The 144,179-nt window shown below is 38.9% G+C and overlaps 2 protein-coding genes across 2 annotated transcripts in view; both read right to left on the bottom strand.

The window, feature by feature from the left end:
• Positions 1–139,565: 139,565 nt before the first annotated feature.
• LOC133814789 (uncharacterized) lies at positions 139,566–144,068 on the bottom strand. The gene is made up of 4 exons (XM_062247705.1): positions 143,910–144,068; positions 142,903–143,825; positions 141,226–141,364; positions 139,566–140,646 (listed from the first exon to the last, which is right to left on the bottom strand). The coding sequence occupies exons 1-4, from the start codon at positions 144,066–144,068 to the stop codon at positions 140,116–140,118; spliced, it is 1,752 nt and encodes a 583-aa protein (XP_062103689.1). The 3' UTR covers positions 139,566–140,115.
• Positions 144,069–144,071: 3 nt separating this feature from the next.
• Positions 144,072–144,179, bottom strand: part of LOC133814787 (uncharacterized) — a 930-nt gene continuing 822 nt past the window's right edge. The window contains exon 1 of the mRNA XM_062247704.1: positions 144,072–144,179. This exon is cut by the window's right edge and continues 822 nt beyond it. Within this exon, the coding sequence (XP_062103688.1) occupies positions 144,072–144,179 (108 nt within the window).

Raw genomic sequence — 144,179 nt, 5'->3', positions numbered from 1 at the left:
GTAATTTAAATTTATTTATATTTTCTTAATTAGAGTTGGTTGGAACAACCAAGGACCCCGTCAAAGGGATGTTTCTCATGTACGATCCATGAGCCTATAAATTAGAGGTTCATGGCATCATTTGGGGGGGGGGGGGGGGGGGCGGCGGAAATTGGAGGAACTGAAAAGAAAGCTCTCTAGTTTGGAGACTTTGGGACCATTACTTGGGGTATTTTGGGAGCGTTTTCTGAGAGTTCGGAGAGAGAAACACTGTATTTTCCTACTTATACTTGAGAAACTCAGTTGACTAAGGTTCATCTGATTTTGAGTATAGGCTATATATATCACAACTCTAAGTGGATTAGGCTATTACCAACAAATTGGGGTTGAACCACTATAAAAATTACTTGTGTTATTTACTTTCTATTCAAGGTTTATTGTCGTTTTTGCATCTACTCGTAGTTGGCCAAAATCGTGGTCAACAATCTATATAAAAGAGAGCAACAAGGAGATGGTGTGACACTCTAAAATTGCTCTAAAACACTCTTTCAATTTTCTAAAATTTTCACATTTTTTCTTTTTTCTTTTTCAAATTTATGATTATTAGTTGATAATTAAAAAAGAAAAATACTAAACTATCTAAATATCTATATATCTAACCGCTAAATTCAATTTTATTTCACATTTTTTAATTCTTCTCTTTCAAATTTATGATTATTTGTTAATAATTAAAAAAGAAAAAACTAAAATATCTAAACTATTAAATATCTATAAATCTAACTAATAAATTCACTTTCTATTTTCTAAAATTTCACATTTTTTAATTTTTTTTTCAAATTTATGATTATTATTTAATAATTAAAAAAGAAAAAACTAAACTATCTAAACATCTATAAATCTAACAGCTAAATTCAATTTTATTTCTTTTTCAAATTTATGATTATTTGTTAATAATTAAAAACGAAAAATCTAAAATATCCAATATCTATAAATATAACCAGTAAATTCGATTTTGTTTTACATTTTTTAATTCTTATATTTTAAATTTATAATTATTAGTTAATAATAAAAAAAAACTTAATATCTAAACTGTCTAAAGATCTATAAATCTAACCGATAAATTCAATTTTGTTTCTTATTATACTTGAGACTTGAAAAATATATCTAATGTTACTCAAATACATCGATCTTTCATTGCAGCTTTGAACCAGTAATGAATTCTCTTATATTTCAGAATTTGACAATGTAAGTGAGCTTGAGTTTGTTCATGTGTTTTTCTGAAGTATTGTATAGTTGATTTCATAGTTACTTCTTCTTTTGTATATTTGATTTCCATAATTACATCTTCTTTTACTTTTTTTTTTCATATGTTTCTGTTTTCTTTCATTGTCCCATATTCTATTGGATTGCTTGTGTTTTTTTTTTAAACTCTTCTTCACCGGTAACTTTTCTTTCATTGTCCCATCTTCTATTGGATTGCTTATGTTTTTTTTTAAAACTCTTCTTCACCGGTAAATTTTTTGCCTCATTTTCTAAACTATCTAAATGTCTGTAAATCTAACCGATAAATTCAATTTTGTTTCTTATTATACTTGTGATATCGCCCAATAAACTCCTAAGCGGTCGCAGTAGTAATCGGGCTATGTTGTATCCACAGAGAGACAAACACAGCTAAAGATTATATTAGTAAATAAAAGATAAAAATAAAGTAGAATTGAAGAGATGAATTGTGTGAAATTAAAATGATAGATTAGAGAAAGCGATCAGATAAAGAGCATGGCAAGGTAGAGATGCAGTGCTGTAAAACCTATTCTAACATTGATATTAATTCAAAACACAGTTGCAATTCTACACCATTAATTGCAACTAGAAGATGTATATGTTAAAAACACAAATTAAATAATCTAGATTAAATTGAATCTAACTCCTAATTTCATATCATATCATATTATATATCTAAGAGCAACAAAATACCACTGGCAGAATGTAGTAAAAGACATACAATATAACAAATATACTAAAATAAATTAACAATCTAAGTTACATAAGAAAATCATAATTGAACTTATGTAAAAGATGCTAAATAATTTTAGAAAAGAAATTAGAAGATGAGAAACAGAATAATTAATGAGATATGGAAATGAATCATAAGAAGAATCAATATCACTATTGAGAATAAGAAGTACAAAAACTACACTCTAACCTCACCAATATTTCTAAAATAGTTCACTCATTTTTGTCACCTAAAACAAGTAAAACTAAGCTAGAAATAAGAAAAGCAATGAAATAACAAAGTGTATTTTTCCACTCTCCAATCTGATAATTTTTTCCCTACATTTGGTCCTCTATTTATAGTGAAAATAGGACCCAAAATGTGTATTTACGTGCATTAGGAAGTGGAGAAAGTGGCTTCAAAATATGATGCAAAATGGGACACGTGGGACACGTGGCATGCTTTAATTGGCTATCAAAAAAATGCTGCTGGTGGAGTAGGAGACAGCAAGGCGACGTGGCGCCTTTTCGTTGGCTTGGCAGGTGCGGCAGGCTGACAGGCGTAGTGGTCGGCGGCAGGCTGACAGGCGTAGTGGTCGGCGTCAGGTGCGACAACGTGGGCACATGTCAGGAGGTGTGGGACCCGCGTGGCAGGCGGCTGTCAGGCTCGTCAGGTGGCTCGGCTGGCAGCTGGCGGCTCGGTTGGAGTGTGGTGGCTCAACTCGTGGCAGCTTCTAAAAGCTTGGGCTAGGCTCCTTTTTGGGCCTAAGTTAACTTCAAAAATACCACTTTTTTCATTATTTCTTCAATTTTAATTATTCATTTCTTCTTTCTTTTTCTTTGTGTCAAAATACATTTTATTTCCTGAAAATTAAACACAAATTAAATTAAAATTAATATTTTCAAATATAAAATATATGACAATAAATCCATGAAAATATTAATTAAAAATTAATTAATTTTAAACTTTAAAACTAATAAAATGATATTTTTGAGCAGTAATCAACTTGAGACTTGAAAAATATATCAAATGTTACTAAAATACATCAATCTTTCATGGCAGCTTTGAGCTAGTAGTGAATTCTCTTATATTTCAATAGAATTTGACAATGTAAGTGAGCTTGAGTTTGTTCATGTATCTTTCTTAAGTATTGTTTAGTTGATTTCCATAATTACTTCTTCTTTTGTATATTTGATTTGCATAATTACATCTTCTTTTACTTTTTTTACATATGTTTCTGTTTTCTTTCATTGTCCCTTCTTCTGTTGGATTGCTTGTTTTTTTTTTAAAACTCTTCTTCACCGGTAACTTTTTTTGCCTCATTTTCACTTTTTCTTGGGTCTTTTTCTACCTCTAACTTTGATATAAATTAAATTAATTGTCTTGGAATAGAAAGTGCATAACATATGATGATTCTTATTATTTAATATGATTAACTCAATTTTGTATGTTATTATTTGTCATCAACTCTCATGTTTTAGATTCGAGCTTCAAGGAGATGACGTGACAATCTAATATTTTTTCAAACCATTCTATCTATTTTCTCTTTTAATATAATTTTTTATTCATTTTTATTAATAATATAATAATATTAGTTAATTCTAATTTTACTTCTTAACTACTTAATCATTAAAAATTACTAAAAAATAAAATTAATTTTAAAAAAATGTTTTTACACTAATAAATTACTATACAAGTTATTTTATTTTTATTTTTTTACATGTACGTTTAAATTACCATATACGTTATAAAAATTATAAATGTAATTTGTTAAATTTAAATAAGATATTTGCAAGATATTATTATTTAAATTAATACTAAATGTATTATCTCTTTGTGATTTTATATATATTTTAAATTGATAATAATCTATATATTAAAAATAAATAATGATAATTTATATAATTATTAATAATCTATATAATCTATAAGTATACATATAGTTACGATAAAAAAAAGCTTCTCATTTTATCAATTTTTTAATAATAATAATTATCACACTACAACAAAATATGAGTTTTATGACTTTATTTGAGAGACATTAAAAGTCTACAATGTCTCTCGTGGGAGAAGGCATTGTAGGTGGAGTCATTGTAAGTGTATATCTCACGTCTCCTAATGAAAGAGGTGAGAGACATTCCACATCTCCTAGTGGAGAGGTTGAAAGGTGTCCAAAAACATGGACTTTCAACCTCTCCTAGTGGGAGAGGTTGAAAGTCTCCCAGGTTTTAAAAAAAAAAAAAATTTATAATTAATATTATTTTAATTTGATTTAATAATTAATTAAATTGAAATTATTTTAATTTTAACTTAAATTAATTTAATAATTAATTAAATTGAAATTATTTTAATATTAATTTAAATTGATTTAATAAGTAATTAAATTAAAATTAATTTAATATTAATTTAAATTGAAATTTACATAATTAATAAAATGAAAATATGCAAGAGACACAATATTTGTTAGACATATTTTTTAAACATATACAAGAAACACAATATTTATTAGACATATACAAAATTAACAAATATTTCACTGTGTATGAAGAAAGAGGTAAAAAGTAAGGAAACCTAACAACAAGGTTAGTAACTTTGGATTATCGGTAACATATATGTTGTCCATTCTTGTCGTAACTCATCAATTTGTGCCTCTATATATAACGTAGTTGTTAGCTGCAAAAAATATAAAGTAAAATATATTAATTAATTATTTGATTACATTTATATATATGGTTTCAAAAATAATTTGTAAATTTTAATTAATAATAACGTTCTCAAGTAATGTCCAGGACTCACATGTTCAATCAAATCCTTCAACATCCTCATTATGTAGTATCCACATGTCACATTGTCTGGTTGATGTGGACACTAATTATTTAAAAGTATGAGTAATTAATTATTAAGTTGAAACTTGGTAAAAAAAAATGCATACATATTATTCTACTTAATAATTATAAAAGTTCAAAAATTTAAGTTGCAATAATTTACCTGAGGTTGCTTAATGCGTAGAGTATCAGAGATCTCGACATCATGAAGATTCATAGAGAAAAAAAGATTGAAAGCGTCTGCAAAGCTATTTCGATATAATATGCAATCATTAGGACATGCATGCATTTTTTCGTACTGCATGCCTAATGAGCATAACGTCTTCTTTGCCTCATAAAATGAAATTGACATTTCATTATCTTCGGGAAATAACTCATTCAAAAAACTAAATAAATCAATAATACTTTTTATCACTCTAGCCATGTTTAGCTTTTAGATTGTATAACCTAAGAAGTGCAAATAATTTTGTAAATCTGGCACAACCAGGGTAAATCGGTTTCTCAGCATCACTAAGGAGTGTCTCAAACTTATTTGGGTCTACTCCTGATCCATAATGTGCGTCGTCAATCATTTCATCTAATGGATCCCAGTTCTCCTCTACTATATTCCTCCTCACTCCTTTTGATCTACTTGGCAAAGTTGGAGCAATAGGAGCTATCTCCCCGTGGTAATACCAAATTGTGTAACTCTTGTCGATCCCATTGAAATATAAGTGTTCTTTAATCTTTTTAACATTTCCACACTTAAGACATAGACAATAAGTAAAATTTGGGTCTTTCACATTTTCCAAACAAAACCTTAAGAACAAATCGACCCTGTTCATATATTCCGCAGATAACCTATTCACTGGCATCCACTGTCTATCCATATCTTCTCCTATGTCTATGAAAATTAAAAGAAACGACACTAAATAAGCACGTGATAAAGCTAATTGTTTATTATCCTAGATAAAATCAGGCAGCATTTCCCCTATAATAGTAACCTAACCATCTGCATATGAATAGCAAAACAAACAATTCAAACAACATATAATAAGTTTCTTCCTTATAGCTACGCAGCACACAACCAAATTTCTCAGAACCTACTTCACTAAAACACACAAGTTCTCAATCTTCCGTTATCACCGCAACACACAGTTTTAATCTCAGAATCTACTTCACTATGGATGAATATTTAAGATATTAAAACTCCTCTAAAATTTGAATAATAATATTAAAAGTAAAAGTAAGAGAATATATATGTATCTCTTGCAATTAATAATCCAAAAAGTAGCAAAATTACTTCACGTAGTAATCGAATTTGCTATTAAATCCACAAACTAACAAAATTAAATTAATAATTGATAAATCAAATATCACTAAATAACTAGCAATATATAACTTATTATTGTAATTTTAGAAATTTAATTACCTCAAATGTGTGCTTGATATTGAAATTTTGATGCAAAAAATACCCTAAAATCTCACCAACAAAATCACAACCTACGAAATTAAATTAATTAATATGTAAAAGATTACTAAACAAATATCACTAAATATCTAATAAGTAAATTATTGCCAAACAAATAAAAAAAACTCCAATGAGCCACTAATTAACCTAAGCAAAAAATCAATAAAACTTTTCAAAACCTAAAAACTCAATAATTAACAAAAACATAAAACTTTTCATATATTTATATTTTAAAAATTATTTAATAAATTTATTTTAACATAACTATATATAATCAAAATAGCTAGAATTTAAATATATAAACAAATATAGCTAAATTTCGAAATAAATAATAATAATAATTACAAATAATCATAAACATATATATTTAATGAAATTTACACAATGTGATATGTAAATTTAAAATAATCTCTACATTGTCAACAAATTATAAATTTTCTTAGAAACTATGGAAAATCTAAAAAAATCCTACAATCTATGGGAAAAGTTCATAATAATGTAAAACAAACACAAAATCACATTTACTATTCATTTTTATGCATAATCTAAGATTTAAAAAAAAAAACCCAAGTAAAACCATGAAAATAGAGAGAAAACATTATCTTTTGTGCCCTAGAACTCGCATAAATCGTCTTGAATGCCTTTGGTTTGTGCTCTAGTTTGTGCGTGTGTGTCTGAGAGGGAAGGAAAGAGGGGTTAATATTAGTGGGGACATCCAACATTTCCCACTGGAAGACGTGCCATGTGTCCCACGTCTTCCAGTGGTAGACGTTGGATGTCCATGACTTCAAACGTCTCCCACTGGAAGACGTGGGACACGTGGCACGTCTCCCAGTGGGAGACGTTGGATGTCCCCACAAACACGTGTTTAAACCCCCAATTTTCAACGTCTCTATGCACTTTTAATGTCTTACAATTTTAGTAATTAATAAAAAATTTCAATGTCTCCCAACATAAGACATTTAAAATCCCTCATAATTTTTAACGTCTTACACCATTGATGTAAGACATTGAATGTAAAAATTATTGTAGTGTCATTATATATTATTTTCTATAATATCTATCTTGATAACAATTATTATTTAAATCAATAATAAATATATATATATATATAAATATCTCTTTGTAATTTTTATATATATTTTAGATATTCTTTATTAATCTCATAGTTTTCCTTACTTTAATTTAAAATTCTCTCAAAAAATAAGTAAATAATAATCTATATGTTAAAAAATAAATTATGATAATCTTCAACCATATATATAGTTACGATTAAAAAAAGCTTCTCAATTTTTAATAATAATTATATATTATTTTCTATAATATCTATCGAGATAACAATAACAGTAATAATAATTCTAAATATCTATATATAGTTACAATATATATCTATATAAAGGAGAACATCAAGAAGATGATGTGACACTCTAAAATTGCTCAAAAACACTTTTTTCTATTTTCTAAATTTTTCACATTTTTTTTAGTTCTTCTTTTTCAAATTTATGGTTATTAGTTAATAATTAAAAAAGAAAAAAAACTAAAAATATCTAAATCTATATATCTATATAAAGGATAACATTAAGGAGTTGGTGTGACACTCTAAAATTGCTCAAAAATAATTTTTCTATTTTCTAAAATTTTCACATTTTTTAATTATTCTTTTTCAAATTTATGATTATTAGTTAATAATTAAAAAAGAAAAAACAAAAAACAAAAAATATCTAAACTATCTAAATCTATATATATATATATATATATATATATATGAGAGTATTAAGAAGATGTTGTGAGACTCTAAAAACACTCTTTCTATTGTCTAAAATTTTCACATTTTTTAATTCTTATTTTTTTAAATTTATGATTATTAGTTAATAATTAAAAAAGAAAAACTAAAAATATCTAAAATTTTATGTATATATACATCAAAGAGGTGATGTGGCATTCCAAAATTGCTCTAAAACACTATTTCTATTTTCTCATTTTTCACATTTTTAATTTCTCTTTTTCAAATCTGTAAAATCTTTTATTGGCATTTTTGATAATAAAAACAAAATTAATTAAAAGGGTATTTTCGAAATTAGTAGTTTTCTCTTTTGTAATATTTTGTGGTGAGTTTCGAAAATGGGTAGTTACTTGTTTTGGTGAAATATGTCTTTCTATATTCAGATTTTTATTTATGTGTTAATAAAATAAATATATATATTTTCCTATAAAAGAATATCTTTTTCTTGAAATGGAAATTATTAGTATTTATTTTGTTTATCTGATTTGATTGCCCAGAAATCGTGTACAGCTTGAAATCATAAATGATATATTGTTTCCTTATTTATTTAAGGAAACTGGGTTGAAAAACTGTCCAGGTTCAATGAATCTGTTTGAACGGATTTCCAGTCTGTTTGAACAGATTCTGACTTTCCTGTTTTGGAAGATTTTCCATTTATGGGCTGTTTGATTTCTGATTTGTTTTCCACGACCTAAAGAGATTCTAAACAGTATATAATCATCCTTAAGTCGTTGGTTTTTAATCATCTCTCTTGATATATTATTTTCCAAATATTTTTCAAGTTTTAGAGAGATTTTTTGTTATGTAAAGAACTTGAGTCCAGCAAGTTCTTAGTGGCTTATTACAGTGTACTTCTGTATTGTTTTCTTTGTGTTAATTGTGCAGGTTGAACACACTTGGACTTTTGTCATCAAGCTTCGGGAGAAGTCTTGTTCGTGAGTCACTTTTCGGGAGGAAAAGTGCAAGTGTTATGATTTGAAGGGAGTTCAATATCTTAGCACTTCAGAAATTTGATTAGAAGTTTAGATTACAACAGTTGCGACAAATTCAAGAGGGAGTCTTTATTTGTATAAGTCAATTTGGTTTTGTAATCATTTAGATATTCTTCTAATAAATTTCATTCTCTGGGCGTGGCCTCGTGGACTAGTAGCAATCTGCAAATATTGCTAATACCACGTAAAAATTCGTGTGTTCTTTACTTTATGTTCGTTTTTATCTTCTGGTCACAAACTGTTTAAATATATCTGGTTTCTGTTCAAACAGTTTTGGAATTTGTTTAAACATTTCTGTAACAATTTAACAATCAATTATTTAATCTAAATAATTAAGTTGGTAATCATAAAAAACGGAATTTCAAAATCTATATATCTATATAAATGAGAACATCAAGGAGATGATGCGACACTCTAAAATTGCTCCAAAACACTATTTTTATTTTCTCATTTTTTACAATTTTAATTCTTCTTTTTCAAATCTATATATCTATATAAATGAGAGCATCAAGAAGATGATATGGCACTCTAAAATTGCTCCAAAACACTCATTCTATTTTCTAAATTTTTCACATTTTTAATTCTTTTTTTCAAATTTATGATTATTAATTAATAATTAAAAAAGAAAAAACTAAAAATAATTAAACTATCTAAATCTATATATATATATATATATATATATAAAAGAGAGCATCAATGAGATGGTGTGACACTTTAAAATTGCTCCAAAAAACTCTTTCTATTTGCTAAAATTTTCACATTTTTTAATTCTTCTTTTTCAAATTTATGATTATTAGTTAATAATTAAAAAAAATATTAAAATATCTAGACTATCTAAATATCTATAAATCTAACTGCTAAATTCAATTTTATTTCACATTTTTTAATTTTTTTTTTTAAATTTATGATTATTTGTTAATAATTAAAAAAGAAAAAACTAAAATATTTAAACTATTAAATATCTATAAAGCTAACTGATAAATTCACTTTCTATTTTCTAAAATTTCACATTTTTTAATTTTTTTTTCAAATTTATGATTATTATTTAATAATTAAAAAAGAAAAAACTAAAATATCTAAACTATCTAAACATCTATAAATCTAATCGCTAAATTCAAATTTATTTCACATTTTTTAACTCTTATTTTTCAAATTTATGATTATTTGTTAATAATTAAAAACGAAAAAACTAAAATATCTAAACTATCTAATATCTATAAATCTAACCAGTAAATTCAATTTTGTTTCATATTTTTTAATTCTTCTATTTTAAATTTATAATTATTAGTTAATAATTAAAAAAAAAACTAAAATATCTAAACTATCTAAATATCTATAAATCTAACTGATAAATTCAATTTTGTTTCTTATTATACTTGAGGCTTGAAAAATATATCTAATGTTACTCAAATACATCGATCTTTCATTGCAGTTTTGAACAAGTAGTGAATTATCTTATATTTCAACAGAATTTGACAATGTAAGTGAGCTTGAGTTTGTTCATGTGTCTTTCTTAAGTATTGTATAGTTGATTTCTATAGTTACTTCTTATTTTGTATATTTGATTTCCACAATTACATCTTCTTTTACTTTTTTGTTTTACATATGTTTATGTTTTCTTTCATTGTCGCTTCTTCTATTGGATTGCTTGTGTTTTTTTTTTAAACTCTTCTTCACCTGTAACTTTTTTGCCTCATTTTCTAAACTATCTAAATATCTATAAATCTAACTAATAAATTCAATTTTGTTTCTTATTATACTTGAGACTTGAAAAATATATCTAATGTTACTCAAATACATCAATCTTTCATTGCAACTTTGAACTAGTAGTGAATTCTCTTATATTTCAACAAAATTTGACAATGTAAGTGAGCTTGAGTTTGTTTATGTGTCTTTCTTAAGTATTATATATTTGATTTCCATAGTTACTTATTCTTTTGTATATTTGATTTCCATAATTACATCTTCTTTTACTTTTTTTTTTATGCTTCCGTCTTCTTTCATTGTCCCTTCTTTTGTTGGATTGCTTGTGTTTTTTTTTTTTGAAACTCTTCTTCACCAATAACTTTTTTGCCTCATTTTCACATTTTCTTGGATCTTTTTCTACCTCTAACTTTGATATAAATTAAATTAATTGTCTTGGAATAGAAAGTGCATAACATATGATGATTCTTATTATTTGATATGACTAACTCAATTTTGTATTTTACTATTTGTCATCAACTCTCATGTTTTAGATTCTAATTTCTTTTCCCTATGATATAGATTTTGGACATGGCTTTGGTGAGATATATGCCATTTCTAAACCTTTGGCTTAATATTTAGCAATGAAAGGTAGTTTTCTATCCCAAGTTGTCCCATTTTTTTTATTAATAAAATATATGTAATATGCAAGTACAAATGGAAGGAGTAAAATGTCTTCCCATGTTTGATTATTTAACATTGAAATAGAATTTTCAATATGGATTTCTACATTTCACTTTAGCCTTGAGCTTTTAGGTAATTGCTCTGAGTTTGTTTACATATACTCGACGTGTAACTGGTAATTGCGTATATATAAAGGTTGTCTCCTACTATGTCTTGGCACATACTTTGTTTTTTCTTCGGAGGCCTCTTTATTTTACCAATTGAATAGTTACTTTCATTTATAATTTTTGAAAAATAATAATGATAAATTGAAAATTGGAGAATGAGAATGCATTGTTTTACTTCATCCATAGTATTTTTTTCGTGTCTATTTTTTTCATAATGCCCAACTTATTACTTCTATGGTATATTATATTAATTAGCTTGTGATATATTTTTTCAAGGTAAATAAAAAAAGTATAAAAAAATAACAATAATAATTACATACATATTTAAATTAAGAGTAATAATTAATATTAATTAAATATCTTCAATGGCATCTCAAAATTTTTATAATCTACTTATCTATTTTGTTCTTTTCTTTCATTTTTTTAATTATAATTTAATTGATTTGAATTTAAATATTATCATTATTAATAATTAAAATAATAAATCAATCCTATATAAATTGACATTTATCAATTTTCTAATTAAAAATTTAAAATATCTTGATTTATTTATAAATACTATATTTATTTATAACTAATTTTATAATAATAAATCAATCATATATAATTGGCATTTATCTTCAAGATTTTCCATTCCATATTTATCTTTTTATTGTTTTTTGATATTTCAATTTCAATTTCAAAATATATTTATTTATATTTAAATATGATATTTAGTAACTAATTTTCTAATAATTATAATAATAAATCAATCATTATCCTCAAAAAAAAAATATTTCAGTTTATTATTTTGATATTTAAATTCAAAATCAAAATATTTTAACAATTAAAAATATCAATATATATACATGTGATATTAATTTAAACAAAAATCATATCAAATTATTAAAAAAAATTATTCTATTTTAGTTTTTATATTAAATAATAAAGATAATAGTTATTTAAACAAAATATATTTTCTCATTCTTTTCACATTTTTTAATTCTTCTTTTACAAATTTATGATTATTAGTTAATAATTAAAAAATTAAAAAATATAATTATAATAAAAGTAAATTAATTTTAATAATAATAATTTAAATATTTATTTATTTAAATAGAAACCATTTCATAATTATTCAAAAAAAATCTTTATTTTATTTTAGTTTTTATATTAATTACCAATGATAATAATTATTAAAAAAAAACATGTAACAACTTTTCAAAGTTCTCATGGAACTTTCTCAATTAATTAATTAATAATAATAATAATAATATATTTATTTTATTTAACAAAATCCATATCATAATTTATATATTTATTTTTTTCATTTTTTTCGCATTCTTATTTATCATTGCATTCGTAAAATTGATTGTTGAAAGCTTCAAATTCGGTATTACACATTCTTTTTTATTTTTATTTTTTTGGTCTTTTGTGTTTAGTTTTCCTTTTTTTGTTTCTCTCTTTTATGGAGTCTCATGTTCCACCCCAAATTCTCAGTGTATGAGAATTCAATTTCAAAGAGTCATAGTTAATTTGGCATTAAGTATTAACCTAATAGTGTATCAATTTATAGAGTTGTGATTTAGGGTTTTATGTGTGGATTTAGAATCACCGTGTTACGAGTTTTATTATTGATTCACTGATTATTATTATTATTATTATTATTATTATTATTATATTTTGTTTATAGAATTCCAAGATGAAGCTATCTTTTTTAATGCATTTCTTTCTCCTTAGACTGATTGGGTATGTGTATGTTTGGAAAATACGAGTTTGACCCCTATACTTTTTCCAAATATGTGATTGGCTCTTGTGTTTTGTTAAATGTCAAATCGGACCTTATGTGTTTACAAAATTGATCAAAATAGTACCCTGGATCCAATTTTTGTCAAAATATTTTCAAATATAATATTTCTTTTTCAGCACCTCGATCACCTTCTCTGATCATCTAAACCCACCGCATCGCTAATATTTTGACAAAAATCGAGTCTAAGTACTATTTTGATTTATTTTGTAAAACACATGGTCCAAATTATCATTTAACAAAACATAGGGGTCGATCAAGTATTAGAGAAAAATATAAGGGTCAAAATGGTAATGTTATTATTTTTATTTTTTTACTAAAACCAAGTATTATTTGCACATGCATGGTAACAAATATAATTTTTGTTTATTCTCATTTGTTTATATTATATATTTTCTAATTTATGGTCGATAATAATAATAATAAATATAATAAATGTTCATTCAAATTATTAATATGTTTTTTTTATTTAAACGTAAATAGTTATACAAATACATCTTGACAACATATATAATTTAAATTTGAATTCTAATTTGATTTATTTAAAAGATATATAATTTAAATTTGACTAGATATTTTTTTATTCTACTTTTCTAAATTATGACTATTGATTAATTAAGGAAAAAACTCTATCTATTTTTTTTATTTTAATACTAATCATGATATATCAATTGAAAATATATAATAATAATAATAATAATAATAAATAATAATAATCTATATATTTATATTTTTAACCTTGTGACAAAATACGAGGTCCAAAAATTAGTTTTTAACAATGAAGGATCCAAACAGGTAATTGATCGAAATACACGTGGTTCAAATAATCTATCTATATATTCATATTTTCAATCGAGTTTATAATTTTTTGGATCGTGTGTTTTGTCTAATTATTTGTTTGGACCCTTATGTTTTGATAAATTACTTTTTAGACCCTGTATTTTGTAAAATTATTCAAATAGACCCCTAAACTCAATTTTGATGAAGAAAAAATTGAATACAGCACCATAGTTATTAGGCAGAATGATTTTTCTTTTGTTTATAATTAGGATTTTGGTGAATCATTTGTGATTTTTGTTCAAAAAACTTTGACCAAAATCGAGTTTATGGGTCTATTTGAACCATTTTTACAAAACACAGGGTCCAGAAAGTAATTTCTCAAAATATAAGGTCCAAACAGGTAACAAGACAAAACACGTGGTTAAAAAATGTATAATCATTTTTAACATTTTCACAAAAGACGAGTCCACAAGTTAATTTTTAAAAATAAAATGTCCAAACGAGTCATCGGCTAAAATGGTGTGAACACTTTTAGAAAACTTACTTTTTATAAAGAATATTTTACCTTTTGAATAAATACATGGTCCATGGATTAATTTTTAAAAATAAATGGTCAAAAAGGTTAATCGACCAAAATTCAGTGTTCAAATAATCAATTTATCTATTCCTATTTTTAACCTTTTGACAAAATACGAGGTCTAAAATTTATTTTTAAAAAAAAATAAAGAGTCTAAATGGGCAATCGACCAAAATAACCCTTACCACCATAAATTTTCTTATACATAATTAAGATTTTTTTTATAAAAAAAAACCACGCAAAGTGTATAAATAATAATAATAAATAAAATGACATGTACAACAAACTGTTTGAACTTTTGACACTTTAATTATTATGAATTTCTTGAAAACTTGCAGGAAGTTTTTGCTATACAATGAATACCATTAAGAGAAAAAAAACTTCAGTCAAGATGATCTCACGTGTCTATATAAGGATCATGTTGTACGGGTAGGGTGAAAATGAATCCCTATCATGCAATATCCAAAAAAAAAAAAAAAAAAATTTTAATTATTACAAAATACTGCACGAGCACAGTTATGTTTTCTAGTTTAAATTATACTTTCAAGCATTTATTTTTAGGAAAATTCATCCATCTTATCACCGGAGGGCTAAGTCTTTCAAAGTGGGTCAACTTTTTATCCACTTGTCATCATGTAAGATATTGTGAATTATAATGTGAACTTACTACAATGAGTGTCTCTCCCTTTTTTATTTTTATTTTTATTTTTTGTAAGAAATAAAGTTGTACTTGGACACAAAAAAGTGAAAAAGTGAGGACATCAAGGACAATTTCAGTAAAAGTTGGATTTTATTTATGAAATTGGTTACTTAAAAATTTACGACTAAGTAATTAAATGCTATTGTTACATAATCCTAATCAAAGAAAAAGTAATATTAATTGTTGTATTTTGGTTGTTTTTTCGTGAAGTTTTCAATTTACTTCTAGCAACAAATGTAGTTCTCGCATTTTTAGAGGTGTTGATATTTTGGAATGATTGAATTGACATTAAATTAAATTAAGTTTGATAATATATATCATAAACATGATTTGATAATATATTATAAGGTAGAATAAGTCATATGAATTGTGCATTCTAATTATTTGAAGTGGTGTTTTTATTAAAACAAAACAAACTTATAAATGGTAGAATGCTTAGCAATAATTATTTTTTCTAATATATTTGATGATAAAATTAATTAGATTTTCTTAAAAAAAAAGACTTTTATAGATGGTAGATGCTTAACACTAATGAATTTTGCCAATATATTACACAATAAAATTAATTAGATCTTTTTTTATATAAAAAAACTTTTATAGATAGTAGAATGTTTAACATTAATTAATTTGGCCAATGTATTTGACAATAAGATATATTAGATGTTATTTTAACAAACAAATAAATAAATGGTAGAATGCTTAACGTTAATTATTTTTGTCATTGTATTTGATAATAAAATTTATTAGATGGATGAGTGTTCAATATTATTTTTGCTTATGTATTTGAGAATAAGATTAATTTGAATTTTGAATGTTTAACATTAATTAGTTGTAGTTTTCTTGTGATCATATATTATTCTACAAATAGTATAGTTGTAACGCTCTGATTAGCCAAGACTGTCACACTGTGTACTTTAAATACTGTTTAACTCGCTAAATGAGTCATTAGGCCATAAACGTGCATCTAAAAGTTATTAAAGGGTCAGGGTTAAAATCTTGGTCAAAAGGAATGAATATATTTTATTTAAAACGCTAAACTTTGCATGGGTTCCCATAAAAGTTTTTACAATCCAAAATGGTCATTACAATTCAAAAGTTACAATCCGCTGACCTAAGCAGCAAAATAGGGTTAAACCCTAGTTCCCCGGAGAAATACCTTGACTGTGGTGGTCAAGCGGCCGCATATGTACATGTCACCATCTAAGCTCTCCACTCAAGGTTGGGTAAGCTTTTCTTTCCCTTTGCCTGCACCACATAGCACCCGTGAGCCAAGGCTCAGCAAGAAAACTTATTAATGCATGTATACAAGTATTAATAAATGATCATGAAATCATTATCGAGTTCGCAGCCCTAATCAGATGATGACTGTTAAGTCATTTTGGGGTCCTGTACCCTGGATTAATGACTATTAAGTCATTCTGGGGTCCTGCGCCCTGAATAGATGAATAATAAGACATCCTGGGTTCCTGTGCCCTAAGCCATGTGACCATCAAGTCACTTGAGCCTTTTAGCCGTGGCTCTGAGTAACTAGCCATAGACTAACCAAGCACTTTAGTTTTCTTCGACCAATAGGTCGGACGAGCATCTAATGCTCTTATTGATTAGATCTAATCATATCGACCATCGTTCAATACGTTATTTCCGCTCTTGACTCATAAGTCAATTCCATAAGACTAGCGCTCAGTACTATTGCCGACCCTGACTGGTAAGTTAGAGCTTCACGACCAGCACTTAACACCATTGCCGTTTTTGACTAATAAGTCAATGTGTTGCTCAGATAAACAATGCATTCAAGCATTCATAATGCAACAAATATCCAAATAGAACAATCAACATGCTTCAACAATAATCATATATGTAACATAATGGGTGTAGTTTTCTTACCTTAGACTTGAGTGCAAAATAAGTTAAGAACGACCCTTGAGAACGATCCTGTCCTTAGGCCCTTAGCGGTAACCTAATAATAACAAAATATGAAATCCAATCAATAAAATGAGAAATAAAAGACTCTCGGACCAAGTCCTAAACCCAGGGACCTCGAATCCTACTAAAACGGTTAGTATATTCGATCCCGAGCCTTAAGGTTTGAAAACCCGCACTTAAAACCAAGTAAAACTAAGCCTGGCCAAAAATAGATAGGCGAGCCGCGACCTGCCCCCAAGGGTCGCGGCGCGCCTCCCAGACAGACAGAACCCCTGTCTAGGTGCCAGGGGCGGGCCGCGATTTGCCCTTGAGGGTCGTGGTGCGCCTGCTAGATAGAGCCCAGTGAAGGCTCTGAGGTTCACTCAAGTCGCGGCACCCACGAACTCGGTCGCGACTTGACCCCGCGAACCCAGCTCCCCTGCATTTTCCTCAATTCAAACTTAGCCAAAAACACAACCCAACAATCCCAATATCAAAACCAAACCCCAAAATAACACAACCACCCATCTAGCAATAAGCCCAAGCGTTATCACACCTAAAACACCATCAAATACTCAACTCCATAATCAAACTTCCAAGCTTAAAAATAACCTTAAAAACAGATTAAAACTCATAGGTTAAGCTAGAATCCTTACATCAGATATGAACTGAATCCCTTGAATTGCTGTAACACACTTCTAAACCCTAAAGCCTCAAAACCTTAATCTTGAATCTCCTAATTTTTCCTCAAACACCAAACCGAGAGAGAGAGAGAGAGAGAGAGAGAGAGAGAGAGAGAGAGAGAGAGAGAGAGAGAGAGAGAGAGAGAGAGAGAGAGAGAGAGAGAGAGAGAGAGAGAGAAAGAGAGAGTGAGTAGTTGGGAGAGAAGGAGAAAAAATCTATTTTCTGTGGTTCATTCCACAGTTTTCCCTTGGCTGAGTATATCTACATGCCTAAATGACTTAAATGCCCTAGGGCCAAACTAATCCCTCAAAGCCACCCAAGGGAAAATTTGTCATTACCACCTACCCTGTTAATCATAATTAACGTCCTCCAATTCCCGTTACTCCCAATATCCTCAAATAATTTCCAAATCATTTCCCATTACCCGCTCATTCCCGGTAATGTACTAAGCACCAAATTACCCCTAGGCTCACCCTGAGCCCGGTAATTAACCCCGTTATGAGCAAAATGCTAACTTGCTTCCTAGGATTGGCTCATGCCGAATAGCTCAAACATAATCACATAATAATGTGATCTCACCCATATATCACATACATGCAATACAAATATAGCCATATAATAATACAATGCACATAATCATGCATGTAATCATATAATAACGCATTAAATCAATTATGACCCTCTTGGCCCCCTAATCCAGGCACTAAGCCACATTAGGGAATTTGAGACATTGCAATAATACTAGTTAATGTTTTCATTAATGTTATAATGAAGTTGTGGTGATGACTTATTTTCATAATAGTTGGCAATTCGACAATTAATTAAGTCTGAAATACTCCATAATTAGCTAAGGTTGCCATAAAGTACTGCATCAGGGTGCGATCGGTATTAGTTGACACAAATTGGAGCCTTTTGACAACTAAAGTCAATGAATACACTATTTATAAGTGTGATTGTTGATCTTGGAACACTACTAGTGGCTATTCAATGCTTAGGTCTGAAATACCATATAATTAGCGAAAATTTTCATAAACAATTAAGTCGGGATGAGATCGATGTTGATCGACACTGATTAAAGACTTTTGACCACTAAAACCAATTAAAGCACACTTTTATAAGTGTGATTGTTGATCTTGGAACATTGCAGGTGGTAATTCGATCATTGATTGTCTGAAATACCCCACAATTAGTCAAGGTTGCCATAAACTACTACCTTAGGGTGAGATTGGTTGCAATCGACATTAATGGGAGCCTTTTGACTACTAAAGTCAATAAAAACACTTTATAAGTATGATTATTGACCTTGGAACATTGTTGATGGCAATCGAGATTAGATCCAAAATACCCCGTACTTAGCTAATTTTTTCATAAACTATTACTTTGGGTTGTGATTGACATCGATCAGAGAACAATAACACTTTTTATAAGTGATATTTTTTATTTTGGAAGACTGTGGATGAAAATCCGGTCGTTGATTAGGTCCTAAATACCCCATAAATAGTCAAACTTCAATAAACTACTACATCAGGGTGAGATTGGCACTGTTCGTCATCGATCGGAGCCTTTTGACCACAAAAGTCAACAAGAACACTCTATAAGTGTGATTGTTGATCTTAGAGCACCGCATGTGCTAATATAACCATTGATTAGGTCTAAATACTCTATAATTAGCTAAGAATATCATAAGCTTCTACATCAGGGTGGCACCGATCATAGACTTTTTGACCTAAATAATAAAAATCTATCAATTTATATTAAATTAATTTTTTTTAAATGTATCACTTCTCAAATTAAGCTTAAAATTTAAGATTAAAATGTAAATAATATAAAACTGATTTTGAAAATAAATATTTTTGTATAATCTTTCTATGAGTAATGATAGGGACACACTCAATTTACACATTATTTTTGCACACTATCATGTGTCATTATTATTAATCATATATTTTTTTAAGTGAGGACTTTCACATATAGGATTTAGCACAATTAAAAGAGCAAAAGAAAGGATCAAAGGATAGAGAATCTAAATGAATGAGAAATTGTTATGCTACACATTTTGTAAGTATTTTGTTATGATTGGTTAAATACATGGTGAAATTGGTTAGGCACGAAGAGGTGCAAAAACCATAACGGTTTCATTATAGTCAACACGTGAGAGTTGACTTTTGGTATATGCATTTATAAATCATCTTTCTGGGTCCAAAGTATTTCTTTGGAGTATATAAGAGTACCCAAAAATTTGGGGAGCATTTGGGGGTGTTTTGAGACAAGTTTTGGAGTGCCAAGTCAAAGGGATAGGCGTTGCGTCGCCTCTATGAGGCGGCGTGTCGCTCACCTTTGAAAGGACTACCCAAGCGATGCATCATCTACTTCTAGGCGATGCATCGCCTAGGTGTAGGCGACGCCTTGCCTAGGAGATTTGTATGGGTCCGTACAGTGACGTATTTTTGGCTCCAAAATTCAAATTAAAATGCTTTAATCTTATTGGTTGAGTCTATTGAGGGTTCCTATACTATTTAAAGGGTTCATTTGAGTTAATTGGTGAATTGATCACTCACCTCTCTCTCTCTTTCTCTAAAATTTCCCCTCTCTCTAGCTTTCAAGATTACTAGTTTTCTCCAAGATCTTCATCAAGAATGCTTGAATTTCATGAAGATTCAAGACTTGTCAATCCTAATCTCATTCCATTGTAGTAGCTAAAAGAAATCTCAAGGGGAGGCTAGGAATAGATATTTTTGGATAACAAATCATTATTTGTGTCAAGCCTTGGTTACAATTTGTGGTTCACATAAAATCATAGACTTGTGATTTTATGTATCAAGGTTCTTCAACAACAAAGTTCAATTCTACCTTTTATTTATTTGAGTTATGTTCTTTGTAGTTTTCTTCCATTAGAGTTTAGATTATCAATTTTTATTTCTTTGAGTTGTAACATACAAAACAAGGTTTATAGCCTCAAATCCCCAACATATTTGAGTATTTACATGAATATTCATATGTTAGCATGTTTTGGTGTTTTATATTTTATATTTTGCATATGAAAATAGGAGGCATGCATCTAGAAAAAATATATTAAATCCTTCAATTGGTATCAGAGCCAGGTTGATGGTCTATTTGTATGAATATGCTTGCTTGTAAATTTTTACATGTTTAGAAAATTGGATGGTTGTATGTTGTAGAAGCATGTTTAGGTTTTATGTGATTTTGCCTAAAATTGATTGTTTTTATTTTTTTTTAATTTTTATGTGTGTTTTATTAAAAGTATAAGCCCTTTAAAGATTATTAAAAACAATTTTGGATTGATTTTGGCATAAAAATGTTGAATTTTTGCATTTTTTTGGGAGTTAGGCACGCGTGTGGTGTGCAACCAAATTTTTTTTTTGGGTAACCATGAATTTTGATTCTTTATATTGTTTTGGAAACAAATATTTTTTTAAAATTTAAATTTTGAATTATTTATGGTTAATAATTTTATTATTATTTTTTTAAATTACCTTATTTTGTGGGATATTTTCTAAACTTAACAATCACGTTTATTTTAATTAATTAATTAAATTTTGTCTGATAAATTCTTGTATTTAATTAAGTATTTTAAATTGATAAATGCCTAATTATTTGTGGTTAGTTAGGATTTATTCAATTTTGACAAAATTATTTATTTTGGAAATAAATGTCATAAATGAATAACATGCCATATATAATAACATGCTAGCCCATCTAATTATTATTATTATGTCATGCATCATTATATATGTCATTTTTACAATTGAGCTTTGATGATAGATTTATAGTGATGACTCATTATTTTAGATAGTGAGAGACAAATAAAACTTTTTCATAATAAATTAGGTTTTATTTGGGCTCATTGAAAGTGTAAAGTTTAAATTCCTCTCTTGTAGGTGATTTCACTTGTCAATGCCAATTTGGTTTACATGATTAAATGGGCCTAATCTATTTATAACAATTAATAAGACAATGTTTAAATCCCTATCTTTGGAATATAGGGGCTTATGTAGTGGGAACGACATACTGGACCCAACCCTCCTTCATGCAAGCCCAATCGTTAAGGCCCTTTTACCTGAGTTGAACTTAATTGTATTAGGTTAATCATTTTAGTTGTACCTAATAATTGATTAGAAACATATTAAATCTAATTTTTGAATTGGTTTTCAATGGGTAATATTAGAATTAATGGGAAAAATTATAATCTAAGGTTTATTGATTATTTTTTAATTATTTGACAAACTTAGATTAGTAATTTTCATAGAATAAAATGCTAAAAAGTAAAAAAAGAAATTAAAATAATGAGATTAAAGTATCATATTTGATCTCCACTGTTAATTTAACAAGGTTAGAGTTTAGTGGGGCCTCATGGCGCTTTGATTTCGTCTCCCTACGAATGGTGTTCATTAGACTTGTTATACCCAGATTTCGAGCCATGATAAATGTGACCTCGAAAGCTGGATTCGCAGAGAATGAACTCGTAAAGTCTGAAGTATGTTCTAAGACTAGACATCGAGCCTGCAAAGCTGAGACGACTTCGAATATGGTGGCCTCAAAATCCACACGATCTCGAAGGGTAGCTCCCGAGATGGATCTGTCCTCAGGGATGACCTCGGATCAGGGGTTCCGAGCCTGACGCGCGTACGATCTCGAAAGCCATGTGACCTGGGAGATGTTATTAACTCGAAAGTTGATGTGAGACTTGGGAGAATAAGGCCTTGGTGATATATGATAATAACCTCGAATATCTTAAAGTGTTGTCCATAAGAGACGTGGTCTACATTTATTACTATAAATCCCCTAAAATCATGGGATATTATTTGATTAGTTATACGCCCCCTGGTCTTCAAGGGATGTTTCCTTTTACATCGGATTTCAGGCATTTAATGCCATTTAATCTATTTGCAAATAAAAGAGTAACTACCCAAAATATGTGGGATAGTATTCTGCAATCTTCTCTATAAATAGAGAGGTCATGCACCATTGTAAATGACCGAATTTCTGGATCTTGAGAGAAAACTCTGAAGAATTCATCTTTGAAGAATTTTCAGAGATCATCTTGAGTTTAATAACAAAGACTCGTGGACTAGGCAGATTTAACTGCTGAACCACATAAAAAATCGCGTTTTGTATTATCATATTTTTGTTGGCCATTACTAGTTATTGTTTACGTGCTCTTCTTTCACTGTTGACGAAAAACGGCGTCAACAGTTTGGTGCTTTCATTGAGAGCCTTAAGCATTCATTCCTGAAAAAGTCATGGCCACTAATAATCAGAATACACCTGAAGAGAATTACCCAAGACGTCCTGGGAAACAGCTGATGGAGAACCCAGATGTCGAAGAAAGGAGTGGATCCTCCGATTCTAGGGGACCACCTCCTCCACCAAGAGATGAGGAAATGTACTACAATCCTGAGCGATATGTTCCTATAGTGGAACTCGAGAACCAGCAACTGAAACAACAGTTGCCAGAGGCCAACAAACAGAATGAGGAGTTGGCAAGGATAGCCGCAGAGGCGCAGGTTGCTCAGCCCCCACCTCCGCATGAAAACCAAGCCCCTCCTCCGAGGGACGTGCATGTTCCTCCCCATAGACCCCGTGGGCGTCCACGAAAAGATGCTGCCACAAGGAGGCCGACTCAACCTCCGGCACCCGCAGAGCCATCCGCTCCACCTAGGCCCTAGAGGAGTACTCGGGCTCGGGCCCCGGCTAACCCGCCTGTGGAAGTACCTGCAGGAACTGAGAACAACCGAACCCCTGCAGAGGCTTGGACTCAAATACCTGGGAGCGCACCAATTGCGACCGACCCATCTCGGGCAAATTCTGGACTGTCTAGGCCGCGACATGGATGGCAGCCACCGTCACCCATACGGTTCCCTTCATCACCTATAAGATATCCTTCGCCCCCCCGCAGGAATGCTCAACCAGTTCGAGATCAGGGCGAAAGGCGTGCGGGAGGAAGACAAGGAAACAGGGAGGCTTTCCAGGAGCGGAGAGGCGCCCCATCTGAAAAAAGTCAAACATCTCGGTCTCGCACGGCGGAGACGAGGCGACATGGGAAGAATCCATCACAAAATAACCACGCGATGAGTTTTACCAGTGATGATTCTGGAGATACCAGGTCGGTCAGCAAGCATGACCGAGGTCGTAAGAATACTGGAAGCCGCAGAAATAGTCCCGACCTGCGAGAGCACCTGAATCAAAGTCGGGGTAATGGTGACCCAATAAATCCGGACCTGAGGGATCGCTTGAATAAGCATAGATATCCCTTGCGGAGACGCGAGCCTGGAATTATGATCGATGACAACCGATTCCAGACAGTACCTCTTGCGGACCCAGTCCAAGAAAGAATTGATCAGCTCGAAAAGGCCTTTAGGCTTTTGAAAAACGAGCAAGAGAATGATCAATATGAAGACTCTGACGAGGAGCTCGAACCGTTTGCTCCCCATATTTCCAATACTCCATTTCCTCAAGGGTTTCGGATCCCTCACGTCCCAACGTTCAAAGGAAAGACCGACTCGTATAGTCATCTGAGCACGTTCAACACCATAATGAGAGCCAGTAACGTGGGTTACGAGCTCAGATGCATGTTGTTTCCAGCATCATTGACAGGACTTGCCAAAAGCTGGTTCGAAAAATATAAGAGACACTCGATAACTTCTTGGGAGCAGTTGTCTAAAGACTTTAAGAAGCAGTTCAGAGCAATGATGGGGGTCAGCCAGAGGCATCAACCTTGATTAACGTTCGACAACAGCCGGGCGAAACACTAAAAAGTTACCTAACAAGGTTTAATCTGGAAGTCGCCCGAGCTCGGAACGTAGATGACAGTGGGCACCTAATGGCTGTCCAAGCCGGCGTAATGCCGGGGAGTGCCCTTTGGGACGACATGCAAAGAAAACCAGTGAGGTCCATAACCGAGTTTAACAGACGAGCGCAGAGGTTTGTCAATGTAGAGGAAGCGAGGTCGACACTTAATGTGACTTCCCAGCCCAAAACTACAATGATAAACGTCAACTCTGCCTCAACCTCGGCGGACCCAGCAGCTCCAAAGCCTGTCGCGGAAAACCCCTCCAAGAGGAAAAATAACGAAGGGAGTAACCCCGAAGCCGAGGGAGGAAAGAAAAAGAAAGGGGAGAGATATTTCTCCGTGTATAGAGTATACACCGAGCTCAATGAGTCTTGGGAGAACATATACCTGGCTAATGAAAACCAGGTCCCCTTTAGGCGTCCGGACCCGATGAGAAATCAAAAATCCAAGAGGGACTCTAGTAAGTATTGCCGATTTCACAGAGACACCGGGCATACAACCAATGAATGTCGACAACTGAAGGACGAGATCGAAGGATTGATCTCGAGAGGTTACTTTCGGCAATATGTCAAAAACCAGAGTACTAGTCAGGCGGCCGCGAGCCAGAGAGTAGCCGCGCCTCTGATGGCACAAAACAATAATTCCCAAGCTCGGGAAGAAGATAGGCCCCCGCCGATAGATGGAGAGGATGTAATAACCATCTCGGGAGGGCCTCATCCCGCAGGAGTAGGCAGGAATGCCCAAAAGAGATACGTTAACGAGCTGAAAACTGGGGATGGGTCTCCTTATGAACCCGAACCTAGGGCTCCAAAAAGCCAGAGGATTGAAACACAACCAATAACCTTCACTGAGGAAGACGCGTCCCATGTCCAGTTTCCTCACCATGACCCACTAGTCATCACTCTCCAGCTGGCCAATAAAAGGGTCCACCGAGTTCTCATAGACAATGGGAGCTCAGTCAACATTCTTTATAAAGCAACCCTCGAAAAGATGGGACTCTCCCTTCGCGACCTGAAAGCGTGTGCAACTACTTTATACGGCTTTTCAGGAGAAGGGACCGCCTGCATGGGATCCATCGAGCTCCCCGTGACCTTGGGAGACTACCCAGTCTTGGCAAACCAAGATGATGGAGTTCGTGGTAGTAGACTTACCATCAGCCTACAATGTGTTGCTCGGGAGACCCGCCCTGGTCGGGCTAGGGGCAGTTTCATCAGTAAGGCATCTGGCCCTTAAGTTCCCGACCCCTAGTGGAGTCGGAACATTGAAGGGAGACCAATTAGCAGGGAGGGAATGCTACAACATCTCCTTGAGAGGAAAGAAACAGACGAGCGCACAAGCACTCGCCATCATTCAAAACAAAGACGGAACAATCTTAGAGATTGACGAAGAGATTGATCTAAGGATTGAGGAGAAAGTTGACCTCGAACCTTTAGAGGAGCTTGAAGAAATTCAGCTCGAGGAAGCCGATCCCTCGAAAAAGGTGAAGGTCGGAAAACACCTCCAAGATGAGACAAAATAGCAATTAATTCGCTTTTTGAAGAAAAACCAGGATGTCTTCGCGTGGTCGCACTCGGACATGGTAGGAATAAGTCCGAATATAGCAAGCCACGCACTGAATATAGACAAAAGCTTCCCCCCGAAGCAACAAAAGCGAAGACAGCTGGACGAAGATAGAAAGAAAGCACTAAAGGAGGAGTTTGACAGGTTAAAGGCAAACCGATTCATTAGGGATGGCTTTTACCCTGACTGGGTAGCCAATCCGGTGTTGGTCCCAAAGCCCAATGGGACTTGGCGAACCTGTATTGACTACTCAGATCTCAACAAAGCTTGCCCGAAAGACTGTTTTCCGTTGCCGAGGATTGACCAGCTTGTGGATGCCACGGCGGGGCATGGCCTGATGTCCTTCATGGATGCCTATTATGGATATAACCAGATTCCCATGCATGCCCCTGACCAAGAACATACGAGCTTCATCACGGATAAGGGGCTATACTGCTATAATGTCATGCCATTCGGGCTCAAGAATGCTGGGGCCGCATACTAGCGGCTCGTGAACATGATGTTTTCAGAACAAATAGGGAACAACATGGAGGTTTATGTTGATGACATGCTTGTCAAGTCTCAACTCAACAAGAACCATGTTGATGACCTCGAAGAGTGCTTCGGCGTGCTCCGAAAATACAACATGAAGCTAAATACTCAGAAGTGCACTTTTGGGGTGTCTTCAGGAAAATTCCTGGGCTTTATTGTGAACTCTCGTGGAATCGAGGCTAACCCCGACAAGATCAAGGCCCTGATTGACATGCCCTCACCTCGAAGGCACAAAGATGTCCAAAGTTTGACTGGCAGGATGGCAGCCCTAAGCAGATTCATCTCAAAATCTACGGACCGTGGTCTTCCATTTTTCATCTTATTGAGAGGAGGTAAGAAATTTGAATGGACGGAGGAATGCGAGCTCGCCTTTCAGGAGCTCAAAAAGCACCTTGCGGAACCACCCATCCTGTCTGTTATACCCAAAAAATAGGAAGGTGCATTCTAGGAGAGTTAAGGGGAATGGTCCTAAGAGACCCCAAGGAGGATGTGGTCCTAGGAGACCCCAAGAGAGTGAGTGGTCCTAGGAGACCCCAAGGAGGATGTGGTCCTAGGAGACCCCAAGGGTGTGTAGGAGGCAAGCCTCCCAAGGTTTTCTAAGTGTTGGCTCGAACGTGTCCAAGGTAAATAGCTAAGGAGGAGGAGTCTCATGCAAGAGAATGTAGACTTAGATTTTGATAAGGAGAGCCTATACAATGTTCGATCGGACATGTTTGTGAGGTGCCAAGGAGGTTGCCTCAATGTTGTCCAAGGTGAGGTTGCCTCAATGTTGTCAAAGGTGAGGTTGCCTCAATGTTGTCCAAGGTGAGGTTGCCTCAATGTTGTTCAAGGTGAGGTTGCCTCAATGTTGTCCAAGGTGAGGTTGCCTCAATGTTGTTCAAGGTGAGGTTGCCTCAATGTTGTTCAAGGTGAGGTTGCCTCAATGTTGTTCAAGGTGAGGTTGCCTCAATGTTGTTCAAGGTGAGGTTGCCTCAATGTTGTCCAAGGTGAGGTGCCAAGGAGGTTGCCTCGGACCACCTTGGTCCGAGGAGAAGCCAAGGAGATTGGTTCAAGGAGGAACATGGCATGCTAGAGGAGAGTGCATGTTAGAGGAGAGAAGTGCATCTCCTACCACCATGCACGTTTAACCCACCAAAAACATGTCCTACCACCATGCATATCCTACCACCATGCATGTTCAACCAGCACTTGCATGGGTAGTGAGTAGGAGGTGGACCAACTAGCTAGAGGAGACTAAGTCAGACACAACTCCAACAACGTACGCGGGAATCTCTCATTCTTCCCACAAATGGGGGGTTTGTTACATTTCGAATTTTGAATGTTTAAATGTAATAAATGTAATAAATATAATAAAATATCCCTATCATAAGGGGATATCAGTTGAGGATCCCAGGCCTATAAATAGAGAGTTTATGGGATGAGAGAGGGTCTTCTTGGGTCTTCTTCTGCTTCTTTTTTCTAGAGAGAGAAAATTGGGTCTGTCTATTCTAGAGAGAGAAAGTGCTGAAATTAGAGAGAATTCTTGTATTTTCACAATCTGTACTGAAGAAGCTCAGTTGGCTCAGTCCATCTGATCTTGAGTATAGATTTATAAATCACAACTCTAAGTGGATTAGGCTATTACCGACAATCGGGGCTGAACCACTATAAAAATCTCCTGTGTTCTTTATTTTCTTTATTAAACCGTCTGTGTCGTTTTTATTTCTCTTGAAGGCTTGTCGTTATTAACGTTCTCACGTCGTTGGCTAAAAACGTAGTCAACACTGTCAAAACCTGAAACGGGAGAAGCGCAGTGCTCGTTCGAGAAGAAGAGAAGGTGCAAAGACCCGTTTACTACATCAGTAAAAGATTACTGGGGGCAGAGTCAAGATACCCATTGATGGAGAAACTCGCGCTCAGTTTAATTCATTCGTCTTGTAAACTCCGCCCCTAATTTCAGGCGCATCCCATCCATGTGCTGACTGATCAACCACTTAGGCAAGTCTTGTCTAAACCAGAAGCTTCAGGTTGACTTCTTAAATGGGCTGTTGAGCTCGGACAGTTTGAGATCACCTACCACCCGAGAACGACCATTAAGGCACAGGCGTTGGCAGACTTTATAGTGGAATGTACTGGCATAGCCGACGACGAGGTAATAACCCCGGCCCACGAGCTGTGGAAACTTTACGTCGACGGCTCATCAAATGAAAATGGAGCGGGGGCAGGGGTCATCTTGGTTACCCCCTCAGGGAGCAGATTTCATTCTGCCTTAAGATTTGGTTTCAAAGCGTCGAATAATGAGGCTGAATACGAGGCTTTACTCGCGGGACTTCGTATAGCAAAGGAGCTCAAATCTAGAGCTGTACATTACTACAACGATTCTCAGCTCGTGGTAAATCAAATCTTGGGAGAATACCAGGCTCGCGGCACGAGAATGGCAGCTTATTTGGAGAAGGCAAAATCCGCATTGGAGTGTTTTGAATTTTATACAATCGAATAGGTTCCCCGCGAGCGGAACTCAAATGCAGATGCCTTAGCTCGGCTCGCCACATCCGCTGAAAATGAAGAACTGAACGTTGTGCCCGTAGAACACCTATCGGCACCTAGCATTAATGATCCAGAGGAGGAAGATGTGTGTATGATCGAAACAGAACCTACCTGGATGACCCCAATAATTGAATATCTCGAGAACGGAGTCCTTCCAAGGGACCGGAACCAGGCTCGAAAGTTGATGTATCAACTTCCCCGTTACACCATTTTGGACGGAAAGCTATACAGAAGGGGATATTCCATGCCGTTACTTCGGTGCGTAACCCTACCTGAAGCTAAGAAGATCATTGAAGAAATTCATGAAGGGTTCTGCGGAGATCACACCGGGGGGCATAGCCTGTCCAAGAAGATCATACGCCAAGGATATTTCTGGCCAACAATTAAAACAGATTCTTTCGAGTACGTGAAGAAATGCGACAAATGCCAGAGATTCGCCACGATTCCCCGAGCTCCACCGTCCGAGCTGACCATGTTGACTTCCCCATGGCCTTTCGTGGTATCGACCTCATAGGCTCTCTCCCGACTGGCAAAGGCGGAGTAAAATATGCTGTAGTCGCCGTGGATTACTTCACGAAGTGGACGGAGGCTGAACCATTGGCAACTATAACTTCAAAAAAGATCCTTGATTTCGTAGAAAAAGCATCGTGTGCCGATATGGGGTGCCGAGGAAGATCGTATACGACAACGGAACCCAGTTCGATTGTGACTTGTTCACCAAATTTTGTGAAAAGAACAGCCTAATAAAGAGTTTTTCATCAGTAGCTCATCCTCAAGCGAAAGTCGAGATTGAGGCTGGAATATCTTAAAGAAAAATAGTTTCGAACTCATAACCTCGGGGAGATAACCGAGGATGAGGAAAAGTAACTAAGTAATAAGATAAAACTAAACCATTCACATTACATACCATACAAGTACTTTCGAGTTCATGGTTAAAGTAATATCCGACCTTGATGAATAACGAGATCGGAAGCGGATAATTCGAACAAACAATGCGTGGATGCATCGAGTTTCGAGCCTAAATCCCAACCATGTTTGTATGAAGAAATAAACATAAAAAACTCATTCATATAAAATATGCAAAATATTTCGAGCCAAGAAATGTAAAGCATATGTAAGTTTATATATAAAAAAAAAAAATTGTATCAGCCCTACGGGCATAAATAAAAATAGTTACAAACAATAGAGGGACGCAGCCCCGAGGTAAGAATCAAGAAGGAGCAGTTCCCTTGGCTTTTCCAGCGTCAACGACACTAGACCCCCCAAGACGAATAGCATGACTATCCTTCTGAGCAGCCTCTCGAGCGGCTTCACTCGCCTCAAGATGGGCACTCCACCTCTCTACATATTTGGCCTCGAGAGGACCCAGGAAGCTGGTATCGAGGTCGGCATTGTCAACCCAAATTTTGTACATGGCCTGGTCAACCGCCTTCTCCTTCTGCTCTTTGAACTCGTTCAGGAGGCGGGCCTTCTCGCCTTCCATGATGTCGAAAGTAGCAGCTTTCTCCTCTTCGAGCTTAGCGTTAGCCTTCTCCAGCTCGGCAAGACGAGTCTTCGCCTGTTCAATCTCGGCTTTTGTCTTCTCCAGCTCCGCGAGACGGGTCTTCACTTTCTCAAGTTCGGACTTCGAGTCCTTGAGTTCATCAGCCATCTTAAGCTAGAGATCCCTTGACTCTTGGGCCAGAGACATACTCGTGTGCACCTCGTTGGTCAGCTTATGATTAAGCTGTGCTGAAACGACAAGGGCCTGAAATACAAAGAACGAATTAGATCGCGAGCTGAGACACAAACAGTTAAAGGAGAGTTGCGAAGGTTACCGCGGCAGTGAGTTCAATACTCTTATCATAAAGAGTATTACAGTCCGAGGCCTTGTGTACAAGGTCCCAATGGTCGGCGCCAAAGCCTGAAAAACTCTGACCCACTCGAGAGAGGACGTCCGAGCTAAGCACAACCCCTTAGGTCCCAGCGGCGCCATCAAGCATGAACTCCTCAATATGAGGTCGGGCCGTCGGCAGTTGAACCTTGGAGACGGAAGGTTTCTTCGGGGGCTGGCCGACTGTTATTTGAGTGTCGGTCGGAGGAAGCGAGATGGGTGCGGTTGAACCAGACGCATCAACCTAGACAATCGGCTCCTCGGTTGTGCTCGCAGTAGCCTGAGCCGTTGGGGTCTTCTCGAGGCGTCTGGGGACCTTGGATGGTCGGTCGGACCTCCGCGAGGCTCTCGGGCGTTTACTCTTCTGAGCTCCAGCTCCCTCATCACTAAAAAGCACAACGTCGAGATCGGGATCCATGGCACCTGCACAGTTCCAATCGAAGTTAGACATAATGATAATAAGCTTGGAAAATAAAAAAGAAAAAACCAAGTAAAGAAAGACCTAACTGGAACTCTCCCCCGAACTAGAGCTCGGGGACCATGAAATTCCCCCATCTTCAGATGAGGTGGGGGGAGTACCTTCCCTATAGGTGGACGTCAACCTCGAAAGGTCCCTATAATCGTTGGTCCCATATTGGACAGCTATCCCGTTCCACACCTCGTCTGAAGTATACATGGTGTCATACTTCCCGGCCAACTATCAAACCTATGAACTCGATCGTCTACCCAACTCCATATGTAGAAGTGGTATCTATCATACGGGCATGAAACTAACCTATCAGGTTTATGCTTTAATAAGGTGGGGGACCACATTCTCGAGGTAAGGATGGCTTTACCTTCATCCGAGTCTGAACTCGAGGCTTCGTCATTAGCCTCATTCCCCGATGGCGGACTCCTTCTGCGAACTGGAAGTGGGGGCCTCACCTCTCTCCTCGGAGGGAGGATGCCTGTGGGCAAAGGCACCTGCTCCCAATGTTCATACTTTTTATTGGACCAGTCAAAGGTGGACTGGACCTCTCCCAAAAGTCCGCAATCTCGGAGCTTATTCTCATATAAAAGGTACAAGAGAGACCTCCTGCCATGAGGGAGTTGGAGCAGGGTCTCTCTATGCCCCTTCATTGCCTCGTCAGGAGTAGGATGCTGAAAATTGGCTGGAAAGCAAGACACATTTCAACTAAGTATGGGTCTTACAGCTAAAATCCCGAGCATAGAGATAAAGAAAACTAGAATACTTACGAATCCGCCTGAATGAGTAGTATCGAGACGGGGACAGGCCATCTGTCCAGAAGAAGACTTTTTTGAAATCAGGTGGATGATTAGGGAGATCTTCAAAGACCTTTTTCTCTATGGGATAGCTCGAAAGGTAGTAAAAACCATCTCCTCCCCGAGCTCGGGAGGGGTTTCTTTTCAGAAAAAAGAGATATAAAATCTCCTAAGGTGAAGGCCCTTCCCACTTCAGCTCGTGGTATAGCGACCTCAGGGTAGACAGAACCCTGTAAGAATTGGTGTTGAGCTGGAACGGAGCCAACCCAACAAAGTTCGTGAAGTCCTTGAAGAAAGACTTCAATGGCAGTAGAGCTCCTGCCTTCATGTGTTCCTGGCTCCATGCCGCGTATCTCAGCCTGTTGTCACGGTCCCCGGGGGTGTAACAGCTTCGTTCGTGAGCGGCCGGAGCTCGACACTTCAAGGAACTTAACAACCTGAGGCCATGGAGGGCCAGAATGTCAGTTATCTGACTTGTCGAGGTAACCAAGCTCCAATAGTGCTCGGCCTCGAAGATTTCTTTCCTCGGCTGCGAGGAAGAAGGCTCCCCCATCAATAAAAATTGAAGTTCTCCTGGACTATACGCGACAGTGACCTTTAATGCGGGGTCGAGGGGGATCGGCCTAGGCCCTGAATTGGACTCTGGATAAAGGGCCTCCCAAAGAGTTCTCCTCTTCTTCTCTATGACCTCGTCTATTTGGCGACGATAATGAGCTCGAATATCCTCCTACTCGCGCGCAAGCTCGTACTCACGAATTTGACGTTGATTCAGAGCAAACAGCGACTCCGGGCTCGGGGTTTTTGGCGAGTAAGGGATTGCCAGCAATGACCCCCACCGTCTTTCCAGATTCTGTGACATATAGCGAGAAAGAAAAAATGGTGAGGGCCATGCATGCAAGAATTACGAGCTCGATAGGACGAGCTCGGAGTTTAGGAACAAAACAAGCTCGATACTAAGACCCTTATTAAAGAGTCAGAACGTGCGTTCCATGAGAAAGGGAGGAGAGTAGACATTTTTTTTTGGAAATCCCGAAAATCAGGGGAAAAAGAGTGGCGGATAACCAGAAAAGGTAACCTTGGGTATTGTGCATTTGTCAAGGCCAAGGTTTTATACCTGATATCTTGGTGTACAAGAAACGTCTTTTAAAATTTTAAAACCCAGAAAACAGAGATCTTGCTCAAACATAAAAATTGGGTATGAATTAGTGATATAATCCCAGTACGGAGACCTAAAACATAAAAGCCTATCGGACAAAAATTCCCTAATGTATCGTACTAAGAAAATAAACTAGTACATTCACAGAGATAACAAGAACAATATGAACAAAAACTGGGATAAGGGAAAACAAAGATTGGACACTTACACAATAATGGCGATTGCAGAGAAATTGTTGACTGAAGGAGAGGCTGCAAATATGAGCTCACGGACTCGAACAAACCGGAGGTCCTTTGTTTTTTCGGCTGAGAGAACATGCACAAGAAAGAAGTTCTCTGGGATGGCCTCTGGTTTCGTCCCTTCCCTTTTTTGTTTCTGATGCGTGTAAAATAAGAGGAAGAAGAAGACCTTGAATATATAAAGGGAGAAAAGTGATAAAAAGGATTAATCTGGGCCATTGGCCAGAATCCTCATGAAATCCAATGGTCAGGGGTCGATGACATGATGGTACCGAAAAGGTGGCAGACGAATGATCATGGGCAGGTTTCCAAGGTACTCAAGTACCATAAATGAGCAATATCCAACTGACGCGTGTCCATTCTCAAGTGTGTGACGGTACGGTTCCCGAAGAAAGTAGTTCAAAAGTTTCCTTCTCTTAGGATTCGAACAAATACTTTTGAGGGGGCAAGATGTTATACCCAGATTTCGAGCCATGATAAATGTGACCTCGAAAGCTGGATTCGCAGCGAATGAACTCGTAAAGTCTGAAGTATGTTCCAAGACTAGACATCAAGCCTGCAAAGCTGAGACGACTTCGAATATGGTGGCCTCGAAATCCACACGATCTCGAAGGGTAGCTCCTGAGATGCATCTGTCCTCAGGGATGACCTCGGATCAGGGGTTCCGAGCTTGACGCGCGTACGATCTCGAAAGCCATGTGACCTGGGAGATGTTATTAACTCGAAAGTTGATGTGAGACCTGGGAGAATAAGGCCTTGGTGATATATGATAATAACCTCGAATATCTTAAAGTGTTGTCCATAAGAGACGTGGTCTACATTTATTACTGTAAATCCCCTAAAATCATGGGATATTATTTGATTAGTTATACGCCCCCTGGTCTTCAGGGGACGTTTCCTTTTACATCGGATTTCAGGCATTTAATGCCATTTAATCTATTTGCAAATAAAAGAGTAACTACCCAAAATATGTGGGATAGTATTATGCAATCTTCTCTATAAATAGAGATGTCATGCACCATTGTAAAGGACCGAATTTCTGGATCTTGAGAGAAAACTCTGAAGAATTCATCTTTGAAGAATTTTCAGAGATCATCTTGAGTTTAATAACAAAGACTCGTGGACTAGGTAGATTTAACTGCTGAACCACGTAAAAAATCGCGTTTTGTATTATCATATTTTTGTTGGCCATTACTAGTTATTGTTTACGTGCTCTTCTTTCACTGTTGACGAAAAACGGCGTCAACAAGACTCATAACATGGTTAAATTTATTAGGATACATGGTCTTAGATCGAACTCTTATAGATTCATCTCTACAGTGACTATTAAGAACTAAGTCTTTGATAATCAAAACTGTGGGTCAAGCTCATAAAGTAAGAAAGAATTGATTTTTATTACTTTGATCGAATAGGAAGGTTGTTAATGAAAAGTTATAGATTTTTCACCAAGTGAGATGTTTTCTCTATTTAACTAAGTGATTTTGTGACTCTCGCCTACCGGGACACATGTTTTATTGTTAGTTAAAATATCTTTGAAATATTTGATATGTGTTTTAGCATTTTTCTTATCTATGAACATGTCAACATGTTATGTTGTTTATGAATTTTTGTGTGATTATATGTTTGTCAAGCAATGCATTAATTTCTACTTATTGATAATTGTAGCTCTATGGCTTCCAACCTCCTTCTCTCTCTACTCTATAAGGAGTTGCTCACAAGTGAGAACTTCATGAAGTGTAAGTTCAACATCAACATTGTGTTGATCGGTGATAACACTAAGTTCGTCATGACCGAGAATGAACCTATCATTCCCGGTGAGAATGCAACCAAGTCTATTTGGGAGAAGTACGAGTGTAGGCATACTTCAAACAACAAAGCTAAATCGTACATGATTTCGAGTATGTCGGGCATGCTAGGGACTAAGTTGGAGAATGTGGACACTGCTTTTGACATCATGGACAAACTTTAAGACATGTTTGGGCATAAATCTGATCAAGCCCGTTTCGAAGCCACCAAGAAGTATGCGAATTCTAAGATGGCGCCAAGGATGCATGTTCGTGATCACTTCATCAAGATGACGATCTACTTCCAAGAAGTTGAGTTGCATGGAGCCTCCATTGATGAGAAGACTCAAGTGGGGCTCATCCTGAGTAGCCTTGCACGTTCTTTCCTTGCGTTCACCACTAACTATTTCATGAACAAGCTAGAGTATGACATGACACAACTGGTGAATGAATTTTAAATGTTCGAAGGAATTAATGGTGGACCGAGCAAGGTAACTAAAAAGAAGGGTAATGCTACTGCTACAAATGGAGCTCAAGGAGATGCTAACCTAGCTTCAACTTCCAATAGAAATAAGAGGAAAGAAAGGAAGTAGAAGGCCAAAGACAACAAACTCATAGGCAAGGCTGGAACACCTGAAAAGCTTGCTACAACAAAGCCAGCTGATAAGAAGGTATAATGAGCATGTTTCCATTTGCAAGGAGATTGGGAATTGGAATCGAAATTGCCTAGCTCTCAAGGAGAATGGAACCCAAGGTAATAGTTTATTTTTCTTGGATGAATGTGTTTTAGAAGATGACCCTAGTGTGTGGATTATTGATTTTGGATCCACTAACCATGTGTGTACTTCTTTACAACTACTTAGTAATTGGAAGGCCGTAGTGGATGTCGAGCTAAGATTAAGAGTTGGAAATGGAGCGTTCGTGGGCGTCAAGGCAAAAGAACAAGCTCGGATAAATTTTGGGAATAAATATTTACTTTTAGATGATATTTATTTTATTCCAAACTTTAGTAGGAATTTAATTTCTGTTTCTTTATTACATCGACAATATTTTGTTGCCACTTTCACAAGTTTTAATATATCAATCTCATTGAATGGATGTGAATTATACGTTGGATGTATGGAGAATGGGCTTTATATTTTGTTACCAAACGAACCCTATGCCCTTCATAATGAGTTGTTTAAGATAGCTAATCCTAGGACCATTAAACGACAAAAGGTCGATAATGATAACATGACGTACCTTTGGCATCTTCGCCTTAGTCATATTAGCTATGATAGGATTCAAATACTAACAAAGGTTGGGCCTTTGATTTTAAGGAACTCATTATGGGTGACCTATACGTCTGTAAATCTTGTCTCAAAGGCAAAATGACAAAGCGTTCATTCTCTTCAAAAGGAGAAAGGGCCAATCAACCACTAGGGTTAGTTCATTATGATGTCTGTGGACCACTTAATATTCAAGTGAGGGGTAGTTATGAGTACTTCGTCACTTTCATTGACGATTAGTCCAGATACTCACGTCTTTCATCACTGAATGTTTAAGGAGTTCCTTGCAGTGGCTCAAAACCAATTAGGTAAAATGTTAAAGATCTTGCGATCTAATAGGGATGGAGAATATTTAAATAATCAATTCCAATATCATTTAATTGAACTTAGATTATTGTCTCAACTTACTGCCCTAGGAACTCCACAACAAAAACAGTGTTGCCGAGCGTCGAAATCGCACATTGATGGAAATGGTTCATTTTATGATAAGTTATTCAACTCTACCACCTACTTTCTGGAAACATGCAATCCAAACTATGTGTGACATTTTAAATGTTGTACCATCAAAATCTATCTCCAAGACACCATTAGAATTATGGAATGGTCGTGAACCAAGTTTGTGTCATTACAGAATCTAGGGGTGTCCAACTCACGTTCCGAGGAAAAAGGAAGGAAAGCTAGAACCGTGAACTGAAGTTTACATGTTTTTTTGGCTATCCTAAAGGTACTCAGGGTGGTCTGTTTTATAGTCTAGTAGACTAGAAAGTGTTTGATTTAACAAACGCTACTTTTCTAGAGAACGACTATATGCTGAATTTCAAACCTCGTAGCAAAATAATATTGGAAGAAATGCGATCAGATTTGACTATTCCTATTGTTCCGTGTCGATGAAAATAAGGTAGATCTTGAAACCGCTAATCTAAATCAGACAGTCACAGAGCCTCATCTGTAGAGTCCCAGAACTTTACTTAGCTAGTTAGATAGTAGTAGTAGTACTAGCTAGTAGTAGTTATAGTATGTTTGTTACTGTGGATTTTGGTTCAAGCCGGGACTTAGTTGACCACTCGTAGCAACACCTATAGATTTTATAAGTTTAACCTATAGTTTAACCTATAACATAAGGTTTGATTAATATAACTGATTATAAAGATGTCATTTATTATACTATAAGGTTTAGATAGAACTAATAAGATCATGACACTTGTTGTGTGCATGCTTATTAAGGATTTAAGTATTTTGATGAATAGTTTAATTAAAAAGAAAGATCTAGAAGCTTTAGAACCTTCCAGCAGCTGTTAGGATCGTATTATGACTCAGTCAAAGTTGTTTATCCAATTCAAATTATGCTGAAAAAGTGCAATTACGTGTATAATATATTCACGTATGTCGATATATCGCATCATAAGGGCCGATATATCGCCTACGGAAGATACGAAAAATACGTCGAATTTGCACGAACGAAAACACGAGCCTGTGATATGCTGGTAGGGGAGGCGATATATCAGCTCCAGTGGCTTGTTTTCAAACTTCGTAGAAACCGAGCTTGATTCATTCCTTAACCTCTAGACTTGCCTTTGAACAATTTTGATTGAGTCCTAGGCACCTATTGAATGAATATTCAAATATTTTTCAATTAATATTCATTATTTTATTCAAGCTAAAAGGAGATATTTTCACTCCTTGAACTCTATAAATAGGACCTAGTATCCAGCCATTTCTCTCATTCTTCAAGCTGTGTTCAGAGCCTTCAAGCTGCTAGAGAGTGATACACTTGGGTTTGGGATAAAAGCTTTATCATCTTAAGATTTATAAACACTTGGGAAGTGAGATATAGTGTGTTTTCAATATCGAGTGTAGATCGGTTCCAGTACATCCAAGGGTATTCCTATTCTTAAGTTCATTTCTATATGGTTCTTTAGTTTTCTTTACTCAAATCCTAACTCGTTGTTTTCGATTCTTGGTTAGGTATTTAAGTTCTTAGAACTTAAGGTTTATTTTTGGTAAGCTTCTTCTTGGTGGTTTAGTTCTCTTCTTTATCATCTCTTTTCTTTAGAAATACTCACCATTCTTATTGTTGGTTTTAGGAGTGTTCCAAATCTTGTCCTTTTTCTCAAATATCCCGGTTTTGGTAAGGAAAATAGGATAGATTTTATGTGCTTTTATGTTTTGATATGTTTATGCTATGATATGTATATTTATGATATGTTTTTAGTCCTTGAGTATATGATTTGTTTAGATAACAAGCATATAATTTATTTCGATAACAAGCATATAACTTGTTTAGATAACAAGCCCCAATAATATATTCCTTGGGAATATGATTTGTTCAGATAACAAGCCCCATAAATTTATATGACTTGTTTAGATAAAAAAGCCCTACAAATTTATGGGCATATGATTTTCCTAGCTAGCAAGCCCCAAGAAGTATGATGGCCATTGTAATATATGTTTTTATAGTCATAAGTTTTATAATGTATGTTTGTGATATAGTCTTCTGTTTATGATTTATGTTATATGTTAGTATATTTTCCTTGCTGGGCATTAGGCTCACTCCTTTATTTTTAATGTGATGCAGGAAAATAGATATGAAGGCAGAAGGATTCTTGGTAGCTTGACTTGTGTATTAAGGATGAAGGGATTCAATGGACTGCGTGACGATTCGAGGACAATGTTATTTTTAGTCTCTTTAAATTTATGTATTTTCCGCATTTAGCTTTGTAAACAACTTCATTTAATTTAAAGTTATGTTTTATTTTAAAACAACGGAATCCCATACCACTCATTTATGTATTTCAATATTTACTTTGGAGTTTTTAATAAAGTTATGAATATTCCTTAAGTATGTTTTCTCAAAAATAGTGGCTATGTCTAATAGTTTTAATGGTCTAATGTCTTAGAAATAGTTGGGTCATTACATCATCGTAGTGAAAGGGTTTCTGTAACCCGATACGCTATGCAATAGATAGTGAAACCAACATGCTGGCTGAGGACACAAATGAAGATGATTTGTTGTCCTTTAAACAGGCAGTTGATAGTTCTGAAAATGATCTTTGGCTCGAAGCCATAAACCAGGAAATAGAGTCTATGTACTCTAACTCAGTTTGGGATATTGTATAAGCACCATTGGACTTTACACCCATTGGATGCAAGTGGATTTATAAGAAGAAGAGAGGAGCTGATGGAAAGGTTGAGACATACAAGGCTCAACTCGTGGCAAAGGGTTATACCCAAAGAGAAGGAGTTGACTATGATGAAACTTTTTCTCTGGTAGACATGTTAAAATCAATTTTTATACTTATCCATAGCCACAACTCTTGATTATGAGATATGGAAAATGGACTTGAAGACAACATTTCTAAATGGCTATCTATATGAGACCATTTATATGGATCAACCAAAAGGATTTAAAGTAACTGGACAAGAGAGTAAAGTCTACAAGCTTAATAGGTCAATCTATGGACTTAAGCAAGCTTTGTGCTCCTGGAGCTTAAGGTTTAATGAGATCATTAAAACCTATGGCTTTGTAAAAAATGTCGATGAACCTTGCATTTACCAACTAAAGGCAAATGACATAGTGGTGCTCTTAATCCTTTATGTAGATGATATCTTGCTCATTGGAAACAATGTTAAGAAATTTTTTGACATAAAGAACTGTCTGGGAACAAAATTCTAGATGAAAGACTTGGGTGAAGCAAGTTATGCTCTAGGTATCCAGATCATTAGGGATAGAATGAATAGAATTTTGACTCTATCTCAAGTAGCCTACATAGGTAAGGTAATTGAACGTTTCTCTATGAAAAATTCCAAGAAATGACTTTTGCCGTCCTAACATCAAATTCATCTTTCAAAGAAGCACTCTCCACAGACTCCTGAAGTGGAAGAAAGGATGATGTATCTGCAGTTGGAAGGCTGATGTATGCTAATGTTGTGTACTAGACCGAATATCTGCTATGCAGTGGGAGTTGTGAGTAGGTACCAGTATAACCCTGGAAAGGAACATTGGGTAGCAATCAAGCATATTATTATGTATCTTTGATAGACTAGAGACTATAGCTAGTCTATTAGGGTGGATCTTTAAACCCACTAGGCTACACCGATTCAGATTTTCAGACTAATGTTGATGACAAGAAGTCTACTTCTGGAATGGTGTTTACTCTTGGGAGTGGAGCAGTGATTTGGAGAAGCATTAAGCATTCTGCCATTTTAGATTCCACTATGGGGGCTCAGTACATAGCTGTGTCTACGGTGACTAAGGAAATAGTCTGGTTGAGGAAGTTCTATACATATCTTGGTGTTATTCTAGAAATGGCTAAACCCCTCATTTTATATTGGGTAAACAATGGGGCAATAACCAATTCAAAAGAGCCTCTAAACCATAAGAGAGCAAAGCATATAGAGAGAAAGTACCACATAATCAGAGAATATGTTGCAAGGGGAGATGTAAAGGTGATGAAGATAGTATGTGAAGATAATCTTACATATCCCTTTACAAAGACATTGGCAGAGAGCACATCTATGAAGCATCTAGAGGGAATGGGTTTAAGAAAAAATGTCTCATTTGTTTTAAAAGTGCAAGTGAGAGTTTGTCGGATTTTATGGCCTTACAAAAACCACATTTATGATGTAACAATTTTTATTATTAATAAAGAAGTAGAAATTATTTTTGTCTATCAATTACATTGCTTTCTTGTTTTATTATATTATTATTAGGTACCAAATGAGTACCTACCCAAAATATGAACATAATGGTGGGTTGAGAGGATGTAAATTAGCAAAGGGGGCTACAACCGTATCTTATATGTTGTTTGTGAATGATAGTATCCAAATTGCAAAGCAACTATAAGAGAAGCTAATAATGTCATGAACCTTTCGAGGAGTTTTGAGAAAGCATCTAGCTAGCATATATATCTTGCTAAGTCTTTGATATTTTTCAGTTCTAATACAGAACAAAGTATTCAAGCTAGAGTTTGCTTTGCAATGGGCATAGGTGAGGCTAAAGAAGGAAGTACATATTTGGGATTGCCTAATATAATGGGTAGAAACAAATCTGTTATATTGGGCTTTCTAAAGGATCATATGGAAAAAAGGGTACAAGGTTGAGATGCTAAACTCTTGTCTAGAGCAGGTAAAGAAGTGCTTCTTAAAACTGTGGCTCAAATCTTTACCAAACTATGCTATGAATGTTTTCCTTTTGTCTTTAGAGAAGTAAATCTTTGTCAAATCAAGGCAGAGGGATTAGTTGGATGGGGGTGGAGGAGGATGTGCAATCATAAATATATTAGTGGGATGGGCTTTTGAAATTTGAGGGACTTTAATCTAGCTTTACTTGGGAGACAAGGGTGGGGGTTACTAGTCAGGGAAAACTCTTTATTAGGGAAGTTTCTTAAAGCTATATATTATCCAAATGGTTCTTTTTGGGTGCTAGGTTAGGTAATAATGCTAGCTTCATTTGGAGAAGTATTTGAGAGGCCCGAAGTCTATTGAAGGAAAGCGTGATGTGGAGTATAAGACCTGGTATTGAGATTAAAGTTTTACATAAGCCATGATCACCAGATGATATGAACCTATATGTGGTTTCTAACCATCCCGCTTTAGAAAACATTACAATGGATATCTTAATGAAGGTGGGGAGAAGATAATGGGATGTGGAATTATTGGAAGATCTATTTGAAGGGAGGGATAAGGAATTGATTCTGGATATTTAGCTAAGTTCCACTCCAGCAACTGATTAGTGGCAAAGGCGTAAAAAGTGGTCCAGCCTTTACACTGTGAAGAGTGCCTATAAGTTTCTTCAAGAAATAAAAGGAAGTTGGACGGCTGCAAATAATTATGGATTTTGGAGAAAAATGTGGAATCTAAAGATTCCACCAAAGGTTAAAAAAATTCTTTGGCATGCTATTTGTTGTCTTCCAAAAGTTTAGCTACAGATGAAACATGTGAATATGGAAGCTGACTACCTAGTTTGTCATAATAATGTAGAAACAATTATGCACAGCCTAGTTGCTTGTGGTTTTGCAAGATCTTGTTGGAATATTTCATCTGCTAGTGTGGCAAGTATAAGGCAATTTGATTTTGCAGCTTGGTTTCAAGATTTATTTGTCAGGGAAAGGGTGGAAATGTTGGAGGAGGTGTCTATGATTTGTTGGGCCATTTAGTAAGCGCGAAACACACTGATATGGCAGAATAAGGGGTCTTCAATGTCAGAAGTGGTGTATTCTGCGAGAAGATTGCTTAATCAATGGAGGAGTGCTCAGGAAAGGAAATTATAACCATTAGTAGAATCTCTGTGGCCTACTGAAGGGAGCGAGCATTGGACTAAGTCACCGGAAGAAACAATCAAGGTAAACGTCGGTGCATCTACTTTTGAAGATATGGGGAATTTTGGCTTTGGGTGTATGGCAAGAGACTTTGAAGGAAGGCTGATAGAAAAAAAGGGCGAGTTCAGCCTGAAGTAGTAAAAGCCATTGATGTGAAGGCAGATTAAAGTTGGACAAAAGATCAAGCTTGGGACAAAGTTATTATTGAGTCAAACTGCTTAATAGTGATACAAGCCGTTGGTATTTCTATACAGATGGTGTCTTCATTTGGTCTGATTATTAATGACTGTAAATTATTGTTGGCTAACTTGCTAATTGTGTCTTTATCTTTCATTAAACGATCTACAAACAGATCTAGACATTGTTTGGCTAGGCTCTCTTGTTCAATTCACATCGTAGTTTTGGAGTGAGCAACACTCCTTTCGAATTTATGTCTATCTTATTAGACAATATTGCTGTTGAATGAAATTTCTCATTTACTCAAAATAAATAAATAAATAAATTTAAGGAAATGTCTATGTTTTGTAAGTTGTAGTAAAATAACATATTTTTGACCTACTTAATTTAAGATATATAAGTTATGATTATTGGCATATACTTTTATTCCTTTATGGTATATGCATTTTGTTGACACAAGATTTCATCAACGATAAATGAAAGAGAGTTGGGAAGCAAAGAACTAATTAGACAAGGTATTTTATTTTGGTTCAGTCATTAATGAGACTTAGTCCACGAGTCAATGCTATTAACTAAGAACTTGCAAGGCTCAAGTTCTCTTTGAGGTTACAATCCGGCAACATTTTCGTTTGCTAAAGTTATACTGTGTCTTTACATGATATCCAAACCCTATTTATAAGCGACTCTGGATGCTTAGAACTTTTTAATGAGAGCTAATTACATTAGTTTTCCTAAGCACATTCTAACAACATGGTTTACATGAAGGAAAATAAGAAAAAATGTATAAAGTGTGACAAATGCTCTATGTTTCCCTTGTTCAACAAGTAAGTTGATCTACTTGCATTCTTGAGTAGCCATATCTGGAGCTGAACGGGAGGTTGTACGAAGTGTGACCACATCTTGGGAAGTGTCGGACAATGTCAAGTAGCACACTTCCACTTTCCAAGTATGATTTTCTTATTCTGACAATCCAAATTGTTGATTGTACAAAGCAAACAAATACTCTTTCCATGCAACGACCATGCTGTCAGTGGTAGGTGGACACATGTGCTATTGGGTCAGGTCGTGTTCTCCATGCCCTTTTTGTCTTTATATGTATGGTCGTGACTTCTTCTGCAAGTCACACTGAGCTCCGAGTACACATTCTTCCTATGGAATTTGAAGCAAATATCTTAGATGTAAGCTTCTAGGACCCGAGAAGCTAGTCGGGCTCTATTCTGATTAGGTTATGAGTAGCAGTAGTTGCATACTTGGGGACTTGGAAAACTCTGTGATAGGCCACTTTCTAAGTATCAAATCATCCATCCTAAATGTGATACGTGTACCTAGATGAGCACGTGCCTTTGAGGATGCCTTACGTGAGACATTTTGAAAAAACACGAGTAACACATTTCATACACCAACTTTAACATTAATATATGTATATATATTTATATTTTTTTATGTTAATTATATTTTTCATTTCTAAGATATTATGTTAATGATTAATATGTCTTGCTTGGGATATACCTAGTTCAATATAAAAAAACAAAATTTATATTTTATTTATATGAATTTTTTCTTTGTTCTTTGTATATATATATTGAGATTGGTTAAATATAATTGTTAAGTTGTTTTACACAATGAGGTACAAAAAACTTAATGATTTCACTTGAGTTAAGTGAAATTTGAGATTTTGTGTTAAGTATCAATAATTGACCAAATTGGGTTTGAATTGGGTTTGAATTGATACAATGAGGTATCTAACAACATTTAAACATGTTGGAATTTTTTTGGCAAATTTGGAGGTGATTTGAGCAAGTTGAGATGGTTAAAAATTACAGGGACTTGTGTTGCGTTGCCTATTCGAAAGGGACACGTTGCAAGTCATATTTGGCCTATGCTGAAACTAGAATAGCGATGTGTTGCTTGTAGGTGGCGACACATCGCCTATGGGTGACAAAGTGGCAGTATGTCTCCTCTTGCTGATTAGGGAGAACTTGTTATAGCTCAAAATTTACCTTTTTCAAAAGTGTAACTGGTGGGACTTGCCTAGAACGATGCTAACATTATATATATGAGTTTAGAGGGGCCAAAAGTCTTGATCACACTTTTCAACTCTCTCTCTAGCTCTCTAAGAACATTCATTTTCTCCAAGAAACTCAAAAAGAATTGCTTGACTTGCATGAGTTTCAAAAGCTTGTTTAATCCCACTTCTAATTCCATCTTTGTAGAAGCTTCAAGCAACTTCGGGAAGGCTTGGAATATAGATTTAGACAATGATACTCCTTGTGTATAAGCCTTGGTTATACATTTTGTGGTTTTGAGACATAGGCGCATTTAGATAATACTTTTTGTTAGTTTTTTGTGATAATTCTATTATTTTTTGTGTAGATTCTAATTATCTAGGTATTGTGATTTTACTCTCCATTTTATGTTAATTAATAGATTATGCTTTAATATTTGGCTTCAGTATTAATTATATTATTTATATTAGGCATATATTATATGTGTACATTTTTTTTCATCTACATTATTTTATATTTATACTAGTGGTGACCGACAGTCCCAAGTACAATCTAAGACTGTACTTTCTAACTAGTTAATGTAACTATGTTTATGCTAAAGGTTATGCCTATATGATTAGTTTGAGTTGTAATCTCACAAAATTTTCTTTTTAATAATATAAAAGTTTATTCATCCCACATTTATATGTTCTTCCATTCATCTAGACCTTTTAATATTATTGTGAATATTTAGGCTTGGATTCTAAGGCTTCATCTGCTTCCCTCAAGTGCACGTCAACTAGTTAGTGGGAGTATCCACAATGGAATTAACATAAATTGAATGTTGATGCTTCTATTAACGAGGTTTCCAAAACTATTGGAATAGGAGCTATTCTTCAGAATTCAAATGGAGATGTCATAGCATGTTTATTTAAACCACTAATAGGTACTTACTTCCTTTTGCTCCCTTACTGTAGTATACTATTGCTTATGAGATCTAATAGGAGATACCAACATATTTTGATACTGTATGGTCGTATGTCACCTTTCTAGTTTGATTTCTATATGAAAAATTCATTAAATCATATTTACAATTCATCATATGACATATTACTCTCCTTCCAAAAATTAGACTACAAGGTAGATGTAAGCTACTGATTTATGTAGTGCTTCATTTTTAATTATTTCAGTGATTCCTACAGCTATTACCTTTTCACTTTCTCTAATTATGACTACTACTATGGTAACTAAGGCAAGTTTAAACTTCTTGTTATTCAATTACTATTAATTTTTCTCTCTCTCTATATACAATTATATACATTTCTACTCTTATAAATTGGTGCTTCTATTATTTTCAATTATAGTTTGATAATGTTGTATTTTTTATGGTTTCGATTTAATTGCATTTCGATCTGTTCATTTCTTCTTACCATGACTATCAGTTATGGCATTTACTGTAGAAGATTTAATTTATGTTATTTGCATAGTGTATTAATAAACCGATAGGGGCATCTGCTCCTTCGGTTCCTTTATTTTAAGCCTAATAATGACAGTATTATATATTTTTATCTACATACATCAATCTCAATATAACTATTATATTTAGGTATTGCTAAAATATTTCTTTCTCCTTACTAATGCTATTTTCCTTTCTTAATTTTCCTATTTAGTAGGGTGTTTTATAGCTATACATGCAAAATATGTGCGTTAATGGCGGCTTTGGATGGATTATCTCATTAGGACTTTCGGTGCATGTTGTCAAAATAGATTGTCTTACAATTGTGTTTACTTTTGTTAAGAGAGCAACCTTTTTCAATGACCTTGGGTCTTTGTTAGAGGATATAGCAAGTTTGTAATCTAGATTTCTAGGAGTGCCCTTAATCCATGCTCGTCGGTCGGCCTAAGGTTGCACATCAGGCGGGTTTGTCGGGTTCGGGTGGAAAAATTTAATATTGAACCTGCACAAAATTGTATCAGGTGTTGTCGGGTTCAGATCGGGTCTGGTGTGGGATACTTGGGCTCGGGTGTTGTCGGGTTTGGGTGTTGTCGGGTTCGGGTGGGGGAGAAGTAAAACTGAACCCGACTGTTATCCATATTTTCCACCTATGACACGTGGTAGGGATGAACGGGTGCATGGGCCCTGAGAAGAGGTTCGGGCCCAACGTGGGCCCAGTGAACAATGAATAAGGAAATCCTGACGGCCCCGACCATATTAAGCCCAATGACGGGCAAGTAGCACAAGCATAGTGAGGGGGCCAGAATAAGGTGCAGGCCCACATCATCTCCCTGACCACTCTCAATCTACATCCTCCGGGATGTAAATTGTGATTGCGAACATTCACTCCCTGAGACGGATCCCATCAAGTGGGATCCAGGAGAAGATGTCGTCATCAAGACATCAGCCTTGATAAATGAACCTGGGTCTTGGTAAACAAACTAGGACTTAGGTAAACAATCTTGGATATCGGTAAATGAACCCAGACCACATGTCTGGATAGTACAAGTATAGTCTTTCCTGATGCTGACGTCTCCTCGATAAATTCGGCAGTTGGTCTCCCCAAATAACCTGTAGAAGGGGGTACACACGGAACATACATTGTTCCTAAAAAATGGTATCGCCACTACTCTGGCAGATCCTGTCCCCAGGATCCCCTTAGTAGCCCACACGGATCAGTTCGTGCTTACGTACAAATGGCAGTTGTAAGGCTTGACCATGCCTAAGCTGGCCCAATGGGCCCAAATTAACAAGATCTAATTAGTGAGCAAATTGTAATTACTTCCTTATTGGGCCTGAATTAGTCTGGCCCATGCTACTTGACTGCCTATAAATATGTTCAGTTGTGCACTGTAGCAAGGATCCCAGAATTACTCTTATAAGCAAAACGTTGTTGAACTTGCAGAAAACCTCCATTGTCAAAACTCTCTAAAGCCTAATACTAGTGACTCGTAGACTAAGGCTCATTAACTCCCCAACCACATAAAAATTGTGATTGTTCATCTCTTATCCTTTCTTTCCAGCTCTTATTTTATAATATATTTATAGTTTTAAAAAAACTCGGTAAACATTTTGGTGCTTTCATTGAGAGCTAAGGAAAACTTGAATCAATCTCTATCATCTACGAAAATGGTGAACACTAGACACACCGTGTTTGATCCTGCTCATCAACAACAACAAGACAATGGAGAACCCTTGCAAAACCAACCACTTTCGCAAGACCAACCAGAGGAAGTGCCGTACCATGGGCCTCTGCCCGACGACTCCCAGAACTTCAGGGAAGGGGATGAGTACGAGGAAATCTATTACGAAGAAGATGAAGGGGAGTATGAAGATCACAAGGTTGAGAGCCCTGTTGATCATGACAAGAAGGATGTGGATCCTGAACAGGAGGATCCAGAGGTGGTCCATCTGAGACAACAGGTCCTAGATCAAGAAGCCAGGATGGCTGAACAACAAGAGGCTACCTTCCAAATGCAAGAGTCCCTCCTAACTCTTCAGGCTTTTATTACTGCCCAAGGATTGGCAGCAAATCCTACAGCCGTTCCTCCCCCAGGAACGCAATCGCCTATCCAACCTAGAAGGACTGGTGTGCCGAACAATGCTACCCCTATTCCTCCTTTAGGACAATCCCCGCATCCCGGAGTTGGTCCATCAAACCACGCTCAAGACAAAGGGTAAGCCAAGATAGTCGATACTTTCAAAAAAAGTGAACTCCCAAAAGAGAGCTTCTCTCGCTCCAAACAACAAGGCTGACCTAGGGCATTCCCTAGGAAAGAACGGATGAATCCTGTCCCAGGACGGAATCATCCGAACAATCCACAGAGGAAGCGGCCACAGGGTACAAATCCCCGGAATGTCCCCAGACAGAACGAGCAGGGAAGACACTTTTATCCCAACGCATCCGTGAACAAGGATCACAGAGGGTGAAAATGCGGAGATGAGCTAGAAACGGTCAGTTCGAGATATGACACATCCTGAGTGGACTTACGAGACGGCCTCAATGCCCGAAAGGAGTGGGCCCAAAAAGAAAAGATTTGACCTCGAGGAGGCGACTTGAGGAATAACCTCAATGACATGAGGAACAAAAGAGTCCCCCTGGGCGATGGAATGGTCAATCAGTTCATGGAACAACTGGCTGCTCTCAAAAAGGTCACGAACGGCTTAGTCTGGAAACAAGAAGGAAAAGGTTCCGATTCTGAAGATGAGGAGAAGGATCTATGGGCCAAACAAATCCTAGACGTCGTGTTACCCAAAGGGTTCAAGATGTCAGACATACCTGCCGATACCAGGAATACTGACCCCAGAGATCATTTGTCTCGCTACAATTGCCTGATGATTGTAGCTCATGTCTGTGACAATGGAAAATGCATGTGTTTCTTAATAGCTCTAGTTGGACCCACAGAAGAGTGGTGGAAAAGACTCAAGACGAGATCGATCAAATGTTGGTCCAGATTGCAGTCAGCCTTCCGTAAAAAATTTGTGGCCGCCATAAAGCTGGACATGGAAGAGAGTGCGCTGGCCAACATCAAACAACATCCCACAGAGACCCTTAGGGATTACATCCAATGCTTCACATAAGAAGCCTCAAAGACTAAGGTGGATGATGGACAACACCTAGTAACTCTCCAGTCCAGAATCAAAGCTGGATCCCCTCTTTGGGACGACATGCAACGCAACAAGGCGGCCACTCTTGAAGAATTTATAAGAAGGGCACAAGGTTTCATCAACTGGGAGGAGGCATGAATCCAAGCCTTTGGATGGCAGCCAAAACCCCAGTTGACAGCACAAACCATTCCTGGATACGGAGTGTAGTATCCGGGAAATCTTTATCCAACACCTCCAGCGGCGTCTGGATCCCCTGGAACCCTTGGGATGCCATTCATGACCCCAACTGTCTATGGGCCCACTTTGTCGGGATATGCTCTAGCTCCATTCTCCCCTTTCTCCGGGTATAGAGTGGCACCAATCGAGTCTAGTGTTGCTCCCGTGCGGTGCCCAACTGCCCTAGGTTGAAGCAGATGAGGCAAGCATAAACCCCTCCCAGGGAAATATATCAGGAAAAAGTCAGAACTGATCCGAGCCCACGAAGAAGAGTAAGAGGGGGTATGAGCCCCAATACACAGAGTATACAAACTTGGTGGACACCTGAAAAAACATCTACCTTGGAATGGGCAATGTAGTCCATTACCGGAAACCAAGCCCCATGTTTAAAGGAGGAAATAATTCGAGGGACACCAGCAAAAGGTGTGCCTACGACAAGGACGTGGGCCACACGACCATAGAATGTCGTTAGCTGAAGGACGATATTGAGAATTTGATCAAACTGGGACATCTCCACCAATGGGTCAGGATGCCAACGGGAGTTCCAGGATTGCTTGCAACTCTCGGACAACCTTTGGCCCCAAGTGTACAGGTATCGTACTAAACTCCTCAGGGAGGGTACGCTCCTGGATCGGGAGCACAAGCCCCTTAGGGGGCCCCAATAGTGTAATCACCTGGAGGCCCTATGGCTCATGGGCCCGAAATGTAGTATCGTCTCGGAACCACGCCTCCTCAAGTAGATGGCCACGTGGCCACCATATCAGGAGGCTCGCACCTGGGAGGACCATCCTGGAATGATCAAAAGAGACACCTTAGCGAGCTTGATCACGAGAATGAGGTTTGCGCATTGATCCAGACTCTAGCCTAGCGCCCAAAGCTGATGAACCTGCCCATAACATTCATGGAGGAAGATGCCCGGAACGTTCACTTCCCGCATCACGACCCCTTGGTCATTGACGCCCAAATCGCCAACAAATGAGTATCCTGAGTGTTGGTGGATGACGGGACTCCCTCAACGTCCTATTCAAGTTAGCTTTCACAACGATCAGGCTAACAGAGGCAGACCTAGCTTCCTACCCTACATAAATATATGACTTTCAATGAGGATTCTTTGCTCTCGATGGGCAAGATTCAACTCCCCGGGACACTAGGAAATGAGGTTTAGGGCTTGTTCAAGTATTGCACCTTCATGGTGGTGGATTGCCCTACTGCATACACGTGATCTTTGGGTGCTCCACTCTAGTCGACTTCGACGCCATCACCTCCATCCGCCATCTATGCATGAAGTTCCCGTGTGATAACGGTGGAGTGGGAGCTGTATGGGGAGATCAGAAGAGCGTCCAGAAATGTTATCATGTCTCCTCCTGACCAATCTTCATGGTCCGTGAAGAGCCTCTCAAAAGGGAAAAGTTGATCCAATCTCGCCACCTCTGCTAGCATGGAGGGTGGTCCGGAAGGATGGCGAATTGGATCCGCGAATACAAGCGGATAGGGCGTTAGAGCCTATGGAGGAGGCTGAGTAGGTGTGTATCAGTGACATCGACCCGCCCAAAGTTATCCAGGTAGTGAGAAACTTAAACTCGGACGTCAGGGCTGCCATAATTGCCCGGGTGAAAGAGAACCAAGACGTCTTAGCTTGGTCTCACTCAAATATGACTGAGATCGACCGCAATGTCATATGCCACACCCTGAACATTGACGAAAAAAGCAACTCCCATCCGGAAGAAGTGATGGCCCCTGGGCACGGAAAGGGCGGAGGCCCTCAAGCTAGAAATCAAGAAGTTGTCCTCGATCAACTTCATCTGGGAGGCCTTATATCCTGTTTGGCTTGCCAATCTAGTGTTGGTGCCAAAGCCAAACATAATGTGGAGGACTTGCACTGTCTTCACAGACCTCAACAAGGCATGCCCCAAAGATTGCTTCCCTCTGCCTCAAATTGACCAGATGGTGGATGCCACATCTGGGTATGAATTGCTAAGTTTCATGGATGCTTACTCTAGCTACAACCAAATCTTGATGCATGTAGCAAACCAGGAACACACCAGCTTCCAGACGGACAAGGGTGTATACTGCTACATTGTCATGCCCTTTGGGCTAAAGAATGCAGGGGCCACCTATCAAAGACTAGTCAACAAGATGTTTTGGAACTAACTAGGGAAGAACATGGAAGTCTATACAAATGACATATTGGTCAAGTCTAAGACTTCGGCCCAACATGCAGACGACATGGCAGAAGCATTTGCCATTATCCGGAAGTATGGGATGAAGCTAAATCCCAAGAAGTGCACGTTTGGCGTGGCATTCGAGAAGTTTCTAGGCTTCATAGTAAGCTCAAGAGGGATAGAAGCCAACTCAAACAAGATCAAAGCACTGATCGACATGCTATCACCACAAAAACACAAAGATCTTCAAGGCCTAACGAGAAGAATAACATCTTTGAGTTGCTTTATGTTACAGTCCACGGGCAAGTGCATCCTGTTCTTAAACATACTTCGCAGAAACTAGAGGTTTGAATGGATAGCCGAATGTGAAGACGACTTACAAAATTTGAAGGAACATCTAGCCCAAGTGTCAATCTTGTTAAAACCGGTGGAGGGGGAACCACTGTACCTGTATTTGGCAGTGTTAGAACACACCATTAGCGTCAAATTAGTGTGAGAAGAGGGAAAGGTCCAGCTCCTGGTCTATTACGTAAGAAAAAGGTTATTGGGCGTGGAGTCCAAATACCCTTTAATCGATAAATTGACATTTTGCTTACTGACCGCTTCCAGAAAATTAAGACCTTACTTTTAAACCCATGCCATCAAGGTACTGACAAACCATCCTCTATGACAAGTATTACAGAAACTCGAGTCATCGGGAGGATTTTTGAAGTGGGCCATGGAACTGAGCCAGTTCGATATCACTTATGTCCCTAGAATCTCCATAAAGGGACAAAACCTTGCAGACTTCATTCTGGAATGCACTGGAATAACCGAGGAAGAAGAACCCGTTGACCCCGTAATGCCCTTTTGGAAGATCTTTGTGGATGGTGCGTCCAACGAGAATGGGGCCGGGGTCATCCCAATATCCCCTCAAGGTCACCAGCTGCAAAGCGACCTACACTTCCAGTTCGAAGTGTCGAACAACGAGGTTGAACACGAGGCCATGCTGGCCGGATTATGCTTGGCCTTGGAGGTAGGGGAAAAGAATATTGAAGTCCATAGTAACTCCCAGCTGGTGGTCAGGTAGATTTAAGGAGAATACCAAACTAAGGGGGAAAAGATGGCCGCCTACATGGCGCGAACTCGAGATTTACTACAATCTTTCAAAAGATACTTCATCTGTCAGATCCCTAGGGAACAGAATGTGTTTGCAGACACGCTGGCAAAGTTGGCCACAGATGTTGAAGCAGAACTCTCCGGGGTAGTCCCAATCGACCATATACCCGTACCTAGTATTCAAACTCCCGCAATCGTCAACGCCATTGATTACACTACATCTTGGATGGGCCCTCTCATCTAGTATCTAACCGCTGGGGAATTTCCCGTGGACAGGGCCATCGCCAGGAAGCTTTAGTACTAGGCTGCCAGATATGTTATGATGGACGACAGACTCTATCGCAGGGGGTTATCCATGCCCTATATCAGATGCGTATCCGGGACCGAAATGGGCACAATAATGCATGAAGTGCACGAAGGCTTTTGCGGAGATCACACAACCGGACTCAGCTTGTCTAAGAAGACACTCAAGCAAGGATATTTCTGGCCAACAATGAAGAAGGACTGTGTAGATTATGTCCTCAAGTGCAAACAATGCCAAACGTATGCGAAGATCCTGCGAGCCCCTCCAACGGAGATAACCCTGATGACCAGTCTTTGACCTTTTGCATTTTGGGGAATTGATTTGGTAGGATCCCTCTTGAGTGGGAAGGGCAGAGTAAAATACGCCATCATAGCCATCGACTATTACACCAAGTAGGTCGAGGCGAAACTAATGAGCACCATCACCTCCGAAAAGGCCCTGGACTTCATCATCAACAACATTGTGTGCTGATATGACCTCCCTCATAAAATCATGTCCAATAGTGGGAAGCAATTTGATTCATCCACTTCATCAACTTCTATGAAAGACATGGCATCATGAAAATCTTCTCCGCAGTTGCAAGGCCTCAAGCAAACGAGCATACAGAGGCCGTAAAAAATATTTTGAAGGGGATATTAAAGAAAAAGATACAAGCCTGCAAGAACAAGTGGCCGGAAGAGTTGCCTCGCGTCCTATGGGCGTACCGGACCATAGAAAGAACATCTATCAGACATACTCCCTATTCAATGGTGTATGAATGTGAAGCAGCCATCCAGTAGAAATGGTGGCCCCATCTCATAAACAAGATACGTAAGATCCCGTACAGAACCATGCCTTACTCCAAGAATCCCTGGATCTCATCAAAGAGATCTGGTAAGAATCACAAGTGCAGCTGAAGATGTATCAGGGAAAGATCGCAAGTCACTTCATATCAAAAGTTAAGAGCCGTAGGTTTAGAACCGGCGAACTAGTCATGCAAAGAGTCTTCCCTGCATCTCAAGTTCTAGGAGTGAGGGTTCTGGGACCAAACTAGGAAGTACCCTATGAGATCCAAAACGAAGTATGTCTGGGAAGATATCACTTAAAGCAGCTAGACGGAACAGAGGTCCCAAGGTCCTGGAACATAAAACACCTCCGCCAAACTATCAGTAGTTAGGAGGATCTAATTCTACTCTTTCTAACATTTTTCATTTCAAGTAATCTATGCCCCAGGGCCATTTATTTTTTAATAAAAATTGTGTGGACAAAACACAAAAGAAATGTTGTAAGAAAAGAAAAAGTTCACGCCTGTCTTTAATTTTTACACGAACAAGTGACCTAAAACCACACTCTTTGGTCACTTGGGGGGTAAGACCATCTATACAAGTCCAGGATTAAAAAAAAAAAAAGGATGCAAAGCTTAGAGCTTAGTTCTGATCCATACTCGTATAGACTGGGGTTCAAAACCCAACTCCCAACAAAAAAGGATGCAAGGCTCAAAGCCCAGTTCTAATCTGAATCCATGTGATCCAGGGGGTTCAACCAAAAGAGGTTGCAAGGCTCAAAGTCCAGTCCTAACCCGGATCCATATTGTCCAGGGGGTTCAAAACCCAACTCCCCCAAGATAGTCCAATCCCTATTCATGTTTTCCTTATAAAGGTCCAGAATCATTGGAACTTGAATCTTAGGATTAGATTGATTAAATTTGGTCTTGTAAACGGTCCAGGATGTTAGAACCTAAACCTCAGGTTCAAGATAATTTAATCAGCTAAATTCTACCTAAGTCATATTTTTAATGGTCTAGGCCATTGAAACTTGAACATAAAAGTTAGGACAGATCAATCAGATGACAATTGGTAACTCCTTAACGGTCCAGGCCGTTGGAACTTGAACCTCGGGTCTAGAATAAGTTAATTAACTAAGCCATATCTGAGAATTTCATAACGATCTAGGCCGTTGGAACCTGAACCATATTTTTAGGATAAATCGATTAAGTTATATTCTGTAAAGTCCAAGACGTTCCGTGCTGTCGAAACCTAAACTTTGGTCTCAGGACAAAGTAGTTACCTTCTACAATCTTTCCCCTAATGGTCCTGGCCATGGGACCAAGACTCCACATTTAACCCTAATTCATGCAAAGTGGTAAAACACTTAGTGAATTTTTGAGGATAAATAAATAAATTTAAAGCGGGAATCATTGTGTAATGACAAAAACCAATATAATAACATGAGAGAGAGATAAGAAATTGTCTCAGATGCATCCGTGCCATCTAAAAAATATGTATGTTTACAAAGATAAAGGAAAGAAGAGAGGGAGTCCTAAATTAAAATACAAAGGCTCAGGCATAGGCTTCATTCTAATTAGGGACGTCCGGAGCATTCTCACCTTTCTGATCCCCAGTTAGAAGCACTGCGTCCTCTCTTTCCTTAGCTTCATATTCAGCTCTCTTCGTCGCCAAATCTGGATAGAGGAGGAGATTCATATTTATCTTAGAGCCAGGCTATGTAAACGACCTCATCAAGAGTGGCCTCCAAAAATTCATCAACCTACTCTTTCTCCTTCCGAGCCTCCTCGCTCTACTTCATTTCCAACTGGGCCATGGCCTCAAAAGCTTGGTTTTGCATATCGAGAGATGCAACCTTTTCCCACTCCTGGCGGAGTTGGACCTCGGCCGCCTCTAAGAGCGCCTTGGTAGAAGCCTTCGAGTCGCGAGCACGAGATGGCTCTGCCTCAAGGGCTTCCACCAATTTCTTGTGCTCGACATCCCTCTTGGACAGAGCCTCCTCATGCTCAACCTGAACTCGGGCGGCCTCCTCGGCGAGGGCCTCACTGGTAGTCTCCCTCTGATTGACTGCCTCCTCTAGCTCCATTTGGGCCATCTCCAGCTTCATTGCCATCTCGGCCACCAACTCTGCGTTCCTGTGAGCCAACAACGCATCCTGGAACAAAGCAGAGTTAGAAATAACAAAATAATAATAATGGTAATAACGAAAAAGAAACCAAGACGGACGTATGGCTTACCGCAGTGGCCTGATGACAGATGGCCTGGGAGATAAAGAGTGCGTCCCTGTTAGCCAATGTGGCATAACGCTTGAGCTGAAGGGTGGACATGGTAGTCCCCACCTGGGCCAGCAAGTTCGCAGCAAGCGGGGCCGTGTCCAGCCCTAGCTTAGCCTGGAACCCAATCTCGGATGCTAGTCGATCCACGATCTGCTGGGGGGTGCTGAAGGCCTCTAGACAGTCGGCAAACTTTACCTTCTGACGAATGATCAGGGCCCGGGCCACCTCGTCCTGTTTATCATGCCCTTCGTCCCAAGCCCGGGAGACCATCTTCATCCTCTCCTCCTGAAGGATCAAGTCCTCATCCCCAAGAAGGGCCGGGTTAATGGGAAATTCGGGAGCCCCTGCGTGATAATGACGATTTCACTAGAGGAATGCTCATTGACCAGGGAGAAATCCTTGGTCTTGGCCTTCTTGGCCTGCTTCGAGGACTCCATGGCGACAGGGTCCATTTTCCTTTTACTCCTTCCACCTCCTTCCGAAGGCTCCTGCTCCAAATTAAGGACCTGGAGAGGAGCAGGTTGGGATGGACACTGCTCAGTCGACACCGTCGGGACCAATGCTGCAGCTTGAACTCTGTCGGAAGCTCCCAAGTCCAGTTGTGAGTCCCTGAGTATTAGCTCGATTATATTCTTCTTCACCAGGACCTTGGCAGCTTTCTTTGCTTAGGCCTTGGCCGCGGCAGCCTTGACCTTGATCATTTCCTTCATCTTGGCCACTGGATTCTACATGTCCGTATCACCTGAGATAGGAATAAAAATGGATTAGTAATAAAGGAATGGGGGTGACAGAAAAAAATAAAGGAAACATACAAGTCTAAAGTCCTCTGCACAAACCCTCATACATGGAATGGGCATGACTCAACTTTCCTAGTGCAAAAGAATGAATTTGGTCCCCCATGTCATCAAGGTCCAAAAAGCTATCGTATTGAAGGAACCAGCACGAGTACATGAGGGTCAGCGTGTCTACAATAATGGGGCAAGGAAGCCCCACGTTGCTAATAGTCCCAGTCAAATAATCCTGGTACTGTTGGCTATTTCTAACTAAGCCCTCAATATAAGGGGCATAAGTTAAAACTCGAGGCGTTTTACCTTGCCCCAAAATGCTAGCCCTGAGAGCCCTAGTGTTGGGCTGCCTCCTCTCGAGAAGGGCATCCAGCTCTTCAGATGTAGCCCTCTACGCATGGCGCGCCTGCTCTTTTCTCTTATTCTCTGCCTCTGTCTTGATCGCGGCCTCCACCGCCTTGATGTGAATAAGGGCTAGCTTCTCTCTCAGGGTAGGATCCCTCTCGCATTGCAGCCCTTGGAAGCTAGGGGCATCTATTGATTGGTGGGCGGCAACCAGCTTGACCCGCAGAAGGTTCTTTGTGGTCACAAAGCCTCCCACATCCAACTCCTCGACATTAAGAGTGGTGTAGTACTTCTTGCGGTCCAGGATCGACTTGGTGAGCTGAGTCTGAATGTATGGACCAATTTTTCAGGAACATGAGTTTCCAATAAAAAAAACAAAGGGCTAGATGAAGAATGAAGAAGGATGACTTACCCACGCACTAAAAGTCCAGCACCAAGGTGGGGTTCTTCTCCAGGAGGAACCTAGATGTCATGAACCAATAATGCCTCACATCCGGGGTATATTTCCACTTGTTGAATGGAGACGGACTAATGCCACGGGCCTTCAACTTATAAAACTCGTCTCCTGTTTTGTCCTTAGAATTCAGTTGCAGCTCCAACTTGTAAAAGTATAGCACTTTCGCGGGGGTGGGTGCCGAGATCTCCTTAGAAGCACAGAATATACGCCATCCCACAAGCAATTTATGCGCTTGGGGAAGAAGTTGGAAAGGCGCGATCCCCAAGAACTTGAGGAACCATGCGAAATAGTCGTGGAGCGGGAGAGTAGCTCCCGCACTAATATGGCTTATGCTCCAGGCCCCAAACATGCCCGCTCTAGTATGAGCTTTCTCCTCTCTCCTGGCCAGTCTGTTGTAAAAGAGCCCTAGAGTCGACTATACTCAGAGGGCCTTCTCCAGCTCATTCAACATTTGGTAGTTCTTGAATTCGTTCTTTTCCCCGTCCATTTCCCACATGTTGCCAGTGGGAAGTTTGTGTCCCTCAAAGACTACGGGGCCTGCTTGGACCACATATTTCGAATGCAAAGTAACGTCGTGACCCATGATCAAAGACCTGGAGGCAAGAAGAAAAGCAAGAACCAAGCAGTTAGCATCGAAATCAAAGAAATCTTGTTAAGGTACGAGGATTCTCCTAAATACTGCATGGAGAGGTCCCCTCCAGCCCCAGATCTGGGACCAATAGAGATCCCAAGAACATAAGTCGGGAACTAAAGGCCAAGGGCATTTTCTAATAAACTAATTCATTGAACGACTTTGAGGCGTTCAAGTTTAGTGGTCCGGGACAATCAAGCCCGCTTCACCAATCAAACTGCCAATGGTATGAGGTGTCATCTAGAAATCCTATGGTTCATCTCTACCACTACCACTACTTAGAACTACCCTACACGGTGGATGCCGCCCTAATAGCTCTATGATCATGGAAACAACATGGAAATAAAAATGACCAAAAGAAATAAGAAAGTGACTAGAAAACTTACCATGGGGTATTGGATTTGGGATTTGTTGAGTTTCAGGCAACAACGTCAGCAAGATTTTGGTCTTGAACCTGAGGAGACGATGTAGCAGCTCACCGGCACTCCTAGACTGATGAACCAGGACATAATCGTCTTCTTGTTGAGTGGATAAAAGTTTCATCGGAAAAAAATGAGCTCGAAGAGATATTAATTGCTGGAGAATCTCATCGGCAATTTCGAACATATAGAGGTCTGGCTCTCTACTCTCTAAATTGAAAATTTGGGATGAGCAAAATGTAGAAGTAATCCTGTTGAGGTATTTATAGGATGAAAATCTACTATTCGATCTAACGGTCCACAATGAAAATCCCAAAACATCCCCCATCTGAAGGCTCCAGATAGTGCAGAGGCATTAAACAGCCCACTTGAGTGCCCCAAAGCACCTTTTCGTACATATGAGATGCTTTGAGAAACGTGCTAACACCCATCGGTCGCCTAGGTCATCAAAAGATTCTCTCTAGATTTCCAAGGTGCGAGTGGTACAGATGCACCATCAGCTTGGAGACACTGTCTAGATTCTTGGGTGTGTGAAAGGAGAAGGATCGACCAAATGGCCCCCAAGTAAACAAACCCGGATCTTTATAAATGAACCAGGACTTAAGTAAACAAACCGGGATACTTGTGATTGAACCGAGAAAAGGAATGCAAGTCTCCACCATGCCAACACAGATGAAGACTTGAGGGGTAAATGTTATCCATATTTTCCACCTATGACATGTGGCAGGGCCAAATGGGTCCATGGGCCCTCAGAAGAGGTCTGGGCCCAGTTAACAATGAATAAGGAAACCTTGACGGCCTAGACCATACTAAGCCTGATGACGGGCAAGTAGCGCAAACATAGTGAGGGGGAAAAACTAAGGTGCAGGCCCACATCATCTCCCTAACCACTCTCAATCTACATCCTCCGGGATGTAAATTATGATGGTGATCAATTCACTCTCAGAAATGGATCCTATAAAGTAGGATCTAGGAGAAGACGTCGTCATCAATATATTCGCCTTGATAAATAAACCTGGGTCTTGGTAAACGAACCAGGACTTAGGTAAACGATCCCGGATATCAGTAAATGAACCCGGACCATATGTACAGATAGTACAAGTCTAGTCTTCCCTGATGCTGATGTGTCCCTGAGAAATCTGGCAGTTGGAATCCCCAACTAACCTGTAGAAGGGGGTACACACGGAACGTACACTATTTCTAGGAAACGGTACTGCCACTACTCTGACAAATCTTGTTCCCAGGATCCCCTTAGTAGCCCATGCAGATCAGTCCGTGATTACATACAAAGGGCAGTTGTAAGGCTTGACAATGCCTAAGCCAACCCAAATGAGCCCAGATTAACAACATCTAATTATGTTACATTCTTTGTCTTATGGCTCCATTAGCGAGCAAATTGTAATTACATCCTTATTGGGCCTAGATTAGTCTGGCCCAAGCTAATTGACTGCCTATAAATATGGTCAGTTGTGCACTATAGTGAGGATCCCAAAATTTCTCTTGTAAGCAAAACGCTACTGAACTTGCAGAAAACCTCCATTGTCAAAATTGTATAAAGCCTAATACTAGTGACTCGTGGACTAAGGCGCATTAACGCTCCGACCACATAAAAATTGTGATTGGTCATCTCTTATCCTTTCTTTCCAGCCCTTATTTTATAATATATTTATAGTTTCCGAAAGACTCAGTAAACACTGACCGAAATGGTTTTGGGTAGGGTCGGCTTTAGGTCGGGTTCGGACTGGTTGCTCCTTGTTTTTAATACCATTTTTTTTTTTACAAAATTAGACTTTTAACTATTTTTTTTTACACTTTGGTCTATTTATTTTTCTGAACTTTTAAGTGATCAATATTTTACCATTAATTAAAAATATACTTCTTATTACATAAAGTTTTATATGTTAAGGAACTTACTAATTAGAAAAAATTTAATTTATAAGACCATTGAGTATTGGCTAATGGCTATTGCAATTCGCTCAACTCTAAAACTATTTGATCATGTTGCAATTTCACTCAAAAATCACAATTCACCAATATAAAACTATCATCCAACTCTAACAAAAAAAAAAACAAAAATCCATAATTTCCAATGTCCTTAATTAAAATTTAAAAGTCCATAGTTCAAAAGTCCAAATCCAAAGTCCTTAACAAAAGTTACTTAAAATAAAAAGTCCACAAAATTTCCAAAGTACAATCTAAGTTCCAAAATAGAAATAAAAAGTCCATAAATTCAAAGTCCTTCTCCTTCATCATCCATCATTTCCTTCATTTCTCCTTCCCAATTTCCAATTCCAAAATGTAAACCTTACATAGAAAAATAAATAAGTTAAATAAATTAAAACGAAAATGCTAAGTATGAATTTTGAATTATGAGGCTCCTAAATTCTTACAAGTCAAGCCACGTTATATGAGGTTCCCGTTCTTCATCATTCAGTACCTTGTGCAGCAGATGATGCTGTAGATGGAGCATTAATAGAACCAAAAGCGAAAACATTTTCACTAGATGTAGCAGCAGTTGTAGTATCACATGTGATCTCTGTAATATTTCAATAAAGTATATATATTATTATATTATATATTTCCATAAATATGATTCAAACAATAATTATTAATTACAACTAAAATACCAAATAAAAATTTGTTTAATAACTTACCAGAATTGAGCATCTCAGATGTCTCTAGCACTTCTACTTCATCCATGTAGTCTCGAACAATGATTGGTTGATGTGAACCACTCCACCATTTTTTGAGACATATTAAACATTCAACCATCTCAGGACTTAGTGAGCTCATAAAAGGATCTAAAATCCAACCACCGGTTGAAAAGGAAGACTCAGAAGCGATAGTTGTAACTAGTATGGCTAACACATCACGAACTATGGTTGATAGGATCTTGTATTTGGATGCATTTCCCGCCCACCATTTCAAAATGTCAAAGTTGTCACCCTCAATCATAGGTTCACAATCCTCAGTTAGATACATATCAACCTCATTCTTTGTCTTACCATCATCTTCCTATTTCCTTTGTTGTACAAACTCATCATGCAACGAAGCATACTTCTTCAAACTAGAAGTAGAAGTGAATGAGGAAGAGGAAAATCCACTAGGCTGAGGCTAAGGGTGAACTTGAGAGTGAGACTGTGTTATAGATTACTGACATAATGTAGAACCCCCACCATACAAATCAAACAATGATCATAATGTTTGTTATACCTCATTAACCATCTAAGCGCATGTCAATGAACCATAAAAAGCTTTGAAGCAATGTTTGAGATACTTGAGCTTGTATCTTGGGTCAAGAACCAAGGCAATTATAAGGGCCTCGTGACATTCCTCAATCTTTCCCCAGTATTTGTCATATTTCATCTTCATGCTCTGTGCCATTCTCCCCAACAACGGGTCATCCTCCTCAACTGTCATTCTATACAAAATGCGTTGCATATTACATATTTCAATAAAGTACTTGTCCATCGTAACAAATTTTGATCCACTAAACCTTAATGCCACCTCGTACAAAGTCTCAAAAAATGTCACAAACACCGTTGCATTCTGCTAGTCCATTTTAGTAGGCGGCCCCTCCTTTTTCTTTCCATCTTTGTCAACCTCATCAAAATACTTCAAGAAACTTGCATTTGATTCCATTCTTTCAAATGCATTTTGGAATTTTAATGCACAATTAAGCATGAGATATGTAGAGTTCCTCCTCGTTTGGACATCTAAACATAGAATTCATTTGCATTCAATTCCTTCTTTTATGAAAACTTCTTTAAACTTTTTGAGCTTAGCCGGAGAAGACCTAGCTTATCTCACAACATGTCTAGTGCTAGCAATTGAATCATGTTTCTCCTTTAATCCTTCACTTACAATCAAGTTTACAATATGAGCACAACACCTCATATGTAAAAACTCTCAATCTAAAAAATTTATTGGGTTTGGGTGTGACCTGAACCCAACCTGATACCCTAGTCGGGTTAAGCCCGACCCGACTCGAGCATGCATGTTCTAACTTTTTTTTTGGCTTTTTCGAGTGCGGCTTTGGCAGGTCCTTCGAGTTTTCGGGTCCAGATGTGCACCCCTAGATCGACCAATGTGGCTGCTCATGGATTAGTTGTGCATGCTTTTAGGATGGATAGAAAACTTGTGTGGTTAGATGACATCCCATCTTTTCTTATGGATGCTTAGTTTTTCAAGGTTGCACGACTTTAAGATTATTATCAATGAAGTTATCATTGCCCAAAAAAGAAAAGATTTTTCTTCATTCTTTGAATGTAGTTCTTGATTATTTTTTGTAATATTGATAATAATATTCTCTAGGTTTTGTAATATTGATAGTAATGTAGTTCTTGCTTAGTCTCTAGGTTTTGTAATATTGAGTTAATTCCATTTTTTTATCATTGTTTAAAGTTTGTGAGCCATAAATTCTCCACAATATATATTCTCATTGGTATGTACATTTTCACACATATTATATGCATTTGATGAATCTAGTTCAATATAATTTTGTCAATTCTTCTAGGTATACTTTTAGTGATAATACCTAAGTTATGCAAACCATTGCTCTTAAATACCCAAAAATATTACAGGAAAAATATTTTCTGTCAACATGAATGCGACCATTGGTTTTTGGACTTCGACTCTAATCACATATGGCTTTCTATGTTTGGTCACAATATTTTAAATATTATAAAAAGAATTTCAAATTTTAAAATATAATTTGAAAAACCTTAAATTAATAACATCAATTTTCTACATCTTTTAAGTTCATTTTATTAAAAGATAAGCAAAATCTAAAAATTTAAATGAATTTAAGTTGTTAAAAACATGAAAACATAATTAAAACTTAAAAGTAAATTAAATAAATCATAAACTCAAAACAGAAAAAGTAAAAAAAAACATAAAATGTAAAACCTAAAGTATACCACCATGGAAGATAGCAACAACATGCAAATAGGGAAAAGAAAAGGTTTCAACATGGACGACTAAGTGAGGAGGAGTTTTCAACATGGACTATGGGCACTAGGTTTCATTATGAACAGAGGCTTGGGATCATTACCAATGGATTTTGTTGAAACAAGATTTGGTCAACGACACTCTTTATGAAAATTATAGAATTTATGTACACAAAACTCAAAAAAAATAAGAAGGATTTTTACATGGTCCGGCCTAAATAATTGACCTGCGTCTACTAGTAACTTTTATTGCTTATTTACTAAAAAAATATCATGAATATGGGAAATTATACCTTAAAGAATCTATCGATGAAGGCGCAAGGCCGTAGAAGAAAAAGGTCTCGCATAGCGAGACTCGCATGTCTGAACCCTCAAAATAACAAAGTGCGCAAGGTCCGTATGGGCGAGAGCCTCGATAATGAGGCCTAACTCACCTTAGGTATAAGGCTTCAACTTAAGGTGCACGTCTAGAGAAGAGGGCCTCGCTTGCGAGGCCCTATATGCCCAAGTGTCCCGTACGACCAACTAGCCTTAGGCATAAGGCCTCTGCACAAGGTTCGCACCTAGAGAAGAGGGCCTCACATAGTGGGGCCCTATAGGCCCAAATTTCTAGTACACAAAGCCACGACCCATGAGTGCCTCACACAAGGGCCTCGCATAGCGAGGCCCCTTGTCTTGCACCGAAAGGACTATGCGAGACTGAACTTGCCAAACTCACATGACTCGCAAGGCTTTATTTCACGAGGCGGAACTCGCTATGCGAGGTGCCTCACCTTACACTCGGGGCTTCACGTAAGATGCCACCTCTCGCCATCCACACACACAAGAATGCGTAGTGACAAGGGCCTCACTATGCGAGGCACCTTGTCAAGCGTTCGAGGCTTCGTGCGAGGTCCCATGTCTGTCCAACCTAAGGGTCCACAAGAGGCACCTTGTGTCATCATGAGCAACCCATGCCCCCTGAAGTAGGTGCCACCAGTGAGGCATATCATTAATTTGACTTCTCATAAAATTTAAAGTTTAAAGCTTCCCAAGTACACATACGAGGTGAACTAGTAAGGGCCCAACCATCATTTGGTATCAAGCTAGAATTGGTGAAGGCGACTAAGTATGTTACTCATGATGAATTGCAATATTTCTCACACTTAGCAGAATACAAGGAAGCTTGGAGAAAAGATGTATCTTGGAAATGTAAGAAGGACCATCATGTACGAGTTACGTGTACGTGCATGAGATGTACGACCTTGAGGAAGACAAAGGCGTGACTAAGACATCCATATGCGACAATCGGTGGTGGCATGAATTAGTACGAGATGTGGTGGCATCACCTGCATGCCTCTGACCATGTAACAACATCGACACCACAATTCTTTGCTCCACCACAAGCTGTGCCACTACTTTGACATTGTACCTGTGAACTATTTTGTCCCCAGGGACCACCGTGTATTAGGGGCCATTAGAGCCCATCAATAAATAAACCTTCACCCCTCAAACTTAGGGGTTGGAAAATTCATTGTATACACATGCAATTAAGTAATGTAAGAGTTTTTGTCCATGGGTACTTTTGTACATTATTCTTCTTCAAGTTTTTCTTAAGTTCTATCTACGCTATTTTCATAACAAGTATTGATTTTTTTGACCTTATATCATTGACGAGTTCTCTCCATCTACATGTGATGTGATTCTAAATGATTTGAACCCCAATAAAAATAATGGGGCCCAAAAATCAATTTAGAACAAGGATGCATTGGATCGTTCTAAAATAAAATTCTCAAAAAAATAATAAAGAACCTTGACCTGTTATCTATTAAGAGATAAGGACCAAATGTATAAGAAGGATATTAGATGCCACACTCAAGAAATCAGAAGGATTGTGAGTGATAAGTTAAGAAAAAAATGCCACAAGAAAGATCTTGAAAAGTTCTAAGAAGTTCTTTGAAGAACCACAGAGAAAACACTCTCCAAAATATATTGATTCCAAAATCTTCTTTACAATCTCGTATCTTCCCCTATATATACTTGGAACATCCCTCCAAGAATAGGAAAAGCCAAATTTAAAGCATGAAAATTATACATGCATCAATATAGACCAAAATTCTTCAATTATAGACTATTAGTCTTCTAGAAAGTAGCTAAATGGCTGAATACAAAAAGTCTAACTTTAACAAATCTAAATATAACTAAATGTCTTAAATAAAACATAAATATATGCCTATAAATCCTATAACTCAAATGCCACGTTTTCAGAAGTTAATTAGCCACTTTAAATTGCCTCAATAACATTGAATAGGCATTGATCTCCATTTTGACTAATCTTGGACTTTATCTTTTCATAGTCAGCCCATATTTCTTGGATTAGTCCATTAAGTGCTTCTTTGAACCTTCTAGCTCTTGCTATTGTAATTGGCCCAATTGGAACTTGCAATGGCTATTTTAGTGTTGCTTCTTCATTCTCATCATTCCCCCCCTCTTGAAAAGGATTTGTCCTCAAATCTTCACCTACATCAAAAGGACACAAATAAAAAACATTAAAACTTGCACTCACATTATACTCACCTTGAAGGTCTAACTTATAGGCATTTTCATTGATCCTTTCATGCACTTGAAATGGTCCATCACCCCTTGGAAGAAGTTTAGATTGTCTATGAATAAGAAATCTTTCCTTTCTCATAAGCACCCAAACCCAATCACCAAGTTCAAATGCAACTTTCTTTCACCCCTTGTTGGCTTGAGCTACATATTGTTCAATTATCCTCTCAATTTTTTCTCGAACTTTCTCATGAGTCTGTTTTACAAAATCAACTTTCTTTTTGCCATCCAAGTTAAAAAGTTCTGATACCAAATGATGTGATTCTAAATGATTTGAACCATAATAAAAATAATGAGACCCAAAAATCAATTTAGAACAAGGATGCCTTGGATCGTTCTAAAATAAAATTCTAAAAAAAATAACAAAGAACCTTGACCCGTTATCTATAAAGAAATAAGAACCAAATGTATAAGAAGGATATTAGATGCCACACTTAAGAAATGAGAAGGATTGTGAATGATTAGTCAAGAAATGACAGCCACAAGAAAGATCTTGATAAGTTCTAAGAAGTTCTTTGAAGAACCAAAGGGAAAACACTCTCCAAAATATATTGATTCCAAAATCTACTTTGCAATCTCGTATCTCCCCCTATTTATATTTGAACATCCCTCCAAGAATAGGAAAATCCACATTTAAAGCATTAAATTGATATATGCATCAATATAGACCAAAACCCTTCAATTCTAGACTATTAGTCTTCTAGAAAGCAGCTAAATGGATGAATACAAAAAGTATAATTTTAGCCAATCTAAATATAACTAAATGTCTTAAATAAAACATAAATATATGCCCATAAATCCTCTAAACTCAAAGGCCACGTTTTTGGAAGTTAATTCTCCACGTTAAATTTCCTCAATAACATTGAATAAGCATTGATCTCCATTTTGACTAATCTTGGACTTTATCTTTTCATGGTCAGCCCATATTTCTTGGATTAGTCCATTAAGTGCTTCTTTGAACCTTCTAGCTCTTGCTCTTGTAATTGGCCAAATTGGAACTTGCAATGACTCTTCTAGTGTTGTTCCTTCATTCTCATCAACATGCAGGACTGGCAAGAGTCCCCGGGTACATTGTGTGAGCTCCATCTCCCAAACCTGCTTTAATGAGGATAAGATATGCGAGTTGCAAAAGACGAATCAACAACTAGAGATCATGCTAGAAAACATGTAGGAGGTGTTGAACGGTTTGCTGCAAGGGAAGTCAATCCTGCCCCTTCCCAAGCATAGGGAGAAGGAGCATAGGAGAGGGGAGACCAACATCCCCATGGACGACCGGAGGACCCGACTTTCCACTAGCAATACTCCCCATCCAAAACGTCATGAAGGCCCTGAACCAGCGAGGTACTCCCAAGAGCAAAGATAGAGGGATGACGTTGGTCATAGAAACAAAGCTGAATTCGCCTCTAAGGAAGCGCCTCCTGACCTAAGAGAAAGGCTCAATAGGAGAAAGTCTGACGTAAGGATAACAGTCGCTATGGATCCTCCAAAGGAGACGGGGAAAGGGATGGTCAACCCTTGTGGCTTAAGGGACTCCTTGAATAGATGAGACAGGAGCTGGACACTGAGATGAGAAGCCTTTGGAGCAAAATAATCACTATATCTGGGAGGTACATTGTCGATGATGAGTTTGACTATGAGTCACCTTTCACAAGTGAGATTCAAGTTGAACAACTCCCACCCAACTTCAAAGAGCCTCATATGACCCCTTATGAGGGCACTACGGACCCTAAATACCACCTTGTTTCCTTCAACAATTTAATGAAACTGAGAGGGGTCAATAGTAGAGCAAGGAGTCAATGTTTTGCTGTCACACTAATGGGAGTTGTGTACAAGTGGTTCAAGAGGCTAAGGTCGGGAACCAACAGGTCATGGCAACAATTTTATGACGAACTTCTCTAGCAACACCATGCAATGTGCGATTATGCCATGCCGGGCACCAGCCTCGCTAACATAAAGCAAGGTGAATGTGAAAGCCTAAAAAGATATATCCACAGGTTCAACATGGAAACGGCTAAGGTAGGAAGCCTGACTCGAGGAGAACTCAAGATGGCGATCACATCTTGAGTGCGCCCAGGCATCAGGCTATGTGATAATATGCTCAAAAGAGAGGTCACCAACTTAGACGACTTCTATGAAAGAGCACAAAAGTACATTTGCGTCGAAGATGGCCCTGAGAACCTTAAGGCAGAAAGAAGTGAAATCCTACCCAAGCCCTTAGCCCATGACAGCTTGAATGGTGCAAAGAAAAAGAGAGCGTATGAAGGGCCCAGGGATGACAAATAGAGAAAACAAAAACACGGAGGTGAACCCAGGAAAATGCCATACACGTTCTATACAGACCTGATAGATACTAGGGAACACATCTTCCTCACAAATGAAAACCAGGTCTCTTTCAAGAGACCCTTGCCAAAGAAGAGAGATCGATCCAAAAGGGACCCCAGTAAGTATTTCCAATACCACAAGGATATTGGCCATAGCATGGCGGAGTGTACCCATTTGAAAGTGGAAATTGAGGAACTCATACGTAGGGGGCACCTAGGCAGGTATCTCAGAAGGGAGAACCCAAAACTAGAGGATAGGCCAGCCTAATCGCGAACCCGAGAACAAGCCTCGAAAGTGCAGGGAGAGGTAAGAACGGTCTTTGGAGGTCTAGGATTTGGAGGAGAGTCGAGGAAGGGAAGAGATAGACATGTCAAGGAAGCTAGACAAAGTCCACCCTAGTGCACCATGAGCCTGGAGCAACGACCCCCAAAGAGCTTTAAGGGGGAAAATGATTCGATAAAATTCACGGAGCAAGATGCACGAGGTGTGCATTTACCCCATAGCGACCCCCTGGTGCTAACCGTCCAACTCAATATGAGAGCGCATCAGGTCCTCGTGGATGACGGTAGTTCCGTAGATATCTTATATCGCCCCGCATAGGAGAAGATGGGCTTGGGCGTCAGGGACTTGAAACCCTGCCATACCACCTTATACGAATTCACTGGGGACTTAAAAACAACCCTTAGGAACAATCGAGTTAGCCCTCAACATGGGGGAGCAACCCAGAAAAAACATTGTCATGGCAAAATTTGTTGTAGAAGATTGGGCTTCAACTTTCAATGCAGTATTAGGGAGACTGTCCCTGAGAGAATTGAAAGTAGTGACCTCGATATATCACCTGTCTATTAAGTTCCCCACCCCAGGAGAAGTGGCGTGCTTAAAAGGAGAACAAGGAGAAGCCAGGGGGTGTTAAAACACCCCCCTCAGGACAATTGCCGAATCACGTGAACCTATGGCAATGATGATCGATGGGGAACTAAATCACCAAAAATTAGACCCCAAAGTCACTGAGGAAATCAGAACTCGAGCCAATGAAAGAGAGATATATGACCTACATACTAAAAACCAGAAGTTAGAAGAAACGGTGCAAAAATTGTTAGAGGTGCTCAATTGCATGGCACAAGTAAAGTCTAATGTACCTTTCGCCAAGTATGTGAGGGAAGAACATGGAGAAAAGGAAATGACCACTCCCATTGGCAGTGGAGGGATCCAACCTTCAAGAAACCACTCCCCATGCTTTCCCTCTCTCCCATTCTCTTTTTGACGCCGTTAGCTTTTTCGAATGAAACTCGAGTTGTAGAGCTCAGCTTCACGCGAGGTTAGAGTCATAATGATTCTAGGAAAGATTAAAAGTTTGATAGCCGGAGGATTTAGCAAAAAAACTGTAATGACCCAACTATTTCTAAGACCTTAGACCATTAAAAACTACTAGACATAGTTACTATTTTGGGAAACATACATAAGAAATAACATAACTTTATTTAAAACCCCAAAATAAATATTGTGCAAAATACAAAGTAAAACATGAAATATAAAATACGGTATGGGTACCCATTGTTTAATACATAAAAACATAAACTTTAATTGTTTAAATACTAATTGCATAAATACATCAAAACATAATTCAAAAGACTTAAAAATAACGTCATCCTCGATCGTCACGCAGTCCATTCAATTCATTCATCCTCAACACACAAGCCAAGCTGCCATGAATCTTTCCGCCTTCCATATTCATTTTCCTGCATCAAGCTAAAAATAAAGGAATGAGCCTAATGCCCAGCAAGGAAAATCTACTAACAACATATATCATAAATAAAAAACATAAGACTATATCATAAACATATACTATAAAACATATGACTATAAAAACATATAACATATATATAGGACTACAATATTAATGGCCATTAACTCATTAACATGGCATGGATTAAAACCATCTAGGTCCTCTGTCTACTAATCGAGGTAGGTTAGATCACATGGTAGTATATGATAACCCATCTGGGTCCTCTGTCTACTAATCGAGGTAGGGTAAATCATAACTCCAAACCATGAAAATCATAAAAATTCTTGGGGCTTGCTATCTAAGCAAGTCATATGCCCAAGCGACTACAAAACATATTCTTGGGGCTTGCTATCTAAACAAGTCATATTCCCAAGGACTACAAAACATATTTATACATATACATATCATAGCATAAAACATATCATAACATAAACATATAAACACATATAATCTAACCTATTTTCCTTACCAAAAACTGGGATATGGAGACAAGAATGGGATTCGGAACACTCCCAAAACCAACAGTAGAATCGTGAGCTTCTAAAGAAAAGAGATGAAAAGAAAACTAAACCATCCAAGTAGAAACTTACCAAGAATAACCTTAAGTTTCAAGAAACTTGTACGCCCTGGTTTTCCCACGGGCTGATTAGTGAGCCGAGCTGCGGCCTAATCATAATTATCTCGTGGACATCCCACAGACCGGAGCTTCCGTCATTAGGTCGTACCTCCTTAGCTCGAGGAAACTCAAGGGTTCGCCCAGATTGCACAAGACTTGACCCCGGATTCTGAAGGCCTATGGTCGAGTTAGGTATCCAGCTCGCGGTACGAACTGAGTATGAAGGCTATGACCCTTTGTAAAGTCAACACACGCAAGGTAAACGTGCATATATCAGACATCACGTGTCTGATATGCCCCTGACTTCTCGGACACACAGCAGGAACGTGCGTATTCAGACACCCACGACTGGGTTGGGTCGTCCGGCCCACTATCTCCTTACTTATCAATTTGACCACACTTATGTGTCAGTTTTAGGAATTAATCATGAATGTCACAGAGTTGATATGATAGGAAAGAAGGTCACGGGATGACCTTCTTACCAACTCCCAGGCGCCTTCTCCTATAAATATGGAGACACTGGGAGATAATAAGGGTTGGATTCTTTATAGTAAAAAAGGCCCTGTAATCAAATATCCAGTATAGAGCAATAATACTGACTAGTGGAGTAGAAGGATTTTAACCTTTGAACCACTTAAAAACTGTGTCTTGTGTCACCTCTTTCCTTTTCTAAGATCTCATATCTGTTTCGGTTCACATTTAGCACTAATCCCTTTCTCTTCTTCTTTTAATTACCTGTTGGTGAAGAACCGCGTCAACAGTTTGGTGCTTTCATTGAGAGCAAGTTCGATTAGTGCTGTTGCATACATCCAACTATGGTGACAACTCGATCCAGGCACGGTAACGAGACAGAACAACATGATGGGCAGGAGGCTCATCATACTGCCATCCCTGGTGAGCAAGTTCCTGAAGTCCAGCAGCGGCCAGGAAAGCAGCCGGTGGGCCAAGATGATACTGGTAGTTCGGCACCTCGGTCGCCTAATCCAAACCCATGTTATTATACTGAGGTGGAGATGGAGAATGCTCAGCTGAGGAGCCAGTTAGCAACAACTAGCCAACAGATCAAGGATATGCTGGCCCGACTACCCCCTCTCACAACCGACGTTAACGTCGGAGAGAGGCAAGGTGAGGCTCCTAAGTCTCGCCGGGGTAACCGGTCCAGGCATAGCCGTTCGAACAGACTTCCAGCAGCCAACTCCACCCCTTCATCACACCGTCGAGAGGCAAACTTTGAGGAAATGCCTAGGGCCGGACAACAGCAATACAGCCGTTCGGTCAGAACGTCGACTCCTAGCTCCCAACCATCCTCGAGAACGCCCAGTGGAGCTCAGGGAAATTCCCGAAGGAGATCCGGGGAGGGCTCACGACATCAGTCCGTCCCCAACGACCATCCTGCACCTCTTCCAGACCGCCAGGCGCGGGACCAGCAGATTGGCAGGGCCGAAAGGCCCCCATCAAACTTGATCCGTCCTGATGGAACTAGGATCGCCTCTCCAGTCAGGCATCCTCCTTCTCCAATCAGATATCCGTCTCCTCCTCGGCCCGTCCGAGACATCCCAGCCTATGGGAGTAGTAGGAGAAACCCGCCATCAGCAAGACCTTCCCGGCGTAGCAGGACGCCAAGGGAAAGCTCAGATCCTCACCACCAAAGGCGGACTCCAAGTATATCCAGCAGAAGCCACTGAACCGGCAGTCGCCAGAGTGATCTCTCTGGGGGAGACCTGCGTCAGCGTTTAAGTTCGGCACAAAGTCATCAAACCACCCAGGGAGGCGACCTGCGAGATCGCCTCAACTCTCATAAAGGGGACTGAGCAGGAGGAGATGGCCAGGCTCGCTCAGGGGGGGCTCTGTCCGAAGTACGTAACAGAGGGAATGCCCCAAATAACCTATCTCAAGATAGGAGGGGCAATAACCCACCAAATGTACAATGGGTCCGGAGCTGTTGAACAGCCCCGGAATAACCAAGGACATCAGGACCAAACCCTCGAGCGCCTGACTCAGATGGAGGAGCTGATGAGGAAGCTCCTGATGGAGAAAGAAAAAGATGAGTACGATTCAGGGGACGAGATGGAACTCTTCGCCCCCAGTATAGCAGCAACGGCGTACCCATCTGGTTTCCGTATGCCTCACTTGTCAAAGTTCAATGGGGACGGAGACCCATCGGACCATTTAGGGATGTTCAACACCTTGATGATGACCCATAACATTGGCCCCGAGCTGAGATGCTTAATCTTCCTTTCCACGCTGATTGGACCTGCCAGGCAGTGGTTCAAGCAAAGTAAAAGACAGTCAATCAGTTCTTGGAAGACCTTCTCAGCTGATTTCAAAAGGGCATTCCGAGCCTCGCAGGCCGCCCACGTTCAGGCCGACTCCCTGGCTAACGTGAGGCAGCAGCCCGGAGAGACTCTGAAGGCCTATCTGAGCAGATTCGCGAATGTTGCTGCTCGAGCCAAGGACGCGGATGATAGCTCCAAGCTCATGGCCATGAGAACTGGAATCCTCGTTGGAGGAGACCTCTGGAAGGACATACAAAGGAAGGGAGTCAGCTCGGTTAACGAATTCCTTAACAGGGCCCAAGAATGGATAAACCTGGAAGAAGCCGAAGCTTCAGCTGCAGGAACCAGCCAGGTCCCCGAGCAGCCCTCTGGAGTGGGGACGGAGGTCGTGGCAGCGACCCAAAACGTCACACAGAACAACTAGCCCGGTGGAGGCAAAAGAAAGGGAAATGGAAAAAACAGTCCGCACGGCCAAAAGAAGAATAAATCCATAGACAAGTTTAAGCCCGTCTTCACGACTTATACCGAGCTAACCCAGTCTAGGGAGAATATCTTCCTAGCCAACTCTACTCGAGTCCCTTAGAAGAGGCCGGAGCCATTAAAGCACCATAAGGGGAAGAGAGACACTTCCAAGTTTTGCCGTTTTCATAACGACGTCGGCCACAATATCGACGATTGCAGACATCTAAAAGACGAGATCGAGACTCTCATCCGAGCCGGCGCCTTGGCTCAATACGCACGAAATAGGGTTCCAGCAAACTAGCCTGCTCCGGAAGTCCCGGCCAGTCTGCCCGGGTCTCGAGTAGATCAAGATGTCCTTCCTCCCGTTGTCGGAGGAGAGATATCCACCATCTCTGGAGGTCCGCACATGGCCGACACGAGCAGAGGTGCCCATAAGAGATACGTGAACGAGCTAAAGGCTCATAACGGAGTGGAGTTCGTTCTGGAATAGCGTCAATCAAAGCAACAACGATTGGAAAAGCAACCAATCATTTTTACGGAGGAAGATGCGGGCCATGTTCAGTTCCCTCACAATGATCCTCTAGTTGTAGCAGTCCAGCTCGCCAACCGGAGGGTAAGGAGGGTACTGATAGACAACGGGAGTTCGGTGAACCTCCTATTCCGAACCACCTTAGAGAAGATGGGTTTCACCGTCACCGAGCTGAAGGCAACCTCCATGATGTTGTATGGTTTTTCGGGAGAAGGATCAGCAGCTATAGGGACGATCGAGTTAGTGATCACCCTAGGTGAAGGGTCTCGGACAGTCTCCAAACTCCTCGAGTTCGTGGTCATTGATTGCTCTGCTGCCTACAACGCCATTTTGGGCCGACCTACGCTCATAGCCTTCAAAGCCGTCACGTCCATTCGCCACCTCGCAATGAAGTTCCCTACTTCAACAGGAATCTGCACTATCCAGGGAGATCAGCTCGCTGCCAGGGAATGCTATAGCATTTCCATGAAGGGAAAATCCAAACCCGGGCAGCTGGCGATGGCCATTCAAGGTGAAGAGGAATCTCAGGAACCCTTAGCTGATCCTGATATTGAAAAACCTCAAAGCGCCGAGGGGGAAAGTGTCGTCTTAAGTGAGGACATTGACCCCCGAATAGGCGAGGACAGATCTGAGCTCCAGGCTATTGAGGAGCTCGAGGAGGTGAGTATCGATCCGCAGAACCCTTGCCGGAAGGTCAAGCTCGGGAAAAACCTCTGTAGCAAGAGGAAGGCGGAGCTGACTGCGTTTCTACAGGATAACTTGGACATTTTCGCATGGTCGCACAAGGACATGGTGGGAATTAGCCCGAGTGTCATCATGCACACACTTCATTTGGATAAAAGCATTCCTGCCAAGTCTCAGAAGCAAAGACGTTTAGGAACAACCCGGGCTGAAGCCCTAGAAGAAGAAGTAGCCTGGCTAAAAAAATGTGTCTTTATCCGTGAAGCCAAGTTTCCAATCTGGGTCGCCAACCCCGTGCTAGTTCCAAAGCCCAACGGGAAATGGCGAACCTGCATCGATTTCTCCGACATGAATAAAGCCTGCCCCAAGGATTGCTTTCCATTGCCCAGGATCAATCAGTTGGTGGATGCCACGGCGGGGCACGAGCTCATGTCCTTTATGGACGCATACTCAGGCTACAATCAGATCGCAATGAATCCGGTGGACCAGGAACACACTAGCTTCATGACCTCGACTAATGTCTATTGTTACAAGGTCATGCCGTTCGGGCTGAAGAACGCTGGAGCTACCTACCAAAGGCTAGTAAATAGAATGTTCACGGACCAGCTCGGTAAAAACATGGAAGTGTACGTTAATGACATGCTAGTCAAGTCAAAGACTGCCGATAACCATGTCTCCGACCTGGAAGAATGTTTTAAAATACTATGGGAATATGGCATGAGGCTCAATCCACAGAAATGTACTTTTGGAGTCGCGTTAGGGAAATTCCTGGGGTTCATAGTCAATACCCGGGGAATCGAGGCGAACCCTGACAAAATCAGATCATTGCTCGAGCTTCCTTCGCCCAGGTCGCGAAAAGATGTCCAAGGCCTGACAGGAAGAGTGGCAGCCCTAAACCGGTTTATTTCCAAGTCCACCGATAAGTGTTTGCCCTTCTACAACCTGCTTCGAGGAAACAAGAAATTTGAATGGACAGTAGAATGCGAAAGTGCATTCCTCGACCTAAAGGCACATTTGGCTGAGCCGCCCGTGATATCCAAACCGAAGACAGGAGAGCCTCTTTTTCTCTACCTGGCTGTCATTGAGGACGCAGCTAGTGCCGTTCTGGTACGAGAAGAGTACCAAGTTCAGAAACCAGTCTACTACATCAGCAAGAGACTTCTCGGGGTGGAATCCCGATACCCGCTGATGGAGAAATTGGTGTTCTACCTTATCACGGCCTTGCGAAAGCTCAGGCCGTACTTCCAGTCCCATTCGATTCACGTCATGACCGATCAACCTTTAAGGCAGGTTTTGCAAAAACCTGAAGCATCGGGATGTTTGTTAAAGTGGGCGATCGAACTCAGTCAGTTCGAGATACTATACACTCCGCGAACTACTATAAAAAGTCAGGCCCTGGCCGATTTCATGGCAGAGTGCACGGGATTCCAGGAAGATCCCGCAGAAAATTCTTCCCAAATCTACTCGCCTCAGGCTTCGTGGAGGGTCTTTGTAGATGGTTCATCCAACGAAAACGGCTCCGGAGCTGGAATCATTTTGATATCCCCCGAGGGACATAGATTCAACTCGGCACTAAGATTTGGATTCAAGGCCTCCAACAACGAGGCCGAATACGAAGCTTTGCTGGCAGGGCTGAGGATAGCCCAGGAGTTGAAGGCGAGCTCCGTCCAGTGCTTCAGTGACTCCAAGCTCGTGGTAAACCAGGTTCTGGGTGAATATCAGGCACGGGGACCCAAGATGGCCGCCTATCTGGCAAAGTTGAAATCTGAGCTGTCCGCGTTTGAGCGAGGCTCGATCGAGCAGATACCTCGAGAGCAGAATGCCAACGCAGACGCTCTTGCTAGGCTCGCCATCTCAGGGAAAACGGAGACCTTGGGGCTAGTACCAGTCGAGTTCTTGGGGAGACCAAGCATAGAAGAAGTCAGGACAGAGGTCGAGATGATCGATGCCAGGCCGACCTGGATGACCCCCATCCTTGAATATCTCGTCGAGGGAAAGCTGCCTGAAGGACGTAACGATGCACGGCGAGTCCTGTATCAAGCTCTGAGGTATACGGTAGTCGATGGGGTGTTGTTTCGACGTGGGCACTCCCTACCTCTCCTCCGTTGTGTTCTTCCAAGCGAAGCAAAGGCCATCCTGCAGGAAGTACACGAAGGATTTTGCGGAGACCACACTAGGGGGCAGAGCTTGGCCTTAAAGGTCCTCAGGTAGGGGTATTACTGGCCAACTCTGTCCAAAGACTCGCTCTCATACGTGAAGAAATGCGACAAGTGCCAGCGATTCGCCGCAGTTGCCCGAGCACCTCCAGTCGATCTGAAGATGATCTCGTCCCCATGGCCGTTTGCCGTTTGGGGGATAGACTTGGTCGGTGCCCTCCCCACTGGAAAAGGCGGGGTCCGTTACGCCGTGGTAGCCATCGACTACTTCACTAAGTGGACTAAGACAGAACTGTTGGCAACGATAACGTCCAAAAAGGTGCTTGACTTCGTGGTTAAACACATCATCTGTCGGTTTGGCCTGCCTAAGAAGATCGTTTCTGACAATGGCACCCAGTTCGACAGCGACCTGTTCACCGAGTTTTGTGAAAGATACGGAATCATAAAAAGTTTCTCCTCCGTGGCCTATCCTCAGGCTAATGGTCAGGTCGAGGCTGTCAACAAAACCCTGAAGGCGAGCCTCAAGAAGAGATTAGATGAAGCGAAGGGGGTCTGGCCAGAACAGCTCCCCCAGGTCCTATGGGCATACCGGACCTCACATCGGACTCCTACGGGTCAGTCCTCCCTTTTCCCTAACCTTTGGGAGTGAGGCAGTCCTCCCCGTGGAAATTAAGGTGCTTTCGCATAGAGTCCAGTCTTACGACCAAGATCGAAACCACGAGCTCCTGTGCCATTCCCTCGATCTGGTTGATGAAAGGCGAGAGGATTTGCAAATCCAGCTCGCCCATTATCAGCAGAAAATCACTCGCTACTTCAACACCAAAGTAAAAAAATGCGCCTTTAGCGTTGGCGACTTGGTCCTAAGGAGAGTTTTCCTGGCCGGGAAAGATCCCAAAGATGGAGTTTTGGGACCAAGCTGGGAAGGACCATACCATGTCATCGAAGTCATCAAGGAAGGAACTTATAAGTTAGCTCGACTTGATGGAGGGACGGTCCCGCGGACTTGGAACGCCATTCACTTAAAGAAATATTATCAATGATTCACTTGTAAGGCTCGGAAGGCCACTTTTTATGTATTAATGAAAATCAGTTTTTATGCATGTTTGCAAGTGTAATCTAAAGTAACCACGAAAGATCCTTTCCCAGTTACTTGGGGGGCATATGGTACCTGGATATAACCAGGTCTCCTTAATGACTTAGAAGTTGATTCATATCGATTGACCTTTGTTTTCTTAAAAACGCGAGATATTGATAAGGGTTAACGCTTACTAAGTCCTATCCTGGTCTTAACCAGGTCATAAAACTTAGAAGTTGATTTAAATCTATTGATCGTCATTCTTCTTAAAGAGCTCGAGATATGGATAAAAGTTAACGCGAACTAAGTTTTCAAATTAAGTTCCTGGTCCTAACCGGGTCACAAAACTTAGAAGTTGATTTAAATCTATTGATCGTCGTTCTTCTTAAAGAGCTCGAGATATGGATAAAAGTTAACATGAACTAAGTTTTCAAATTAAGTTCCTGGTCCTAACCGGGTCATAAAACTTAGAAGTTGATTTAAATCTATTGATCGTCGTTCTTCTTAAAGAGCTCGAGATATGGATAAAAGTTAACGCGAACTAAGTTTTCAAATTAAGTTCCTGGTCCTAACCGGGTCATAAAACTTAGAAGTTGATTTAAATCTATTGATCGTCGTTCTTCTTAAAGAGCTCGAGATATGGATAAAAGTTAACGCGAACTAAGTTTTCAAATTAAGTTCCTGGTCCTAACCGAGTCATAAAACTTAGAAGTCGATTTAAATCTATGAATCGTTATTCTTCCTAAAGAGTTCGAGATATGGATAAAGATCAACCTAAACTAAGTTTTTCAAAAAATTGTAACCAAAACGCGTAAAGGCAAAAAAGAGAATCAATTAAAAGCGTTAAAGAAAATTGTCTCGAGGTGAAAGCACCTCATGCAAGGGTTACATAAAAATTGTTCAAAATATATTGGGGGGCACAAGAAAAGAAACGCCCTAAGCTTCTCCAGGTGGGCCCTTGGAGGTCGCCATCTCGCCTTGCTCCGCTGCGCCAGAACCATCCCCGGTCTCCGAGGGCGCCTCTTTATCAAGGCGAGTTTGGAACTTCACCAGCAAGCGCTCCCAGAGGCTCGCTGACATGAAGGAGAAGTCCGCATCTGGATTGTAGGCCCAGCAGTGGTAGAAAAGATCTTCCATGGACTTTTCCGAGGTTGTCCGCTCGGCCTCTAGGGCAGCCTGGGTGGCCTGGACCTCAGTCTTTGCGGTGTCTAGGTCCGTCCTCGAGGTGGCAAGGGAGGTCTCGAGCTCTTGGACCTTCGAACGAGTTTTCTCCAACTCGACCTGCGAGGCCGCCAGGGCATCCTTGGCCGCTTGCAGGGTCGTCTGATGCTCGTCCCTCATGTCCCTGAGCTGAGTTCTGGTCCTGATGATGCTTCGGTGAAGGGCGACAACGCTCTGCGAGGACGAAAAGAAAATTGCCTTAAAAAAAAGAAGGGCAAAGTGTAAAAATGTAAAAAAACCACAAAAAGGTTAAGGTTAGCTTACCGTCATGGCCATGCCTAGTGAAGACTCCAGCACGCCCACTGGGCTCATTGTCTCGATGGCCCAGAGCTCCTTCTCGGTGAACTTGTATATATGGCTGACGGCGTAGTTTGCCAACTCATACACCATTCCCCGAAAGGCCTCGGGGATCTTCTCCAGGTCCTGGGGATTGACTGGGATGCGTACATCGGAGGGTACGATGGCCGATGGCCCGACCTCCGTTCCTGCGTCCCGGGCAATGAGTGGAGCTCGTGGAGCCGGTGGAGGCATATTGCTTCCCCCTGCGGCAGGAAGGACCGCTCCCGCGACCTGTGCAGCTGGGGCTTGATCCTTCTCCTTCGTAGGAGACTTGGTGGAGGCCCAGGCGGAGTTCTTGGACGTCTGGAGCCTCTTCATTCTTGGCCCGGCGGCGGCGTTCCCCCCAAAGACCGCACCTCGCAGGCTCTCCTCGGGCTGAGACATATCTTCTGTCAAAACAAGAACGTGGTTAGTTAGCGACCATACAGATACAAAAACTAAGGGGTAAAAGTAAAAAAAAAATATATGAACACTAAGGGAATCCTACCCCCCGAGCTAGAAGAAGAATCTAAGTTGATTACTTCCCGAGCTGGCGCAAGTTCTGGGTTCGGATCTGACTCAGGGCTAGATTCCTCTACATATTGCCTAATCCCCAGAGCTACGACACCCCTCCGAAGTGATGGCCATGTGCGAAGGTTGGTCCCATACTCCTCGAATAGGATCGACCTAAAGGCTAGGGTGTTATCTACTACTGCGGTACCCCTAGGCCGACTGTCTTGGTAGTCCAGCACAAGCCGGTCGACACAATGGAGCAGGGATGTGTTCAGGTCCGGATCGCTTCGGTGACGATGGACAAGCTGCCTAGGATTGAACCTAGCCAGCTGGGGGTCTGCTGTGGCCCTATCGAGACTCCTAAACATGTAAGGGTTACCTTGGCCAGAAGGACCCGCGGCTGCTCCGGATTGGATCCTCTCCTCGCCCATCCCCGGGGCGACCTCCAAGGTCCGCTTCCTATTGATGGGTCTGGTGTCGCGAGCTGGGGGAAGCCCCCGGGGCCTCCTGAGGTTCAAAGTCTGATTTGGGAAAATCAGCTTACAGGCCACCATCGTCTTGTCTGTCATGAGCACGCGATAATCCTTCTCGCTGGGGGGCAAGCCCGCCAGCGTTTTGTATTGGGCCCCGAGGGTCACAGATTTCTCTGTCCTCGCGAAGATGACTGCAGAATTAGTTTAAGTCAGAAAGGGGTACGGGAGGAGCTAAAATGATACTTAACGTCTGAGCTAAGGATGAAAAACACTTACGAGGACGATTGAAGTAGTGGAGCTCGCAGTTTCTGAACCCCGTCGACATGAAGAACTGGTCCTTGAAGTCGTTGGGGTGGCTGGGCAGCTCGATGACCGCAGCCGTATTGGGAAATCGGGTTAGGTAGTAAAACCCGTCGCCTCGCCCCCGCTGATCCGGGCTAGCCTTGAGGCAGAAAAAATATAAGATGTCTGCAGGAGTGGGGACCTCCCACTCGTGCTTCTGAAACAAGTATTTCAGCCCCGCCAGCAAGCGCTAGGAGTTGGGGGGGGGGGAGCTGAAATGGGGCCAACCCCAAGTAATTAAGGAAATCAGCAAAATACTGATCCAGCGGGAGGAAGGCCCCCGCCTTAAAATGTTCGCCGCTCCAGGCCGCGAACGATAAGCATGAGGAAAAATCAAATGTTATTTGCACGAGCTGAGGTAAGCCCAGCCCGTGGAGAGTGGGACCACGCGATTCGATGAACACGCGCCTGTGCTCCCAACAGATCCTCGATTACTCGGAATTCGTGTGTCAGGAGGGTTAGGATAAAATTTTCCTTGGGGGGAAAGTTTCCTTAGGCAAGGTTGGCAAAACTGCCTGTGAGGCGTATCCCCTAAGCTACCCGGTTTTGCACCCAACATATGTCACAAATCCTACCCAGAAATCGTTCCCAGAAAAAGCATCCTGTAAACTGTACTCTTTAAGTGATTTCCTACAACAAAAATACCCTAGCCAAGAAAGGGGCTTTCACCCTCCGTGTCCAAAAAACCCTGTAAAACCATGCATGCAGCTACAGTGAAATATATTTTCAAAACACACATGGTCAGGAAACTTACAGTGTTTGGCTGGGAGGTTCGCCTGGGTGAAAGCTTCGTCGGGATGTTGGCTTCCAAAGCTTTGAAGAAAATCCTTGCGTCTGAGCTTCTTGAACGCTGAGTATAGCAGTCACGGAGAAGAGGGTTTTTTCTTCTGAGTGAAGGGAGAAGAAGGAGAGAAATTCGAAAAAATTTCAAATGAAAGGGTGGCCCATGCGTAGGGTGGCCACCCCTTTTTATATACGTGAAGGGTCACGTGTAGAGGGCCGTTGGATGGCCCTGATGAGGGATCCGAGGCCCTCCACTCGAAATACGGAACGACGGCTGAGCATAGGCTAGGCCATTAAATGCGGTTCTCGTAAGACGTACCGTCACCAACCACGACGTTCCATGTATCAGGCGCCTGCGTAAGAGGTGGAATGTGAAGGGTTCATGGGGAAGCCTAAAAGCCCCTACTGTGGTCTTATCCGACGTGGTCTACCACGAGCAGGGGCTTGGGGGGCAGATGTATGCCCTGGTTTTTCCACGGGCTGATTAGCGAGCCGAGCTGCGGCCTAATCATAATTATCTCGTGGACATCCCACAGACCGGAGCTTCTGTCATTAGGTCGTACCTCCTTAGCTCAAGGAAACTCAAGGGTTTGTCCAGATTGCACAAGACTTGACCCCGGATTCTGAAGGCCTATGGTCGAGTTAGGTATCTAGCTCGCGGTACGAACTGAGTATGAAGGCTATGACCCCTTGTAAAGTCAACACACGCAAGGTAAACATGCATATATCAGACATCACGTGTCTGATATGCCCCTGACTTCTCGGACACGCAGCAGGAACGTGCATATTTAGACACCCACGATTGGGTTGGGCGGTGCGGCCCACTATCTCCTTACTTATCGATTTGACCACACTTATGTGTCAGGTTTAGGAATTAATCATGAATGTCGCAGAGTTGATATGATAGGTAAGGAGGTCACGGGATGACCTTCTTACCAACTCCCAGGCGCCTTCTCCTATAAATATGGAGACACTGGGAGATAATAAGGGTTGGATTCTTTATTGTAAAAAAGGCCCTGTAATCAAATATCCAGTATAGAGCAATAATACTGACTAGTGGAGTAGAAGGATTTTAACCTTTGAACCACTTAAAAATCGTGTCTTGTGTCACCTCTTTCCTTTTCTAAGATCTCATATCTGTTTCGGTTCACATTTAGCACTAATCCCTTTCTCTTCTTCTTTTAATTACCTGTTGGCGAAGAACCACGTCAACAAAACTTAAACACCTAATCAAGAATCATAAACAAGAGTTAGGATCTGAAAGAAAACAAAAGAAAACTAAAGAACTATGAAAAACAGAACTTAAGGATAAGAATACCTTGAATGATCTATGAATTGATCTATACCTCGATACCGAAATAGCACTATATCTCACTTCCCAAGTGTTTAGAAAAGCTTAGATTGGACAAGCTTTTAACCCAAAACCCAAGTGTTTCTCTCTATAGTAATCTTAGCAACTTGGAGGCTCTGAACAATGCTTGAAGAATAAGAAAATGGCTGAGTACTAGGTCCTATTTATAGAGTTCAAGGAGTGAAACTAACCCCTTTTAATTTGAATAAATAAATGAATAATATTTCTAGGACCAGCAATATTAATCAAAACTTATGTTATAATTAATATTTCTAAACTATAGGTTAAACTGATAAAATCCATAACTGTTGCTATGAGTTTCCAACTAAGTCCCGGCTTGAACCAAAATCCACAGAAACTAACATACTACAAACTAATACTAACTACTACTACTACTATCTAGCTAAGTAAAATCTGGGACACTACAAAAACGACATAATCAGAGGTAATTTAAGCTTTGAATTTTTGAGTTTCCGTTTCCGTAAGTTTTTTAATTTTTGAATTGGATTTATGTTTTGATGAGTTTTTGAATTTTTTGAAACATAGGTTTTGATGGTTTTGGGCTGTTGAATTGATTGGGAACTTTGTTTTTGGGATTTGGATATGTTTATGGGGGTATTTGGATTGAGAAAAATGGAGGAAAAAGGCTAAGTTCCAGGTTGAGGTGCGACCTTGTTCTTGGGCGCCGCAACTCAAGCTTGACGAAGAAGAAGAAGCTGGCTGTTGGTCTATATGGGTCGCGGCGCCTGTTTGGTGCATCGCGCTGCGAGGTGCAGTTTGAGAGGGCTTTAGGCCCTAACTTGATCGGGTCATGGCTCAAACGCTTGGGGCCGCAGCTCAAAATATAAAAAGTGGCCAAAATAGGTTTTTAGTGATGGGAACTTAAACCTAAGGGCTCGGGATCAATCTTACTACCCGAATTAGTAGGATTTGACATTCTGGAGGCTAGGACACAATTCGGAAGCCTGTGTTTACTTGTTATTGACATGACTCTAAATTATGGTTGTGACTAGGTTATTGTTAGGGGCTCAGAATAGGGATTCTGCTCGAGGGTCGTTCATTATTAACCTGTGCTTGGACTAAATGTAAGAAAACTGCATCCGGTACGTGATACATGTGATTATGGCTTGACTTGAATTATTGAACAGGAATATGGATAGGGCATGAACGCCTGAGAATGTGCATGATTATGCTTGTGATTATTGATTAAGTATGTTGAATGCTTTGTATTTGGATATTTGATGTATGATATGTGAGCGTCTGCATTATCTAATTGAGAAAGGCTTGACTTTTGAGTCAAGGACGGAAATGGAAAACTGAGCACTAGTCAAAAAGCATTGACTTATAAGTCATGGGTGCCAATAGCACATTGAGCGCTGGTCGTTTTGGTTAGGCACAAAACTCAGCGCCAGGTATGCTGGACCAGCATGCATACCATCCATATAAATGACTACAATGTCATATGGGCCCAATAGCCCAACATAAACGATCAATGAATCATACTAGGTTCCAATGCCCAAAATGCATGATTATGGAATCATATTGGGGCTCATTGCCCTAATACATGATTAATAAATTATATTGGGGCTCGACACCCTAGGATGTGGAACTAATGAGTCACCCCGAGGCCCTTTGCCCTATCCTATTTGGTTCGGGAAGGGATCGTGGAAGTTTTGAAATGAATGGAAAGATAATCTACTTTCATTAAGTGATTTATTAGATAATCTAAAACAGAAGATCTTGAAGACTATTTGAAATTTAGAAGAACTACACGGGAGGACCCTAGAACAACTGGAAAAATCCAGGGCCCGCTTACTAAAAGTAGAAAAGGAAGCAGATCTGTTTCAAGTGAATGGATATTCTGAGATAGAATGAGAAAAGTGGAATTTGATCATACGCTTGTCTGACCTATTGGTTGTGGAAAACTCAGCGCCAAGTATGCTTGACCAGCTCTAAGGCTGGTTATCTAAAGGATAGGGCAATGGGCCTCAGAGTGACTTATTAGTCCCATATCCTAGGTCTAGGCCCCGACATTGACTTATGAGTTAAGGACAACCTTAGCATGTTGAGTGCTAGTAAAATACCATTGACATATGAGTCAAGGAAGACATTAGCACACTGAGTGTTGGTCAAAAAGCATTGACTTATGAGTCAAGGATGACCTTAGCACGCTAAGTGCTGGTAAAAAAGCATTGACTTATGAGTCAAGGACGACCTTAGCACGTTGAGTGCTGGTAAAAAAGCATTGACTTATGAGTCAAGGATGATCTTAGCACGCTAAGTGCTGGTTCAAAATCATTGACTTATGAGTCAAGGGTGACATTAGCATGTTGAGTGCTGGTAGAAAAGCATTGACTTATGAGTCAAGGACAACAATAGAGTATTGAGCATTGGTCGATATGGTTATGCCTAATTAGGAGCGTAATATACGCTTGACTGACCTATTGGTCATGGAAAATTAAGCACCAGGTACGCTGGGCCAGCTCCAAGGCTGGTTATATAGAGGATAGGGCAAAGGGCCTCGAGGTGACTCATTTGTAATGCCCTACTACCTAGGGACCATTCCAGTGTGCATTTAAATAGTGCTAAACTAGCTAATCGAGTCATTTGGCCATAATTGTGTAACTAAGTATGATTAGCGGTTTAGGGTTAAAATTTTTGGTTAAGATACAACATTTAACTAAAACGTTTATTGTATACAGTGGGATCCCAAAAGTATAATTTAAAGGCTAATTACAACAAAATATTTACAACTAGCCGACCTAAGCGACAAAATAGGGTTTAACCCTAGTTCCTCTTTAAACTCTCGGCCGTGGCGGTCGAGTAGCCGCATATGTACACATCGTCACCTAAGCTCTCCAACTCAAGGATGGTCCAGCTTTCTTTTGCCTTTACCTACACCACATAGCACCCATGAGCCGAAGCTCAGCAAGAAAACTCAATATGCTCATAAACAAGTAATAACATGTTACTAAGTCATAAAAGGCATGCCTAGCAGTAATAACCCTACTCATGCACGCAAGGAGGTACAAATAAATGTTTGTGGAGTCCTGCGCTCTGAGTGGATGAATAATTAGTCTCTCGCTCTGAGGTAGATGACCAATAAATCTCTCTCTGAGGTAAATGACTAATAAGTCTCTCTGAATAGTTGACTAATAAGTCACTCTGAATAGTTGACTAATAAGTCACTCTCTAAATAGATGACTAATAAGTCTATCTATGTATAGATGACTAATAAGTCTATCTCTGTGAGATGACTGATAAGTCCGTCTCGGTCAGATGACTAATAAGTCTGTCTCGGTTAGATGACTGATAAGTCTATCTCGGTCAGATGATTGATAAGTCTATCTCTGAGGTCCCATACCCTCCTAGCCATGTGACGTGTAGGTCACCTTAGCCTTTTGGCTCTAGCTCTAAATAACTAGCCTTTAGACTAGACAAGCGCTTATAGTTTTCATTGAACTTAAAGTCTATCAAGCATTTCATGCTTCTGATGATAATGCTTATGTCGATTAGATCTAATCTTTTCAACTTGCGTTAAACACGCTAATACCGTTCTTGACTCATATGCCAATACCATACGACCAGTGCTCAATACTACTGCCGAACTTGACTAATGAGTCACAGCTTCACAGTTAATACTGACACCATTGCCAATATTGACTAATAAGTCAATACCATTCACAGATAGCAAATTTCCAAGCATTTGATATGCATTCCAGATATACAAATAGAGCACTCAACATGCTACATCAAAAACCATGCATGTCACATATGGGGTGCAATTTTCTTACCTCTGGTTTGAGCGAGAAATAACAAATGAACGACCCTTGAGAATAATCAATCCTTTGATACCTTAGCGGTCACCTGGTCATAACCAAATATGGAATCCAATTAATAAAATCAACAATAAAAGGTTCTTGACCTAAACCTCACTCCCGGGACCTCGAATCATACCCAAACGGTTAGTAGATTCGATCTCAAGCCTTAGGAATTGAAATCCTGAGCCAAAAACCCTCAAAAGTGCCCAAAATATGAATCAGGAAAAGTAGGGAGCGCTATAGCGCTGCCCCCTAGCACCCTGGTGCTACAGCCAGAGCTGTCTAGCCCTGGACAGCGCTGTAGCGCCTCCCTTGGGTGCTATAGCGCTAGGACCAGGCTGAAACAGCCCTGGTTCTTCCTCCTTCGATTTCTCCAATTCAAATCTTCAAAACATGCTTCCAAAATTCATTCAAACTCCCAAATGAACCCAATTACCCACTCTACAAGTCCTAGGCATCATAACCCAATCAACCTAGCCAAAAACTTCCATCAATTCTCAACTATCCAACTCAAAATTCCAACTGAAACTCAATAAGAAAACAGAGTAAAACCAGAGTTCTCCATGGTTAAAAACTTACCTCAAGCTCAGTACTACACCCTCTTCAATGGCTGAACATAACCCTAGACCCTCAAGGCTTGGTTCCTTAGCTTGAATCCTCAAAAGGAGCTTCAAAAATTCAAAGAAAGAAGAAGGAGAAGTGATGATTGGGAGGAGAAGAAAGAGCATCTGTTTTCTTAAGCTTCTACAGCCTTCTAACTCAGCATATATCCCCAAGGTCAAATGACCTAAATGCCCCCAAGCTTAAATAAAATCCTTAACAGCCACCAAGGGCAAAATCATCATTTGTCCTCAATCTCGTTAATCATAATTAACGCCCTCCAATTCCCGTTATTCCCAATATTCTCAAATGCTAATAAATCATATCCCATTACCCTTTAATTCCCAGTAATGTACTAATCCTCAAATTACTCCGAGACTCACCCCGAGTCCCGAAATTAACCCTGTTATGACCAAACCGATAACATGCATTCAAAGATCGTCTCATGCCGAATGGCTCGAACAAATCCACATTATGATGTGGCCTTATTCAAAATTCACCAACATGCATGAAAATATACAAATGTGCCCTCAATGGGCCAACTTACCAAAATGCCCTTATAATGAAAAATAGACCCATATGCATGCATTTATCATCATATAATAATATAATTCACACAAACATGCATATAATCATTTAATATCATAATAAATCAATTATGGCCCTCCCGGCCTCCTAATCAAGGTCCTAAACCTTATTATGAAATTTGGGTCATTACATCATTAGTCCCACATCCTAGGGTGTTGAGCCCTAGTATGATTTATTAATCATGTATTAGGGCGATGAGCCCCAGTATGATTCCATAATCATGCATTTTGGGCATTGGAACCCAGTATGATTCATTGATCGTTTATCTTGGGCTATTCGCCCCATATGACATTGTAGTCATTTATATGGATGGTATGCATGTTGGGAAAACTTATACATGATCTTTATTTATTTTCATGTAGATCTAATATTAAACTAATTAATATGAGATAACCTAGAACATGTTTCTAAAATTGAATTCAAAGAGAAATAATGATAAGAATACTTACATTGTATGCAACGGAATGAATGAGTCATTCCTTCAGTTTCTCTAACCCTTGTATCCTTTCTGTCGCAGAGTATTACCAAGAAACTGAACCGATCTTCAATTTTCTTCACAACCTTCCAAAGTATCCTTGGAATCACCTAGACTAGAGTGGGAAATTCTCAACACATGAGATAGAAACAGAGAGAAGAAGAGAAAAGAACAATAAGGCTTAGAAAAGGACTTATGTTTAGAGAGAATCTAAAATCTATCAGAAAACCAGTGTATGTCGTCTTATTTCAACTCTCACTTAACATTCCTTTTATAAACTCATTTAGGTAATTTATTTAATTAAAAAATAAATAAAATAATAGCCAATTAGCAGCCCTAGGTTGAAATTATCATGGGCTTTAGGCCCGTGAAATTTCCCATTTGATTATATGCCCATTGGAATTAAAATCAAAGCCTGTATTATGTTCTATTGATTTAATTAATTAAATAATTATTTAAATCCTTTATCAAATTAATTATTTATAATTTGAACCTTGATTTAAACTTATTTATTAATTTAGATACCAATTTATCTTAATTAATAAATCTTCCCTAAATTCTCTTTTCTTCTCTAAATTACATAACTCTGTGAAACTATCCAAAATTGACCTGGTCAACTTTGATAATTCTAATTGATAACTAAATCAATTAATTGAGAATATCTAGATGATTTTATCCAAGGTACAGTAGGGACCGTGGGCCTATAAAATCAAGCTCCAATAAGTTATCATAAATCTAACAAATAAATTTACTAACTTATTAATTCCTCGTGACTCCACTAAAGACTTGGAATTGCACCATTGATTTCATAGAACGCTCTATAAAAAAATTAGATACGCTATTAATTATCCATTGTTACAACCATAATTATCACTCAATCCTCTATAGACGGTTTATAATGAGATGGGACTAAAATACTGTTTTACCCCTCATTGTATTTTATCCTTAAAACACTTAGTTCCTTGTAAATGATATTTCAGTAAACTAATATTAATTACTGAAATGAGATCTCTATCATTTAGCACCTTGAACCAAACTAAAAGGTAACCATCATTTCACATCTTCATTAGAAGTTATAGATGTTCATATCTATGATTAACACTCCCACTCAATTATACTACCGAGTTCCCAAGATGTAAGTATGGGCTAGTCCGTAGGGTAAGCTGGTAACGAACAAGTCAAAGAACTCAAATAATACAATTAGTTAGAATGCTAACCACTCAGAATTGAGATTGAATTGACATATGGTCAACTATATGATATAACTAGAATAGATAATAATGGTATGCTTACTTATCCTATCAACTGTCAATATTAGTCCAGTCCGATGTAACAAATACATCCGATCTTATCTACTTTGCTAATGTTCTGGAAAGAACATAACACTGCAATATGTTAGTAGATCATATCATAGATTGGTAAGTTAGTGTAAATCCTGTGCACTGACTAATCTTAGGACTAACTTATTTTGAACATATAATCATATTTATATTCCATTGTGATTACGTCACTATAAATATGATTAGCTATATGCTCAGGATTTAATAGAAGTTTATATTAAACAAATAATCATGAAAATAAACACATGTGAGCAAAGTGATTGACCAAGTTAAAAAATGATTTCTATTCTTTTATTGATAATAAATGAGATTACAAAGAAATTGAGTTTTAATTAGGGCATAAAACCCTAACAATGCATGCATGAGTAGGATTATTACTGCTAGGCATGCTTATTATTATTTGGTAACATGTTATTAACTGCTTATGAGCATGTTTAAGTTTTCTTCCTGAGCCTTGGCTCACGGGTGCTTTGTGGTGCAGGTAAAGGTAAAAGAAAGCTGAACCATCCTTGAGTTGGAGAGCTTAGGTGGCGATGTGTACATATGCGGCTGCTTGACCACCACGGCTGAGGGTATAAAGAGGAACTAGGGTCAAACCCTACTTTGCCGCTTAGGTTGGCTCGTTGTAAATTGTTCATTGTAATTAACCTTTTTAAATGTATTTTGGGATCCCATGTATGAAGTAAATGTTTTAGTGAAATAGTTGTACCTTTGACCAAAATTTTTAACCCTAAACCATTAATCACGTTTAGTTTCACGGCTATGTCCAAATGACTCATTTAGAGAGTTTAGCACTATTTAAAATACACAGTGTAACAGTCCCTGAGTAGTAGGGCGTTACATAATTAATTCTTGATTTCAATTTGGATAAATAAAATTGGATTTGTAAAATTTAAAATCAAGAAAGCATAAATATATGAAAAGTGCACAAATAAATTAACAACAAGAACACAAGAATGAAATTCATGAATGAGACAATTAGGAATTCTAATCTTCTCTACTATCCACTCTATCATTCTTTAATGCAATTACCCCTGAAATTCTTCTCACTAAAATGATAGGCTCGCAAAAGTATTAACTATTCACATTAAGAAATAGAAAACTCGACCTAATGTGAATTCGCTATATTTCTATGGTCAATTCAAACAATAGGAAGCAATAAATACAACCCTAACTCACATAGGCTTATTTGATACTCTCGTTCTAAATTGAAATCTACATCTACTCAATTTTAGCATATTCAAATCTCACTTTCTAGATTTTGATTCAAATTCATAAATCGAATGTAAAAGGTGTGCAATCAATCACATACACAATAAACACAAATTAAGTAAATTTTAGATGAAGAAGAAAAAAAAAACAAATGCATTAAATTATAATAGAGTTTCAAGAGAGTCAATTAGAAACCCTAATAATGAAACTAGTTCATAAACATGACTATGAAATCCATAATACTAATGATTAGCATAAAGAAAGACAAAGAAAAGAGAAAAAGAACTCTAGATCCGATCCACTCTTCCCCAGAATGACTACCATAAGTTTTCTTCCTCCCTTCCTCCACTGAAAGAAAACTCTCCTCTTGAAATTAGGATTAAAACCTAATTCTTTTCCTTCAGAAGCAATGTGGGCCATGACCCAACACTTCAAGTGTCGCAACCCGTGTTGCTTTGGATATGTGTGGACTGCAGGCAGGCCGCAACCTAACCTTTTTAGCGCTGAAGCTTTGGTTCAATTTCTGGGTAGACACATACATCAACGTCGCGATCCTCTGTTCTTGTGTTGCGGCTTGTGTTAAACCTTGAAAAACAAGCTTTCTGCCTTGGACCTGGCCGCGACTCAGCATCATAGCATCGCGACCCTTAACAACTTCTTCAATTTTTGTGCTTTTGGTCCTGGAAATTCAACGAAGCCATAAAATTTCTTGAGGATTCATCTTTTAATGGAATCAACACCAAAAAGCCAAATTTTCATCATTTTTTTCCAATTTGTTTCAATTGTTCTTTTCCTTTATTTATAAGCTAAAACCTGAAAACAAACAAAAACAGGCATACTACCGCACTAAAAAAAATAGAGAAACTTAATAAAAACTACCAAAAACACAACCTAAATACAACACAAAGCTAGACTCAACAGCGACCATCACCACCTGGGGATAGGTAGGTCGAGGATTTGCTTCAAGACACCCTTGAAAAACACCCATGAATGGTCTAAGAAACAAAAAAACACTTCAACATCCTGCATCAGAAACCCACCGAATCTTGGAAGCTTTGACGCTGATCATTGCAGGGGCGAAGAAACCTACAAGGTAACCTAAGAAGTTCTCACCTGGGAGGCAATATCTGGTAAGGTTTTATGTGTAATATCATGAATCAAAGAGGTCGCCTAGCTAATCTCACAATGTAGTTGATGTAATACCGCTACGTGCGCCCTTGTATTCTACTCATTATCAATGAATGTGTTTTCTATCTTGCATATTATATTCCTTCCTCGTACAAGTGCTTATATAATTCACATGCTCCCATTGTCAACCAAAATTGTCAAAATGTATGTTGAGGACAGAATGACCAAAGTGCTCGATGGAATGAATCTCACCAACCACTTGGTGGGCAGGGTATACAACAAAAAAGAAAAGAAAAATTTGTAAGACATCTCTTGAATTCATGATGATTATCTACCCTTATGGATATCAAGGGAGCCAAAAGGTCCACAAGGATAACCTCGCGATAAAGGCTAATACCTACATGAGGGGTAAGGCCTCAGTCAGTACATCCACCGATAAGCCTAGAACAATCTCTTGGATTCATGAGAATTAGCTACCCTTATGGATATCAAGGGAGTCAAAAGGTTCCACAAGGATAACCTCCTAACAAAGGCTAACGCCCCCATGAGGGGTAAGGCTTTAAGGAGAGTATCCACTAGTACGTCTAGAGCGTTCATCAAGTCGTCTAGCCAAAAAGGATCCTAAAAGAGTCCATTGTAAAAATAGTACTATGCATAATGACGAGAAAGACGCTTCTAACAAAGGCTAATGCCCCCACGAGGGGTAAGGCTTTAAGGAGAGTATCCATTAATACGTCTAGAGCGTTCATCAAGTCGTCTAGCCAAAAAGGATCCTAAAAGAGTCCATTGTAAAAATAGTACTATGCATAATGACGAGAAAGACGCTTCTCGCATAAAATAACAAGCGCACACAAAGAGTATAAAAGGTTTACAAAAACCCAAAGGGTTAATATGTCCTTACAAAAGAAAATATAGTCAAGGTGCACCAAAAAGGCTATCATCATCAGACTGAAGAAGACATAAGGAGTTCATCATAGAAGATGGACTTATCAAAGCCCCTTACGCAGGATAACCAAAAGAAGATGATGAGCACCCAGAAGGCCAATACATCTTCGCAGTCACTACAAAAATAAACATGGATCTTAGATAGAAAAGTTCCACACACAAAAACAAACTTAAAAGGATCCCAGACATAAAAGTTTCACATATAATAAATGACTTAAGAAGTTCCATGCAAACGAAAAAAGTTAGAGGGTTACACAACACCCCTCTTGAAAAAATGAAAGATAAACCACAAAGAGGGCTCTATGGGTTCCCACCCCGACCTTTCCACTCGGCAATCTTATCAGTGACATAGTTAGCAAAGGGGGACAGGTTGACATCATGATTAGTCCTCCACTCATCATGCAACATTTACTCAACTATGCTATTCCCGGCATTCACCAGCTCAGCTTTAAGAGCACTAATTTTCTCATTGAGGTTCTGGATGGTGGCTTCAAACCTAGTGTTAGATCGAGAAGTCGACGCGACCTTGGATATTGCAACATCCCTCTGATTAACCGCCTTAGTGAGCTGGCTCTACAAATCACTGAACCGTGTGATCAACTCATCTTTCTTTGCCTTGGCCAAGGAAAGGTCCTTCGAGCTCGGACTGCAATCGTTGCATTGATGAAGAACTTGAGGCAACAAAATGGTGACCCAAGATGGAAGCCTAAGTAACAACAAAGAAATGAAATAGAACGTCAATGATCGAGAGCTATTAAAACTGAAAGACATATAATAAGTGTCTTGACACATACATGCATAGAGGCTCGCATATAAGCCTCGCCCAGCTTGGTGTCCGGAATGTCATACATAAACCCACATTCACCTTTAGGAATCTTCCCCATGTGATGGTTCATGGCCTCTTCATACTGGGCTGCCAAAGGATGCCCCTGAGGAATAGAGGTACAGACTCGATGGGGCAAAGCGTGCACTCTTATTGACGCGTGCCTAGATAAAGAAGGGGATCGGGAGGGTTCTGAACAATCAATTGAATCACGGGGAGCAAAAGGGCATGGAGTCACCTCTTTGAGAAGTGAAGTACTAGAGGACATTTGTTCCAAGTGTGCCCCCAAGGGCGGAAGAGCATCGTCAAAGGAAGGCAGAATGAAGTTCCTCCTCGAAATAGAATAATTAGGAGGAGGAGTGATGAAGGCAAACTCACCGCATGTTGCCAATGACGGGATTCGAGAAGTGAAATCATTGGTACATCCATCATCTGCAACCTCCTCGTCACTATTAGTCAAGGACTTTAAACATGAGTAATTCTCGGATTCCACCTCAATCTCGTCCTCTGTATCCATCACATTGTCCTTGGAGTGGCGGTAGTCTTCATCGTCATCATCTTCATCCACTTCCTTCAGGTCAGAATATTTGGATAAGATGGAGCTTAAGAAAAGTGACTGATTAGAAGACAACAACTTGGATGAATAGAGGTTGCCTTTAGTAAAGAGACTACTAGCGTGCTCGCATGTGGATGACACTACAAAGACCTTCGCCAAGCAATCGAATGATGCAAGACACAAGTCAGGCCAATTACCCCCTCAAGACCTAAAGCCAAGAAAAAGAAAGGCGAATCCGAGAAAAAAAATAAAGATAAATAAAAATAAGGAAGAAAGTAGAGGATAACAAGCTTACGTGACTGGTTAAAATGAGTATGATGTGTAGACACATTATCGTTGCAGAAAAATCCATTCTTCCACGAATCCCAGTTAGAGATGGAACCCCCCACGAGAGAGTACCATTTCAGGGCCACGACCTTTTGAAGTTGATAAAAGCCAGGAGCCGATGGGTTCGCCGTCAAGGTGATCAATTGATGGGCCTCCTTCATTGAGGGCCCACACAGATACACTTGCTTATACAACACATATAGACAACTCAACATAACCCATGAATTTGGTGACAATGGGAGGAGTGCCAGTTCAAAATAGTTAAGTACATTCACAAAAACAGGATGGAGTGGCAAGGCCCCCATTAGACTTGATCACAGAATTGCTAAAAGCTACAAGGTCCTCTGGCGGGATGTATACACAGTCGTCACGGATCAGAATAGTGTAGTTGATGTTCGACGAAAGATGATGGGCCTTCAGCATGTTGGAAAGCTTTGTCTGAGTCATGGCAAGCTCGATGTCCATAATCTCAAAATTGTCAGGGATCCTCCTTGGCATGTTTGATAGCTGAGTAGAAACAAGATGCAATTTTTGAGCGACTGAATTCATCAACCCCCTAGAAGGCTCCTTGTGTGTCCTATGTCTACCTGCATACTACTTAACTCTATAAAGTATAGTCGTGGATGGGGGAAGAAATGAGGGAAAGACCCTGGAGAGAAACTCAAGTTCAAATGGATCACTATCAGTACCCTCGTGGGCAGGATTCCCAATGTCTGGGGGTCCGGCGCCATATGGGGATGGAGGTTCACGAGGCAAATTTTCTTCTAGGCAAGCAATCTCAGCCATACAGTCCTGAAGGGTTGATTTTAGCTAAGCAATGTATGTCTCATGCCATGGGGAGAAACTTGGACCCTCACCGCTAGTGACGGATTCAAGTTCATTCTCAAGACCTCATACCTTTTTCCTAAGAACAGATAGTCGCTGCAGGTACAACATTCACACACTTGCATTTGCAGAGGGATTATGGGTATTGGTTTCGAAGTCGGACAATGACAACTCGATAGGTTCAATACCATGAGGGACTTTAAAGGACTGTCCAGATGCCTTGGGAAAACTAAGACTCGATGGATGTGTGTGTAACGCCCTGGTTACTCCAAGACCATTACTATGAGCTTTGAATCGTGCTTAACTCGCTAATCGAGTCATTTGGTTATAAACGTGCATCTAGGTGTTATTAACAGGCTAAGGTAAAAAAAATCGATCAAAAGGAAATGATATATTTTATTTAAAACATAAAACTTTTCATGGGCCCATAAAAATGTTCACAAGTTATTTACAATCCAAAATGGTCATTACAGCTTAAAAATTACAACCCGCCGACCTAAGCGGCAAAAATAGGGTTAACCCCCTAGTTCCTCTAAGAAACTCCTTGGCCGTGGTGGTCAAGCAGCAACATATGTACACATCACCACCTAAGCTCTCCACTCAAGGCTGGGTGAGCTTTTCTTTCCCTTTACCTGCATCACATAGCACCCATGAGCCAAAGCCCGGCAAGAAAATTCATTACTGCATGTATATAATATCAAATGATGATCATGATAATCATACAGAGCTTATAGCCCTGAACAGATGAGTGAATAACACTTTGAGGTTCTGTTAACCATGATGGGGCTTATAGCCCTAATCAAATGAGTGATTTAACACTTGAGGTTCTGTTAACCTGATGGGGCTTATAGTCCTAATCAGATGAGTGACTGATGAGCAAGTCATTAACGTAAACCATATGAGTGACTGATGCAGTCACCTGGACCTTCTGGCCCTGGCTCTAAGTGACTAGCCATATACTAGACAAGCACTTTTGTTTATCATCGAACTTGAGGTCTGTCCGGCATTAATGCTCATGATGAGTCATTCAATGCTAATGTCGATTAGATCTAATCTTTTCAGATTGCGTTAAACATGCTAAGACTGTTCTTGACTTATGAGTCAATACCATACGAACAGTGCTCAGTACTACTGCCGAACTTGACTAATGAGTCACAGCTTCACAGTTAATATTGACACCATTGCTGATTCTGACTAATGACTCAGTGCCATTCACAAGTAAGGAAAATTTTCTAAGCATTTGATATGCCATCAATGTCCACGTTTAAACACTCAACATGCCTCATGAATAACCATGCATGTCACATATGGGGTGCAGTTTTCTTACCTCTAGTTCGAGCGATAAATAGTAAAAAAATGACACTTGAGAACTATCGACCTTTTGATTCCTTAGCGGTTACCTAGTCATAACCAATTATAACCTCCATTAATGAAAATCAAAAATAAAAGGTTCTTGACCTAAACCTCACTCCCAGGACCCCGAATTGTTGTCCGTAGATTCGATCCCGAGCCTTAGGAGTTGAAACCCCGAGCCAAAAACCCTCAAAAGTGACTAAAACAAGAATCTGGAAAAGCAGGGTAGCATTCTAGCGCTACCCCCCTAGGGCCCCAGCGCTACAACCAGGGTTTTCAACTAGTGATGGGCGTTGTAGTGCCCAATTTGCTAATAAGGTTTAGGACCTTGATTAGCGTGCCTGGAGGGCAATAAATGAATTAACATGCTTATATATGAGTTTAAATGAATATGTGATTAGAATGCATGTTTAGGTGGAATAAATATGCATGTGGGCCCCGTTTGTTTGTTAGGGGTAAATTGGTAATCTTAGCCCACTGAGGGCATAAATGTAATAATTATGTTATATGATTAATACCACGTGTGAGTGGTGATATTATTGTGATGCACGTGCCGAGACGGTCCTAGGGAGCTAATTAGTTTAAAAGTCACAACGGGATTAAATACCCGGCTCGGGTGGAGCCTAGGGGTATTTTGGGAATTTTATAATTTGAGTTTGTGAGTTAATGGTTAATGGTAATTGAGTAACTTGAGTGACCATTAGTAACCATTAGGAGTAACAAATTTAGATGAGAAAGTGGTAGAATTGTAGGAAAGGTGAAATGGCAAATATGCCTTGAGGTTTAGTTAGGAAAGGAATTACTTGGATGGGTAAAATAGTCTTTTGGCAGGGGTTTAGATAGCTTCAGCTAGGGGAAAGATGATTCACGTTCTAACACTTGGTCATATTTAGCTCTTGCTGAAATTGGAAGAGAAACTAGAAGGAAAAGGAAAACTAAGGGCAAGAAGAAGAAAAGAGGGGAGCTGAAATTGGGAAACCTAGGAGGAGAATCAAGAGGCTTGAGGCAACTAAAATCAAGTATAGGCTAAGGATTATTCAGAGCTTGGTAATCAAGAGGATTTGGTTTGAAGCTGGGTTTGGAGAGGGCTCAAAGTTGAATTCTTGATTGAGGTTTTCGAAGAGGCTCGGGATAGAGGACCGTGCTCGTGACTTTGGTGTATTGAGAAGCTCGGGATCCAGGTAAGAAAACTGTAGTACCTGTAGAGCAGGGCATGGGCCCATAGTGTTGTTGCAGGGCACGACCCTAGATTGTATTACATGTTAGGGTATAGCCTTGATTGAATTATTATATGCTTGACTGTTGTTGAATTATGCTATATGTGATTATAGTAGAATGAACGGCAAAGGAGCCGGGAACGACAAAGAGCCGAGAACGGCGAAGGCCGAGAACGGCAGTGGGGCCGGGAATAACACTTAGCACATGGAGTGCTTATTGTTAGGGTGAGACCCTAATGGATACATGGGATATCCTACGGTGAGAACTGAGACCCCAGGCTTTGGTAATGCTTCTGGGACGGCATGGCCGTATTTGTTTAGTCTGATGGACTATCTGTTAATCTGTGGATTATCTGATGTGTTGTTTATATAATATGCATATGTTATGTGTTGTATGAGTTTTCTTGCTGGGCTTCAGCTCATGGGTGCTCTGTGTTGCAGGTAAGGGCAAAGAAAAAGTCAACCAGCCATGAGTACGGAGAGGGTGAAGCGGCGCATACATGTTTGGCCTCCCCGATCGCTTTGGTTGGGGGCATTTTGAGAAATGGTTGTATTAACTGTGATTTTGATAGTTAGTTATCTGTAAACCTATTTTGAGTTGTAAATATTTTATAAACCTTATTTTGGGATCCCAAATGTTAGACACTTAGAATTTTCAATGAAATAGGGTACTTTCAAAGATTACAGCCTTGCCTTTTTGTTTAATCACACTTTTGTTCTAAAAACCTCATTTAGCAAGTTAATTGCACATTTTAAACTCACTTAGTAACAGATCTAAGGTAGTAGAGCGTTACAGCTTGGTATCAAAGCGAGCCAAAGTTTATTGGTTCTGGAGATTGACTGAACATGTACGCTCACTGTCATTGAAAAGCTCGACTCAGGGTTGATTGGTATGGTTGATTATTATGCTTGAATGTCCTGTTTGTCTGCTTAGTTTATAAAGAGCATGATGAGTGAAACATATGCGTGATGCCAGGGCATGGCCTGTTGCGTGTTATATGCTATTTGTATGTTATCTGGATTGCTAGTCATGGTTAACTGTTGTGTTTGGGAGGTGGTATTGGACTTTGTTATCATGCCTGATGAGCGGCATCGTTGATTGCATGCATATAGTTGAGATGCCTCGACAATCATCTAGACTCCGCGGCAGTCGAGTCGAGGATGACAATCAGGGTCAGGACCCTCCACCTGCCCCACAGAACTAGCAACATATATTAGCCGAAATGGAGGCTAGATTGCAGAGAACAGAAGAAGAACTTCGTCAGATGAGGCAGCAGGCCCCTTCATAGGTCACTGGGTTGCCAATTCAGTAGAGTGTAGCGCCAGCGCTGGTTTAGCCTGTGGTTGAGAACAGGTGGGAACCTTTGTACGAAAGATTTAGAAAGCAACAACCTCCTACCTTTAAGGGTAGATCAGACCCACTGCGGGCCGAGCAATGGATGAATATGATTTCTTTAATCCTAGATTTCATGAGGGTTGAAGGAAATGAAAGGGTAGCTTGTGCTAGCTACATTCTTAGGGAGGATGCCCGCATCTGGTGGGATGTGGTGAGTCAGCGGAGGAATGTTACAGTTATGAATTGGGAGGAATTTAAGAGTATCTTTAATGAGAAATACTACAGTGTAGCAGCTCGATCTGCGAAGGTTGAAGAGTTTATTAACCTGACCCAGAACAGGTTATCAGTTACTGAGTATGCCCTGAGATTTGACAGACTGGCGAAGTTTGCGCCAGACTTGGTGTCAACAGATGCGGCGAGGAGGGATAGATTCATACGGGGGTTGAATGTGATGATCGCCCGTGACGTGAATATTACTTTAAACTCAGAGACTACTACTTATGCTCAAGCAGTGGATAAGGCCCTTACTGCAGAGAGGGCCGAGGATGAGATATGGAAAGACAGTGATGTTAGGCGCGATGCCAGGAGGACGGTGCCTCCTTTTACTGGGTCTATTCGGGGCAGTGGCCCCAGTGAGCAGAAGAGAAGAGTTCCAGATTCATTTGTTCCTCCTAGTTCTGATAGGAGGGTACGAGGTTCTACTAGGGGTCGTCAGGGCGGAAGTGACAACTGGAGGAGTTTTCTAGTGTGTCCTCAATGCATACGACGACATCAGGGTGACTCATGTTTTATTTGTGGGAGTGCCAACCATCTGAAGAAAGACTGCCCACAAGCTAAGAAAGAGGGGCCAAAGCAGGGAGACAGTCTTGCTCCTGCCAGGGTATTTTCTTTGACTCAGACTGAGGCGGAGGCTAGTCCCTCAGTTGTGACAGGTCAGATCTCTAGCACTGGTTCTTTGTATACTGCATTGATTGATTCAGGGGCTACCCACTCATTTGTATCTGCTAGGGTGATAGACCAGCTTTGTAGATCTAGTATTGTGTATGCTAGGGGTTTTCAGAATTTGTTACCAACAGGAGAACTGGTAGTCTCTAGGAGATGGGTTAGAGCATTACCAGTAGAAATAAATGGTCGGGAATTGTTTGTTGATCTGGTTGAACTAGACATGGATGATTTTGACATAATACTCGGGATGGATTGGTTAATGAGGTATGGAGCAACGATTGATTGCAAGCGACGAATGGTGACTTTTGAACCAGAAGGCGAGGTACCTTTTGTATTTGTGGGGATGGTGAATGGACCGCGAGTGCCTATGATCTCAGCACTGAAGGCTAGAGACCTGATGCAGGAAGGTTGCATAGGATTCCTAGCAAGTGTTGTAGATACCTCTAGAGTTGTATCGGTGGGACCGAATGAAACCAGATTGGTCTGTGAGTTTCCAGACTTATTTCCAGCAGATCTGCCAGGATTGCCGCCACAGCGGAAGATCGAGTTTGTCATAGAGTTGGCACCGGGAGCAGAGCTAGTGTCTAGGGCACCCTATAGAATGGCTCCGGCATAGTTAAAGGAGTTGAAGATTCAGTTACAGGAGCTACTGGATTTGGGGTTTATCAGACTGAGTTTCTCGCCATGGGGTGCTCCAGTGTTATTTGTTAAGAAGAAGGATGGATCGCTTAGGATGTGCATTGACTACAGGGAATTGAACAAGTTGACTATTAAGAATAAGTATCCATTACCTAGGATCGATGATTTTTTTGATCAGTTGCAGGGGAGTATAGTGTTTTCAAAGATTGATCTCCAGTCAGGTTATCATCAATTGAGGATTAAAGAGGAGGACATACCAAAGACTGCTTTTCGAACGAGGTATGGGCACTATGAATTTCTGGTTATGTCCTTTGGATTAACCAATGCCCCAGCAGCTTTTATGGATATGATGAATAGGATTTTCAAAGATTATCTGGATAAGTTTGTGATTGTATTTATCGATGATATCCTAGTGTACTCCCAGTCAGAGACAGAGCATGAGCATCATCTGCGTCTGGTGTTGCAGCGATTGAGAGAGCATAAGTTATATGCCAAGTTCAGTAAGTGCAAGTTTTGGTTACCGCAAGTTACATTTCTGGGCCATATTGTCAGTAAGGAGGGGATACTAGTTGACCCAAGTAAGATAGAGGCAGTGAGAGATTGGCATAGACCGAGCAGTGCTCCTGAGGTCAGAAGCTTTCTTGGGTTGGTAGGATACTACCAGCGATTTGTAGAGGGGTTCTCTAGAATTGCTACTCCATTGACAGAGTTGACAAGAAAGAAGACGAAATATGTGTGGACAGATCGATGTGAGAACAACTTCAAGGAATTGAAGCGGCAATTGATTACTGCACCAGTGTTGAGCCTGCCGACAGACAATGAGAAGTTCGTGGTTTACTGTGACGCTTCCAGACAGGGTTTGGGATGTGTGTTGATGCAAGCTGGGAAAGTAATAGCTTATGCATCAAAGAAATTAAAAGAGTATGAGCAGAGATATCCCACGCATGATCTGGAGTTGGCTGCAGTGGTATTCGCACTTAAGATTTGGAGACATTACCTGTATGGTGAAAGGTGCGAGATATACACTGATCACAAGAGTTTAAAGTATTTCTTTACTCAGAAAGATTTGAACATGCGTCAAAGACGGTGGCTAGAACTGGTAAAGGATTATGATTGTGACATCTTATACCATCTTGGGAAGGCTAATGTAGTGGCTGATGCATTGAGTCGGAAAGGCCCAGGACAGTTGTTTAGTTCGAGATAGATATCTGACAGATTAGCTGAAGAGATGACCAGAGCAGGTATAGAGTTTGTGGTTGGTAGGTTAGCCAACATAACTCTTCAGTCAACGCTCCTTGAGAGGATTAAGGAAGCACAGGGAAGGGAACCCCAGTTGGTTGAACGTAGAGAGAATGTCCTAACTGGAACGACTAAGGACTTCTCTATCTCAGATATGGGCTTATTGAAGTACAAGGGACAGATTTGTGTTCCGATCAATTCAGATATTCGGCGAGAGATTCTGGATGAGTCTCATACCACTCCTTACTCTTTACATCCAGGTACCACAAAGATGTACCAAGATTTGAGAGTTTTGTATTGGTGGACAGACATGAAGAGGGATGTGGTGGACTATGTGGCTAGGTGCTTAACTTGTCAGCAGATTAAGGCTGAACATTAGAGGCCAGCAGGGTTATTGCAGCCTCTAGGGATTCCCGAGTGGAAATGGGAGGATATTACCATGGACTTTGTGGTTGGATTGCCGAAGACCGTGGGTCAGCATGATTCGGTGTGGGTGATTGTGGACAGGTATACTAAGTCCACCCACTTTCTACCTGTGAGAACAACTTATACTGTGGAGCAGTATGCTGAGCTATATGTGAAGAAAATTGTTCAACTTCATGGGGCTCCGAGGTCGATAGTATCCGACAGGGACCCCACCTTCACCTCCAATTTTTGGGAGAGCCTGCAGAAAGCAATGGGCACACAGTTACGATTTAGTACCGCTTATCATCCTCAGACAGATGGTCAATCTGAGAGGACGATTCAGATACTAGAGGATATGTTACGAGCTTGTGTGTTGGATTTTGGGGGATCTTGGAGTAAGTATCTTCCTTTGATTGAGTTCTCGTACAATAATAGTTATCAGGTGACTATCGGGGTGGCTCCGTATGAGATGCTGTATGGGAGAAAGTGCAGATCACCGATACACTGGGATGAGACAGGTGAGGGAAGATATCTAGGTCCAGAGATGGTTCAGAGGACTAATGAGGCAGTTGAAAAGATTAGAGCGCGTATGCTCGCCTCCCAGAGTCGCCAGAAGAGTTATTCAGACCTGAGATGCAGGAGCGTGGAATTTCAGGTTGGTGATCATGTGTTCCTTAGGGTTTTGCCCGTGAGAGGAGTGAAATGATTCAGTGCTTGGGGCAAGCTGAGCCCCAGGTTTGTTGGCCCCTTCGAGGTTCTAGAGCAGGTTGGGGAGGTAGCTTACAGGTTAGTGATGCCTCCAACTCTATCAGGGGTGCAAGACGTGTTTCATGTATCCATGCTCTAGAAATATGTATCAGATACTACTCATGTGCTGAGCTATCGGAATTTGGAGCTAGATCAGGATTTATCATACGAGAAGAAGCCCGTTCATATCCTAGATAGAAAGGACAAAGTCTTGTGGAGCAAGACCATCGCCTTGGTTAAAGTGCTGTGGAGGAACAGCAAGGTTGAAGAGGCGACGTGGGAACTTGAGTCTGATATGCAGGAGCGGCATCCCGAGTTATTTAGGTAATTTCGAGGAAGAAATTTATGCAAGGAGGGGATAATTGTAACACCCCAATTTGCTAATAAGGTTTAGGACCTTGATTAGTGTGCCTCGAGGGAAATAAACGAATTAACATGCTAATATATGACTTTAAATGAATATGTAATTAGAATGCATGTTTAGGTGGAATAAATATGCATGTGGGCCCCGTTTGTTTGTTAGGGGTAAATTGGTAATCTTAGCCCGCTGAGGGCATAAATGTAATAATTATGTTATATGATTAATACCACGTGTGAGTGGTGATATTATTGTGATGCACGTGTCGAGACGGTCCTAGGGAGATAATTAGTTTAAAAGTCACAACGGGATTAAAAACCCGGCTCGGGTGGAGCCTAGGGGTATTTTGGGAATTTTATAATTTGAGTTTGTGAGTTAATGGTTAATGGTAATTGAGTAACTTGAGTGACCATTAGTAACCATTAGGAGTAACAAATTTAGATGAGAAAGTGGTAGAATTGTAGGAAAGGTGAAATGGAAAATATGCCTTGAGGTTTAGTTAGGAAAGGAATTACTTGGATGGGTAAAATAGTCTTTTGGCAAGGGTTTAGATAGCTTCAGCTGGGAGAAAGATGATTCACGTTCTAACACTTGGTCATATTTTGCTATTGCTGAAATTGGAAGAGAAACTAGAAGGAAAAGGAAAACTAAGGGCAAGAAGAAGAAAAGAGGGGAGCTGAAATTGGGAAACCTAGGAGGAGAATCAAGAGGCTTGAGGCAACTAAAATCAAGTATAGGCTAAGGATTATTCAGAGCTTGGTAATCAAGAGGATTTGGTTTGAAGCTGGGTTTGGAGAGGGCTCAAAGTCGAATTCTTGATTGAGGTTTTCGGAGAGGCTCGGGATAGAGGACCGTGCTCGTGACTTTGGTGTATTGAGAAGCTCGGGATACAGGTAAGAAAACTGTAGTACCCGTAGAGCAGGGCATGGGTCCATAGTGTTGTTGCAGGGCACGACCCTAGATTGTATTACATGTTAGGGTATAGCCTTGATTGAATTATTATATGCTTGACTGTTGTTGAGTTATGCTATATGTGATTATAGTAAGGTGTCTCACATGTTAGGGTCTCACATCCTGATACATCTTCGTGGTGCCTGGATGCAAAGAGTATGGTGTAGTGTGAGATTCATCTAGAATCTCTCGCCTCATAGCAGTGTCTAACGGAACACATATCCGACCCTTGTACCTCAACAAGCCCATCTCAAACACTGTATAATCTTTGGATACTCCAGCCAAAACATCCTCTCCGATCTCGGTCAGTTGTGGATCACCCAACTGACCCCCCTTGATCCTATTCAACAGTGTATACTGTAGCGTAATATTGGCCAATTGGCCCACCAGCAACTCTATACCAGCTCTGGTCATATCATCTGCTAACTCTCTGGCTATCAACCTCACACTATAAATCTGTGCTGGACACTTCCAGCTTAAGGCATCAGCTACCACGTTGGCCTTTCCTGGATGATACAGAATCTCACAATCATAATCTTTTACTAACTCCAGCCAACGCCTTTTTCTTATATTCAAGTCTTTCTATGTGAAGAAGTATTTTAAGCTCTTGTGGTCAGTGTAGATCTCACACTTATCCCCATAAAGGTAATGCCTGCATACCTTTAATGCAAAAACCACAGACGCCAACTCTAAATCATGAGTGGGATATCTTTGTTCATACTCCTTCAGTTGACGTGAGGAATAAACAATCACCTTCCCTAACTGCATCAGAACACAGCCCAAACAAGCATCGCAGTAAATCACAAACTTCTCCTGATCTGTTGGGAGACTCAGAACTAGAGCTGTAATCAACCTCTGCTTCAGTTCCTGGGCATCATAAGCCCAAAAACCTCATTTAAAGTCCCAAATGAGCCCAAAAACCATCTACACATTTCCTAGGCATCATAACCCAAGTAACCCTAGCCAAAAACTCCCATAAATTCCCAATATCCAACCTAGAAACCCAAGCTGAAATCCAATAGTAAAACATAGCAAACCAGAGTTTTAATGGCTAGAACCTTACCTCAAGCTTAGTTTAGAACCCTCTTCAATGGTGGAATACAATCCTAAGCCCTCAAGGTACATTTCCCTAGCTTGAATCCTCAAAAGAAGCTCAAAAATCCAAAGGGAAAAGGAAGAGAAATGATGTACGGGAGAGAAAAGAATGGTGCTATGTTTTGGCAAGGTTCTACAGCCTTCAATGGCTAATAAATATCTTAGGGTGAAAAGACCTTATTTCCCCTAAGCCTAATTAAAGCTCTAAACAGCCTTCAAGGTCAAAATCGTTATTTCCTGCCTATTTCGTTAACCATAATTAACACCCTCCAATTCCCGTTATTCCCAAAATTCTCAAATACCAATAAATCATATTCCATTACCCTTTAATTCCTGGTAATGTTCTAATCACCAAATTACCCCGAGACTCACCCCGAGCCCCGAACTTAATCCTGTTATGACCAAATCGCCAACTTGCACTCAAAGATCGTCTCATGCCGAATGGCTCGAAAAAATCCACATTATAATTTGGCCTCATCAATGATTCACCAACATGCATGAAAATACACATTTACGCCCTCAACGGGCCAAATTACCAAAATTCCCCTAAGATGAAATGTGGACCCACATGCATGCATTTAACATCATATTATAATATAATTCACATAAACATGCACATAATCAATTAATGGCATAATAAATCAATTATGGCCCTCCCGGCCTACTAATCCAACCATTAAACCTCATTAAGGATTTTAGGGCATTACAGTGTGTGTGTGTGTGTGTGTGTGAAAATAACCCTATATCTACAACATGAGTGGGGTGCAATTAAGGTAAGATAAGGTCCTATGTATACACACCTAAGGTGCCATGGAAACGAGGAATTCTTTAAGGAAAAGATACATACAATCTTATGACCTATACCCTCATAAAAAAGATAAGAAAGAAATGCATGTATCATCAGTGAAGCGAAGCATACCTAGAAGTTCGCATGCGAGACCTTGGCTATGCGAAGGAAAACTTCAGAATGCACAGAGATAGGCCCATGTATATGCGCGAGATGGACCTTTTAGAGTTGCAAAGATGACCTCTCAAATGAATACATTTTATACTCCCTGCAATACAAGCATGGGATAAGGAAAAATAAGTTATAAAAAAAGAGGAACTTTAAAAGGGGCAAAAATTACCTCTAGAGTGCTTTTATGGGGGATCGAACCTTGGAGCCCTTGGAAATAGCTTCAAAGAGATACCACTAGGCTAAGGAAAAATAGCTTTAAAGAGATACCCTTGGAAATAGCCCTTAAAAGTAGCTGCAATAAAAGCATGGGATAAGGAAAAATAAGTTAAAAAAAAGGAGGAAATTTAAAAGGGGCGAAAATTACCTCAAGAGTGCTTCTATGGGGGATAGAACCTTGAATCCCTTGGAAATAGCTTCAAAAAGATACCACTAGGCTAAGTAAGTTTTGGTGTGAAAAAATGAATCCAAACCTTGAGGTATTTATAAGGTGAGCCAAGACTTCCTAGCCCTTGGATCAAATCTAGGGTGAATGGTGGAGAACAAGAGCCTTGACAACTTTTGAATCAGAACCTGAAAGTGATTGGCCCTCATTCAATCACAAGGATGTACTTGGCCATGCATATCAAATGAGGAATGTAAGAAGGAGTATAAAAGAAAACTTAAAAGTATACTATAGACTCGGGGCAAGTGTGAATATGGGAAATTATCCCTTAAATCATCTATCGATGAAGGCATAAGGCCATAGAAGAAAAGGGTCTCACATAGCGAGGCTCGCATGTCGGAACCCTCAAAATAGCCAAGTGCGCAAGGTCCGTCTAGGTGAGAACCTAGATAGTGAGGCCCAACTTGGCATAAGCATAAGGTTCACGTTTGGAAAAGAGGGCCTCACTATGTGCCCAAGTGTCCCGTACGCCCAACTAGCCTAAGGCATAAGGCCTCTGCAAAAGGTTCACACCTAGAGGAGAGGGTCTCGCATAGCGAGGCCCTAGATGCCCAAGTGTAACGACCCAAAATTTGCTAATAAGGCTTATGGGCCTTGATTAGTGTGATGGGAGGGCATAACTGGTATATGTGTGATTTTAATGATTAAATGCATGATTATATGATTATGTGGATATGTGAAATGCATGTTTATGAGTATTAAATATGCATGTGGGCCAGTTTAGCTTATAAGGGCATATTTTTAATTTTGGCTCATTGAGGGCATAAATGTGATTATATGTGATAAATTATTGAGACCACATTATTATGTGGATATATTTGCAGTATATGGATCGAGACGGTCCTAGTGAGCGGATTGGCGAAATAGTCACGATGGGGATTTATACCCGGCTCGGGGGAGCCTGGGGGTATTTTCAGGAATTTAGAAAATATATCGGGGATTATTAGACATTGGGTAAATAATTGATAATTAATTGGAAGATGGGATTAATTGGTAGATATTACGAACACTCGAGGAATTAGTTAGAAATTGGGAGCAAAATGACAATTCTATCCCTAGGGGCTAATTGAGGATTAGTAAACCTTGGAGGGGCATAAAGGTCTTTTGTTTAAGTAATATAATAAGAATTATTAGAACAAAATAGAAGTTGTAGAATAACTCAAGGAAAGAAAGAAAAGCTCTCAGCTCACCCTCTCTCATCTCTTTCACGCATTCCCTCTCTCTCACTCTCCCTTAATGAATTTTTAAGCTAAGGACCCAAAGGGTGCATAAGCTAGGCTTAGGCTGGAGATCTTTGAAGGAAAATAGAAGGAATAGAAGAGGAATCAAGCTGGGAATTGGAGCTGGAAAATAGAGGAGAAGTCAGTTATATTTGAGGTAAGAGCTCTAGTTTTCATCCTTGTATTTTGTTTCTAGGTATAAATTAGTTGATGACTTTAGTTTAATGGAATAGAAAGGAGCTGAGTATCCTAGAGCTTAAGAATAGGTTCAAATCTAGGTTCTTGGGTGATGAATTCTAGTTGAAGTGAGATAGTAATTGAAGGATAATTGCTGAGGTTGTTGGTGTTTAAAATGAATAGTTTAATCTTGAATTCGTAGTAGGTTTGGTGTGGAATTGAGGAGATTTATTGGGGAAAATACTGGGTAGAATCTTGGTGTTCTTGGGTGGGAGAAGCATGAGAAAAACCTAGATTTTCTGGGTTCGAAGGGGGCGCGTCGCAGCGCGTGTGGCCATTTTGGCATAGGCGTGGCCTCTGACTTGGGGGTGCGTCGTGACCCACTAGGTCAAATCATGGCCCGCCTCCCCCTTTGGCTTGGGTGCTTTCTCTATGACTTGGGGGCAAGTCGTGACCCACTAAAGCAAGTCGCGACCCGCCTAGGGATTTAGCCTTAAAATTGTTTCAAGAATTGGTCAGGCTCGGGGGGTTCGAATCTAGGTGCTCGGGACAATTTCTACTACCCGGTTTAGTAGAAATTTAGGTCCCGGAGGCTAGTTTCTGTCTCCTAGGTATTTTATTTTGATTAGAGGTTGATGGATACCATTGGACCTTGTGACTAGGTTTATCGCCAAGGCTCGGGGCTAAGGATCGTGCTTGAAATCATTTTGTTCACTCTGCTCGGACTTAAAGGTAAAAAAACTGCACCTTGTGTGGATGTGTTGGGACTAAGGTTCCCTATATTTGAATACATATTTTGTATGATTATGATATGCCATGTAGGCATGAAATAAACGACCTTGTGCCTGGACTGATATTTGCGCACAAGACGCGGCTCGGCCACTGAGAGCTGACGTCAGCTAGATAATCACTGAGCTCGGCCTATGCGAGCTGGAGTCAATGGGTTAAATAGAGGGTGCAACCTAAGGGTGTCGAACGTGAGTAGTGTATGATGATTATTATAAATGATGAGTATTGATATGTTTACCATTGCTAATCTGATGCTTATAACTTGTTAAATATTGGGATGAATGGCTTGTGAATCATTGATTGTCCTCTCTGAATAGGTGACTGTTATGACATGCTGAATAATTGGTTAATTGTTTTATTGAACATTTGATTATCATCATTATTTATGCTATGCTATATGGTTTTCTTGCTGGGCCTCGGCTCACGGGTCCTACGTGGTGCAGGTAAAGGCAAGGGTAATATGGATCAACCATGAGTTGGAGAGCTCTGGGGGCGAGGTGTACATTGTCAGTTGCTCGTTTGCCACGGCCAAGGGATTGTATATAGACAGAAAACCTAAAATGTGTATTTTCCCATTATAGTGGCCTTGGCTTGTATTTGACTTTTGGAAGTTTGTAAATTTTTCCTTTAACCCTGTTTTTTGGATCCCATGTGCTAAATGTTTATTTAAATGAAAAATTATCCGTCTATGTCTAAAATATTTTAACCTTAATTTGGTTATGACTTTAAGAGCACGTTTTCAACTAAACGACTTGATTAGCAAGTCTTGCACTACTTTAAAGACACAGTGTAACAGTCTTGGTTAACCAGGGTGTTACAACTTGGTATCAGAGCGATATAGATTTAAGGGTTCCTGAAGACTGGCTGGACATGTACACTTGCCGCTAAAGAAAAACTCAACTCAGGGTTTGCTAAATGTATATCCGTGCTTATATATTCAGGGTTTTGTTGGATACTTTTTTTTTTCTTTTGTTATGTTTATTCAGATTTAGAGTATATATGTGTACTATTATAATTAATTTCATTTTTGTGATTCATTTTTTTACATTAATTGTTTTTGGTATATATATCTATATCTATATATAAATATGTTTTTGTTGGATATTTCTTTCAAGAATTATTATTGTTAATTATATTTATGGTATTCATTTTTTTTACATTAATTGATTTTGGTATATATCTATATCTATATATAAATATGTTTTTGTTGGATATTTCTTTTAGGAATTATTATGGTTAATTATATTTATGGTATTCATTTTTTATGGTATTCTTGATTACTTGTGATTGGTTGAGTTTTAATGGTGAATCATGGAAAAATTGTTACCCTGTCATCATAGTCTAACCACCGAGTCATTGATTGCAAATTAACTTGGATAGCTATGCGTCCAAGGAGATCCATACGACTAGCTGGCACATGTCTGAGGCTTGAGTTGATGATCAAGGCCAGAACCCTTCGCCAGTCCCTCAGAACTGGCAGTAGATACTGGCAAACAAGCAAGTCCGACTTCAGAGCCAGGAAGAGAAAATTCGTCTTTTGAGACAGTAGGCTCCGTCAGGGAATACTGCACCTATTGTGCCACCTGTTTTGGCACCAGCTGTACAAGCATATGAGGTTGGGAACAGGTGGGAGTCACTGTACAAGCGGTTCAGGAGACAGCATCCTCCGACCTTTGAGGGAGGACCAGATCCACTAAAGGCCGAACAGTGGATGAGTATGATTACCTCGATTCTAGATTTCATGAGGGTATAAGGTAATGACAGGGTGGCTTGTGCCACCTATATGCTGAGAGAGGATGCCTGCATTTGGTGGGAAGTGGCATCACAGACCAGGGAGGTGTCTACGCTGAGTTGGGATGGGTTCAAGGACTTGTTCAGTCAGAAGTATTATAACATTGCCGTCAAGGCAGGGAAAGAAAATGAGTTTGTGGGGTTAGTACATGGCAACGTGACAATTACAAAATACGCCCTGAAGTTTGACAAACTTGTGAAGTTCGCACCAGATCTAGTGCCTACTGACGTAGCTAGGTAGGACAGATTTATCAGAGGGCTTAATGTTATGATAGCTCGAGATGTGAGGATTACAACAGTACCTGAGGGATGAATTATGCCCAGGCTATTGAGAAGGCTCTTACCCCTGAGGAAGCAGATAACAAGATTTGGAGGGAGAACGCTGCAAGAAGGGAGGTTCGCAGGGCAGTACCTCCATATTCTGGGTCTGGTAAGGGCGGAGGCCCCAATGATTTGAAGAGGAAGATCCCTGACACTTCAACTGCTGTCGGTCCTGATAGGAGGGGTCGGGGTGTTTAAGGTTGCCTCCAGGGAGGCAGTGACACATGGAGGAGCTATCCAGAGTGCACGAGGTGCATAAGACACCATTCGGGCGAATGTCGGGCCAAGGCATGTTATGTGTGCGGGGTGGTGGGACACCTCAAGAAGGACTGCCCAACAGTGAAGAAAGGAGAAGTAGGGAAGGTGGAAAGCTTGACTCCAACTCGAGTGTTCACCTTGACGCAGGCAGAGGCCGAGGCCAAGGATAGTCCCTCGGTGGTGACAGGTCAGCTTTCTAGCGTTAGCTCTCCTTTTACTTTATTGATTGACTCTGGTGCTACACATTCATTTGTTTCTAATAAGGTGATCGATAGATTTTGTAGACCTAGTGAGTATTATACTGCGGGGTTCGAGACTATATTGCCTACATGGGAACTAGTGGTTTCTAGGAGATGGATTAGAGCATTGCCGGTGATGGTTAATGGTAGGGAGTTGTCAGTAGACTTGATTGAGTTAGGTATGGAGGACTTTGACATGATTCTAGGGATGGATTGGCTGGTCAAATATGGGGTTACCATTGATTTCAGGAAGAAGATGGTGACTTTTGAGCCTGAGGGAGAGGATCCCTTTGTTTTCGTGGGTGCGGTATGTGGACCCTGCATACCCATGATATCAGTGCTGAGAGCTAGGGACCTATTATAGGGAGGATGTATAGGTTTCCTGGCTAGTGTGGTGGATACTACCAGATTTTTGCCAACAGGGCCAGGAGAGACCAGATTAGCTCGTGAGTTTTTGGATGTGTTCCCTGAGGATTTACCAGGGCTGCCGCTGCACAGGGAGATTTAATTTGTTATTGAGTTAGCACCAGGGACAGAGCCAGTGTTGATGGCATCATATAGGATGGCACCGACAGAACTGAAAGAATTGAAGATACAGTTACAGGAGTTTCTAGATTTAGGGTTTATCCAGCGTAGTTACTCGCCATGGGGTGCTCCAGTTTTTTTTGTGAAGAAAAAGGATGGGACTTTGAGGATTTGTATAGACTACAAGGAGTTGAACAAGTTGACCATCAAGAATAAATAACCTTTAGCAAGGATCGATGATTTGTTTGATCAGCTGCAGAGAAAGACGATATTCTTGAAGATTGATCTTCGATCTGGTTATCACCAGTTGAGGATCAAGGGCGACAATATACCGAAGACAGCCTTCCGAACGAGGTACGAGCACTATAAATTTCTGGTCATGTCGTTTGGTTTGACCAATGCCCCAGCAACCTTCATGGACCTAATGAACAGGGTGTTCAAGGACTTCTTGGATCAGTTGGTGATTTTCTTAATTGAAGAAATCTTAGTGTACTCCAGTTCAAAGGCAGAGCACAAGCGATATCTTTGACAAGTCTTGCAGAGATTAAGAGAGCACTGATTGTATGCCAAGTTTAAGAAATTTGAGTTTTGGCTACCAGAAGTGACATTCCTTGGACATATTGTTGGTGAGGATGGGATTAAGATTTGTAACGACCCAAATTCGCTAATAAGGCTTAAGGGCCTTGATCAGTGTGCCAGGAGGGCAGGTTGGGATTTATGTGTGATTTTGTGAGTTAAATGCATGGTTATGATTTAAAGCATGTTATTTGGCTATTTGTTTAACTGAGATGCATGGCTATGTTTTCTAGTATGCATGTAGGCCCGGATCGTGTTAGAAGGGCGTAATTGTAATTTTGGCCATGTTGGGCATAACTGTATTGATATGTGATAATTGTATTCTGTGAATTGTACCGCGTGGGTGTGGTTTTATTATTGTGATGCACATGCCGAGACGGTCCTAGAGAGCTAGTTAACTTAAGAGTCACACCGGGATTTCTATACCCGGCTCGGGAGGAGCCTGGGGGTACTTTGGGAATTTTATGGTTAAGATTGAGATTTAGCGGGTATGGTTATTGGTGATTGAGTAACCTGGGTAACCATTAGTTACTGCTGAGAGTAACAAGTTCTAGATAGAAAATGGTAGATATGAAATAGAAATGAAAGGACTTAAGTGCCCTTGAGGTTTAGGTAGGAAAGGTTAGGCAAGGAGGGGAAAAATGGTCATTTGGTTGGGAATTAGATAAATGGCAGCTGGGTTATATGGGGTACACGGTTTGGGGCTTAGTCATTTTGGGCTTGATAGAGTTTGAAGAGAAGAGAAAAGAGAGGGAAAAGCTAGGGCATGAAGAAGAAGAAGATGAGTGGAGGAGCTGAATTGGAGGCCTAGGAGATGAAGGAAGCTTAGGGATGGATTCTCCATATGAGGTAAGGAATTTTGTACACATTTAAGGCTTGATTATGTTATGGGTTAAGAAATTTGAGCATGGTTTAAGTTTGAACTTTGAGTTTTTATTTTTCTGAAATTGAAATCAAGGATGTGAATTTTGGGGATTTGATTGTGTGTTTGGATGTCTTTGATGATGTTTATGGGTTGTTAGATGGTCTATTTGATGTTTGAAATTGATTTTGGGGTTTGGGTATTGGTTTGGTATGATTTGGGAAGGTTTTAGCTCGGAGAAAACGCAAGAGAAAACCCAGAATTCTGGGTCTGCGAAGGCGTGCCGCGACATAGGTTTTTCGTGCCGCGGCGAGGGAGCCCCTGACTGATGGGTGCCGCGGCACAAGGCCAATTTCAGGTTGACATTTTTGGCAATTTTAGGCCTTTGCTCCGGGGGTTCTGGGGATGTCTCCGGGGTGTTGTTTTAAGGTTTTAGAGGTCCCGAGAGTGCGGGATTGGTCCCGGGAAGTGGTTTTGGGTTGATTAGTATTGAGGGATGTTTCTTGTGTGTTGTGACTAGGTTGTTGGTGAGGCTCGTGCTAGAGGACCGTGCTCGCGGCTTTAGTGCATCAGGAGGCTCGGAATACAGGTAAGAAAACTATAACACCCGTAGGATAGGGCGTGGGCCCATAGTGTGATTGCCGGGCATGGCCCTATATTGCATGTTGCATGATGAGATGATTGCCGGGCATGGCCCTATATTGCATTACATGTTAGGGTGCAGATTTAAATAAATTGGCATTTGTTTGAATGTTGCTTGATTTATGCTATATATGATTATAATGAAATGAACGGCAAGGGCCGAGTGCGGCGTAGGCCGGGTACGGCAGCGGAGCCGGAAGTAACACTAAGCACATGGGATGCTTATGGTCAGGGCAGGGCCTGGGACCCAGAGGATATGTGTGAGATCCTTGCGGTGAGGACCGAGACCCCAGGCTGCGGTAAGGGTTCTGGGGCGGCAGGGCCGTGTTTGCTTAGTCTAATGGTTGACTGGTTTATCTGTGGATTATCTGATATGATTAACTGTATATTTTGCATATGTTATGAAATGCTTGAGTTTTCTTGCTGGGCTTCGGCTCACGGGTGCTCCGTGTTGTAGGTAAGGGCAAAGGCTGAGTCAACCAACCATGAGTACGGAGAGCGTGAAGCGACGCGTACATGTTTGGCCTGCCCGACTGCTTTGGTTGGGGGTTTATTCGAAAATGGCTGTAATAATCTATGATTTTTATGATTAATCAACTGTAAACTTATTTCAATATGTAAATAGTTTTCAAACCTTATTTTGGGATCCCAAGTATTTAATACTAGAAGCTTTTTAATGAAACGTCGCATTTTCAAAGATTACAGCCCTAACTTTTAATTAGTCACACTTTTGTTTCAAAACCTCGGTTAGGGAGTTCATTGCACACTGTTTTGTCTTAAAAACTCACTTAGTAACGACTCTAAGGAAGTAGGGCGTTACAAGATTGATCCATCTAAGGTGGAAGCAGTTAGAGATTGGTCGAGGCCAAGGAACGCCTTAGAGGTTAGGAGTTTCCTTGGATTAGCGGGTTATTACAGGCAGTATGTGGAAGGATTCTCGAAGATTGCAGCACTGATGAAAGAACTGACACGGAAGAATTTGAAGTTCGTATGGTCAGACAAGTGTGAGACCAACATACAGGAATTGAAGCGACGACTTATTATGACACCTCTGTTGAGTCTTCCTTCGGAGGGAGGAAAATGTGTGGTATATTGTGACGCATCAAGACTGGGTTTGGGATGCGTGTTGATGCATAATAAGAAAGCTTACGCATCACGACAACTGAAGGAATATGAGCAGCGGTACCCTACCCATGATTTGGAATTGGCAGCGGTGGTCTTCACACTGAAGGTGTGGCAACATTATCTGTATGGAGAGAAGTGCGAGATAGACACCGATCACAACAGTTTGAAGTACTTCTTCACCCAGAAGGACCTAAACATGAGGTAGAGGCGTTAGCTGGAGTTGGTAAAGGACTATGACTATGACATTCTTTACCACCCAGGAAAATCCAATGTAGTGGCGGATGCACTGAGCTAGAGGGGCCCGGGACAGTTGTTTAGTTGTACTCAGATATTGAGAGAATTGGCAGAGGAGATGTCCAGAGCGAGGATCGAGTTGGTGGTGGGTCGGTTGGCCAATATTACTTTGCAATCGACCCTACTAGAGCATATTAAGGAGGGTTAATTAGTAGATGCACAGTTGTAGGAAGTTAGAGGGAATGTCTTAGCAGGAGTGGCTAAGGACTATTCCATCTCTGAGGTTGGTTTGCTACAATATCAGGGTCAGATCTATATTCCAACTGATATGGGGATTAGATGTGAGATACTAGATAAATCCCATACTACGACGTACTAACTCCATCCAGGCACCACGAAGATGTATCAGTATCTACAGGCGTTGTATTAGTGGCCTGGGATGAAGAAGGATGTAGTGGAGTACGTGGTCAGGTGTTTTACCTGTTAGCAAGTGAAGGATGAGCATCAGCGACTAGCAAGATTGCTACAACCTTAGGGTATTCCCGAGTGGAAATGGGAGGATATTACGATGGATTTCGTGGGAGGTTTACCCAGAATAGTGGGGCTACATGACTCAGTGTGGGTGATAGTAGACAAATATACTAAGTCAGCTCACTTTCTGCCAGTAAAGATGACTTATACCGTGGATCAGTATGCGGAGTTGTATGTAAGGGAGATTGTACGTCTCTATGGGGTTCCTAAGTCTATAGTGTCACACCGGGATCCTATCTTTACCTCCAAGTTTTGGGGTGGATTACAGAAGGCTATGGGGACTCAGTTGAAGTTCAGCACGGCCTTTCATCCTTAGACTGATGGATAGTCTAAGAGAACGGTTCAGGTATTGGAGGACATGCTCAGGGTGTGCATGATAGACATTGAGGGGTCTTGGAGTAAGTATCTCCCGTTGATTGAATTTTCGTATAACAACAGTTATCAATCAATGATTGGAGTAGCTCCATATGAAATGTTATATGGGAGGAGATGTAGATCACCCATTCATTGTGATGAGATGGGTGAGAGGAGGTATTTGGGACCAGACATGGTTCAGAAGACTAATAAGGCTATCAAGAAGATCCGAGCTCTAATGCTCGCTTCGCAGAGCAGACAGAAAAGCTACGCTAATCCCAAGTGTAGGGACGTGGAGTTCCAGGTTGGGGACCATGTGTTTCTGCGAGTTTCACCACTACAAGGGGTGAGAAGGTTTGGGAAGAAGGGAAAGCTAAGCCCTAGATTCATTGGACCTTTCGAGATTCTGGAAAGGATTGGGCAGGTGGCTTCCAGGTTAGCTTTGCCATCGTTGGTGTCGAGAGTTCATGATGTATTCTGTATTTCTATGATTTGGAAGTACATCTCAGATACAACTCATGTGTTGAAGTATGAGACTTGGAATTACAGACAGATTTGTCTTATGAGGAGCGACCGGTTAAGGTCTTAGACAGGAAAGACAAGGTTCTACGGAACAACATGATTCCTCTAGTTAAAGTGTTATGGAGGAATAGCAAGGCCGAGGAAACAACCTGGGAGCTTGAATCCGCAATGCGAGATCAGTATCCTTAGTTATTCAGGTAAATTTCGAGGACGAAATTCTCAGTAGGAGAAGATAGTTGTAACGACCCAAAATTTTCTAATAAGGCTTAAGGGCCTTTATTAGTGTGTTAGGAGGGAATAATTGGTATATGTGTGATTTTAATGATTAAATGCATGATTATATGATTATGTGGATATGTGAAATGCATGTTTATGAGTATTAAATATGCATGTGGGCCCTATTTAGCTTATAAGGGCATATTTGTAATTTTGGCCCATTGAGGGCATAAATGTGATTATATGTGATAAATTGTTGAGACCACACTATTATGTGGATATATTTGCAGTATATGGCTCAAGATGGTCCTAGTGAGTAGATTGGCGAAATAGTCACAGTGGGGATTTATACCCAACTCGGGGGAGCCTGGGGTAATTTTCGGGAATTTATAAAATAAATCGGGATTATTATACATTGGGTAAATAATTGGTAATTAATTGGATAACGGGATTAATTGGTAGATATTAGGAACACTCGAGGAATTAGTTAGAAAATGGGAGAAAAATGACCATTCTATCCCTAGGGGCTAATTGAGGATTAGTAAACCTTGGAGGGGCAGAAATGTATTTTGTTTAAGTGATATACTTAGAATTATTAGAACAAAATAGAAAGTGGTAGAATAACTCAAGGAAAGAAAGAAAAGCTCTCAGCTCACCCTCTATCATCTCTCTCACGTACTCCCTCTCTCTCACTCTCCCTTAATGAATTTTGAAGCTAAGGACCCAAGGGGTGCATAAGCTAGGCTTGGGCTGGAGATCTTTAAAGGAAAACAGAAGGACGTGGAGATGAATCAAGCTAAGAATTGGAGCTGGAAAACAGAGGAGAAATCAGTTATATTTGAGGTAAGAGCTCTAGTTTTCATCCTTGTATTTTGCTGGGTTTCTAGGTATAAATTAGTTGATGACTTTAGTTTAATGGAATAGAAAGGAGCTGAGTATCCTAGAGCTTAAGAATAGGTTTAAATCTGGGTTCTTGGGTGATGAATTCTAGTTGAATTGAGATAGTAATTGAAGGATAATTGATGAGGTTTTGGTGTTTAAAATGAATAGTTTATTCTTTAATTCATTGTTGGTTTGGTGTGGGATTGAGGAGATTTATTGGGGAAAATTCTGGGTAGAATCTTGGTGTTCTTGGCTGGGTGATGCATGAGAAAAACCCAGATTTTCTGGGTTCGAAGGGGGTGCGCCGCAATCCAGCCTAGGGGCACCGTGGCGCGTGTGGCCATTTTAGCCTGGGCGTGGCCTCTGACTTGGGGGCGCGCTGTGACCCACTAGGTCAAGTCGCGGCCCGCCTCCCCCTTTGGCCTGGGTGCTTGCTCTCTGACTTGGGGGTAAGTCGTGACCCACTAAGCCAAGTCACGACCTGCCTAGAGATTTCAGTCTTAGAATTGTTTCAAGAATTGGTCAGGCTCAGGGCGTTCGAATCTAGGCGCTCGGGAGAATTTCTACTACCCGGTTTAGTAGAAATTGAGGTCCCAGCGGCTAGTTTCTGTCTCATGGGTATTTTATTTTGATTGGAAGTTGATGGATACCATTGGCCCTTGTGAGTAGGTTTATTGCCAAGGCTCGGGGCTAAGGATCGTGCTCGGAATCATTTCGTTCACTCCGCTCACACTTAAGGTAAGAAAACTGCACCCATGTGTGGCTGTGTTGGGACTAAGGTTCCCCATATTTGAATACATATGTTGTATGATTATGATATGCCATATGAGCATGAAATAAACGGCCTAAGTGTGCCGGGACTGATATTTGCGCACAGGACACAACTCGGCCACTGAGACTGAGGTTAGCTAGATAATCATTGAGCTCGGCCTAAGCGAGCCATAGTCAGTGGGTTAAATAGAGGGTGCGGCCTAAGGGCGTCGACCTTGAGTATTGTATAATGACTATGATAAGCTGATGAGCATTGATATGTTTACCATTGCTAATCTGATGCTCATAGCTTGTTAAATACTGGGATGAATTGCTTGTGAATCATTTATTTTCCTCTCTGAATAGGTGACTGTTATGACATGCTGAATAATTGGTTAACTGTTTTATGGATCATTTGATTGTCATCATTATTTATGCTATGCTATATGGTTTTCTTGCTAGGCCTCGGCTCACGGGTGCTACGTGGTGCAGGTAAAGATAAGGGTAAAATGGATTAACCATGAGTTGGAGAGCACTGGGGGCAAGGTGTACATTGTCAGCTGCTCGTCCGCCACGACCGAGGGATTGTACAGGGACAGATAACCTAAAATGTGTATTTGTCCATTAGAGTAGTCTTTGCTTGTATTTAACTTTTTGAAGTTTGTAAATTTTTCCTTTAACCCTATTTTTGGGATCCCATGTGCTAAATGTTTATTTAATTGAAATATTATCCGTCTATGTCCAAAATATTTTAACCCTAATTTGTTTATGGCTTTAGGAGCACGTTTTCAACTAAATGACTTGATTAGCAAGTCTTGCACTACTTTAAACACACAGTGTTACAGTCTTGGTTACCCAAGGCGTTACTATGTGAGGTACCTTGTTTTGCGTCCGAGGCTTCTCGTGAGGTCCCATGTCTGTCTAGCCCGAGGGTCCATGAGAGGCACCTTGTGTCATTACAAGCAATCCATGCCCCCTTGAAGTAGGTGGCCCCAGCGAGGCACATCTTCACTGAACCTTCTCATAAAATGTATAGTCTAAAGCTTCTTGAGTACACGTACGAGGATAACTAGTAACGACCCGACCATCATTTGGTATCAAGCTAGATTTGGTGAAGGCAACTAAGTATGCTACTCATGATGACTTGCAAGCTTTCCCACACTTAGCATAATACAAGGAAGCTTGGAGAAAAGATGTATCTTGGAAATGTATGAAGGACCATTAGGTACGAGGCACACGTACGAGTACAGGATGTACGACCCTGAGGAAGACAAATGCATAACTCTGACATTGGTATCTGATAAGTGGTGGTGGCACGAATTAGTATGAGACGTGGTGGGATGACCTGCATGCCTCTAACCATGTACCAACATCGACACCACAACCCTCTCCTCCACCACGACCTGTGCCACTACTCCAACAGTGTACCCGTGTGCGATTTTGTCTCCAGGGACCACCATGTATTAGGGGTCATTAGAGCCTTGCTATAAATAGACATTCACTCCTTAGACTAAAGGGTTGGAAAATTCATTGTATACATATGCAATTAAGCAATATACGAGTTTTTCTCCATAGTTAATGCTCTACACTATTCTTCTTCAATTTTTATCTACATTATTTTCGTAACAAGCTTTGAGTTTTCTAACTTTATATCGTCGACGAGTTTTCACCATCAACAACTACATATTCAAATAAACCAGATTCAATTAATTTTTCTATAACTAATAAGCTTAAAATAGAATGATATAATTCTATCTTTAAGCACTCCAAAAAGAATGTAAAACAAAAAAACAAAAATTCACGTGAACAAGTCCATTCAAGCTGATTAGATGTCTATTATGCTACAAAGTTCAAACCAACAATCATGCATATTTTTCTTTCCCTGTTCATGCTCAACGATCAGACTTATAGTCCATGTCAGCATATACTTTTGACACATCATCTCTCAAAATTTTGGTATAATGTTTACCCCCAAGTCAGTCTTCCACTACTATAAAACTGGACTGTCGCGGACTTTCGCGACAGTTTTTAACTATCGTTATTGAGCAATGACGACAGTCGACTAACTGTTGTATTTTCCTATGCCGACGTACAAGTAGTTACACCGACAGTTAATAAATGTCGCCATAACATTAAATTTATTTATATAAATAATAATTTTTCAATATATATTTTAAAACTTTTAATTATATTTTTAACAATTGAAATTTGATATATAAATTTAAATAAAAAAATTACTCACATAATTAATTATTATTACCATAACTTGTAAAAAAAAATATTTATCATAATAAAAATTCATATACATACAATATTTATTCATACAATTGAAATATAAATAATACATCAAATCCACATGAGATTAAATAATTCTCAATAAAAATTCATTATAATATTATAAATCCATAAACTTAAAAATATATAATACAACAAATCTCAACAAAACAACATAATTCTCTTCTCCAAATCACTGCAAACTCAATCATGTTTCTTTTCTCAATATTCTTCATAATAAATCTAGGTATCCTTCTTAAAAGTCAGTCCTATGTTATTCCCTGCACCAATGAATTAAAGACTTCAAATTATAATTAAATAGTATATCTTACCATAATACATTAACGAATGAATGAGAGAACTAACAATATAAATATGTAAAATTAGTTGATTAATCTCTCTTAGAGATTATTAAACAAAATCTGACCTTGTAAGAATGCTGATAAGATTTGAGACGGTTGGGAGACCAATGATGATGTGAATTACAGTATAACAAAATTCCCAATTTAGTAATAGAATATCCCTAATTTAATCATCATAAGGATTTCAGAAAGAAAAAAGAATGACTTATTATGAGCATTTATGACACTTTGTATGCCTTTACAAATATAAAAGCACAATAAGTCCTATAATCACCAACATAATAAGCATACTCATTATTTTAACATCATTGGCAAAAAAAAAAATGAATACCATAAATATAATTAACCATAATAATTCCGGAAAGAAATATCAAAAAGAAACATATTTATATATAGATATAGATCTATATAAGTAAAAAAAATGAATCACAAAAATGAAATTAATTATAATAGTACACATATATACTCTAAATCTGAATAAACATAACAAAGGCAAAAACAAAGTATCCAACAAAAAATATATATACATAATATATACTAAAATCAACAAGTCTAAAAAAAAAATAAGCACTGACATCAAAACACAAATATACCCTAAAGCTGATTAACATAACAAGATAATAAACAAAGTCTTCAGCACTAACAGAGTAAACACAACACAAATATGCCATAGAATACAACATATAAAATTATATACAGGGTACAAAAGCCACCAACAGAATAGTCTATATATATACCCTGAATCTAAATAAACATAACAAAATCAGAAGCAAAGTATCTAACAAAAAATATAAATACATAATATACACTAAAATAAATAAATCTAAAAAAATTAAACACCGACACTAAAACAAAAATATACCCCGAAGCTGATAAAATTAATAAATGCTAGTCCAAAAGAATGAAACTTAGAGTCCAATATAACTATGAATTATCAACCAATATGCTAATAATGTCAAACTTTTGTATAACACTTTATACTATTGAACCTAAACATGATCACAAGAACAAAAAGTGATGTTCAATGTTATAAATCACCTCACCAAAGACATTAGACAAGGGACAAGAAGAAAACTAACATCGGCTAAAACAAGAAGTACAAAAGGTTATGCTATAGGTGTATGCCAACACGCAATAAGTACATTCATACAAGTATATGTTATAATCAAATCAATCAAACACAATTCAGTTATAGGATAATCATAGACAAGTCCACATAAAATCGAACAACATTTTCCCCATACTAGCAACCAACCACCTATCAATATCAATTCAAACAACATACAAGTTTTCTTTCTTATCTCTGCAGCACATAAATTTCTCAGATCCTACTTCACTAAAACACACAAGTTCTCAACCTTCTGTTATCACTGCAGCACAAAGTAACAATCCTAGAACCTACTTCACTATGGATGAATATTTAAGATATTCAAACTCATCTAACATTTGCATAGTATTAAAATAAAAGTTAGAGACATACCTCTTGCAAAATGTTGCAAAAAAAGTTTCTTTGAAATCTGTCTCAGCATATACACACATTTACAATGTTATAATATATAATGAAAGTGAGTGAAATCAGAATTAAATAATTAAATAATAATGCAAAGAGGAGAAAATAAAATATATTATATACCTTTTGTTTTTCCAATTGAAGGTTGATATAAATCTATTGTCCACCTAAAATACATAGAAAACTACATCATAACTTAGTTTATATTATTTTCAAAATGCAAAGATAAATTACACTTACACTTTTGACATAAAACTAATATATATATATATATACACATATATTTATACCTACAATCTTTATAATATTTATGTGCGTGTAGAAGAATCACAACCAATGATCTATGTGTTATATACAAAAAAAAAAAAAAAATCAATAATTATTTCCTCATGAGTATACCAGTACTAAAATATTTAAAATTATGAGAAAAAATGCTTGGTAAATGGATACATGTTATATACATTGAAATTAATATTAAATCAAATGAGAGAGGAAGAAAGTTCCAAATTTGACTGCGCAAATAAATTCTAAGTGAACCCTTGAATGAAGAGAAGCTTGAGATCAAGTGTTTTGCACCTCAAATCAAGCAAACAACACCATGCTTTTAAAGAGATATGGTTAACAAAAGATCTGAGTCGGATTGAACGGTTTGAAGTGCTCACCAAACCATCAAACCTCATTTCCATTTCATCTGAAATGGACAAAAAGAATAGCCCTACAACAGGCTACACCATGCCAGATTTTCACTAAAAAAATAATATACAGCAAAGAGAAGAGACTTTAAAATGCAATGATAACAAACCACAACACTTAGATGATTCATAATAGCAATTACTTGAATAAGATTTTGAACAAGTTTACTGGTTAATTACCAATGAATGGAAAAATAATGATGTGCATCCGATTGTTTCTGATTTTGAAACAAGTCAAATATTTTGGTAAGCCGTGATTCTGTTACTATAGATATTTTGTGAAATATAATCATTTCCTATTGATTTTGCATAATAATATGTGTATATATATATTTTGCAACTTTTGGAGAATTTCAAAAAATGGTAACCATGACATTCAAGAAGGAAATACTAGTTTTAATATTTCATCATGGTAGTATATATGAGAAGCAATCTTAAGCACATCAACGCAATTGCTAGGGTGTGTTCTTTTCTTTATATATTTTCTAGTCTGAAAATATATTTTGCAATAAATTTCTTGAAAAGTTGGACATACTAGTTGACAAACTTTGGTTGAATTGAATCAATTAACACTTTTAATCACGAACTTAACAAATCATCTCAGACTAGCTCTTTTGGTTTTGAATTCCATTGCACTACAGACTTAACAAACCACATAGAAACTATAACTATTCAAATCTAATTGAATCATCTGTAGTTTCAACCACGGAAGGACACATCCAATTGAATCAAATTATTGGTTTTGATGTCACAAACCTTTATATCAAGCCCTAAGAATGTTAAACAACAATTTATGTCTATAGGTTAGAAGAATGAGGTTTACAAAAACAAAATTTTATATATATTTCGACCTAAAATTAACAAAACTAACAAAAAAAAAGAAAAGAAAAGAAAAACAAATCTATGTTATAGCCAACATTATTAAGAAAAATATTCACTGAGAAATTTTATTTTAACTCAGACCTTCTATCAAACAGATGGTGTGCCAATGGACTAAAAATATGCACAAACTGGTTAAACATTTTTATATAACAGCAAACATATTAATCATGAATCAAGGCTCATAAGAAGCTGTGAAGGAAGACTTTTATATGTGTGCATGTGTGATAATTATTGAGAGCAATCAAGTAGGGTAGAAAACAATGAATGAAAAGCATTTTGTTGTCAATCTCAACATAAGAATCAGATTTGTAAATCGAAGGTGGCAAGCCCAACCAACTTAGTTGTCTTTATAGTGTTTGATTCCTTCATCTTACATATAGATTTTCCTTCAAGCCATAAATAAGAAAACAGAGCTAAGCTTAGTTTTTTTTTCTTGAATGTTCGGTGATAAAAATAGTGAGGAAAGCATTAAAGCAAATATATCATATAGAAATGAAAGAAATGGATGAAGAACTGTGTACCTGGAGAGATGGTAGTAGCTTCTCCCAAGAACTTCTGATGAATACAACCCACATCTTTTAATTTATAGAAAGGATTTGTTTTATTTTTCTTGCATTACCAGAGGCATTTCAAAAATAAAAGCTGAAAAAGGCATTACGACCTTCAAAATCACTGAGAAAATCTCGTACTATACCAGAAGAAAGAAAGAAAACGTAGACTACGCTCAGTAACCATAAGACCCTAATCCAATAAACTCAAAGAATGGGAGCGCGGACCAAAAAAGTGAAAATATGAAAACATACAAAATCAGAAAATGTATACCACTCAATTCAAAGCAAAGAACTAATAATAATGTTGATTCAAAAAACCAGAATATGAGTGATATCACAAAAGTCACCATACATTGAATGAAGCATTTCATCAAACAGTTAGTATACATAAGTATAAAATAATCTTAATCAAAATGAAAACAATCTTATGATTTCAAGAGAAAGAAAGAGCATACAAAGTATGGTGGATTTTGAAGCTTAGATCACGAGGAGTATGGTGGTGATGGTGGTTAGGCTCGGGGTAGTCAGAATCTTGCCGGAAAATGCAGGAGGCGGACGACTTTGGACCGTTGGTTGACAGCCCTGGGCGGCGCGTATCGTGGTGAGCTCGCAGGGGTCGACGTTTCGAGGGTCGACGGTTTGACTGGGCTGGCGCATGTACGGCTCCGGCGATGGGACAACGAGCGGTCGGTCTTGGCAGAGGCAACACATAGTGAGAGAGAGAGCTTCGGTGAAGAGAGGGAAAAGAGGGAAAGAGAAAGCTTTAAGTTTCAGTTTTTTTTTTTTTAAAACTTTTCTTATTTATTTAATTACAAAAAAAATCTGATTTTTAATATATAAATTCATTTTTAATTAACACAATTTCTTTTTTAATCAAATTAAAAGCATCTTGATATTTATTTCTAATAATAATGTAACGCCCTGGATAACCAAAACCGTTACACTGTGTATTTAAAATAGTGCAAGACTTGCTAATCAAGTCATTTAAACAAAGTGTGAACTCAATGTCATCATCGGATTAGGAATAAAAGAATTTGGTCACAAATAGGCTATTTTCATTAAAAATGACAGTTTAACACATGGAAACTCAAAACAGGGTTTAGACGTCTTAGTTACAACTAATTCCAAGAGTTACAAATAATTCAAGCCACTCTAATGGAAAAATATACATTTTAGGTTTCCGTCCCTGTACAATTCCTCGACCGTGGTGGTCGAGCAGCTGACAATGTACACCTCGCCCCCAGAGCTCTCCAACTCATGGTTGATTCAGCCTACCCTTGCCTTTACCTGCACCACGTAGCACCCGTGAGCCGAGGCCCAGCAAGAAAGCATGATAACATAGCAAGATCAATATCATTTATCAAATATCCCAAAATGCACAACTAGGAATTCAGCATTTCATAACATTTATCCAATCAATGATAACACACAACAGATTCACAGTTTGTCATCCAGACAGCCAACAAGTCATGTTCATAACACAATATTCACAATCATAATCAACAGTTTATCACATTCATCAAATAACATTCAGGGTCAGCGCCCTTAGTCGCACCCTCTATTTAACACACTGTCTTCGGCTCTCTTGGGCCGCCCCCAGTGTAATACTCACTGTCTCCGGCCAGCTTAACCGAGCCCAGTGATAAATAAGCTGCTTCAGCTACCAATGGCCAAGTCGCGCCCTGTGCGCAAATATTGATTCCGACACTCTTAGGCCGGTTATCGCATGTCCCATGGCATAATAATACCATCTCATGACATGATATACAAATATAGGGAGCTCTTAGTTCCATCGTATCCACATGGTTAATCACATTCACATAACAATGCATACAAACATAGGGAACACTTAGTCCCAACCTAGCCACATATTCAGGTGCAACTTTCTTACCTTTTGATTCGCTAGCTTTGATCACTTGACTCCTTGAGCACGATCCCTCTCGAGCCCTAGCGCTCACCTAAACACAATCATAGGTCAAAGTCATCACCAAACCTCAAATCCAAAACCTAGCCCCGGGACCAATCCCGAGCCCCCGGGAAGTTCTAGTTCCACCAAACAAGGTGGTGGAACCAAACCCCAAACCCTTGGTAAAAAACCCTTGCAAATAACCCTAAAATCCCTTTCTGGAAACAGGGCAGCGCTACAGCGCTCTTAGGAGGGCGCCATAGCGCTACAAGCAGAACCAAATTCCCCCAGAAAGCTTGGCCTAGCGCTTCAGCGCCCAAAGGCTAGCGCTGCAGCGCTAGTCACAGACAAGCCAACTCCAAATTTCCCTTCCTGCGATTTCCTCGAACCAAACTCAACCAAAACTTCTCCAAACCTTTTCCAACCTCAAAAACAACCTTATAAACATACTCCACTCATCCCAAGCACCCCAAAAACTCAAAACCCAGTCACATGCATCTCTAATCCTAGAATCCACCATAGCTGTCCCTAAGCTCAGAAACTCAGCAAAACCAGTCAAAACTTTAGAGTTGGAGGCTTAGAATTCATACCTTTAATGGAGTTCGATTTTAAGACAGCCTCTACACCTCCCTAGCTTGCTTTTCCTCACCCTTTGGCCTGAATTCCCTAAAATCCCCATCAGATTCAACTTAAGCTCCATAGTTCAAAGCCAAAACCAGAAACTGAAGAACTCTATAGACCCTTACCTCAAGTGTTAGGGTGTTCATGCTAATCCTCTGCCACTTCTCCAATCCTAGCTTAGGATTATTGATGCTTAGCCTAACCCAGCTCTCCTCTGAGCTTTTCTCCAAGAAAACCCCAGAAAAGTGGTGAGAGAACCACAAACCAACCCAAGAGAAAACTCTCTGTTTTCCTCTCCTTTCTCTTTTCTTTCTTTTCCTTCTTCAGACTTCTGAAATATTCTACCACTTCCACTAACACAAAGCCTCAGTAATACCCATCTTTAAAAAGCCAAATGACCTTAATGCCCTCCCTTTTATTTCTAACCTTTTAATCCACTTAAGGGCATTTTAGTCATTTCACCCCAATTCTCGCTAACTCCTCGAGTGTCTCTAATATTCACCGCTTACTACCCAATACCTATTTAACTACCAATAATATTCCTCGATGTCAAAATAGACCCCAATATACTTACTAAATTCCCATTTATACCCCCGGGCTCACCCTGAGCCGGGTATAAATCCCCGCCATGACTTTTTCGCTAATCTGCTCACTAGGATCGTCTCGAGTCTCAGATCACAAATATATCCACATAATAATGTGGTCTCAACATCAGCCTACCAATATACACACAAATACACAATTACGCTCTCAATGAGCCAAATTACCATAATACCCTCACAGCAGAGTATATAGTCTCATGCATGCATTTATCATCATATAATAATATGACCCACATAATCATGCATATAATCATATAATAACACAGTAAATCAATTATGGCCCTTCCGGCCTCCTAATCAAGGTCCTAAACCTTGTTAGGAAATTTGGGTCGTTACAAATAATATACCAATTGGTTGATCAAATTTTTTTTTTATTTTGATTCTCATAATTTAAAATATAAATCTTTAATTTTTGATAAATCTCATTTATCAAATTAAATTTTTTTTTTATTATTTATTGAAATAATATAAAAATTTAACAAAAAGTAAAACTTTTTAAACTCAATCTATTCTCCATATCTAAGTTTTAATGTCTCTTATTAATTATTCCAAGAAATAATACTTAATTTGGGACATAAATCAATCTATTATCCCATTATATAATTAAATTTAAATTTTAATATAAAAATTATTATAAATATAAAATTTAATAATATGAAAAATTTAGAAAATAAAATTAGTTTTAAAAGATTTTAATAAATATATATAATTTTTATAAATATATATTTTTAAAAAATAGTTTATTTTTAAAATTAAATTATTTATTAATTATATTTTTAGATTTTTTTATTTGGATTTCGACGACATTTTATAATGGTTGGTATTGAGCTTTTTTTAACTGTCAGCATTAAGATCAATAACGACAATTTTTAACTGTCGGCGTTGGGGTCAATAGTGACATATTTTAACTGTCGGCATTGGTATCGAATTAATTGTCGGCATTGGAGTCAATAGCGACACATTTTAACTGTCGGCAATGGTCTCGAATTAACTGTTGGCGTTTTGGTCAATAGCGACACATTTTAACTGTCAGCATTGGTCTTGAATTAACTGTCGGCGTTGGGGTCAATAGCGACAGTCAAAATCAACGGTAACAGTTATTAGTTGTTAGCGTTGGTCTCTATGCCTATAATTTTTAACTGTCGGCGTAGAATCCCACTAAATAATTACAACATTTAATAAAATTGACTGTCATGGGTGTCAGAAAAGCCCAATTTTATAGTAGTGTTCACGCGGACGAAAGATTGACTTGAAAATGACCATCGTTTTAATTCTTGTTCGATATAAACATATATCACCAACTTCTGAAAATTTATTTTTCCAATGTCGAGTTGACTTTTCAATACATGTAATGACAAGACTATGTATGAATGATATGATAAGCATCATGCCTCAAGACACTCATCAACCAAGGATACGTAGAGAAAGAACAATCACCAAGGATATTAAAATAACGTTGACTAGAACTGATAAGGAGCATGTTCATCAGTAGTATGAGCTTGTTCTCTAGTGGACTATTCGCTATCATCATTAAGGTCTTGATTGCTAGTTGTTCGTAAACTAGGCAGCTTAATTGTAATCTTTTATTTCCTCTTTTAGTTAATTATTTTATCAGATGTAAACATTGGTTTATGTGATTTAGCTACTCTTAGCAGTGTGTGGCTACGCACCTAATGTAACTCTAATCCCCACTATTAAGGAGGAAAAGAGATCCAAATATTTTGTAGAGACTCCGCAGTACCCAAAAAAACCTCTACTTACTCTGTCTTTCGAGCTCCATAACCATAAGAAACTCACTTGTAACTAGTTCATCTGATCTTGTGGTTGGACGAATTATTAGCAATAAAGCTGATCAAGTAGATGTAGGTCATTTATTAGATCAAATCACTATAAATTTCCCTTTCATTTATTATGCATTTAATTTCTCTTTAGTTCGTGCATCTAGATTTGTTGTTTTCACTGTATACCATTGTTGACTAAAATTGAGTGTGGTCAACAAACATGTGTACACATTTCAAATAAATGATAAGCTCACTAGATGAGCTGTGAGTAGAGTATGAATGGAAGATACCACAAATGAATGAACTAGTATGATGTCAAACAAGCCTGTCCACAACAAGTATCTCATATAAAGTGCTGTTAGTTTAACCTGAAGCCCATGAGAAAAATTACAAACTAACTCTCGAGATGGAAAATTGTTTGACATCTCACAGGAGTATGTCCACATCTTTTAGAAAGCACACCTCCACCCTACAAGATGTAGGTTCCACTACTTGACCACCACAATTAGACACCTGACACCCGCCCAAACAAAAATACCAGTAATGCATTTTGTCTTGTGTATATTTTAAAAGTGGCTTGTGAAGGATGTTTATTTAATTCATTGAGGTCACCTCTACTATAAATATGAGATATATATATATATATCACCATCAAAGGACTAAACTATTTTTGTAACCAAGAACATGCAAAGTATTTTTTTCTTCATCTTTTTACCGAAACCCAACATTTAAACACTCGCAAACCATAGGATAAATAATTATTTTTCACATTTGCTTCATTTTCGAATTTCACCTGTTAATAGTATGTGTAAAAAAACAATTAGAAATAAAAAAAAGAAGAAAAAAAAAGTCTAACACTGAATATTATTTTCTTTTTTTTTTTCAAAAAGAAGAAACCTCAAAAATAGTATGTGTATATTTATGTTGTTTACTTGTCTATAACTATCATATGTTAAATTCTCTATAACTTTAATGAAATCCTAAAAATTAAGTTGAGTTGTGGTAAAAATAGTGGTATGTCCAAACACTTTATTTGAATATATCCTCATCAATGTTTATTAAATTGATTGTTCTTAGGAAAACATTATCATGTTTTAAGTGATCATTGATTCCTATTTCAAGTCAATGTGTGAAAATTCTTGTAGTGAAATTTGTAAACACCCATAGATAAATGGAGTTAAGACTCTTATTAGGGAGTCTTTCAAGATTATATGTGTTATAGTTTGTGCTAATAAGGTTAATGTTTAAAGTGCACACACAATTTTAGAAGAGTAATGTAATGACCCAAATTTCCTAATAAGACTTAGGGCCTTGATTAGGAGGTCGGGGGGACATAATTGATTTATTATGCAATTAAATGATTATATGCATGTTTATGTATATTAAATATGCATGTGAACCCATTTCTGATTAATTGGGTGATTTTTATATTTTGGCCATTTCGGGTATATTTGGCATATAGGTGGCATGTGTGTGGTGCTTCATTATTATTTTGTTATGCTAATGTTACTCAGCACGAGACGATCCTAGGAGGTAAGCTAGCGGGAAATTCACAATAGGATTTATACTTGATTCAGACTGAGTCAAGAGGTATTTAGCACATTACCGGGATATTGGGTAATTAGAATAAATATTTGATGATAAATTGAGAGTTAGTGAGATCAGGGAGAAATTCTGGGAGTTTTGACTATTTTACCGCCGGGGGCGTTTTCGGGACCCCGAGCATTAGGATTTTCTTGAAGCTACTTAAGCTTGAAGTAACATGTTAGAATTATAAAAGAATGTTAGGAAGGTTCTATCTTCCTCTCGTTCCCTTTTCGACACCCGATCACATTTTCGACAGAAACTTGAGTTCTAGGACTCGGATTCAAGCGAGGATCGAGACATAGCCATTCTAGGGAAGATTAGAAGCTTATTAGCTGGAGGATTTAGCGAGAAACGACATAATCGGAGGTAATCCAAGTTTTAAGTTCTATATTTTTAAAGATTTTAAGCTTTGATTGGATTTTATGTTTTGATGAGTTTTTGGATGAATTGAAGCTTGGATTTTATTGGTTTTGGGAGATTAGGATGTTTGGGAACTTTAATTTTGAGATTTTTATAGGTTGGGGTTGGATTTGGAGCTTTGAAACTCGAAGAACACGAAGTTAGAACCTAGAAATCTGGTTTGGGCGCTGTATCGCTAGGTTGATAGCGCTACAGCGCTAGGTGATTTGTTTTGGGGGAGTTGGGTCTGCTTGTAGCGCTGTAGTGCCCAAAGGCGGCGTTGTAGTGCTACTCAGTCTTCAGAATGGGGTTTTTTTGGTACTTTTTGGAGTTTTGACCCGAGGACTCAGGGGATGATTTCACCACCCTATTTGGTGGGATTGGAGGTCCCGAGAGCGCGGGATTGGTCCCGGGATTTGGGTTTTGGAATTTGAACTATTTTAAACACAATTTATTGTTGTGACTAGGTTATCGCCAGGGGCTTGGAATCAGGAGCGTGCTTGTGGCTCGTTTATTGGTAACCTGTGCTTGGACAAAAGGTAAGAAAACTACACCCAGTATGTGATGCATGTGATGCATGAGATACATGGGATTATGGCATGACATGAATATTGAGTATGGAATTGATCAGAGCTTAAGTCTCTATAAATGTGCACGATCATCAATATGCTAGCGATTATTAAGTAAGCATGCTGAATGCCCTACATTTGGATATTTGACATATGATATATGCCTGGTTGCATTGCTTACTTGTGTATGGCACTGACCCATGAGTCAGAAATCGGCACGAGTCACATGGTATTGGCTTAAGAGTCAAGAACAGGATTGATGTGTTCAACACAAGACAAAATGATTAAATCTAATCGACATAAGCATTGAATGAATCATCATGAACATTAATGCTTGACCGACCTCAAGTTCGATGAAAATTTAAAGCGCTTGTCTAGTCTAAAGGCTAGTTACTTAGAGTCAGGGCCAAAAGGCTCAGATGACTGCAACGTCATATGACTATGGGTGCTGAGCCCAAGTTCGTGACTCACTCATTAGTCACTTATCTGATTAGGGTGCAAAGCCCAAAGTGTGACTCTCTAGTCACCATCCGATTAGGGTGCAGAGCCCAAAGTGTGACTCACTCATCTGATTATGGCTACAAGCCCCAACATGATTACAAGAATCTCAAAGTTTTAATCACTCATCTGATTTGGGCTACATGCCCCAGTATGATTACCAAAATCATAAAGTGTTATTCAATCATCTGATTAGGGTGCAAAGCCCAAGTATGTGACTTAATTGTCACTTATCTGAGTCACTTATTCTAAGATGGACGCATTAGCCATCTATTCTCATTATGACTTGATAAGTCATCCATACAAAGGGCAGGACCCACAATCATTATTTTGACTTATTTGCATGCATGAATAGGGCTATTATTGCTAGGCATGCCTATTATGATTTAGTAACATGTTATTACTGTTCATGACCATATTGAGTTTTCTTGCTGAGCTTCGGCTCACGGGTGCTATGTGGTGTAGGTGAAGACAAAAGAAAGCTGGACCATCCTTGAGTTGGAGAGCTTAGATGATGATATGTACATATGTTGCTGCTCGACCGCCACGGCCGAGGGTTTAAAGAGGAACTAGGGTTAAACCCTATTTTGCCGCTTAGGTTAGCTGGTTGTAAATATTTTATTGTAATTAACCTTTACATTATATTTTTGGGATCCCAATGTATACAGTAAACATTTTAGTAAAACATTGTATCTTTAACAAAAAATTTAACCCTAAACCATTAATCACACTTAGTTACATGATTATGACCAAATGACTCGATTAGCGAGTTTATCACTCTTTAAAATGCACAACGTAACGGTCCTTGGGTAGTAGGGCATTACAAGTAAATAGCACTTGGGAACCTCAAGCTTCATTAGTTTTTTCACTAAGGTCCCCAACATTTACTTTTTAGCTCACATAGGTGTTGGAATTTATGCCCTTATAAAACCATGTCGGACAAGTAACGCGATTTTATATTGTCAATAAAAGTAGTAGAAATCATTTAGTTAATATGTAAATTACATGAAAATAAACAAAGATCACGTTTATGTAAGTTTCAGTACTTTAATCTATTTTTTATCAATTTCATAGGAGCATGTTCTATGAGCTTACATGTTTGTTTGATAATATGTAAATTACATGAAAATAAACAAAGATCACGTTATATGCTATTTCCTACAATTGGCCTCAAAGCCACAGGTTGATAATTTATATTCATGAATGAACATGTATGAAATTGATTGATATGTTAGTGTATTAATTGGGTGATACATGTTATGTGGTGCATGTTTATTTTTGTAAATTTAGCAATAATTTGGTTTTTTTTTTTTTTTTTGCTTGTGTTTAGGATTGAAAAACTGCATATATTTTTTTTTGGACTGATTAGGTAGTATGTGTGCTGGGCACGAATGAGAAAGCCACCGGGACCCTGGGGTCGTATGACATCCATACGGATCCGTACGACGACCCTGCGCGGGCACCACGTCGTGCTTTTTCACACAATTTTTTTTAAAATTTTTAAAAATTGGATATTTTGTGTAGTTCAATTTAAAATTTTTTAAATTGATTGTTTGATTCGTTTAGATATTTTAGCTTTTTAAAATATTTTGAATTGACTATTTGATAATCATGATATTTTAAGATATATATTTTTTATTTTGTTATCATTAAAATATCAAAATTGGTTATATGATTATTCAAGATATTTTTTATTGTTTAAAATATTTGAAATTGGTTATCTAATAATTCTAGACATTTTAAATAGTTTTAAATTTGGTTAAAATATATTATAAAATGGACTAAAATATTTAAAAATAAAATATCTTGTCATTCCTAACAACTTAACAACCTAATTTAAATTAATTATTTAAAATTGAATTTTGTTTGATAAATTTTATTTTAGTTATTTTAATATTTTGCAACATGTTTAATTAATTATATTGAATTTTGTCTGATGAATTCTATGTTAATTAATTATGGTATTTTTGCAAAATAGTATATTATTGTGACATATTTGCATAATTTAATAATACATGCTCATACAGTAATATGTTAGGCCCATCCAATTATTAACATATCAAATATCATTATTAAGTTATTTTTTGCATTTGGGCTTTAAATATAAGTATAATGATGACTCAATTTTTGTGTTTGAAAAAATGTAGGAAAACTCAAATAAAACTTTCATAAAATGTTAGGTTTTATTTGGGTCCAATTGAATATGTAAAGTTTAAATTCCTCATTTATGGGTGGTTCCACTTGTGAATGATCGTTTGCTTTGCATTACTAGATTGAACTCAATCAATTGAATAACAATTAATAAAACGAAGGTTCAAAATTCTGTCTTTTTGGGCTTTGTGTGGAAGTTAGGAAGTCTTAGTAGTGGGTCCGACATACTGAACCCAGCTCTCCTCCATGCAAGCTCGAATTGTTAAGGCCCATTTACCTAAGTTGGACTTAATTGTATTAGGTTATTCTTTTTAGTTGGACCTAATAATTGATTAGAAACAAATTAATTCTATTTTTTGGATTAATTTTCAATGGTAATTTTAGAATTAATGGGAAAATTATAAACTATGGTTTATTGATTATTTTAATAATTTGGCAAACCTAAGTTGGTTTATTGATTATTTTGATAATTTGGGAAGCCTAAGTTGGTTTATTAATTATTTTAATAATTTGGCAAACCTAAGTTGATATTTTTCAAAAAGAATAAAATACTAAAAGATTTAATAATGAGTTTTAAAAATTTCAATTCGATCTCCACCATTGATTTAACAAGGTTAGAGCTCAGTAGGGCCTTATGACGCTTTGATTTCGTCTCCCTATGGAAGGTGTTCACTGGACTTCTTAACATGGTTAAATTTCTTAGGACAGATGGTTATATATGGACTTTCTATAGACTCATTCCTACGGTGACTATATGAATTAAGTCTATAATAATTGAAAACGTGGGTCAAACTCTGATTATGCCCAAACTTGTCTTCACAAAGTGGTTGTTGTAGTGTAGTATGGCAGTCGTGTCCACAGAGAGATATCTTAATCAAAAGGTGATTAGTAGAACTAAAGCACAAACAGTAAAGAAATCGTTGGTGGTTTTTGAGAAAATGTTGAAAATAAAATTGGTTGAAAAATTCAATAACAAAAGTGATAAGGTTTCAAGAATCACCTATATGTTTGGCTCATTTATTTGAGTTTTGATTCACACATAAAACGCAGTTAAATTGTTCACTTCCCAACAATTTAATTGGAAGATAAAACTTGAAGAACATATATTAATAAAATGTATTTGAGTAATAAAACTCTCACCTTAAGATCATAGAAAATAATCTTATGAAAAATCTAAGACTGACAATATACCTCATTGGCAATAATGCAATAAAAGATTAACCATAAAATTATAATATCGATATATTTGTACTATTATATTCACATAGAAAAAACATGACTATTTCTATATAATACTAAATAGTTAATTATATTGATATAAAGATGGAGAAAAATAGAAGAAATTATATTACTCAAATGTATGAACTTTAGGCACTTGGTGAATCATAACATAAATAAATTTTACCTCACATATAGGATCATCCTTTACCTTACCTAGGAAATTAGCCAAGAATGCTAGTCATTCTCACAATATTCTAAAGAGAAAATATGAGAAGTAGACAAAATGAGACTAAAATTGACTATAGTTTTTGCTAATGAAAAATTACACACCCAAATATATACAAGAGGTCCCCTTTATATAGCATTTTGTCATGCTAAAACCGTTTAGTGAGAAATGAAAAGAAAATTAATTAGAATTTATTTTTCTTTAATATACATAAAAGGAGATTTGGAAATTGGTTTTACAAATTCAATTCTATCAATTGTCTAATGTGAAAATGTGGTGTACTCCTTGAATTTCCTGCAAATCAATCATGTGATTGATGGTGAATTAAACATTGATCACACGTGAAGACCATATGCAATATCACCAATTCACACTAACTATTTGCAAAGCTCACAATGTAGAAATTGCTAGGTGGTGGACAAGGCTCTAATGCAATGGGTTGGGCTCTTCTTCATGGGCTTTCCTTTCTTTGAGCATCTCATTTAATTCCTTTGTAATTTTGCCACATTTTTCTACAAAATCAAACAAATTAATTAAAATAACATATTTTCATATAAAATAAATACTTTCTAATAGTTTCATGAAAATATATAATTAAAATGTAATTTATTTAGACATTTTTACTTGCAAAAGTGCATTTTCATGCACTAATCACAACCCCCAACCAGCTTATTGCTAGTCCCTAGCAATTCAAGCGGAGAAGAAAATTATCAAGCTGAATAATCAAGTCAAACCAATCAAAACCAGCCATGCATTTTAAAATATCATCAAGAAATTAGAAAGTGTTATGCAAGCTACTCAGTTGTAACCCCAGAGTTGTGTGTGTGTGCACCAAACCATATCCATTTCTTACCACAAGCCATAACAAATAGTATCGAAAAACCTCAAAAGCGTAAAGGTCTCAACTCCAATTTCCTCACAGGTATTGAAAGTATTTTTTAATGGGAGAGATGACACTCTTGGAGTTGGAATTGTAACAATTAACGCTCAAATGAGAGAAGACAAACTTTTTAGGACAAACAATTTGAACAAATATTGATCACAAGATAGACAAATCAAATAATTAGAATTCAAATGACAAATAACCTTTGGGATTTACACAAGAAACTCGAAGAATAAAGAGCTAACTAAAAGAAAATTATAAATATAGAAAAGAACACTTTTTTTTTTAAGAAACATATGAAGTGATGTTTCTTTCATTCATTTTTTTTTAATATGGAACAATATTTTTTTTGACAATAAAATAAAAAGAAAACACAATAACGAAATGTTGCTCTTGTTCTATTATTTTTTTTTTTATTTTAATTTTCTTTTTACAAGAGGCAACACCTAATTACATGAACAAAAAGAAACATGAAAATAACATTACGACAAAGGCTCTTTTAAACATGAAATTATCCCTCCAGTACATGTCATGTTTTAAATTCCAGAAATCTAATTTGACCAACTCAAATGATCAATAAAAGTTCAAAAAGTCATTTTCTCAACTCTCACAACTCACCAAAAAAATGGAAACTTTAAACTTGAAAATTTTCTCAACTATTTGTGTTAACAAACATCTTACCACATGTTTGGAAAGTGCATTAAAGAACTCTGGAAATCACTCCTTAATAGCTAAACATAGCAAAAACCAACTCAAACCACATATTTTTCAATCATGCTTAGAAAATTTTGAGAAAATTTGACTTAAGAATTCAACACAACAATGTAATTCTCCAAATGAATGCTCACCAGAGCTCACCACCCCCAACCGAAAATCAGACAGTGTCCTCAATCTCAAAACAAATATGCAATGAAAAAGATAGGGAAAGAGAACACCTGGAAGATGACAATATCCATGGGGCGATAATTGAAACAACCTGATAGCAACAAAACAAACCAAAAACAAACAAAAAACGAAAACACACAAAACTAAAAGAAAAGCAGAAAAATAAAATAAAATAAAACATGTAAAGGAAATAAACAACTCAGAGTGTATAAACAGGGTCCTCAAGAAGGACCTCTTCAACATGACTCATACTCTCGATGTAATGCTTCAATCTCTGGCCATTGACTCTGAAAATTCTCCCATCAGTTTGGTCCTCAACTTCAATAGAATCGTTGGGAAAAACTTGTTTCACCACAAATGGGCCAGTCCACTGCGATCTCAACTTACCTGGGTGGAAATGCAACCGAGAATCATAAAGATGCACCTTTTGATTCACCTCAAAATTCTTTCGCAGGATCTGTTTATCATGAGCAGCTTTCATTTTTGCCTTGTAGATCCTGGAATTATCATATGCCTCATTTCTCAACTCCTCAATTTCAGACAGCTGGAGTTTACGATTAATACCTACAGCACATAGATCAGAATTAAAGGCTTTGACATCCCAATATGCCTTATGCTCAAGTTCAACAGGCAAATGATAGGCTTTCCCATAAACAAGCCGATAGGGAGACATCCCAAGAGGGGATTTGAAAGTAGTACGGTATGCCCAGAGTGCGTCAAGAAGACCAATCTTTTCGGTCGGGATTTACCGTTTTTTCCAGAATTTGTTTTATCTCCCTATTGGCTAACTCCGCTTGCCCATTGGTTTGCGGATGACAGGAATTAGCAACCTTATGAAGTACACCATATTTGCGCATGAGAGCCTCAAAAGACTTATTGCAAAAATGAGTGCCTTGATCACTAATGATGGCACGAGGCGTACCGAACCTTGACAAAATATTCTCTTTCAAGAACTTGGTAACTGTTGCATTATCATTGGTTCATCAGGGTACAACCTCGACCCATTTGGAAACATAATCCACTCAAGGAGAATGTAAATGTAACCAGAAGAAGATGGAAATGGTCCCATAAAATCTATGCCCCAACAATCAAATATCTCAATCACAAGAATTGGGTTCAAAGGCATCATATGACGACGGGACAAAGAACCTAACTTCTGGCACCTCACACATGAACGGCAAAATTCATTGGTGTCTTTGAACAAAGTGAGCCAATAAAGACCACACTGTAAGATTTTTGCAGTAGTTTTCTTCACAGAGAAGTGACCACCACAAGCATCATTATGACAAAAGTTCAGAACACTAGACACCTCATCATCAGGGATGCATCTCCGCATGATCTGGTCGGGGCAATACTTGAACAAGTATGGATCATCCCAATAGAAATTGCGCACCTCGACTAGAAACTTGCGTCTGTCTTGTGAACTCCACTCAGAAGGAAGTTCACCTGTTACTAAGTAGTTAACAATATGTGCATACCATGGTAACTTAGTAATAGCAAGCAGTTGTTCATCAGGGAAATCATCACGAATAGGTGGACCATCAGTGGAATCATCGAATTCAAGTCGGGATAAGTGATCTGCCACGACATTTTCAACACCTTTCTTGTCTTTGATTGTGATGTCAAATTCTTGCAATAAAAGGATCCACCGTATTAAGCGCGCCTTAGCATCCTTTTTGGAAAGGAGATATTTAAGGGCAGAATGATCTGTAAAGATTGTAATAGGTGAGCCAATCAAGTATGCTCGGAATTTGTCAAGAGCAAAGACAACGGCAAGCAACTCTTTTTCAGTAGTGGAATAGTTCATTTGAGCACTATAAAGAGTTCGACTTGCATAGTAGACAACAAAAGGTTTCCCCTCCCTTCGTTGTCCCAAAACAGCTCCTACAGCAAAATTGCTTGCATCACACATGATTTCAAAAGGCAAATCCCAATCAAGTGACTGCATAATAGGGGCGGAGGTCAATTTTGCAACAAGTGTTCGAAAGGCATCCTCACACTTAGGCGTCCACTCAAAAGTAGCATCTTTGGCTAAGAGGTTACATAGCGGACGAGAAATTGCTGAAAAGTTTTGAATGAACCTCCTATAAAAACCAGCATGCCCAAGAAAAGATCTGACATCTTTGACGGTTTTTGGAGTGGGCAAATTAGAAATGAGATCAATCTTAGACTGATCAACCTAAATTCCTCTTTCAGAGACAATGTGTCCCGAGACTATGCCTGAAGATACCATGAAATGTAATTTTCCCAATTGAGCACAAGACCTTTCTCAATACATCGTGTCAAAACAACTTCTAAATTAAGAAGACATGCATCAAAAGAGTTTCCAAAGACTGTTAAATCATCCATGAATACTTCCATATATTTTTCAACCATGTCACTGAAAATACTCATCATGCACCTTTGGAAGGTGGCTGGTGCATTACACAGTCCAAATGGCATACGCCGAAAAGCATAAGTACCAAAAGGACATGTGAAAGTGGTCTTATCTTGATCCTCCATTGCAATCTCAATTTGATAATAGCCTGAATAGCCATCAAGAAAGTAATAAAAAGGATGACCATCCACACGTTCAAGGATTTGGTCGATGAATGGAAGTGGGAAATGATCTTTGCGGGTGGCAGAATTCAACTTTCGATAGTCAATGCACATGCGCCAACCCGTCACAGTTCTTGTGAGGACAAGGGCCCCTTTCTCATTTTCAACAACAGTCACACCCGAATTTTTAGGCACTACCTGAGTTGGACTAACCCATTTGCTATCAGCCACTGGATAAATGATGTTAGCATCCAGAAGTTTCAGCACTTCATTTTTCACAACTTCTTTCATTGTGGGGTTCAGTCTACTTTGAGGATCTCTTCGAGGGATTGCCCCGTCCTCCAGATTGATTCGGTGGGAGCAAATTAAAGGGCTAATGCCTTTAATATTAGCGATCGTCCAACCTAATGCAGATTTAAGCTTTTGCAGTACCTTAATTAGCTTAATTTCTTGTGAAGGATCAAGTTTGGACGAAATGATAACAGGAAAGGTATCACCATCTCCCAAGAAGACATGTTTTAAACCCTCAGGTAGTTGGGCTAACTTAACAATAGGAACCTTTTCAGCAGAAGGTTTTGGCTTTTCCCTTTCACTAGGTAGCTCTTCAAAGCGAGGTTGCCAAAACTTTGTTCTTCTGTTTTGTGAGTCTTTGTAACAAGAAATTTCATTAATTGACTCATGAAAACCAGAACTTTCAGAAAAAGAGAGGAGTTCATCAGAATTGCTTTGCAATTGAATCTCCTCAGGAATGAGCGTGTCAATAAAAAATGTCTGATAACACTCATCATCATCATGTGGTTGCTTTGCAACATGAAAAATATTGACCTCGAGAGTCATATTCCCAAAAGATATTTTCATGAGACCATTCCTACAGTTAATAAGAGCATTAGTTGTAGCAAGGAAAGGTCTTCCAAGTATGATAGGGATTTTTGACTCCATGTTAACCAAAAATTGAGTATCCAGAATGAGAAAGTCAACGGGGTAATAGAATTTGTCAACTTGAACAAGAACATCCTCAACAATACCCCAAGGCTTCTTAATAGAACGATCAGCCAGCTGTAAGACTACAGAAGTAGGCTTGATTTCACCAAGACCAAGTCGCGAGTAGACAGAATAAGGCATGAGATTGACACTCGCTCCTAAGTCTAGCAAGGCTTGGCTGAATTCATGAGTCCCAATTTGACAGGAAATGGTGGGACAACCAGGATCTTTGTATTTTGGCGGTGTCTTTTGTTCAATTACCGCACTAACTTGCTCAGTCAAGAAAGCAGTCTTCTTGACATGATGCTTCCTTTTTACAGTGCAAAGATCCTTGATGATTTTAGCATAGGCTGGCACTTGTTTGATGATGTGAAGCAAAGGAATATTTATCTTCACTTGTGTCAAGTGCTCAAGGATTTCTCCTCGATTTTCAGGAATTTTCCCAGCAGGTCTTAGAGCCTGGGGAAATGGAACTTTTGCAGAAGCATTGGATGGCACACTTTCAGAGATAAAATTTGGAAATTTTGAAGTAGTATTTGGTATTGGTGGATCTTCCAAAGCTTTACCACTTCTAGTTGTGATGGAATTAGCCTCCTTAACGTTTTGATGGTTAGAGTTAGAGGTTTGAGCCATATGTTACCCTTGTGTATTGAATTGAGGCTGAGAAGGAAGTTTGCCTCTTTCAGAATTAACCAAGGATCCAGTCAGTTTTGAAAATTGACTTTTCATTTCCTTGATTTCTTC

The sequence above is a fragment of the Humulus lupulus genome, chromosome 2 (genome assembly GCF_963169125.1).
Source record: "Humulus lupulus chromosome 2, drHumLupu1.1, whole genome shotgun sequence".
In the NCBI taxonomy this organism is placed as follows: Eukaryota; Viridiplantae; Streptophyta; class Magnoliopsida; order Rosales; family Cannabaceae; genus Humulus; species Humulus lupulus.
Note: the sequence above shows the minus strand (reverse complement) of the source record. Positions and strands in the feature narration are given on the sequence as shown.

Coding starts and splice junctions, on each gene's coding strand:
- LOC133814789 (XM_062247705.1), bottom strand. CDS start 144,068: ATGGCTCAAACCTCTAACTCTAACCATCAAAACGTTAAGGAGGCTAAT. Junction 143,826..143,909: donor CATCCAATGCTTCTGCAAAA/GTTCCATTTCCC, acceptor ACACAAGTGAAG/ATAAATATTCCTTTGCTTCA. Junction 141,365..142,902: donor AAACTTGATCCTTCACAAGA/AATTAAGCTAAT, acceptor CTACTTAGTAAC/AGGTGAACTTCCTTCTGAGT.